This window comes from Elaeis guineensis, chromosome 4 (genome assembly GCF_000442705.2).
Source record: "Elaeis guineensis isolate ETL-2024a chromosome 4, EG11, whole genome shotgun sequence".
Lineage (NCBI taxonomy): Eukaryota > Viridiplantae > Streptophyta > Magnoliopsida > Arecales > Arecaceae > Elaeis > Elaeis guineensis.
The window spans coordinates 122,629,848-122,774,026 of NC_025996.2; the positions used below are offsets into that span (position 1 = coordinate 122,629,848).

The 144,179-nt window shown below is 36.5% G+C and overlaps 2 protein-coding genes and 1 pseudogene across 4 annotated transcripts; 2 read left to right on the plus strand and 1 right to left on the minus strand.

Moving 5' to 3' along the window:
• The first annotated feature begins 20,753 nt into the window (after nt 1-20,753).
• On the plus strand, nt 20,754-22,472 carry LOC105042713 (IRK-interacting protein). Its single transcript, XM_010920007.4, is given in 3 exon segments — nt 20,754-20,895; nt 20,986-22,264; nt 22,267-22,472. Coding segments are annotated over 3 exon segments (1,374 nt in total). The 5' UTR covers nt 20,754-20,835; the 3' UTR covers nt 22,302-22,472.
• A 15,335-nt stretch (nt 22,473-37,807) lies between these two features.
• Nucleotides 37,808-100,218, minus strand: LOC105042714 (SNARE-interacting protein KEULE). 3 transcript variants are annotated; one of them, XM_010920011.3, is made up of 22 exons: nt 99,878-100,183; nt 89,668-89,726; nt 76,830-76,911; nt 76,229-76,307; nt 74,101-74,151; nt 73,894-73,990; nt 73,693-73,725; nt 73,356-73,484; nt 71,855-72,049; nt 71,671-71,754; nt 71,474-71,581; nt 71,283-71,359; nt 67,457-67,553; nt 53,933-54,058; nt 53,746-53,841; nt 47,766-47,882; nt 47,578-47,655; nt 39,264-39,460; nt 38,941-39,031; nt 38,769-38,858; nt 38,235-38,313; nt 37,808-38,090 (listed from the first exon to the last, which is right to left on the minus strand). In XM_010920011.3, the coding sequence occupies exons 1-21, from the start codon at nt 99,945-99,947 to the stop codon at nt 38,260-38,262; spliced, it is 2,010 nt and encodes a 669-aa protein (XP_010918313.2). In that variant the 5' UTR covers nt 99,948-100,183; the 3' UTR covers nt 37,808-38,090; nt 38,235-38,259. The 3 variants fall into 3 exon arrangements, with proteins under 3 accessions (XP_010918313.2, XP_010918311.2, XP_010918310.2); XM_010920009.3 differs by having other exon boundaries at nt 37,884-38,078; XM_010920008.4 differs by having other exon boundaries at nt 37,884-38,313; nt 99,878-100,218.
• LOC114914069 (probable mediator of RNA polymerase II transcription subunit 26b) lies at nt 63,757-65,161 on the plus strand (annotated as a pseudogene).
• Nucleotides 100,219-144,179: the final 43,961 nt, after the last annotated feature.

Consider the following 144,179-nt stretch of genomic DNA (forward strand, 5'->3'; position numbering starts at 1 on the left):
AATTTATAATTTATCAGATAAATTTAGTAAAGGTAAAACACTACTTACCTCAAAAGAAAATCCAAACTAGGGATCCTAGGAATCTTGAAAATCCTTTTCTGAACCTAGTATGTCAAATATCATATTTTTAATCAAATTTTTATCAAATTAAAAAATAAAAACTTTTAAAATCTAATGTCTCACATGGATCAACTAGATGACAGCGTCCAGGATTTTTGATTGATCCATAGAAACTCTTCTTGTATTTATTATTATTATTATTATTATTATTATTTTTAAAATCCATCAATCCTAAAAAAATTTAAGAGAGAGCAGAGAGAGAAAGTCGCTCTCTCTCCTTTTTTTTCTCTCTCTTCTTTTTTTTTCTTTTTTTTTTCCTCTTCTCTTCTTCTCCGTTTAAATCGAAACAGGAGACGTGGTCCTCCCTCCCTTCCCATCCAAATCCCCCATGGGATCTCGCTGGAACGACGAGTGGGAAGGTCCAACCCGGGGCGGCGCAACCGCGACACTCGATCTGGGTGCTCGTCGGTGACGGACGATGCCGGAAAAACCCAAAAACAAAAAATCTGAAACAGGGGTTCTTGGTACCAAAATTTTTTTCTAAAACAACACCGTAATAATCGGCAAAAATTCTAGTTTATAATCAAATGGAGATTGAGGAGAGAATACCTTGCTCTTTATGGAGATTTTTAGGCCACGAAATCACAGGCAAAAAGATCTTCAATCCGAGAGCAAATAAACAACGAAAAATCGAGAGAAAATGGAGATGAAAGGGAGATTTTTCGGTGATTGATGGATGAAGAGGCGAGGGGTTGGGTTTTATAGAGGAAGATTCGGGTTTTACTCGGATTCCTCTCTCCTTTCCACGGTAGGAAGAAGACTCTCAACGGGAGTCTTCTTCCTCCCGATATCCTCTGTTTTTTTTTTTCAATTGAGCTTGGGCTTGGATCATAATAATTATTAATTAATATTAATTTTAATCATTGGATTTCGCTAAAAAGAATCGTGCTTTTGTGAATCTAACCTCCTCCAAGCGGATCTAATTAGCTTGACAATCACCTGAAAAGGTACAATCATCTAAACTTTATATACATGTTTTTGATTTGGAAAAATCATGAACAAATATCCATATTTCGAATCTCAGATAATCACTATCATGACTATTGATGGATTGGTCAGCCGTTAAGAGATTTGATGGTGGGTTGGGCCTAATCAGGCTTTGAGTCAAGCTTTAGCCCTGACTCGGACAAGCTGCATTTTTGTTTGGCCTTTACAACCCTAGCTCGAACCCTCCGCATTTTTGGTCGCCTCGGTCTGGCCTGAGCCTCTTTCCATCCCTATCAGCCGTGCACATTCTCCTTCTCAGCATTCTATGAAGAGATAATCATAGGCCAGACATCTGGCTCAACTCATATTTATTTTTAGTCGAATTTTAGACTGGATATATTTAAAATTTAGCATATTCTGTGCCCAAACCCGGCCCATGACGAGCTCTACTCCTCCCTATGTGCATGAGTCCCCAATAAGAAAGCTCCAAAAGTCCTACAGGCCATCCGGCTCAAAAGAATATTTGATGGCGACTCTACTCTTGCAAAAAGCTTGTGAACTGCCTGTGAAGTTACTATCCAAAAGCTTCAGTGAGAAGCAAAGGGATGGAAGGAGAGATTGGGAGCTGCAAGCGGGCAGTAGACTTCCTGAAGACCTGCAGAGGCGGAAGGCAGGGGCACGTGAGAAGCAGCGAGCACACGAGGCTGCATGCGTCGGCACCACAAGATGAACCAGCGACCGCTCTTCCCCATGTCCGGATCCTTTCTATTAATGCTGCTCACATGGCCTCCTTGCAGGGTCTTCTGTTTCGGGCCCGGGAATTAAATTCCCCAAGTGGAGTAGATAAGATGTTATTAATGCGCTTCCGTTTTTCTCCATTCGGTCCATCTGTTTGCAGAAATCATCTCCATCATCATTTTGGTTTTCAGCTGGACATACATTGATATTGCCACTAATTTCAGCTTGTTTTTTAAATTGTTATAACACTGTAGGGATCTTTGAACTCTTTCTCTCTCTCTACGTTACAGGATTTTTAATGATGATTGTTTTTTTTCTGCGCCTATTTTATTGTTATGATGGCTACTGCATTGTTAAGAAAATTATAATGATGTGATATTTTCATGATTTATCGGATTATTGTTTTTCAAATGTTCAGTATGGATTAAAAATCAGTAAATATATAGTTGCTTAATCTTGTTTTTAAAAAAATCTTATCATGAAGACCTATAAATAAGGCCACTATACAATTTATATCTACATAAAATAACAGTAGCTGTTCCGTCCGTTGGAAAGAGCAATGCAATGGTCTGTTACAAAAACCTTCAGATCCACAGCAATCTAGATCTGTGTGTCTGAGGTTGGATAGAGACAGATATAAGGAGGTAAGGTCATGCAATTTTTTGAGTTTCATTTTCACTAGCTCTCTCCTTAACAATAGAAGGGAGAGATGGGCACGCAAGCGAAAGTTACTCGCTAGCAAAGAGTGGACTATAAGCTGGCAGTTAAACTATGGTAGATGTGCAGGTATATCATCAGTATTGGAATTGGCCGAAAATAGGACCACTAAACGATGATGATTAGAGTGGTATGGATCCAGATATCTGAACCTTCAAAAATTTTTACTACCATCATAATTCCCATTCATAAGAAGATGGATAAGATAGCGTTGGGATGTAGCCGAGGTTACCATCAAATGTACGATCTATTGCTACTTCTAAGTATAAATTAGAGTCCCGCTGGTAAGCTAAGAATGAGGAATTTAAAGATAAAGTAAGATAATATGAAGATAAAGATATGCTGACCTGATTGATAGGTTGAAAGGATCATCTTTTTAACATTATGATTTAATATTTATAAATGGCCCTCATTAATTGCTGGAATATATGTTACTATTTAACTGTTGATACTTATCCTTGCTGCTGGTTTGTGTCACATGAGCCACTAGTGTAATGCATGATAGTTATCTTCACTCCAAGACTTCAATATTTTGAGTTGTTATATCGCTCCTCCCATGTTTTGATTACTAGTGAGATAGGTATAGTTATCCCCCTCCTATAAGTAATGGCAGGATAGACATAACTACTCGTTGATTCATGTTATATGGCTCATTATGTATGACAATCACCTTTCTTCTTTTATTGGGCCAATAGCTCTTGCTCTTCTTAGTCCACACCAATTCATTCAGTCTACACCCTTGTTGTTTCAACCTGCTCCTCTTTTGGTATGTCGGTCTTCAAATCACGATCGTGAGTCTAGATGTGATAAAACTAATCCAATTTTGATCTAGTAAAAAGTTGTCAAACCAAACTCACTGCTTGACTATATATAGATACACGCACATACATCAATAGACATATATACATACATACATAAACATAGACATACACACCAGGGCGGCTCAACATCTTTGGAGGCCTAAAGCTAAAAATGAAGGCGGAACCAGAGAGGGGTCTTCTTCCGGACTCCGACTTTCGAGAAACGAAGGCGGACCGACGGGCCGCCGGCCCGACGCACAACCGGGGTGGAGGGGGAGTGTCGAAAAACAAAAAAAAATGAAGAAACTTACCGGTGGAGGTCGGGGGGTGGACCGCCGCCAGGGAGGGGCCTTCTTCGGTTCTTCCGGGCTCTGGCTTTCGAGAAACGAAGGCAGACCGGCGGCCCGCTGGCCGCCGGCCCGGCGCACCAAGCGGGGCGGAGGGGGAGTGCCGAAAAATAAAAAAAAAGAAGAAACTTACCGGTGGTGGTCCTGGATGGCTGACGGCTGTGCCCGTCGGCGACGGAATGATCGTCGAGGTAGTCGACGATGTCATCGAGCCACTGGACGGCGAGGCCGCAGTTGTCGCCGTCGGAGAAGAAGCGGAGAGCCTCCTCGAGGCACTTGAGGACGGAGAGGTAGCCGGGGAGCCGGGGAGGTCGGCGTCGGGGTCGGAGAGGAGGGGCCGCAGCAGCCGCTCGAGGCCGTGGACGGCGTCATTGCGTCAAACACCTTGAGAACGGCGGCAGCGGGGCTGACGGCGCGGTCGATATGTCCGCCGACGGCAGCGAGGGCGTCGCGGTGGGCGCAGATCGGGCGGACGGAGGCCTCGAGGGAGGGGAGGCGCTGGTGGATCTCGTCGAGGCGGGGGCCGACGCGGGCCAGCGCTACCGAGTGCCGACAGGCGGCCGGAGGCGGAGCCGCGGTCCCGCGGAGACATGGAGGCAGAGCCGCAGAGCGCCGGAGGCCTGGAGGGTGGCTCAGGCGGGACCAGGATGCCGGAGGCGGAGGCGAGGGGCCTCCTGGGGCGGGGGCCTAAGGCAAGGGCTTCGGTGGCCTTGCCCTTCAGCCGCCCCTGATACACACAAAAAATTGTACATAGCTACATACATAAATACATCCATACGTACATGTGCTTATTTTTATGGACACCATTTGACCCAAATCTAATCCACACATATTAACATACTGTATATATAATACCGATTTCATGCTATATCTCTTGCATTCTTATAAAACTTATAATTTGCATTTTAGTTTATACTGTTGATGAATAATTTTGAGGGTATAATATGAATAGAATTTTATAAATAATAGTATATGGATTTGCAAAGAAAATTTACTTTATAATAAATTCTGCCAGAAAAGATCAGATTATGTTTTTTATAATCTGGTCCAAATATAGCCGTTCTTAAACTAAATTACCCTTCTGTATATTTAACAATATATTTCCTTGATATGGTTACCAAAACATATACTATGCCAAAAATTAAGATATGCTTGATGAACTCTAGGAGGTTGTTAGGGAAAGAAACATGACATCATTGGCAAAGTTAAGGTGGGGCTAATAAGTAGGGATGACATCTTAGATGGTAGCAAAGAAGAGTGAGTAGGTTTGAAGATAACATATAGCTAGCAAGGAGGTTGCTAAGAAGGGGTTGGTGTTCACGAAGATACTAAAAGTATATGAGTGAGGGAGGAGGAAACAAATAGTACTAGGGATTACAGGCAGGTTTTCTTAGGTATCTAATTTAGAGGGAGGCAAATAATGCAAGGGATGACAGTCAGATAGATTTTTTTAGGTATCTAATCTATCTCAAATCCTAATAGGATACATTTGGCCAAACCCTATAAGATTTGGGATTTGAAATTAAATCCATTAGGGTTTGAAATAGATTTAGGATTTGATCCTTAAGGACCCGATACTCAAAATTGATTACCTATAATATATATTTTTTTATAAAATTTTACAAGAATATATATACATACAATAGAGGGGTGAGGGGATTACAAACTTAATATTGGTATCATGAATTATGATTGTTTGTTCAAGTTTGAATTGGAAATTTGATGTATTGTTGACTTTTACTTGATATTAGTTATATTTAGGTCATTATACAAAAATCCTTCCATATATTCCCCTTTTTTGCTGTACTTCCGAGTCGAGTACCCAACCTAACTTAAATAACTTGATCTGAAATTGGATAGGTTCATATACCTAATATATCTACTACTTGTTTAATAGGATGGGTTTGAGATTTGTGCATAAATTTTTAATCAGATTTAGGATAGGTTTAGATATAGATAGGGCAAATTTTACTGATGGCCTACCTATTGCCATTCCTAGGTAGTGCTTTTGTTGTTTGGGATAAAGCCAACCTCTACGAAGGTAAAAAGGAGGAAATGGTGGATAGGGTGTAGGGTAAGGATGGGGAGGAGCAAAGGAACATCAATGAAACTAGTTAAAAAGGTGGATTTGATGTCTGCACTAACAAAGAGGATGATAATATCTATAGGGGACATATGTAGGATAGCTGAAGTAGTGGAAGAAAAATAAATGGAGATAGTGAGTTTTACAGAACATGCCATCTACACTAACGCATATATTTGGACTAATATGTAAATACTATCTATATTGATATATGCCTTTTAACGAACAAAATATGGCATAATGAGGCACACATGCCTTTTTAGGAATTTATCTTGAAGAGAATGATACAAATGCTCATGTCCCTATAATCTGACTAGAAAAAAGAAAGAATTTTCTCAACTTGCTAAACTCACATATTTCGAAAAGAAATTTATAAAGAAATAGAAAATTTGGTGAAAGTAGGGGAAGTTTCTTTTACTTTCATTGATCATTATCAAACTGAGATATATAGCTTTTATTTATAATATTGGGATCTGTCTTTGCATAATTCAGATTTTTCTATTAATTTGAACAAGACTAGCTTTCACAAAATAGAATAACTAGTGGAAAGAAAAACAAAAAAGCTAAAATCATATAGAAGATAGATCTTGACTTCTGCATCAATTCTGTCTTCAATCTATCCATCTAAGTCTTCCTGGATTGGGATATGTATCCGATCAAAATATTTGCTAATTTTTTTTGATTTGATTGGTATATTTTGAGATCCAAATAACAAAATTTGGACTAGATTAGTTGGTGTGTCACCCTTTAAGGAGTAGTGTCGTATCATAGAGCTTGAAAATTTACTTGATTAAAAAAAGAATCATCTTAATCAGACATTTACGACCAAATGTTGTCTTTCAAAAGTTTGGCATATGATTCAACTTCTTGATTTGATGGATCTCACTCCTAGATCCTATTGAATACTACTTATAATAGCCAATGTGATCCATATAGACCTTGGTGATCCTCCTAGATCACCTTGTTCTTAAGATACATGCATTACCCTATTTGATACACTCATAATATTTACTAATATATAATTTATTTATTGTAGACTTGGTATGATTCTCCATTTTGATATGCATAATATGCTGCTTGCTATTCATTTATATTTTTTATTGCACTAAGCCTTGTCCAGATGCACACTTACTCTTAACACATGCATACTTTTTTTTTATTACAGAATTAAGTTTGCTATCTTGTCCTCTAGTACAAACTTAACCATTATAGGATATATATGTAGTTACTAATTTATGTTCCCAATATGCAGCTATTGTGCATGGATAATTACCTTTTACCATTAATGTTATAATGCCTCCTTAGATTCTTAGATAGCATCAAATGAGGAAAGTAATACTCGCAACTCCTCCAAAGTCTAAATGTATTTTCTTTTAGGGGTGGTAATTTTTTTTGATCTTTCAGGTATCCAATCCGACCTGACTTAATCCAATTAAAATTTGGGGTGGATATGAGTTTTAGAATAAAAATGTAAAATAGATTTGGGGCGAGTATAAATAATAGTATATTCCAATCCGAATTCGATCCGATAAATCTTAATATAAATACTCAACACAAAGTCCTATTCATCGTCTAAGCCACCTATTCAGCTGCTCCAAACCATCTACCTGAAACCCTGGCCATCATCTTCTCTATTCGGTTGGCAAAGGCAGAGACGACGAGTGGTGAGCATGGAGACATAGGCGGCAACAGCAGTAATGTGAGAGCCATAGTCGAGGGCCAAGAGGACAAGAAGGTGGTGAGGGTTGTGGGCTCTGACAAAGTGACAAGAAGCTAAGGCCCAGAGGACTGCCAACTAGATGGTGGAGGAGAAAAGGTGGCTCTTCGGCCATCATCAACTCCCATTTCTTCCCTCTTCGAACAACAAAACCCTAGCCATCGTCTAAGGCTCTAAGCGAGGAGGAAGAGAAGATGTGGCTCTGAAATCAAAGGAAAGACAAAAAATATTAAAAGGTAAGACTTTCTCCCACCTGATTGAGCTAATATTTATTTTTTTTGCTTGTCACTTCCTTTTCTTTTTTTCTTGTTTGGAGATCCGTGGGGAAGGAGAGCCGAGAGAACCCTAGCCTTAGGAAATCGGAGCAATTTTTTTGATCAAAGGGGAAGATCCAAGGGTTTCTTAGATTTTGGTGGATAGAAATTTTTTGTTAGATGGGAGGTGTTTCAAGTATACCCAACCTGACCCAATCTAAGCTTCATCTCCATTTTACCCAACCCGACCCTTAGATGAGTATGGGATAGGTATGGAGTTAGATTTTTTCCTGATGGGGCGGGTACCAGGATTGGTTGACCCAATCCATACTCGACCTATTGTCAATCCTAGTTCTTTTATTAAGATGATGGATAATGTACCCATAAGGTGTCCCTAAAAATCCTCATCTGCATCAGTATCTTGAAGAAATCAGAAGAAAGCAAGATGTTGAGAAAGAGATCGTGATTAAGAGAAAATTGGCCAAAGCTTCATAGTTGACCATTATAAGATAGGGTACAGACAAATCATTTCCCAAGAAGAAGTAACCTTCTTCTTCCAAAAATTTGCCAGAAGCCTCAGTGAAGCCAAAAACCATTTTAACCATACATGTTTTCTAAAACTTACTATAACCTTTTCCCCTACCTAAGCTATAGTGACATGCATTCCATCACAAGCATCGTTACTCTTTTTGTCAGTCATGACATCCATTCTCCTCACAATCCTCACCTACTACATTTCATCCACCTCTTGCTCCCCTTCTCTTCGCTAGGGAGGTGGATAAGATAGAAAGTGATGTATTACCTACAAATAAGGCCATGGGTGCTTGTATCGGTCTCTTGGTATGTGAATGGTGGGTGTAACAAAAAAATACACCAATAGAATGACATGTGTATCACTATATATAATGTGTATATCATTTACTAAAAGGTGGGTATTAATATAGGCAATATATATGCAATAATCTATATATGTGTATTAATGTGCATGACATGTTCTCCAAAACTCACCACCACCTTTGTATCTTCTTTCCTTACCTTGGCCAATGCCACATGCCCTCTTATAGATATCATTGTGTTCTATATCAGGCCCAACACCTATTCATGTTCGTCACCATCCTACCAATACCCCCTTCATTACTACAAAAAGGGCCTATGGCAATACTTACTACGGCAACAGTTTGAAAATCGCAGCTATAGACTCTACGACAGTGGTTATACATAACCGCTGCTATAGTTATGATCTATAGCAGCGGTTATTTGTAACCGCTGCCATAGAATACATATAGCAGTGGTTATTGAATAACCATTGCCATAGATTTGAGATATGACAGTGATTATGTATAACCCCAATCATAGGTTTTATCTATGGCAGTGGTTATGTAAAACAGCTGCCATAGGTTAACCTATTGTAGCGGTTACTCGTAACCACTGCTATAGGTCAAAACTATGACAGCGATTATTTATAACTGTTGTCATATCTCAAATCTATGACAGCAGTTATATATAACTGCTACAATATAGCAGACCTATAGCAGCAGTTTTGTTTAACCACTGCTATATCAGTAGAATATAAATTTTTTTCATATATTTCTCTAAATATGATATAACTTTGAAATTTAAAATTCATCTTCACTGTTCATTATCTAAATAATTATTTTTAGAGTATTATGATAAAAGACCACCTCGATCTGATAGCCCTAGCTATGTTGATTAATAAAATTCGATTTCGACGATCATGAATGACCTATAATGATCTGATAAATAGAGATCACCGATGAATCCAAAAATTTATAATAATGATCTTGATGATATTTATAGCACACTATCAAAATTTTACTTCAATCGGACATCATTATGATGATTAATTTAGCACACGATAATTTCAATCATTAAATAAAAAATGAATGATCAAATGATTAAACTATGTCCGATTAAGATGATTTTAAAGATAAATGATCTTTGCTATCATTTTAATCATTTAAAAGGTGATGATCATAAAATTTAAACTGCATATATATGAACCATCGAAGAATGAATACTAAAATTACAAGAGAAGAAGAGCTAGCTCGTATTTATTTCAATCGCGGAATGGATACTGAAGTTGCAAGAGAAGATGAGCTCATATATGAAGGATAGGATTTATTTGATTCTTAACTAATAATTAAAGTGGCATATTTTAGATTTTGATTGATATTTTATGCAACTTCAGTATCCATTCCTCGATCGAAACAAATACTTCCTCCTCTCACAACTTTAGTATCCGTTCTTCGATGGTTCATATATATGTAGTTTAAATTTTATGATCACTACCATTCAAATAATTAAAGTGATAGCAAAGATCATTTATGTAAAAAATCATCTTAATCGGACGTAGTTTGATATTTTGACCACTCATTTTTTATTTAACGGTTGAAATCATCGTGTGCTAAATTGACCATGATAATAATGTCTGATTGAAGTAAAATTTTGATAGTATACTACAAATATTATCAAAATTATTGTTGAAAATTTTTGGATCCATCAGTGATATCTATCTAATAGATCCTTAACGATCATTTGTGACCGTCGAAATCAAATTTTATAGATCGATATAGCTAGAGCTATCGGATCGAGATGATCTTTTGTCACGACACTCTAACAATAATTATTTAGATAATGAATGATGAAGATGAATTTAAATTTTAAATTTATATTATATTCAGAAAAAAATATGAAAAAAATTTATATTTAGGCTCTATAGCAGTGATTGAGAGATAACCACTGCTATATATCTATAGCAGTGGTTCTACAGACCGTTGCTATAGATCTATAGCAGCGATTGCATCAACCATAGCTAAATATCTGTTGCAGCGGTTGATAACCCTGCCATGACCTATATCCATAGATTTGAAAATTTTTCACTCCCATACCCTCTCTTCTTCATTTTGCACTTAACTCTCTCTCTCTCCTATCCGAATCTTACCTGCACCCCACCGTCGGCCCGTGCGCCACCGCCTCCTCCCTCTAGCACCGCTGTCGGCTCCGACGCCCTCTGCCCCACCTCCCTCTTCTCCGCTGTCAGTCCTCTCCATCGTCGCCACCACTGCTGCCGCTATCACCACCGTCACTGCAAGGTAACCTTTTTTTTTGTGGCTCCATGGGGAAGGGAAGAGCAAAGGGGTGGGGGGCGCGAGCGGAACAGGCCAAGGGGTAGGACGGAGGATGGAGGGGGGTGGGGGGGCATAGGGGTGCATGGGGTGGCGCAGAGGATGGGGGTGGGGTGGGGGTTGCAGGGGGTGGGGGCACAAGCAGAGGGGCGGCATGGGGTGGGGTGGCATGGGGGGTGGGGCGGAGGATGGGGGCCGTAGGGGGTGAGGGGCGCAAGAGGAGGGGGGCCGCGAGGTGGGGTGGCATAGGGGGTGGGGCAGAGGATGGGGGCCGCACGGGAAAAGGGCCGTAGGGGGTAGGGGCTGCAGGGGTGGGGGGCACTAGCAAAGGGGCGGCGCGGTGCAGGGTTAGGTGGTGCAGGGGCTGGAGTAGAGGATGAGGGCCGCAGGGGGTTGGGAGCATGAGCAGAGGGGTGGCGTGGGGGTTGGGGCAGAGGATGGGGGCCACAGGGTGTGGGGGCGCAAGCGGAGGGGCGGTGTGGCGTGGGATGGGGTGGCGGGGGGGTGGGGCAGAGGATGGAGAGGGGCAGTGGTGACGAGCTGGGGGGCAGTGGTGACGGGTCGAGGGGCAGTGGTTGGGGGGATGGGGTGTTGTAATAAAATAAATTTTATTATATTATTATCAAATAATAATTATAATAAAAATAATAGTAATTAGGATCTGAATCGAGATCCGATCTGGGATCCAGTTCGGATCGACTCGATCCGATCGGATCCGGGCCGAGATCTTGGTCAGGATCCTGGTCAGATCCGAATCAAGGTTCGAGTTGGATCTAGGTACATCTTTCTATTTTTTTAGAGAAATTTATGGTAGTGATTTAATACATGTATTAATGTAATCTTAGACTCCCATTCAAAGTCGGTTACAAGATCCCCAAAACAGACTCTGTGAACAGCTCTTGAATGCTCTATTTGGGTAGCTCAAAAATATATCAATTTTTTATTATTGTCATAGTATTCTTTATCTATTATGAAAAATTATGTCACAGTTATCTCATTTGTTCTTCGGATACATATTAAATGTGGTTAAAATATGATCCATCTATATTGTATACTTAGAGAACTATAGAAAGATACTATCGGATTTTTCTCAGATATGGAACAAAGAATAAAGCTGTGGCAACAATCGATGGTGATGTCCATATTGTAGATGCCAGTAGACGATGAGTTCAACATCCTGATATAAATATTAGTGTTTATTTATTTATGCTCTACTAATATTATTGTTCAACAATATGCTATATTTGTTAATCTTCATTAACGTTGCAGGCCACGATGGCATCGAAATGTCATATAGCTTTCACCCCCGTCCCTCGGTGGGCTATGTGAGCTTTGCCTCCGCATCCACCTTCACAACTGCATCAGCTTCAAAGGCACATACTCCTCCTGTCACATCGGCCTTGGCTTCGGCTTCACAGGCACATCTTCCTCCCACTAGCATATCTGAGCCTCCACCGGCAGCCAAATCTCCGGCACATACTCCACCCATCGATCTAGCTCTATCGTCATTCACATCATACGATCCCAATGAGAGTAGATTTTCATTGTGTCAATTATTTATTTATTTTTTATATAGTTATTGCACACTCTTATATATTCATAGTGTATTTTTATTGCAGGTGCATCACCTAGTAGGATATTTTATGGTCCCACATGCATGCCATAGTGTGGAACCACCAGCATCAGGTCATGATGGAGTACGATCAAGGGGGAGGCCAGTAAGGGAGGCCACGCGAGAGATGCATTTCTTTTTTGGAGTGCTTGTGAGGTGGTTCGACATCATTCCCATAGTGCCCGTAGACTAGCGATTGATAGACCTCGGTGTCAAGGATTGGATGTGAGAGGAGATTTGGATTAGTGTATCTTAATTATATATATGCATGTGATATGTTTACATTATGTTTGATTAAAATAATTTTATAACTGACTTCTGATAATTTTGTGCAGAGGAGGTACGATTTCTCAGATCATAAGAAGGATGGAGATGTCTGACTACAGAAGATTGGGAGTTGTACTGGAAGCACAAGATCAAGCTTTATAGAGGATGGCTAGAGCATCATAGGAATGCTGAGAAGGAGCTTATTCCTTGAATCCAGAACTGTCCCCCGAGTCAATGGGAGGGGATGGTCAGACATTGGAGGAGCCAGAACTTTCAAGTTTAATTTGTAACTTGTGAATTTTTTATTACACTGATAATTATATTTGATTTTAATTTATATAATTTAAATATTTTTTAGACTGCATCTCATCAGAATCGGAAGAACCAAACTGCTCAGGAGTACACGCACACTCTCGGCCATGAATCTATGGCCCGTCATGTGCATAGAGAGATAATGAATTCTAACCCTTTAGTTTTCAAGTTATTGAGTTATTATTTTTTTTATATATTTCTAACAAGTTGATTGATTGTTATAGCTGACGAGAAAGGGGGTGATGCCCGTCTGTAGCGTCATCTTTCGATCGAGTCGTATGGACAAGAAAGACAGGCCGATGAACACTGCGATGAGGAGGATTTTTGTAAGTAATGATTGGAGTATGATTAGTATTATAGTATTTTTATGATATTTTATTTGAATTTACAATTATAGGAGTAGTTAGACATGCCTGCGAGCGAGGATCTGGATATCTCTGGCCCTTATGACTATCTGTCTCAGATCTTGAGACCTGAGCACTCTAGGAGGATTCATTGCAGACCCAGACATACGTTGATGAGCTACTGGTCTGAGGCAAGCATCTCCTCACACGCTTCTGGGGTCGTCAATTGGAAGCAGCTTGACGAGATCTTGGCGCAAATAGCTCAGGCTCAGGAGCGTGCATCTCAGGCTGAGAAGCGCTACAGAACATCATATCCGCTATAGTGAGTCAACTCTTCACTTATTTTGGAGCTGATTTATCGAGCATTTAAGATATGTGGCTAGCATTTCAGCTCTAGCCCCTCCAGCTCTAGCTCCAGTCCCTCCAGCTCCTGCTCCTACTCCTTCTGGTCCTACTTCAGCCCCTTCTGATGACGATGAGATATTTGGAGAGGAAAATTTTGATTTAAAAATTTTTGATATATTTTATTTTTATTTAAAAAATATTATAATATAATTTAATCAGTAATATAATTTGAGTATTTAAGATATATTCCTGCATTATTATTAAGTTTTATGTGAAATTTTTAATTTTTATAAATTTTAGTTTGAGTTATTATATATTGAATTGTATCTATCAGATAAAAAAAAGATTGATAAATTTAAACGGTTAGAAAGTTATTATTACAAGGAAAAAGGCTACAGCAGTAGTTGTGAACCACTGTCATGGGCTAAAAAATTACTGCCATAGCCTACGACAGTGGTTGCACAATTGCTACTGTATCCATACCAATTGCTGCATTGTTCCGTACCAACCGCTGTCATAGATCCATGATAGCAGTTTCATAACTGCTACTATACAATTTAACGCAACGGTTATACAACTGCTTCTATACACTCTATAGCAACAGTTAAATGAAATCGCTGCTATATAATTTAACGCAACGGTTATACAGCTGCTTCTATACACTCTATAGCAGTAGTTAAATAACCGTTGCTATAGAAATAGTATAGCAGCGGTTGTATAACTACTGCTATACATTCTACAGCAACGTTAAATTGCTGCTATATTACAAGCTATTGTAGCAATTGAATAACTGTTGCTATACCCAGTAAATGGAAGCAGTTATATCAATCATTATAATAACTGCTGTTATAGACCTACGACGACGGCGACAGTGACAATGATTCCAGATTATGACAGCAATTTTTTTGGCTACGGCTATTGTAGCCTTTTTTTGTAGTAGTGCTTCTCTCTCCCATGCCCTCCATCTCTCCTCCCTTTGCAATGTCAGCCTTCTCCAAAGCTATGAGAATACCATTTGCCTTCCACTCCCTCACTCTTATCACTTTGGTATCTTCAAAAAGCCACTACCCCCTTTTGCAATCTTCTCACGTCTTATCTTCAATCCCATCTCCCTCTTCTTAGTTACCATTTAAGAAGTTATCCTCACCTATGATCCCTACCTCAACTTCACTACTACTCCTTTACTCGGTGACCTCCCATGCCTCACAAGTTGACCTTAATTTTTGACATTGTATATGTTTTGGCCACCACATTAAGAAAATATGTTGTTAGATATATGAAGGGTAATTTGGTCTAAGAGAGCTTAATGTGAATCAGATACTAAAAGAGTAAACGATCTAATCTTTTGTTGCAGAATTGATTATGAAAAAGATCTTTTTGTAAAATACTAAAATTGTATTTCTTAAGAGTTGGATGTTGTCCCATTCCAATCTAGACTTGGACTTGAGCTCTATGCAACTCAACCAATCCATTTTCTACTTGAATTAGATCTAACCCAACTCTTGGATGGGTAAGTTATGGCTTAAATATAGAACTTGACTACCAACAAATTGGATCTAGATTAGGCAATACAACTAGACACAATAACACCCTAATAATGCAATGCAGCAACTATTTAATGTCTACTTAAAAGCAAGAGATATAAAATAATAAAAAATAAGGATGTCTTTGTCATGTGATATAAATTTATTTTAGCATTAATTTTAAATGTTACTATTCATTTTTTTCTCACCCATTTTATTGCTCATCTATCTAATCGAAAAAATAAATTCGAGATAGTTTAGACCCTTTGATTGTCACTTTAAGGTAGCAAAACTGGACCTCACCTAACCATATCTTATCTAGGCTAGGTATAACTTAGGCATCAATTGGGTCATTATTGACTAGACTTTAAATAGGTCAAGTATGGGTCAAAGTTTTGCGTCACTTAGTTCATGAGGTTAGACTTTTGAACTGAAGGTCAGGTTGGAATTGACTGCATCCTAAGTTAAGATATTGAGTATATCTTAAGTTTGCAAGTTCTAGAAATGTGACTCTACATTAGTTGTAGACGTTCAACGTAGGACACCCGTTCAAGTCCACATCAATTAAGGACACCAATTATATAATGGCCTAAATTGATTATTGTAAGAATATTTGTTCAAGTCTAAATAGAGTTACTATATCATATATATATCCCTTGTAACCCTAAGGAAAGAAGACAATCGAGTGTCCTAGAGATTGGGTCTATTGGGGGCTAGAGTTTGTGTAGTAATCTTGTACTCTATAATATCCAGCTTTTTAGAGTAAAGTTTTTGCATTATCTTTGCCTGTGGACATAGGTCACTAGACAAAACCACAAAAATATTATGTACTCTTATTATTCTGTTGTTCTTTTCTCTTTCTTCTGTTTATTTTATTATTCTCCTTATCCGTCACAGTAAGTGGTATCAGAGTCTTAATCTTTTTTATTGAAGTTTTGCATGATGATTACAAAATCAAAATTGATAAGTTCAATTGTAAGTGATTTTGACATCCAATAGATTAAGATACTAATCTTTTTGGTGCAACAAGAATTGCATAAAGCATTGTAAGGCAAGAAAAAGTTATCAAATAGAATGTTTGATGGAGACAAAGAGGAGTTATTGGTGAAGACACATGGTACAATTTAGTTATGTTTGGTAGATGAGGTTCTCAAAGAAGTCATTAAAGAGAAGACAATGATAAGACTATGGTTAAAATTGGAGCATAGATACATGACCAACTCACTCACAAATTGACTATACTTGAAGCATTGGCTCTGCCATTTATGCATGAAGAAGGTAGCCCATAAAAAGTCATATAGATTAATTAAATAAAGCTATTTTAGATTTAAAAATATTAGTATTCCAATTGATAATGAAGATCAAGTCTTTATTCTATTATGCTCATTGCTACCCTCTTATGAGAACTTCATTGATATCATGTCATATGATAAAGAATCTATTTTAGTTAGTGACGTAAAAGATACCTTACAATTTAAAAAGTTCAAAAGAAAAGTGTTTAAAAGTTATGAGGGGAATCAAAAAGAAGGCTTAATTACCAAAGTACGAGCAAAAAAATAGGTTTGAGTAGCAAGGATAAGTGTAAATTAAAATCGAAATATATAAACATCCATTGTTTTCATTATCACAAGGAAAGGCATATTAAAAGACTTTATCTAGAGAGAAAAAAGGGTGAAAAAGAGAGCCTACTTTGAACCTAATACTAATATGGCACAAGAAAATTCTAATGAAGTTGATAGTGAGGTTCTGTCGGTTAGTACCAATAACTTTAGAAGAGCGTGGATTCTTGATTCTAGTTGTTCCTTTCACATGAGTCCTCACAAGACTAGTTTTGTATCTACCAGACTAGGGAAGAAAAGATTTTATTGGGAGACTATAAATCCATTGTGACTATCGGTGTTGGAATAATTTGAATTATGATATATGATAGTATTGTGAGGATCTTTGAAGCTTGGCATATTTTAGAATTAAAAAAAAAATCTGATTTCTTTAGATACTTTGGATTTTCAAGGGTATAAGCATACTGGTGAAGATATTTTACTAGATGATTTTAAGGGAGTCCTTGTAGAAATAAAGAAAAAGTTTGTTAATGACTTGTATCACTTATTAGGTAAATTAAACAATAATAGGTACTACAGTGATTTCTTCATCATCAGGATTGTCAAATATAAATGCTACTCAATTGTGGCATATGTGTTTATGGTATATGAATGAGAGAGAGATAATGATTATATCCAAGAGAGGCCTGATTGATATATGGTATGAAGACAGAAAATTTTGACTTTTATGAATGTTATCTATTCGACAAGTGGTATAGGACAACAATCAGTACTGGTATTCATAGTGCTAAGGATACATTGGATTACATCTATTCAGATCTCTATGGTCCTCTCGATTCTATCGATGAGTGGACATCGTTGCTTTTTAATATTATTGATGATTATTCTATAAAGGTCTAGGCATATTTTCTAAAATAAATAGATAAAAAGTTTGTCAAATTCAAAGAGTAGAAAGTCTTGGCTAAGAAGCAAACTAAAAAGAAGGTTAAAATATCAAAAATTGATAATGACTTAGAATACTATGTGGGTGATTTGATGAGTTCAATAAGAATGAAGGTATAGTGAGACACCACACTATATGAGGAACACTATAGAAGAATAAAGATACCGAATAAATAAATAGGACACTTATGACGAGAGCTTGTTATATACTCTCAAATGTTGGACTCGATAAAACTTTTCGATTTGAAGCATTTAATATAGCATGGTACTTCATAGATCAATCTTCATCAATTGTAATTAAGTATAAGATTGCACATATGATATAGTCCGATCACTTTATTAATTATTTTTATTTGAGAATATTTTATTATCCTGTATATGTTCAAATGAATGACGGTAAACTTAAACTAAAGGCAAAAAGATGTATATTCTTCGATTATACAGATGGGGTGAAGAGAAATAAATTATAGTATACAAATGATTCTAGATCACCTAAAATTATTATTAGTAGAGATATTACTTTTGATGAGTCTACTATATTACATCAGAAGAAAGAATCTGTTAAAAATATATGTATAAAGTATGGTGTTAATAAACAAGTAAAGGTTGATGTTGAAAGTTTAGAGAGAGTGTCATAGAATTATCTAGCTCAGCTCCATGAGATAGAGATGCAGGATTCTATATAAGATGATATGTCACGACAATAACAGTACAATATTGCTACTAGGAGTGAGAGGAGACAATTAGACTACTTTCACAATATACAAACATCGCTGCTTATGCTTTTGAAGTAGCTAAAAGTGTTGGGGGATGAGAATCCTTCTTCATATTAGGATACAGTTAATAGTACAGAATTTATAGAATGGATTGCAACCATGAATGAAGAGATTGAGCCACTTCTAATTGACAAGTTCAACCATTATATAGATTTGATTGGTACTTGTAGAGGTTGGTGCCCTTAGGAGAAGGTGCAAAAGAGATGGTAGGAAAAGTTTTAATATATTTGACTTGATAAACATCAAGTCAAGTTAGAGATTTATTGAGTTTACAAGTTTTAGAAAGTTGAATCTACATTAATTCTAAAGGATCGACTTAGAATATCGTATCAAGTCTACATCAATTTAGGGCACCAAATATATATTGGCCTAATCTAATTACTACACAAATACCAACTCGAGTCTAAATTAATCTACTCTTATATATCCCTCATAACCTTAAGGGAAGAGGGCAATTTAGTATCTCGGAGATTGATTATATTGGGGGCTAAAGTCATGAGATAATCTTTACTCTATAATCTCCAGCTTTTACTAGTAAAACTTTTGCATAATCTTTGTTTATAGGCATAGATTAATTAACCGAACCACAGAAATATTGTGCTGTTGTTCTTCTCTTGTTCTTTTCTCAAGCAAAAAATTATCCTGGAGATTGGCTATATTGGGAGCTAGAGCTTGTGAGGTAATCTTTATTCTATAATCTCCAATTTTTTCTAGTAAAGCTTTTGCATTGTCTCGGTTTGTAGCTATAGATTAATTAACCAAATCATAGAAATATTGTGTATTATTGTTCTTCTCTTGTCCTTTTCTCAATCTTTGTTTCGTTGTTCTCCTTGCCTATTGCAACATAAGAATTTTGAAAATGATTTGTTTCTTATTACTAATTCTTTGATTCAATATGAAATTAAGTCATTGTAAATAGTAAAGGTCAGATTTCATGGACCAACTTGGGTCAATCATTGGCCAGATTATGCAAATAAGTTATAACAATTGATCATGTTTGAAGGATTGACATGTAGAGAGGCATCTGTTGAAGATTCAAATTTTGACAGGGAATCGAGTAAAATATGAATCAAAATCTTGTATTACCGCATCATGAGTCAACTTGAATTTGATCCATTGCTACCCCTTATATCCACTATACTATTGGTTTGGCATGTAACATGATTTATGCCTGTGCCTTCTCCTTGCATCCTAAGATGTATCATGTGGTTGATGTTGTAACATAGGGTAGCAATGGATGAGTTTTTTAGTTAGTCAGGCCGGTTTAGATTTAGATATTTGAGAAAACTTGTTAATCCAAACATGACCCATTTATATAATAGATTAGAAATCCAAATTAAATATATCTTATTCATTAAATGGGTAATCCTACCTACTCATGTGATTTGTTTAATGAATAGATCACATCCGATAACATAAGTTGAGTGAGTCGAATATTTCTCAAATAAGTTAAATAAATTTTAGATGAATTGAATTGTAATATATTGGTACAATCCAATGAATAAATTGATCAAAATAAATTAAATAAATTAAAATAGTTAACGTATAGATTACGGTGGGCAAGACAGGTTGAATGAGTCGAACATTGCTCAAATAAATTAAACAAATTTAGATGGATTGAATTGTAATACATTGACCCAATTCTATGAATAAATAGGTCAAAATAGTTTGACTAAATCGATATTTTAAATCAGAATCAATTTATTTAATAAATGAATTAAATCAGGGCAATCCATTTATAATCTGAGTTTGTCATGCCAAAATGGAATCTTCTTATCTCAAATCAGTTATGGGCTGGATCATTACCAAAATAATAATTAAAAAAATATTTCACTTATGGGTTGGATCACAAATTACGCAACAATTTTGGAAGTCGCACCAGAAAATATCTACTGCCGTCAAACTCAAACCCGTGCGTACCTGACGGTTAATCTAATGCATTTATCAAAGCCCACCAAACCCAGCGACCCCCATCACCATGCCCCCTTACTCCTCTGCCCCCTATGACAATATCTACATCCAACAGTGCTCTTTGAGATCTGTGCAGACGGATGAACAAGAAAGTTCGGAGTGCTTTGAGAGCTGTGCGGTGGATGATCCAACGATAGATTCCTGCCCTACCAGACATTAGTAGCTGTGCCCCTACTTCTACCAGCATGTGGGCCAGATTTTATAAAACAAACAAAAAAAAACAACAACGATTATTTAAGCTGCAGCATTTAATTCCATGCTGCCCTCAAGAGAAGGGAAACGAAAAGAAAAAGCCCAGGGGAAGGAGGGAGGGGAGGCTTCAACTCCACCTCCCCATGGCTTCTCCCTCCTCTTCTCGCCCTCCTCCTCCTCCTCGCTCTCCCCTCTTCACCCCTGTAAGTATGGTTCCCACTCTAAACTTCCTCCATACATGATTAATTCTCTTGAAAGTTTTATTCTTTTTTCTTTCTTCAAACTGTTTGTAGATTTTGGAACACGAGAAAGAGCAAGAAGAAGAGGTGCTGGCAGCTAGAAACAAAGACACAACAGCAGCTTCTCAGTCTTACAAGCACCAACCTACTCCTCTCCACCCTAGCTCCTCCTCCTCCTCCAAATCGACGGCTTCGAAGAAGCCTTCTTCCAGATCCAACGGCGCGGAGGTCGCCGTAGACGACCGCTCCGTATCCTGCACCAACTGCCGGCCCTCCACACGGGAGAAGATCTCCGTCGTCCCCCTCGACATCAACGGTCTCAAGCAACACATCTCCTCCCTCAGCCCCTCCCCCGCCCGCCTCCTTCGCTCCCTCTTCCTCTCCCACGCTCGCCGCAGCCCCCACTCCTCCTCCTCCGCCGGCCCCTCCTCTTCCTCCGCCGCTGCCGCCACCGACGAGTGGCGCCTCGCCACCGCGGAGCTCTCCCGGAAGCTCGTCCACGCCACCCAGAAGCGCGACGAAGCCCTACTCGAGTCCTCCCGTCTCAGGCACTCCCTCGCCGAGCTGGAGCACAAGCTCGGCCGGCTCGAGTCCCACTGCCACGACCTCCAGGCCGCCCTCGACCGCCGCTCCTTGCCAAACCCGGTCCAGACCGCCTCCCTTTTTCCTGTCGAGACCTTCCTCCGGGCGGTCTCCGACGCCCGCTCTGCGGTCCGCCACCTGAGCCGCTCCCTCTCCGCCCAGCTCCGGCCGGACCGGATCGCGGCCCTAATCCAGCCTCACGACGCCAGAGTCGCCGGCCAGTGGCGGAAAGCACCGGGCGGCCCGCTCTTCTTCATGGAGGCCCTCCTGAACCGGGTCTTCTACGCGGGGTTCGAGGAGGGAGAGCCGGACGAGGCGCTCGATCCGGCGGCCCGGTGCGAGGCGAACCGGAAGGCCTACGAGGCGGTCCGGGGGCTGGGATGGGACGAGGTTCTGAGCAAAGGAACCCGGTTCTACAGCGAAGGGTTGAGCCGGTTCTGTGACCGGAAAATGAGCGAAGTGGTGGGGATGCTGGGGTGGGCCAAGGCCTGGCCGGAGTCATTGCTGAAGGCGTTCTTCGGGGCGGCGAAGGGGGCGTGGGTGGTGCGGCTCCTGTCCCGGTCCGTGCACCCGGCGGTGCCGGTACTCAGGGTGGACCGGGGGTCCCGGTTCGACCCGCGGTTCATGGAGGACGTGGCGGCCGACCGCGTGACCCGGCTCGAAGCGGTGAGCGTGAGGATGATGGTGGCGCCCGGGTTCCACGTGTATACCAGCGACTTTGGGGTGGTCAAGTGTAAGGTGCTCTGTTCGTACACAACGGTTGTAATGGTAACAGTAATAATGTGTGATGGCCGGGGTACTCGTAATCATGTCCAACGGAGATGGAGTGGAGAGAGGTTTTCTTATCAGAAAAAAAAAAAAAAATGTAGAGAGAGGTTTGATTATTTTTGTTTATAAGGTTTCTGGATGTGAAAGGAAATAGGATATAGGTTGTGTTTATGATAATCTCCTATGCCTTTTCCTGTGCGTGTGCATGGTGACACGTGTATGCGTGCAACGTTTACACTGCAAGGTACTCTTGAAATTAGCTAGCAGAGGGATGAGGTGGGAAAATAATATCATGCCAACAGACGATTTACTTATTTGTAAGGTTATGAATTTGAAGGGGCAACAATGGAGTCAATTTTGAATATCCAACGATGGTTAAATTGCTTATAGATTATTTGTCTTGCAAAAGGTTATACAGAGATACATTTTAGCACAAATCTTAGTATTGCTTTCATTAGAGTGCTTTGTTTATTGCTATGCAACATAATAATATCTCATACGTGGATGGACTTATCTTAATTGAGTTTTAAATCTTACCTACGTTGATATATACTAAAAGCGGGGAGATGTATGGATGGATTGATTGAACATGCCATGAAAAGCGGAAACAAGCAACTAACTTTTATTATCAATTTTTCATTGGTTGATCTCTCTCTCTCTCTTTCAAGTGTTTGACCTCGGAGGAGGTCTATGTTCAAATCTTCGGTATTGAATTAAAAAATAGAGGCTATTTCGCTCTTTTCATCATCCTAATATGAATGATATATTTATTAAGAAGAAATATAGATAATAGCTTTCTTAGATAGAAGAAGTATCTATCCACATTATTTTATAATAATACTAAATTTATGAATTCATCTGTTCTAACATGTCATGAGCACTATAATTTGTTGAACCCTAAATTCTTTGGTAGCTAGGTCACGGGTCATTTTGTTTGACCGTTAGACAGATTTGCATAAGTTGTGAATGAGTTTTTGATGACTTTTACTTTCAATCTGATTTGCTGTGCTTTTACGTCTAGCTTCATCTCAGTCAGCATCTTGTTCTCAAAGGGTGTGTCTTGAAGTGAACTACTCATGCTATGTTGCCCCAATTCAAGGGCATTTAATAAAGAGCTACGGTCCAGTAATTGACTAGCCACTGATTAGAGGCAATTGGATCGAGTAACTCTATCAAACAAAACATGTGGGCTGAGCTATTCCCATCTAAAGTGGCAATCCGATTCGGTTGGTTGGGTTTAACTACATTACGGAGATATTGTGCCAAGCAATTTTTTGTTCTGTTGAGTCTGGTCATAAAGCAAGAACACCTGGACTGCAATATAAAAGAAAAATAAACCAATGTGTTGATTCTAGTTTTATTTTTTTATTAAAAAAATATTTTTATTTTTCAAATGAAGTGTTATTTGTTCGTAGATCTACAAATTTAACCCCTATGCATGAAATTCCACTTTCCCTTGGTCAAATTTGCATATATTGGGGAAGGGATTTAGAAAATCCTAACCCTATTCCCTTGGCACATTTCAATGGTTGGTGTCCATATATCATGATGTGCAACTCATCAATTATGACAATGGAGTACAAGGGCTTGAAGAGAAGGAAGTAGGAAGGAAGAATGGTAAAGCCACTTCGAATGTCATTGAGGGATTATGCAAATGAGGAGATGACAACTTAGGGTTTGGGAGCTTCATTTTTTGATGGTGGAAAGGGAGAACAGAATGTGAGCCAACGGCTTCCTTAGAGATGTATACCAAGCGAGTTGGGCTGAGCTCTAAATGGTCTTGGGAAGCTCAGGTTACTAAACACATGGTCCAAGTCAACCCGGCTCATACTTACACCAGCATGTATAGGACGAAACTAAGCCCAACAAATTCAAAAAAATGCCAATCCCATTCTTCACCTCCATAGTCATATTTATAATTCCAAATCAGTATTAACGATTTAGATACAATCCTTAATTAGGAGTAGGAGTCCTTAAATTACCAGTATCTTTACCTATATGACAGATAGTTTTAGCCTCTTTACTTTTACTATATTTGGGTAATATATATGCCAAATATATATTTTTAGACTGGTCTGGTTGGAATAATGGGCTTATAAATCACTAGCCCAGGTTGATTTTTCTCTACTTTTTTTTTATTTTTTGTTTTTTAGACAACAAAGAGTGAAGAAACTTTACTACAAGCTCATGAAAACAACTCCCTGAGCATCCACTTTAAATTAGACTAGAAGTTTGGGAGCAAGGTCAACCCATCCAACAAAACCATTGGCTCGACCTTCATAAAACCCAAGCTGGGTCAAGCATGCCATGGGTGGGTATAGCTCATGCAAATCCTAGGCTTCCTCTGATACCATGCCGAGAGCAAGGTACTTAGCCTTTATTACTAGATTTTGACATATGCAAAGCATGAAAGGCCATGGTTATTTTTTTTTGCTTATTCTCAAAGATACCATTCTTCTGGGAGAACAACAAAAATAAAAAGGCATTTGTTCTCCAAATATAATTTTTAAAAGAGAGCCAGAGAGAGAAAAGGACAATTGAGATCTGAGTGTTTCTAAACAAGTTTGATGATTCCGAAGCTTTTCGAAGCAACTTTATTTATAAACACGGCTACAGCGTTGGGACCCTAAGAATATTAGGATAAATTAAATGGTCGTGAGATTTTTACAAGGAGATTATCTTTTGTTGCTGCTTAAATCGGGATCGAAAGATGGATATCTGAAAATCTCGAACGGAGGTGCTAACATTGGAGTGATCTGCAAAAAAGTCTCAAATCGGAGATTGTGGCTCTGGCTGCTCAAGTCAGAAAAGTAGAGAACAAAAGAACAGCAACGGATTCTCTGAGAGGGATTTGATTTAATTTACCTGGATTCTCGGAGCTCTGATTATTTATATAGAAGAATGTCAAACAGCTGGATTATTAGCTGTAAGATTGTATGATCTCGAGATTGTCGGACCGTGAGACATGCCAAACTGAATAGATAATTCAGCTCTTAAATGCTCCTGCGAGATCAGGAGAGATGGTTACGCCAAATCCTATCTTATTCGAGATGGACAACTGTCGTGCACGTCGAAGAGATAAGTCGACTGAACAGCTCATATACAGATCAGACTTTGGGATGCCTCAGCTTAGCATGGAACTCCTCAACTCATACGGTGGTCAGCGATCGTATTAATGACCTGAGAGTTTGACATGTGTTATGATATAGAGACTTTAAGGTGTAAATAATGACTCTCACTAGTTTTTTGGATCTCTCCACTCTCTTGAAAGAAAATGAAAATCCTAACATGACAAAGGATTCCTAGTGGGTGCTGCGGTCCCACCGATGACATGCACCTCACCTAACAGTTATTGGTAATACACACATCGATGCGTAGGCAACTTTTTGTCCAGATGCTTCACTAAGCATGTTGCGGTCACTTGGTCTCTAAGTCATGTGGGCTCACCTAACAGTTATTGCCCCCACTTCTTAGTTAAGTCGACCCACCGTTACAAGCAGGTGCAAAACCATCATTGGATCCCTTACCTAACAATTATTGGGTCTAACCCCATCCCTATCCTGGAGCAACTCCTTGCTAATAGAGTGGTTGCGTGTTTCCGATGCAATTGAACCACTATGACCAGTCGAGAACAATCAACGTCGGTAACATATCCGCACATCTACAATGGTGGAAGACCTACGAACTTAATATTTATAGGGAGGTTTGGATTTAGGTCTCATCTAATCAGTCATCATATGACTGATCTAACTGGCATAGCTAAACCAAACCACTAAGCAACCTAATTCAAGACCCAATCTTTCAAATTGGTCAGGAAGTGGAGAACGGTGGGGGTCCCCCCGTTGCCTTTCTTAGACACCAATGAATTGGCTAGGTTGGCTAACGAAACTAATTAAATAACCACGTCTCATTAACTTGTCTTAAACAACAATAAGTCGATTGATCAGAATTGGTTAGCTCAAGCGAATCGGACTCAAACTAACGAGCCAAATTAGATCCTTAGATTAATCGATTTATATATGGGACTCAATCGATTTGATCAACAACAATTGTATGATCATTAACTTAATTGATCTAACTTAATTCAATATTTGACTCAGTTTGACCAATTACTTAATCGAATTAGACCCATATGACTCAAATCAAAAATTTTAGATGTAATCCTATTACATGACCTAATTTTTGATTTTTTTATGACCAAAATTCTCATGCACAACATAAATTTCAGATTCTAAAATCATATTTTAGATCTAAATTTTTTACATAAAAATAAGTTTTAAAATATAAAAATAATTTTTAGATTTTAGCATACAAATATATATCATATATATGCATATAAAATCATATCTAAATAAAATTTTAGATCTTAGCATGATGTCATATATCTCATAGACTAATCATGGATCAGATTAAAGATAAATTTATGATTTAAAAATATAATCATATATCACATATATGCATCAAAATTCAGATCATAGAAAAATTTCAGATTTTATGTATGCATCTATGTATCACATGAACATAGACTAGAACTCTTTCTAAATCAAAATTCAGATCTATGCATGCAATTACATATCATCTATATGTTGTAATATTAAATCTAAAATCAAATTTTAAATTTGAAAATCCATCCATACATCTCATGTATCAAGGAAAAAATTAATTTTGAAATCTTTTCAAAAACATGTATGTCAAAATTCAGCATATGAAAATCCGTAGCTCTGATATCACTGTTGGAATTTTGGATTTGGTGCATGCATATGTGCTTCAAAATTTTTATTTTCTAAATACCGTAGCAGAGAATAAGATTAAAATACTTTTAATCTAAATTTTACATATATAAAAATATAAAACCACATAGATCTATTTCATATGCTGAAATTGATATATGCTGAAATTCAGATTGTGATCAAATCACATACCTGTTTCACAATCTCTTTCTTCAAAACTGGATCTAAAATAGACGAAACTCTATGTTAGCTGCACGAGTGTCCGGTCTCTACGAGTATCCACTTAGAATTAGCCTAGAACAGTCCTCTATAATCTGAATTTTGATTCTCCAAAATTCAGCCTACTGAATCTGAACGAAGCCTGGATCGCGATCAACACTTGATCTTTCTCCTTGATCTTCTTCTCTCCTCTTCTCTAGAGTTTTTTCTTGCTATATGCTACTATCAGATGTTAGAAACCAATAAAAAAGAGGCATCCAAACTCTTTTGGACATAAAACTCTTTGGGATGCGCATCCCAAAGAAGGGGTGTATAGAACACCCAAGAGAAGAGAAAGGGAGAGAAAGAGAGGGCATGGGAAGAGTCTTTGGGTGTGAGGGGCTGCTGGTTTTGATTCTCTAGGGACCTTAGGAGAGGTCTCTTTAAATAGGCATAAGGATTGAATCATATTCAATCTCATAATACAAGTCCTACTTGCATTAGGATTTCTATTAACTTAAGTTATCCAACTTACATTAGGAAACCTATTAGGCGCCAACTATTGGAGCCCTCGCACCTATAATTAGACACCCTCTTTTGCACCTAAGAGACACCCCATATGAAAATCAAAGGTCCTCTAATTAATGGACACGTCCAAATTAATCAAATCAAAGTGGCATCTCATAATAACTATCAAGAAGATTCATAAGAAAATTGCACCCTTAATTTATGTGATTCATAACCTTAGACACTCAACAATTGAAGTCTCATGAATCTTATTCATGTAGATAATTAGTAAGTAATTAAGTTAGAATTAACTTATCAAATAAGTAATCCTAACGGAAAGAGAAATTGCGTCCAACCATGTGCTAGCAAGATTACCATAGACCCAATAGGTTTCTCTAAACCCAATTGACACTTCATAAGCTCAATTTCTTATTTCAGACCTAATTCTTTTGTTGTGTGACCTCATAGGTTTAATTCTATCTGGTAGTAAGACATACAATTATTTCTATCATCATATCATTGAAACTCTTTTCAATGGATCGGAATAATTTCACTCTAACTCAACAAGAATTGTCGATCTGAAACAAATCTAGTGAGCTCTCACAATCCATCAGTGACACCTAGCAGTATGTAGTGGCAATCCAGTAAAACTGAAATGAACCTCTAGGTGTAGTTAACGTATAATTTAGTCCATCTATCGTGAGTCCCGACTAGATAGCAAATCATGGATAAATCATCAAATCTCAACATCAGTCATATGATAGATTGATTAGCTCAAGTCCAGTTGTAACTTCTATGAAAACTCTTTTGCATCAATCATATTGCTGTGGCCACAGATTTTTGGACTTAGCCTCTCAAATTCTATAGAACTACTCCTTTCTATCAAGGTTGATAGATCCTATCTTAATGCACACTCCACTCCTATAATGGACCAACTGTCGTCAACATCCACTGCAAGGACTCATTGAGACACATGTTTATATGTCAATCAAACTTCAGTAGTCTCACTGTAAGTAACAGTACCATCTCAAGTCAAAGGACCAGTCACACAACTATAGCATCGAGATAATCACTAACGATTGAATAAAAATTCAAGTGATCTCTCGTATAGTCACGCTCAGCGCTAGTTATTCTCTAACAACCATCCACAGTTGTCGTACTGTGTCTCTACACAGTAGATTAGAGACCCATCTATCTTGAAGAAAGTGATTTGTGCGCCAATCTATCCAAATCTATCATTGCCCTCATGATGATCCTATGACCGAGAGCCTTTAGAAATTAAATACATATCTCTAATTCTCAACACTTTAAGAATATGTATCGAAACTAATTCTATGGACGATTCAATGACACATTACACTTGAATGAAAAAGAACTTGTCTCTTTTATTGTTCATATCAATATATTAAGTATAAAATTGTACCCTAGATATATTACAATGTGTTAACCATATTAGCTTCCAGGACATACATCAACAATAGATGACGACTCCTGCTGGGCATTTTCTTGCATTCGCTGCTCATGTAGGACCCTCAGATCCGATGCCTCGTGCTCCATCCACAGGAGAGATCCTCCAATCTGCGGTGGAATACTTGAGGAACCTCCTATCATCAGTCAAAAAGTTGTTTCTCAATGAATAAAGGGGGGAGAAACAGTCTACCGATGCCTTGAGATCTCTACACATGTAGGTCAATGTCCGACGAGCCTCATTAATTCCAACCTTGATGCTCCGACGATGGAGAAAGAAGAGATCGATTTGCTGAAGTATCAATTGAAATATCTGGAGAGGGATAATACTGTTCTGGCCAAGAAACTCACCTTACTAAGGAGGCTCTTCAGGAGGCCCAGAAGTTGATTTTCCATCGGGATGAAGAATTACGGCAGGCTGAAAGACGGATTGAGGCCCTCGAACAACAGAAGACTAGGGCCAACAAGAAGGTTGAAGGCCTCGAGGGGAGGATTAAAATCTTTGAAAAATAGAGGTCTGAGGCTGAGAGAAACTATCACCAGAGCCGTGATGACCTGGAGCATTTGAGGAGAACACTTGAAGCAAGAAGAGGTTCTCCAAGTTTTGAAACTCATTCTCAAAGGAACTCAATGGTGGTCCGCCCAAGAGGGCCAGAATCTTCGAAGGGACGAGCCGAGGAGAGAGAGCTCTTCGAGAGGACGGACGTTCCGCTTCGAGGGGAGTTTAGACCTCCCCCGAGCCGCTCTCGGGAGTCTAGAAGATCGAATCAGAGGTGGAGTACTTGAAGAAGAGGTTAAAAGAGAGAGATAAATCACAAGCTTCGCTGGGGTAAATTTATAGATCAAAAAATTTTACTCAAACATGCTGAAAGCAGGAGAAATCGGCTAGAGAATGAAGGGGCTAAGATCATAGCCCAAGCTTGCAAAGCGGCATTCTTCGCGGGCTTTGAGAAGTGTAAGTCCATTGTCCAGGTGCATCTTCCTCCTGACTTCGTCAAGCATCTTTAAATTGATTTTCTAGATAAAGATTTATAGGCGGTGTCGTCGGATAGCTGATCGAGGTTTATAACGACGTCCTATTTTCTAGACGAGGTGGATAAGATTGACACAGTTGTTCCGATCGAAGATATTGTCGGTGTTGAAAAATACCATCTCACGGATGACCACCTCGGCAATCCCCCTAAGGAGTGATTCATATCCTTTTCTTTTTTTTTTTGTGACCTAAGGCCCCTGGTCTTGTACTAGAGTCTCCATAGGAACATATATATTCCTCTTCTTTCGATAAATAAAAATCATATTTTTTTAATCTTTAATATGTGCTCGATCCTTGACTGTAACTGCAAAATTCGATTAGAGTAAATAGCTCAAGCGAATACTTAGCCTAGTCTACGTTTCAAACAGGGCATGAGCCGAGCTAAAGTCAGGGCAAAAATTTGAGCTGGCCCCGCTATTATACAGATTTCGAAAAGATCAGAATTCGAATTGCATCTGTGAGGGAGGAATTGGAGCATATCTGCACGTATTCCTTCGAAAGTAGTGCAAAGTATGATTCACCTGCCATTGGCATTAACTACCATATCGACGGTAGCAATCATGTCTATTTGCAGTCTCCACGTGTCGTGCATACACTAGTCTTCTGGCAATGCACGTCTCCTATAATTAATGCATCGATGGATGGTGACTTTTGGATGTCCCATTAAGGTCTGAGGTTATTTAAAATCTCTAGACAAAACTAAATGCGGACCTCAATAAGCTCTGATTTTCTTTTTTCACTGTGAGTTCTTCTCTTCTTCATCTTTTCGTGACTTTTCTGCACGAGAGAGAGATGGCCACCATGGAGACCGATTTTGCACCGTTGGGCTTCAAATCAGAGTTGATGGAGCGGGACATAATCCTGCTGCACGAGCAATATCAAATATCTCTCACATTCCAACTCGAAGTTCTGGGATCGGATGATCGAGTTTGCCATCCATCTTCGGGATGCATGGGCTTCTATGAGGAGTATTTTCAAGCTAAACTAAGGCTTCCTCTCTACCCCTTTTTTGTTGCGCTCCTCCATTATTTTGAGATATCGCCATGTATAGTTGTGCCGAATGCGTGGCGGCATATCTGTGGTGTATAGTTGTGCCGAATGCGTAGCGGCATATCTGCGGCATCACCGCATTATGCATGTTTGCTGGGATATCGTCGTGTATAGTTGTGCCGAATGCGTCGCAACATAATCTGCGGCATCACCGCGTTATGCGTGTTGGCTGGGATTGCATCGAGTGTTACATTCTTTCATTTTTTCTTTAACCTCAAGCGGCACACAGACTCATGCAGGTGGTGGTACGTGACTCTGTGGAAGAAGAAGGATGACTTCTGCCTGATATTTCTGAGTATGCCCTCCATTGTGCATGGTTGGAAGTCGAGGTTGCTTTTCATCTCACAAACATCCGGTGAAGATTGAAATTTTTTTTTGGGGCGAACCTCAAGAGGCTATGCTAAAGAAACCTTCGATGAACGAGAGCCTGGAGCAGGAGATAGCAGCTCTATGGAGCCTCAGGATTTTGGAGTTGAAAGAGCTACTATCGGCTCAGGTGCTGTTTAACACCGATATCAACCAAGTCGCTCCTCAAGATACACGAGTCAGCTATTTTGGCCTTAAATCTTCTAGTTCTGTAGGAGTCTAGTAAGTTAGCCCTCATGAGTGACGTTGTGTGCCTACCGGATCTTGTGCCTACGGCATCTAGCACTTCTCGTTTTCACATGAGAGGTAGTGTGTGCCAGCGGCCAGCTTGTGCCTATGGCATCCTGTGCTTCTCAGTGACTTTCTGAGGGTCTGATTAGTTAGCCCTTCAGAGGTTCCCTCAAGGATCTTCCTCCATTTCTCATGTGACTCGGACTCTGCAAGGGTCTGATAAGTTAGCCCCACTTCGGAGTCACCAAGGTCTTCTCGAGGGTCTAATAAATAGCCCTCCAGAGATTCTCTAAGGGTCTTCCTCCGCTTCTCGCATGACTCGAACTCTGTAAGAGTTTGGTAAGTTAGCTCCACCTCGGAGTCGTCGAGATCTTCTTGAGGGTCTGATAAATTTGCCCTCCGAAAGTTCTCTAAGGGTCTCTCTCCGCTTTTCGCATGACTCAGACTCTGCAGGGGTCTAGTAAGTGAGCTCCACCTCAAAGTCGTCGAAGTCTTCTCAAGGATCTGGTAAGTTAGCCCTCCGGAGGTTCCTAAGGATCTCCCTCCACTTCTCACGTGACTCGGGCTCTGCAAGAGTCTGGTAAGTTAGCCCCACCTCAGAGTCATCGAGGTCTTCTCGAAGGTCTAGTAAGTTAGCCCTCCGAAGGTTTCTAAGGGTCTTCCTCCACTTTTCGCATGACTTGGACTTTGCTGGGATTTGGTAAGTTAGCCCCACCTCGAAGTCGTCGAGGTCTTCTCGAGGGTCTGGTAAGTTAGCCCTCCAAAATTTTTCTAAGAGTCTCCCTCCGCTTCTCGTGCAACTTGAGCTTTGCTGGGGTCTAATAAGTTAGTCCTGCCTCGAAGTCATCGAGGTCTTCTCGAGAGTCTAGTAAGTTAGCCCTCCGAAGATTTTCTAAGGATCTTCCTTCACTTCTCGCACAACTCAAGCTCTACATAAGTCTAGTAAGTTAGCCCCGCCTCAGAGTCATCAAGGTTTTCTCGAGGATTTGTAAGTTAGTCCTCCAGAGATTCTCTAAGGATCTCCTTCCGCTTCTTGTGCGACTTGGACTTTGTTGGGGTCTGATAAGTTAGCCCCACCTCAGAGTCATCAAGATCTTCTTGAAGGTCTGATAAGTTAGCTCTCTGGAGGTTCCCTAAGGGTCTCCCTCCGCTTCTCGCGTGACTTGGGCTTTGCTAGGGTCTAGTAAGTTATCTCTGCCTCGAAGTTGTCGAGGTCTTCTCGAGAGTCTGGTAAGTTAGCCCTCCGGAGGTTCTTTAAGGGTCTCCCTCCGCTTCTCACACGACTTGGGCTTTGCTAGAGTCTGGTAAGTTAGCTCCGCTTCGAAGTCATCGAGGTCTTCTCGAAGGTCTGATAACTTAGCCCTCATATTAGTTGACCATAGTGATAATTCAGAGTCTTGAGTAGAAGGAGGAAGCGACTCTTAGAGAACTTGGGTGCCAATTACAAATTGGTAACCCTGCAAATTTTATTTCCATGAAAAATAGTTACATCATTGGTGATATATGTGAAGATTCGCTGAGTTCTATGGCCTTGATATTGGAGTTCTGTCAAGCTGCTTTAGCCTACAAGCATCTAGGCATGCCACTTCATCTACTCGATTGGGCAATAGCCTTCCATCTAGTGCCTGCTCGGTAGGCTGTAAGACTTTGGCTTGCCGCATCATCAGGTCACCAGATCAAAGTTGATCATCAGATGACAAGATCCGCATTTTTCTATAAAAGATTAATTAGTCGGCATTTGGTTACCTCATCTAGATGTGAGCTAATTTTCACCATTCAGCCCGGATTTCGGATGATCCCCCAATAATCATATAGATTTCTCCTCAGATGAGTCGCTCTTCTTCCGCCATTTGCCCTCCGCCCTACTGTCATTCCTGCCGCATTGGTGCTTGCTACGACTGAGGTTGAGGGAGATGCTGTTGAAGCAGAGAGGGCGGCTGCTGAACTCTCGAAGCTCGATGCTGAGAGATCACTCTTCAGACAAAATGATTCAGCCGCCCCTGCCTAACAAGCCTCTCGTTCTCATCGTGGAGCTGGTTGCAGTCTTCAGTAACGTGACCATGGTCATGATGGTAAAAACAGTATCTATTCGGATCCCAACGGCATTCCGATCTCATTCTTATCAGCAGAGGCTTAGGTAACTCAAGCCCCATTTGTAACAACACCTTCCTCCGAGGAACATTCAGGGGCAAGTAGCTATCGTACAGCCGAGGAGGTGATGGTTGCCAAATCCTTCTAGGAGGACAGTGGGATCGATGATTTTGACCCCCATTATTCTGCCTCGAGGGTGGAGACTGGGAGTGCTGGCATCTTTCTCCTCTCATCTTGGATGGTGCTCCTTGCTGGGTTTCACTACGGTCGATCCGGTAGGAGTATCATCGGCAAAGGCTTCTTCCATGCGAGTGTACTTCTCCACACGGACAAGCATATCCGGGAGATCCCGAGGATAAGTCTTAACTAATGACTTTTCAAGTCATTCTTCAAGAGACCGCTCATCATTGCAGCCATCGTGATTGACTGATCCAGATTTTGGACCTTCAGGATTGCCACGTTGAATCTATTCATAAAAGAGTGGATTGACTCATCCTCTTTTTGCTTAATGGTATGGAGGTAGTTAGAGCACTTTTGCTATCACTGGCTACTGATGAAATGATCGATAAAAGACCGACACAAATCTTCAAAAGATTGGATAGATGCCGGCCTCAAATTTGAGTACCATTATCGAGTGGTCTCTTTAAGAGTTGGAGGGAACACTCGATAGAGGATTGCATCTGACGCTCTTTAAAGGAGTATGGCTGCCTTGAAGGTCTCCACATGATCGACAGGGTCAGAGGTTCTATCATAGACCTCTAACTGAGGTAGTTTGAAGTGTAGAGGAAGTGGTTCTTGCACAATCCTTGGGACGAAGGATGGCTGGCTGTTATACCCTTCATAGGGCAGCATCGAGGAGCCATTATTGTTGAGGGTCTTTTCAATTTTCTGACCCAACTACTGGCGGAGCTCCTAAAACCATCTTTCAAAGTCAATTTCGTGGATAGTACCAACCTCAGAGCGTAGAGGAGATCGACGTCTGGGGTCAAGTCATGGCCCGACTGTGGGCTTGGAGATCGCCGCATAGCCGGTTGCTGGGCCTTAAGGCAACTTTGATGGGTTAATCTCCTTTTCGAACTTCGAGGAGGTACCTGCGGCTCTGGTTGAGGTGGTAGCTGTGGAGCCACAGATAAAATAAGATTCTGCAGGGGCGCCGCTATGGAAGGCACAAGCAGCACCACCAAGGGAACTACATAATGCACCGCTGTAGGGGGTGCAAAGACAGCCTGAGGAGGCTGTGATGCCGCCTGAAAGGGCGTGAGAAAAGTTTGGACCGCTTGAACTGCAGTCGTCAAATGTTGAACTTGTTGGCAGAGCTGATCGAATTGATCGACTGTGACTGGCACTGGCAGGGCTGGTTGAACCAGTGGTGGGACGACTGGTTGAACGGAAACCTGGCTGAACTTGATTGTCAACCTGGCTGGCCGTCTATCATGAGGTGGCGGCATTGGAAAGCCAAGAAGATGTCCGTCTTGGAGCCATGAATGCGAATGTATGCCCTTCCTCTATCTGTTGCTGCTTAAATCGATCGGGGTCAGAAGATGGACACCTGAAAATCTCGAGCGGAGATGCTGGCGCTGGAGTGATCTGCCAAATAAGTTTCAAATCGGAGGTTGTGGCTCCGACCGCTCAAGTCAGAAAAGTAGAGAATAAAAGAACAGCAACGGCTTCTTTGAGAGAAATTTGATTTAACTTACCTGGATCCTCGGAGCTCTGATTGTTTATATAGAAGAATGCCGAACAATTGAGTTATTAGCTGTGAGATTGCACGATCCTGAGATTGCTAGACCATTAGACATGCCAAACTAGGCAAGATAATTCTGCTTTTAAATGCTCCCACGAGATCAGGGGAGATGATTATGCCAAATCTTATCTTATTCGGGATAGACAGCTGTTGCGCACGTCGAAGAAATAAATCAGCTGAACAGCTCATATACAGATCAGACCTTGGGGACGTCTCAGCTCAGTATGAAGATAGACTTCTCAACTCATATGACAGTCAGCGGTCGTATTAATGACCTGAGAGCTTGACATGTTTTATGATATAACGCTGATGCGAGGTGCTCACGATAATCACTGTAACACCTTTAAAAGTGATTTTACTTAGAATGTGTTACGTTAAGGAGAGGGAGAGGAGGGTCTCTCTAATGCAAACATGAGCCTCAATCTACCAAAAAAAGAAAAGAAAAAAGAATCCCATGTAAGGGCAACTAAGGAGGGTCTCTCTAATGCAAACATGAGCCTCACTCTACCGAAAAAAGAAAAGAAAAAAAGAATCCCATGTAAGGGCTTCACTATAGTAGCTATATATCTTTCAAAGAGAGGTGAGAGGGAGAGGAGGTAGTGCCATGGTGGAGGAAGGAGAGCTCTCTCTTTCACACAAGAATGGACTCCATTCTACCAAGATTTTTTTTTTAAAACAAAAAAAAAAAAAAAGGAAAAACAGAAAAAATTCGAATGGAGACTTCACGCCTTGAGTCCATCAGACCGACTTGATGGGTTGATAGATAGAATAGGAGTTGGCAAGGGGTGTCTTGTGATTTGGCTCTTTCATTTTTCTATTTCCTTTTTCCTTTTGCCTCTCTCTCTTTCACACCTATTCCAACCCATCATGAAAGATTTCTTATAGAAAAGAAATCTTCACCAAAATGGTCGCATGTAAGGGCATGATACTTGAAAGATTGAATTGCTTGATCAAGCAAGCGGAATGATTTCTTATAGAAAACAAATCTTCACCAAAATGGTCGCAAAGTGGCAGGTGAAGCAAGTTGACCTATTCAACCCGCTTGAGTCTTAAAACTGACCTTAAGATCAAATCATATTTTAAGGCAATTCAGGGTTTCCGTTTCGTTATTTTGAAGCACTGTGGTTTGTAGACATCCTATAACAGACATGAAACCATTTAGGAACTTTAGATTATCATTGTGAAGTACCGTAGAATAGTACTCACCCTATGATGGACATGGCGCACCAATTTGGGAAATTGACTCCTAGAATTTGGTAGATCCTTGCGCCTATCGTAGGCTGGGGTTAGGACCGAAACAGATCTACTACGAACAAGACATCGCTTATCCGTGCCTGTATCCATCACGTTTGGCGAATTTGGAGACACATTAATCGGATGCAAAAATTCATATGGGGTGTAGATATACATATGGACATAAAAAAGATAGTCGAGTTTTGTCACACAAAATCAAAAACATCAATAAACACAAGGTATAGTCAGACTAAAATGGTACTCAAATCTGGCCCACTGGAAGTATTACATGCCAAAACCAAGCAGTGGGTGGCATCTGGGGTTGTTGTAAACAGGGCAGCAATACAATAAGTTTATTTCTTTCAGGCATAAACGGAAGGTACTGGCATGGCTATCAATTGCGAACCAAGCTGAGCTCAACTCGGCTCCAGGCAACTTAGTACTACCCACTTTTATATTAAGTAGAAATCTACTCATACTTGAATTGTGCTAGATTCCGTTCAATCCTGATTTAATGATTTGATTATACGCCAATCGAACCAAATGTCAGCTGTTGGATTAGATCCAATGGTTGTCCCCATGCTAACAAATGCATATTACACAAACAATTTTGAACCGTACCAAGCGAGGTTGTGTTAAGGCTTGGCTTGAAATCAATCTCGAGCCTATTAACAAGGTTTGAGCTTGACTGTGACATCCAAATAAAGTTTATTCGTTTTATTTCAATATGAGAAGGGGCTGAGCTCAGGTCAAACTCACAGATGCACCAGCAACCATCTGATCAAGCTGCAGCACACATTTTAACTAAGTCATATCTATAATGCAGCATTTAACATTTACACCCATTACCCATGGGCACAATCAACCAACCGAAGCTTCTTAACAAATTAATATGTAATAGAAATTACCTTCGCGTGCACAGCCTCAGAAGTTCAAAACAAATTTATGACACTAAGAAAAAAAAATGTTATTCACTAAATATATATTGGTACCCAACTCTAAACATTTAAATGTCTGTAGTCCAAAAAATAACGGTTGCATTTTACACACTTGCATAACAAAGTGAATGCTACAAATCCTATATACAGTTTAAATCTGAAACCATCAGCAGCATCTTCACATGGAAAAAGCTGTCAGGGTACAATTGCTGCATGGGAGCCTAAATCAGCTTAAAACATTAATTTTGCAGTTTGCCATAGTTTGATTAAAAATAAAAAAAAAAAAACTATGATAACTTGACAAGAAACTGATATATTTTAAAGAAAAAAGACATGAGAACCATAATCACAATACGCAAGCCAACCTGAAAATGTTGACTGTGAAACAAATTAAATCTGAAGGTCATCCAGCGAAAGTTCTTGAGCTGACATCATCTTCAATTTCTGCAAAATAAAAATCAATAGATAATTTTTTTAGTTTGACTTCAGTTCACATGCTCGTTCACATAGAAATGCCTTGTCCGCCAAACCCAACCCCCCACCCAAACCCAAAAAAACAAAAAAAAAGCAATTAGTTTCCATCATAAAATCAGCATTCTACTTTCACTGGCAATGATGGGAACAAGTTAAAATCTATACTAGGATATCCCTACATTCAACTTGTAAGATATTTTGTTTTTTTTCGTACTACTTGTAAGACATTTATGAAGCCCATGCAACATAACAGTTTAAAGTAGATGAGCTGGTTATGCTTCAGACATGAAATTCAATATAGATCAGTGAAGTTGTTTCCAGATCATATCAAGGAATTCAAAACTAACATCTGAAATATGAAATATCTAATGAGGAGAAACTAGATTTAGTTGGGTAATTTATGATTGTCAGTTTCATAGACTCACTGTGATGAACTGAGGAGGATCATCTAGACTGGATGAACCGAGGATGATTTCTCTCTTCAGCTTTGATGTAAGCTTGTGAACCGCACGTAGCTGATAAGAGGCACTTGAATGATTCTAACTACAATTCAACAAAGTTAAAATTATGTTTAATTAATCATAGGCACTGAGGTACCTCAGATCGAGTGGCTCCACCAACGATGAAGATAAAAATACGCTGGCCCATCCTTTTGAAATCGCTGGATGCATGCCTCAATACAGAATCACTGTGAAAGCTCAATGATCAGCAAAAGAAAAGGAGACTATGCTGGAAAGTGGAAAGTTTAAGATGGACCGAGTAGTTCAGAAGCACAACTAAATAGCAAGACTGCACACTGATGATATTTCTGATTATGTAGAAACTGTCAAGCCGGAAATATTTGATAACATGATATTAAATTCTTGCTGGATCCCTTGGAAGTGAAAACATTTAGAGAACTGGAATGGTTGTCAACATACCTTGAATAACCATCATCAGAATTTCTAGGCCTAGCCCATGTGGCAGGCCGCCTGGATCTCATGGAATAAGCAGGCTGAGAATGGGTCGTCCGAACTGGTAAGCTCTGTGAGGTTCCATGGAAAGTAGGGCTTGGATCATTCATACATGGATACTCATCTTTTGGTAATTCACCTTTACTAAGTTTCTCAATCAACTCCTGAAACAGAACAGGGACTGTGCATATTAGGCAACATTTTATAAGAAAAAAAGAAAAAAGGGAAAGGCATGCCACATCTGACTAAGAAGACAGAGCTAGCTAAGAAAACTATATAAATAAATATACATTGCAATGCTTTCTTCCAAGATGTAACAGTATGCACCATCCGCATAACGTCAATCAGAGCTATGCTATAAAAAAAGAAAAGCCCCTCAATCCAGCATCTGAAAGCCATTAGAGGTGAGGAACACCAGAGGTTATTTTTTTTTGGAGGGGTCTATTCAAGGGTTTTCCTGTAGAAGTACACAACATGTTTATTTTTATGAAGTATTGTATGAACATGTAAGAAAGAGAAAAACTAAAATCAGACAACATTCCTCTCTTTTGTTCTCACTGCTTTCCCTTTTCTCTCTTCCCTATTATCTCTACAGACATTAGAAAATGTAATTATTTCTCAGAATCGAAGGGAACAAACAAAATTAAGACTATGCGAAAAATATTAGGGGAAAAAAGGAAATGTACAATGAAAGATCATCTTACACCTCCTTATGCATCATCTTGCTCCTAATATTTCATTCTTCTGTGCATGATAGCCCATATCAGTCACTTATTTCTCTTCTTCAGCTTGCTTAATACTTGAACGAATATCTCAATTACCTTTTCTAGTATTGTCAAATTGTATATTAAAATCTCAAATGCCATGTACTAAATCTGTATCAGATATTAAAACGAGTACAACACCAAGCTGAGTGCTATACGCATCAGAGCGATGATCCAGAAGATAAACAGAAAAACCTTTTCCACTCCAGGTATGATAGTTACTATTTTAGCTTAATCATATATCACATTTGAATTCAGTAAATACATAAAACACTAGGAATCCTCTATTATATGCATTGGAAGCCTGGATCATATGTAAAATGAGATCTGGTAGAAGCAATGATGAATGTTCTTTCTGCTATAATTCACAGAGGCATATATTGCAGGAGAGTGAAGCAGACCACAGATTGAACGCATTTGACACCATAAGATGGATAATTAATCCTACATCTAAAAGAGATGCATCAGAAAATATCATTGAAAACACAACTTTCCCATATTATTAATTCTAATTAACAAACCAATCAAAAAGTAACCTAGCTAAAGAAAAACCTTCCCAAAAAAAAAATAATGGTTGAACAAGTAAAAAGTGCAACTATATCTACATTACATATTATTGTGCAATGTAGCTTACTGGTTGATATCCATGATAGGAAATGATACTAATTGAATAAGGTAAATACTCATGGGAACATTGTTCCCAGATACAGAAGTCTATGATAGGAAACCATACTGACTGAATAAGGTAATTACTCAAAGGAACATTCTTCCCAGATATCTGATGTGTTAACAAGGCCATGATTTGCTACGTATTATATAACGCAGCAATGCATACACAACTATTCTGCAAATCAATGCATAGATGGATGCAAAAGGCTCATGCTAGCAGCTATCACTTAAAGATATACAAACATTAGCAAGTCCAATTTCCATACATTTCCCATCTCTTAAAAAATCCTTCCCTGTATCTTTCCTATGATTTCTTCCACATCAACCGGATAGCTTCATTGTCCTTGATCAACAACAATTTTCCCACAAGTACAATTTACTTCTATGGTCCATGCAACGGTCCCTCAAAACATAAGATTATTATATAAAATCGCTAGCTTCAAAGTACAAATCAACCTATCAAATACAGAATTCCAGACAAGGCAACCATGGACAACAAGAACTCCCATGAAGGCTAAGCGGGTTGTACCATACTGGTAACATGATTCCAATGTATTAAAAAGCAGATAGCCAGCATATAGTGGCCGGGTTTTCATAGCAAATAGTTGATGGTGGGCACTATAACAAATGCTAATTGGGCTACTAGAACATATCAACATTTTTCTTCCTAAGTATCAAAAATTAATAGTTTATACCAATTCATGCAAATAATAATTAAAAAAGTCCAGGATAAAGTCATAAAACATCATCCACCAAACATGATAGCATCACTCATAAGATAAAAATGTCCATGATCACATGGCATTAATTATAGAAGAAAGACGTCTACAATCATAAAATATAATTCACCAAACAAAACATCAACGTCAATAGATAATAGACTTCTACCAGTGTATAGAGAAAAACTCAAGTTTCCTAGGATTTAAAAATGTTTATATGGAACAAGGCAATGATTAACACAAAGAACTCCATAAAGAGCTAGATTGAATATAGAAAGAGCACTATAAGACCGATTTATAAGAGTAAAGGTGATAGTGAAAATTGTTCTAACTATCGTGGTATCAAAATTATGAGCCATAAAAATTTTAGGAGAGGCTAATTGAGCACTAATTAAGGTGTGACGCAAATATATCAAAGAACCAATTTGAATTTATACCAGAAAGTTTGACCATGGAAGCTATGTGTCTCTTTCGGAGGTTAATGAAGAAATACTAAAAAAAGAGAGAATTTTCCCATGACTTCTGTTGGTTTAGAGAAAGCATATGGTAAAGTCTCTAGAGAAGTCATATGGTGGGTGCTAAGAAAAAAAAAGTTTTGTTTAGTTATATTAATATAATCAAGGACATGTATAATTGAGCTGTTACTAGTGTAAGAACCAAGGTTCACGGTCTTAGTACAGACCCTATACTAGTACCATCCTATTACAATATCGGTATGTGGTTCAATATAGTATAAGAGTGTCGGTATAGTATGATAAATCATACTAGTACAGTACGATATGGGATGGTATGACAAACCATGATAAGAATTACTAGTGGTAACACTAGGGAGTTTCCAATCACAATAAATTTGCACCAAGGATATGCTTTAAGTCTTTATCTTATTGTGTTAGTTATGGATGAGCTTACTAGGCATATTTAGAACAATATTATTTGGTGCATGCTATTTATAAATGATATAGTCTTTAGTAGATCAAGCTAAAGTTAAAGTTAGTTGTAAGTTAGAGTTATGGAGGGCATTAAAATCTAGGGATTTTAGGTTAAGTAGGACCAAGAAGGAATAAACGGATTGCAATTTTAGTAAAATTAGAAATAGAGATGATGGACTGAAAATTGAAAATCATGATGTTTCTAAGGGTGATCATTCAGATATTTAGGATCTATTATTCATAAAGGAAGATCGAAAAGGATGTTATCATAGGCAAGGTTCGTCGAACCAATACTGAAAAGGGTACCGGCTGGCAACCGATTCACCATGATACAAGTTCGTACCATGCTGTTCTAGGAAGTAAAAACACAGAGAGGCAAAGAGGGAGTAGGAGAGGGAGAAGCCATGAGCAAATAAGAGAGAGGGAGGGAGAGAGGGGAGAAAGAGGCCAAGAGAGAAAGAGGGGTTGAAAGCCACATTGGTCATTGTCGAGGGGGGAAGTGAGGAAGGGGGAGAGGGTGTGGGGAAAGGGAGTTGAAGGGACTTATCAAGGGATGAACATCATGAGCGGCCGAGAATCAATGTTCACAAGGAGACAAGGGGCGGTGGTGCGTTCCCAAGCATCCCAAGTGTGTGTGTGGGGGGGGGGGTGCCGAGGGGCCGCTTTCTAAAGAGTTCCGAGTAGAGATGTATATGAGCAAGGTTTAATAATGGAATCAGCCCTACCCTGACTTAAGCTGCTGAACCGTGCAGGTTCCCAAGTAGTCTGGTTTGGTACACCCCGAACCAACTGATTTGGCATAGTTCGGCAAACCATGTCCATATGATTAAAGCAGTATGGATAAGATGGAAAAGTGCCACTGGGATATTGTGTGCTTATACCATACTTGCTAAGTTGAAAGAAAATTATAGGACAACGATACGACTAGCTATGCCTTATGGTACAAATGTTAGACAATTAGAAGACAACATGTGCACAAGATAAGTATGGTTGCAATGGATACATGGTAATATAAGATAAAATAAGAAATAAAGTCATTCATAAAATGATAGAGAAAGCACTAATTGAGCACAAATTGAGAGAAGAATGACTTAAATGGTTTGGACATATATAATGTAAATCAATGGATGCAACAATATGAAAGAGTGATTCGATCCATATAAAGAGAGGTAGAGTAAGATGAAGAATCACATGGGGTGTAGTAAAGAAGGATTTGATATCGCTACATCTTTCAAAAAGTATGGTCCGAAACCAAGTGAAATGGAAGAAAAGCATTCATATGGTCAACCCCAACTAGTATGGGATTAAGGCTTCATTTTGTTAAGTTGAGAATGTTAGTTATTTTTTGGTTATAAAATAGCTATTTTGATCATTACAATAGTTAATGTTTTAACATTATACAACTTCAAATCTCATACGACGAGAAAAACAACGGCAGCTATAACTATTGTTAATTTGTTATAGATAGTACGCATTATGCTAAACAAAGTTGTTATTCAAATCTTGTAAAGGGATTCTTGGAATAACATCACCTATAGGGACAGAGCAACCAATTCTTTTATTATATTTAAACCAAGGACCGCTGAATCGGAATTGGAATCGGTGGCCATGCCGGCCGACCGACGGTACGCTTTCATACCGTTTCGTGTCGAGCCGAACAGATAGGGCAGAGAATGGGAGAGGAGAAGAAAGAGAGGAAAAGAGAGGGGGAGAGAGGAAAGGGAGAGGATAGGATCTCCAGCAACCACCGGAGGCTGCGCCGAAGGGCCTGAGGGCGGCCAAGGCCGGAGGAGGGCCTCCACCCTCATCCTATGTGAAACAGAGGTTCACCCCTACTTCGGCTTTTTTTTTTTGTTTTACCGAACAAAGTCGGCAAACCCATTGCCGACTTTGCCTATTTTATTTTTTAAAAAATAATTTTGGTCGAAGTCAGCAAAATTTGCCTACTTCAATCGAAATTATTTTTAAAAAAATAGATGGGCAAAGTCGGCAAGTTGGTTGTTGACTTTGCATAGTAAAATCAAAAAAAAAAAGAGCCGAAGTACGGGGTATTTTGCCGACTTCAATCGAAATTATTTAAAATAAAATAAAATAGACGAAGTCGGCAACCGATTTGCTGACTTCGTGCGATAAAACCAGAAAAAAGAAAAGCCGAAGTAGGGGTGAACCTTGTTTCGCATGGGACGAGGGCGGAGGCCTTCCTTCGGCCTCAGCCACCCTCAAGCCCCTTTGCGCAGCCTCAAACGACCTTGGACGATCATCGAAGGCCCTCTCCTCTCCCTCTCCTTCTCTCCCCCCTCCACTCTCTTCTCCCTCCTTCCAAGATGGCCACCATGACGTTTTCCATGCCGGAACCGGACCGGTTTCCCGCCGATATGGTTCATCATGGCCTGAACCGTTCAAGTTGGGACAGTTCGGAAAATGCTAATTTAAATCTTCTTGAACCATGACTCGACTAGTAGAATAATAGTTATTGTTCTAGTGTACCGCACAATGTTCATCATCCACCTTAAACTTCTACTGCTTGCAAGGTTGGTCTGCCAAGTTGGTACCACTTTACACATCAGCTTTTCCAAGTTAGCCAGCCAACATTGATTTGCTCGATCATGTGAATCCTTGATGTGGACCTCTCATACAGTACTATCTTTTATTTGTAACTTATTCACTGAGAAATGATGGCAGATGTGCTCACAAGGAGTAGCATATTTCATTTGAAACATGCCAAACCAAGTACATGGTCCTCATGTGAAGTACGATATGATGGGACAGGTGTTCAAGGATGAGAAGTATCAGTTTGTTTATTCAAGTTAGATGCATATCTGTCTTCTCGTGATGGAATGGCTCCCTCGTTGGAGATATGGAGCAGCGGGCCTCACTCATTTGCATGGCCCACTCATAAGCTATTAATCTCACTTACAGCCCTTCCAATCTATAAATAGTCCTTCCTACCATGCTTCATCTTTCGTAGCATTCTAGTGTTTACTTTTAAACTCTCTTTTTTCCTATTACAACCCGAAAGCAGCTACATAAAATAATAAAAGAATAGAGAATAAACCAAACCAGACACAACATACCAAGATTTGACATGGTTCACCAAAATCCCAGCTGTCCACCAAGGGAGCCAGAAATTCACTATATAACAAACAAAGTACAAGACTTCCCACTAGTTCACCAAGAGAAGATAGCACAAGCGAAACTCAAAAAAGAGCATATACAATAGACATAATACATCGAGAAAATTTACCACAAAGAAATATGTAAAACAGGTTGTCAAGGATTCGAAACTAAGATGAGTATCAAGAAAAATAGTTATTCTCTTTCTTCTCCTCTTCCTCTCTTCTTCTTTCCTCCTCTTCCACCCTCTTTTCTCTCTTCCTTTCTTCACTCACATCCAACCAAAGCCTTCTGTGGAAATCCTTTGCAACTATTTATTAGCCACGTGACCCAACTTTTATAAGAAAAGAAAGCTGCAGCACCAGCCTTTCCTAATGCTGGTTAAAGTATAAGAGAGCACCACTCACTTAAAGATGATGTAGGGGCCATGTGGGTCCAAGATGGACTCGTTTCCATTTCCTATTGTGGAAAAAGAAGTCAAATCCCAACATTCTCCACTTTGGCTTTTATCACTAGACCCTTGGGATAATCACTAGAAGCCCTTAATCTATGATCTATCAAAAAAATAATCCCCTTAAAGTAGTAAACCCAAGCCCCTCTCGAATCTTCTCATCCTGCCACCTACAACTTTGCCCTTCTTGAAACTCTTCGAGATACCCGCACCCATCACCATGGCAAAAGTGAACCCTGGATTGAAACTACATCATCCCGAGAATCAGGTTTGTAAAAAATATACCAACAAACTCCAACCACAATTGTGTCTGATGAAAGTGTATTACTGCACTTCTTGCCTTTCATCAGCACCTTGATGCCACATGTCACCTTCAAAACTCCAACTCACATTGAACACCCAAAGCCTCTATAGTCTAATGCACCGAGCGAAATTAGATTCCTGTCCATCTTTTGAGCATACCAAACCCCACTCAATGTACACACTGCTCCATCAAACATCTGGAGCTTCACTGTCCGTACACCACAGATCTCACATATTGAACCATTGGCCTATTGAACAATACCTTCCTTTTCCTTAAAGGAATCAAAACCAATCCCTTCTGGAACAAACATGGTAAGAACTACCAAATTCCAAAACCCAAGGATCATCAAAAGTGCCCATACCTTCAAGAGAGTCCCAGATCACTATCATCAGTATACTTAGATGCCACAGTCCCATCTGAAGAAACACCATCATTCTCCTGCTTCTGTGCACACTACAGACACACTCATCTAATGTAGCCATAACCTTAGAGTGATAACATTGCACTATGCCCTTTTCTCTAGACTTGGATCTTTAACCATGCACCAGCAGAGCCCTTCTCTAATGACCTCCCTCTCGCTGCCAACACTCGGCTACTTGTCCTTCAATCATCCTCATTAAGCAATACCAAACTACTGAATCCAACAAATGCATACCCCTTGGGCCATACATTTGCTACAAGGAGTATGAACCCATAAAAACTTGAATAGGTGATTATAATTTAGATAAAATTCACTATGATTTTGACACTATGTGAGGAAGAATCACAGTTACAGTCCATTCATGTCCTTCATTATTTTGACATGTGAAAAAAACAAGTCTTTGACTAGAATGGTAGAAATATGTTCTTTTAGCCCAAAAGACAACCAATATTTTCAGCACAACTACTTTTGAATATTCTCAGAGACTATTTTAATGAAAGAACCATTTCATAACAAAGAAGATCGATGCTTACTAACTTGGGGCACAATTTGGACAAAAAGTTAATGCCTGAACTCTAAATGGTTAGCTAGAACTTGGAAGCAAAAGAATAAATATGACCTTATATCATTATAATGTATGGATACTTGATGACAACTATGCAGATCAAAAACCATAAGTGCAATTACTTGTTGTTGATACAAGAAAGAGCAAATCAAAAAGAAAACATGCCATAGAGGTAACAGAACAAAGAAAAACAATGAAAACTCCAGCTCAACCCATGCACATAATTTTGCACAAAGATATATGGAACATAATTATGAGTTTCAATCAAGATTAATATAATCCAAATCTATTATGAGTTTCAATCAAGATTAATATAATCCAAATCTAGACAACTTTGATACATACCTCTATCATAGGGTAAAATCGAGATAGTTGCCATGTCCCTGCCTCATCATTCCTTTCTTTCCTGAATGGATGCTTCTTCTGATAACCAACCAAGTGCATAGAGCAAGCACCAGATCAGTTACTAAATTACAAGCAAATATGATATTCTAACAATCTTGGAGAACTCATCGAAAGCACAGGGCATTTACCCTATGAACATCAAACTTGAGAGAGAAAGCCACTCCCGATGTTTTTTTAGTATCTGATCCTGCCAAGTATCGCATGTTATTCACAGCATTCATGTCATCGCCAGACAATCTTGCGAGCTGTAAAACAAGAACCTTGCTTCAGGTGCCCCTCTTATTTATACATGCATGTGGGCAATAGCAACAGAAACCCAATGAAATCAATTTTTTAAGATGCAAAACTAATGCTCGTCTCACTAACCTATTTTCTGAACATGTAAGCAAAGCAATATAGTCAAATTTGGAAATCAGCCTCATTATATAATTTTTTTTACTGTGGAATATAAATGTTACCAATATTGCATCATCCATTTTGACTGAAATGTCAGTTGTGTTGTGAATTACATAGCAATACAAAAACACGATTTGCTATAGTTTACCTTTTCTGTAGTTTATTAATAAAAAGAAAGGAAGCATGTTCAGACTCCAACAGAACAGACAACTTCAAGGTCATCAACAAAACCCAGGGTTGTTTATAAGTCCTGTGTGGGACTTAACAGTCCACCAAAGCGAATTTCCAAGGACTACAAATGATAACTAATATTATCAATTAACAAGCCTATTTTGTTAGCACAAACGCTAAAGGATTATCAATAAAAGTATTGAGTGCCTAAACAGAGATCTGAGAGCAACTTAACAAGTTCTACATAAAGTTAAGAAATTATAAGGCTATCACATAGAAGTTTTTCTTTCCTTTAGAAAAGAAGATTGAATTTATTGTTGTTTGTGCGGACATGCATGCCATGCACATGTAATAGTTAATGAACAAGGTGGTGAAATAACTGCTGACACAAACAAGCTACCAACAAGAAGAATGGAAAGAGGTTATTAAGAGTAATGTTGTCCAGACCCTCTATTTACTCTAAATACCAGTACCAAACACTTACAATGGATACTGGTATGACACTTGCATTCGGATCTGACCCAGGTTTGTGTAGCATCAACCAGGAGAAGATTTGGAAATATTTGGTGTATCACATTTCCTGTCTCTCACTTAAGAGATATACAGAAAAATTATACATAGAAACTAGAAGTTTAAAAGAGTTTTGTTTGCTTGAGCATCAATAGCCTCAAAATCTGATGGGCCATTCCTTGCAACAATGCAGTGACAGGAAAGTTATAGCAATAAAGGGATGCTTATAGCAAACAAAAGGAAATACATGGTGATAATATGCTGTTACTTTATTTTCCATATGGTCAGAGACTCAGAATATCAAATTAAAGTATGTATATGTAGTTATGCATTACATGAAAAGAATAAAATGACAGAGTTACCACTATATGATGAAGGAAATTACACAATAAGATTCTTTCACTCCTATGTACTCTGAGTTTTCCATATAAGAAATTGGAAACTTAAAATGAAGATGATTTGGGTTGGAGAGGAACCAAACATTAAAGTTGTTACTGGATTACAGAACCAAACAGAAACAGAGCAAGTAGATGCAAAGCATCTTACATCTAGGTGTTTATGGTGCATGAAAGATGGCCAACACATGCATGGCCTATATCTTTGAATAAACATAGTCAAGTATGCAAACTACAAACTACAAAGTGTCAATAGTAGTTTTCCATTTGAAATGCCATCTTATATTTTGTAACACTGTTCCAAGCAGATGTGGTGCATGCGTCCATCTCCATGTGTGTGAATCAACATTTCTGAAAGTTTCTTGGCACTCATAATACGTTCGTGAAATGATCCACAAGTTGTTTCATAGAGATAACACAAGATGATCATTAAGTAAGGATATACAAATTGCAGTCAACTGGACAAATCCTTCTCACAAATGGTAGTTCATCTTTATGTAAATTACATGACCAAGGACTGAATTTTAAACTACCTTCAATACACTCGATTATCAATGTATAGCAGTTTGCTCAGTGTGAGAGGTGCACAATTTTGGGTGTATCTGCATTTTTATTTCCATTTTGGTCAAAGAAAGCTGGTACACTCTTTACATTTATACTATTTACATCTAACCTCTCACTCAACGACAAATTATAAAGATTCGGGCTTTTGTCTAAACCATTCATCTGGCCAATCAAGGCTGAAAATCCATTTTCTCCAGCCATAACTTCTTCAGATGCTAGTAATTCCCTTGGCATATATAATTTCAATAGTTGCTATGTATTTTTTTCATGTAACTCCCATTAATTTACTGCTGCAATGTTCTATCATATGCCTTCTTCAAGTTATTAAAGAACATATGTGAATTCTCTCTTTTTTTTTTCCTATTTTCCAAATCTTTAATCAATTGCAAAAACAAAGTAGTAGCCTCCTTTGTTGATTAACTTGGCATAAGCACAAACTGGTTTGTTCCATCATGCTCCCATATGTTAAGGTGTGGCTTGTATAATAAATTCACATGTGCTGCAATTTTGTATAGCCAATTTATAATAAAAATTGGTAGCACAGTACCTTTTTCCAGTCATTTTGACAGTTTTCTATTTTAAAAAACATGCTGAACAAGTCAGCCAACCAAATTAATCCAATTTCACCAATGATGTCCAAAATCGCAATTGATACGTTATCCTCCCTAAAGCAATGCCCATTTGCAACTCTTTGGGGTTAACATTACTTCAGGGCATAGTCTGCCGAACCTCTAGTTCACCCCGTACCGAATTGAAACGGTGCAGAACCAGCATAGTTCAACGCTGTTTGTTGGAAAATGGCATCAACTACTCCGACTGGGCAGTTCGGAGTAGATCCGGTGCAAACCACTCAGTTCGAAGCAGTTGAACCAGGTTGGCAGCACCACCCCCTCTTTCGATAATAGTCTCTATTATTCTATGCTCTACTGAACCAGACTGAACTGCCTGGTTCACCCTATGCCAAACCGATAGCCGACCAGTATGGGTCCCGATACTGGTTCAACTAATCTTGCTTCAGGGTCTAATAAACTTGGTTAGCTAGGAATAATCTTAGGAAATGGATAGCCCAATACTCTTTGTTGGACATTATAGAAGATACGTATAACTTTGCACATCAATGGCACGATTCAGAAAAGGTCCTTAATCAATCTCTCGAACAAACTCAATGCTACACAAATCAATTCGACGATAGGTGACGTGATTCAAATGACACTTGCTTTGCTCTACAAATGGGTATTCTAGTGATAATGGGGCAACCACATTATGCCCAACCTACACTTTCGTCACCTCCAAGGCATGGCACTATCAAATTACAGTGCGATGGATTCTTCTCAAATAGCATACAACTAGAAGGAATTGAAGGGACATGTAGTCTAAACAGTAAAACAAGAGACTCTTTGCTTCAGATGAAGCCACCATGGTGCAAAACAAGGTCCGAAATATCGAAACCAGCACTGTGCTAGTAGGCTGGCAGTACAGCACAATATGCCCCCTTGCCATGCTGTTCCATCGTGAACCAATAGGGAATTTGGCAAGGGAGGGGGAAAGGAAAGAGAGAGGAAAAGGTTCAGATTGTATCTTTTGCATGAAAGAATGATTGATCTTTTTTCATGACATCAACCGTTGGATCAATCCTTACATCAATTTCAAGCACTCCAATCTCTTTCTTCTGTCTTCTTACACATATCTCGAAGCAGACCAAGGTTTTAAATACCGGTACCGAACCCTATGCCGATTGTTGGTCGACACGATACCGTACTGTATGGTATCATACCGTACCATACCGACTATACCGTACCGACAATAAAAAAATCAAAGAATTCTCACCCTCCAACACAAAAAAAAAAAGAAAATCAGTCTGAATTGGACTGAACCGTACCGAATCGGACAGTTCGGGCCAAAACCATACCAAACCGACTGGTTCGAGCTATATTCGAAAATCCGGCCGAAGCCATCCCGGTTCCCCATCGGTCCAGTTCGGCACGCCCCGAACCACCCGATTCGGGACCGTTCTGAAAACCATGAAGCAGACATTGGGCAATCCAATAGTTAACATTGTCAAAGAAGAGGAATCATTCTTTTGCATGAAAGATACAACCAGAACACAGAGAAAAAGAGAGATAAATAGGGGGAGGAAGGGAGAGAGGGAGAGGGAGGGAGAGATAAGGAGAGCATATAGAGAGAGAGGGAGGGAGGAGAGGGAGAAGGAAAAAGAAGAAAGGAGGAGGGGAGAGAGAGGAAAAGAGAGGGGGAGGGGGAGGGGGAGAGGGAGGGAGAGGGTGGCGATGAGCGATGGCCATCGGAACATGGCTAAGGGAAGGAGAGAGTTTCGACTATTGACTTCACTTTAAAAAATCAAAAAAGAATTATATAAAACACGGACTGAAGCTCTTATTTCCTTTCAAAATAGGGACAAAGGAGAAAAATAAAAAAATAAAAAAGGGACCAAAGCCCCTGTTTCCTTCTGAAGCCAAGGTGGAGAGAGGGCTTAAAAAAACCATCACCCCTCCCTCGGCCTTGTCCCAGCAACTACCACTCACCGCCACCCTCTCCCTCCTTTCCTCCCTCTCTCTCTTTTCCTCTCTTCCCTTCTCCCTCTCCCCTTCCCTTGCCGGTTTCTCCATTTCATCGTCGGAACCATCCCTTCCATTGCCAATATGACTCGATACGCCCCAAACTAGGTGGTTCAAGACGATTCTGCCTTCCTTGGTGCAAAATGCTTTATAAGACCAAATTACTTTGGGGCGGACTTTAACAACCTATCCAACAAAACATACTGCATTTGGACATCTAATTGGACACATCGAACCATACCAAACTGCTGAATCAAAAATGTCCAACCACCAGGCATGTGGGAAATGCCATATCCCACATAAATCATCTTCTACAACTAGTACTGAATTCTAACTATCAATCATATAAGGAGATTTCAGAATGACCCCATCAACTGGCTACAAATATAAGGCCGTATTAGGAGATAACATTTAGCACATGTTTTGTCAACTTCCACAGGCTCTCGAAACCCTTACATGGGATCATTTTGTTGTAAAATATATACACCTATCATGTCACGCCCAAAGGCCTCTACTACCTATGGAAAAAATCATTTTATTTGTTAAACACCTCATCCAATATATTTTGGGGAAAGACCACTAAATCTTTTCCATCTTCTACCAAGAACTATTATCAAATGAAATAATTAACACAACACTTCATTTTTTTTAGCCAGAAGTATCATGAAGATCATCGTAAGCTGGAATGGATACTTTGCCTTACCATCACTTCAACCTCCTTACTTATTTTTCAAGCATTTTTGAGAGTTCTCAACATCATTGGCTCTCTCCCATTTCCAAAGCAAGTTCTTTCTCCTCAGTCACCATTTACACAATAATGCTCCACCTTGTTTCTTTATGTTTACATTGCTTACCTTCAAACTCTTCAAGAACTTCACTTGCAACTCTAAATATAATTTGCCAACAAGTCCCACATCTTGATTTGGATTTGGTTTAGGTTTCAGGTTGCAATGTACTATCTTTCGCTATACATTTATATGATGCTAGATATTCCCCTTCTAATTATAATCAAGTCTGGGGTATGGTTTCATTTTTCTCACCTTGTCCATTGTAACATGAAATTATCACAAGGCAATCTCTAGTATTCTCTGAATAAAGGAAAGAAAAAAAAAGCCTGCAGCACATTTATTTAGCTTTCAAAGTAACCAAAATCTGCTGTCAAAATATTATTGCAAGACTTCGATCTTTGAGCCCATGATCGCAGCGGGCGGGCCGGGGAGGGGGGGTGTGTGAGGCGCGCCGCGGCGGGCGGTGGTGTTTGGAATATAAGGACAAGAATCAAATTGGTCAAAATACATGCATATAGTGTTTATAATAGTAGATATCCTAATGATCAGTTCCACCATAAATTAAGGTCGAAGTACATTCCTATTTCCTCCTGGCCTTCTAGTTTCCCATTTACAAATTATAAAGGAAGATGCTTGGCTGCTATGACCATCACATGTAATCAGACTTCTAATCTACAATGCAGTCATGAATAATAACAATCTGCTATTTACCTGCATCAACTTTGAACCTTTGTCGCTTTCAAATTTCTCTGGATAGATGGCTGCATAAATCATCAACAAACGCAATTTATTTTCAGGAGTGACATCCTGCAGAATAAGTTAAGTTGCATGTCAAATTATTGTGGAGGAAAAATGATAGCAAAATAACTTCATCTTGAACTCAATCCAATCAGGAAACCTGCTTTGTCCGTAGAAAATTAATTAGTTCTTTCGTCCCAGCATCACCAAAGGCAAGATCTTGCTCCAACTGTCCAATTTCTCTAAGTCCTAGTTCTTTAATCACATTGTTAATCTTTCCTGCAATCTGTATATATTGCATAGGTCAGATAGAAGCAATGCTTTGCAATAATTCTTTCTCACTCTTATATGATTCACTGAAATTTGTCAGTTCAGTAACATCCTTCTAAGCTCATTAACATGATGCAATTCAAAAATGAAGATGGAAAGTTCAGAATTAATTTTCTTCTGTTAAAAAAGAAAATGAATGGTAGAACACATTGCGACTCCTTCTGAAGCCAAAAAGCAATTCCTACCAGTTAAAGGAGAAAAAACTAAATTTATTAACACACAGAAATCATTTTCATGCCATCAAAGCCTCTATCAGAATCTCTATATAACCAGCATACATGATCATTAATACATAACAAATCACAAATAGATCTTATTCTCATCTAAATAAGCATGCAAACAATAATTAGAAAAAAAAAAAAACAGCATGTACGGATCTTTCAGTTTGAATCAATTGCTGTTTTAATTTTCATGTATAAGAATGCTTAATTACTGAACATATTTAAGCAATTTTCCAGAACCTCTAAGGACAGTTAAAGTCCAAGCTTATCAAATATGTATGTCCACGATTTTTGATATATTTTCTAGATTCTGACATTAGCAAATCGGAATAAAAGGTTGTTGACAGAGAACTTGATGGAACTAATAGACAAAATGATTAAGAGGAGAATTAACATAGCTTGCCTTCAAGAGACTAAATGGATAAGAGAAAAAGCAAACTTAGTTGGTAATGACAGGCTATAAACTTTGGTATATAGGGAAAGATGGGAATAAAATTTAACTAGGAATATTGCAGATAAATTTTTAGTAGATGAGGTTGTAGATATCAAAAGAATAGGAGATAGAATAATCTTGATAAAATTATTGTTAGGAAAGGAGTATATAAAGACCATTAGTGCTCGTGCTCCTCAAATAGGATTGGGTGATACTACAAAGCAATGCTTTTGAGAGGATATGGATGGACAAATTTAAGGGATTTCTGGTGGAAAATGGATATTTATCAAAGAAGATTTGAATGGGCACGTGGGAAAATATAGTGTATGTTTTGAAAGGTTTCAAGAAAATTACTTTCTAGGGGACAGAAGCAAGGAAGGACATGCCATTTTGGAGTTTACAATGGCACAAGACCTAGTATAAGCCAACACTTGCTTTAACAAGGACTTTCACTTGATAACTTTTAAAAGTAGCATAACACTAGTCAAATGGATTTCTTTCTTACTATAACAACTGATCGAGTTTAGTGTAAAGATTGTACAGTTATACCGGGTAAGAGTTTAACCAACCAACACAGACTGGTAGTTTTGGTTCTATGTATTAGGAAATAGAAATTGACAAAACAAAACATGAAACTGAAAACCAGGTGATGGAATTTGCAAGGGGAGAAACAAATGGCTTTTAAGGAGAGAATGTTGAAGGAAAGAAAATAAGATCTAGATGGAAAAATCAATACCATGTGGGAAGAGATGGCTAATAGGATGAAGAAAGTGTCTATAAAGATATTAGGAGAATCAAAGAAAAAAGGGTTATCCATTAAGGAAATTTGTTGATGGAATGAAAAAGTTCAGTTGGCTGTCAAGGCTAAAAATAAGTGTTATTGGACACTTACCTAAAATATAGGAATAAAGAAGTGTATGAAAGTGATAAGATGGCTAAGAGGGAAGTTAAAGAGACCATATGAAAGGTTAGATCCCAAGCATACGGAGAGTTATATTACAAGTAAAAAACTAAAGATAGGGGGAATATACTATAAGATTGCTAGACTATAAGAAAGGACAACTAGAGACTTGATTCAGATTGAATGCATCAAAGATAAATAAGAAAGTCTTGATTAAGGAGGATGAGATAAAAGAAAGATGGAAGAGTTATTTCGCTAAGCTATTCAAAAAGACACTTGATCAACAAACATATATAGTACCGATTTATAAGAATAAAGGTAATATTCAAAATTGTTCTAACTATCATAGTATTAAACACATGAGCTATACTATAAAACTTTAGAAGAGGATGATTAAGCATAGATTGAGGTGTGGCACAAAAATAGCAGAGAACCAATTTAGTTCTATACTACAAAAGCTATTTCTCTCCTTCATCAGTTAATGGAGAAATACAATGAAAAGAGACGATTTTCATATGGTTTTTATTGATTTAGAGAGCAAATAATAGAGTCCAAAGTCTTATGGTGGTGTTAGAAAAGAAAGAAGTTTCCACTAGTTATATTAATGTGATCAAAAGCATATAATGGTGTGCTTGCTAGTATGAGAATTACTATTGATATTTGGTAAAACTAGTGAGTTTCCAATTACAATAAGTTTACAGCAAGGATCTACTTTAAGTCCTCATCTTTTTGGACTGGTTATACATAAGATTACTATGTATATTTAGGACGATATTCCTTGGTGCATACTAATTGCAGATGATAAAATCCTAATGGATGAAACTAAAATTATAATTAATCTTAAGCTAGAAATATGAAGAAGTGCATTAGAATAAGGTTTCAGGTTACATAGGACCAAGACAAGATACAATGAATGTAGTTTTAGTAAATTAAGAAATAGAGATGAAGGTGGAGTGAGAACAAAGGATCATGAAGTTCCTAAGTGATCATTTTCAGTTCTTAAGATCAATTATTCATAAGAGATTTAAGACAATGTTATCCATAATATTAAAGTAGGGTGGTTAAAATCAAGAAATGTAATGGGAATATTGATCATAGGGTACTTGCCAAGTTGAAGTAAAAATTTTATAAGACAGCCATACAACCAACTACACTTATGGTACAGAATGTTTGGTAAGTAGAAAATATCACATGCACAAGATGTTTGTGGTTGAACTAAAAATGTTGAGATAGAAGTATAGTAATACAAGAAAAGATGGAGTAAGGAAAGAAGTCATTCATAAAAAGGTAGAGGTGACACCAGTTGAGGACCAATTGAGAGAAAAATAACATAGATGGTTTCAACATGCTCAATTTAGGCCAAGGGATGCATAAGTATGAAGAAGTGATTTGATGCATGTAGAAAGAAAGAAAGGCAGCATAGACCAAACATCACATGGGATGTAGTAAAGAAGGACATAACGTCGCTCCATCTCTTCTGAAAGTTAGCCCCAAACAAAGTGAAATAGAGGAAGAGGACTTATGTAGCTAACCCCAACTAGTTTGGGATGAAGGCTTGGTTTAGTTGAATTGTTAGATTCTAACATTTGTTATCATATCAAGCTGTAGACACAAGTACTTTCATTAAAGGAGCAACTATTGGAGGGGCATCCTGAGTGCTGCAAAATGGAGAGGCCTACCAGCTACCAGAAAGAATAGTGGGCCGTCAACTGCCACATGTTGGACATCCATTAGAAGTCTATCTAATATCTACCTACCAGGGTTTTAAGTCACATGGGATGGGACTATCCCAATTTTCTCATGGAATGGGATACGCTGCTATCCCACCCCATCCTGACACTTAAGATGGAGGATGTCTCAAGATGTCCTGATCAAGATGCTGGGACGCTAGCAGGACGGTCCTGTCCCGATACATAAGATAGTACCCTATCTCGATGTCCTACGGAACGTCCCGTTGGAACCTGAATCCTTGTCTACTACTACAATCATAAAAAATTGGATGGGCTGGGCCAAATCCATAGTTGGCATACAGCCTTGCATTAGATCATTTCTAGAACTACATGATACAAGCTATGACATGAGCCTAGGTTCCTAGCAAGAATGCACATCCAAAAGAAATAGAGCCTAACACTTCCATTCTGAAACACATACCAAATCTAAGAGGGTAATGACAATACCCTCTTCCCCTGATTTTAACAAGATGAAGTAGATTTTCATAATGGATAATATGAAACAAAGCTTCTAGAAGTCAATTCAGCTATGAAGATATTAGGGCCACCTAGGACTAATGTGTCCCTATCTAATATACTTTTTATCTTCTCACTGTGTTTGGAGGAGTAATTCAGCCAGAAAAGAGAGTGCTCTGTCTCATGCCCTAAGTCATCACAAGTGCCAGCCATACATGCCTACCCATAGAAAAGAAAGAAGATGAGGGACACCAGAAAACTTGGGTTTTCCTTTCCCATTGTAGTGCCCAAATAAGTGCCCTATCGGAGTGCCATGACTGGTATAACCATCAAGAAATGTTAGGTCCTCTGCTGAAATAGTGGTTACCAGAAAACCCTATGTGCATTAAGTTTTGTAACAAATTATAATTCCACTCACGATACTATTAGCATTCTATGGCCAACAAGAGCTCGATTAAGCAACCACCAAAAGTTTGATGACTTTGTGGATTAAGATATTATTGTTAGCCGTGCCAATTCATGCTGCCCAGTATGTACAGTCTCTAGGCTGGATTGGCATAGGGAATGGGGATGATGCTAGGTACCTTGGGAACTCTTGGATACTATCCTAATATCAAATCATGGCAATTCAGCATGGCTGGTACCACTCTATAGCAAGCCAATGAGGCAACAGCCAATGAGGCAATGGAACCTTTATTTTTCCTTTGGCTAATTTGAACCTCTTCCAACCAAGTTTTGGGCATGTGGATCTTATACGATAGAGTTAAAAAATTCAAGCATCCATTATCAAATTTTTCAAGGATCAATGACAAAGAAATCACCCTAGCAAGTCATATCCTTTGCCGACCTTTTTTTTCGGAATCCAAATATAATGAATATGTTTTTTTTAAAAAAAAAATTATTGCTAAGCAACTTAAGCTTAAATCTATAATCAAGATAAGTTTTCTTACAAAGATGCTTCCAATAAAAACACATAACAATCCCCTCATATTAAAGACAAAATGATGTGTTAAGATGACTAATTATATATGTTATAAAGTAGAGCCTGACCTAAATACCAAAAAAAAAAAAGACCAAGCCAACTTATATTTATAATTATTTAAATAAAAATTATACTAGCATGTTTACACTATAAATATGCACTTGCTACCTTAAAATGCTAATTCTTTAGACTATTCTGGCTCATTTAAGGTTTGACACACATGTTCACTAAAAGCTAGTGTAAATTCAAACTCAGCTCTATCAAATTACTTTTATAGAAGTAGGCTTTTAAATGTTATTAGCTAGTGACTAATCAACAAAAGTCCTCAAGAAATTTCAATTTTGGAATTAATCTGCATTTCTAAAATATTTCCTATAGAATTTGAAAAAAAAAATTAAAAAAATTATGAGCCATGTCAGACAATGAAACGTTATCTTCTAAATTAAATAATTTTAGTTTCACGCTAACACCTTAATGTATTACTTGTACTTATTATTTATTCAACTAATATAATACTTAAATATATAAATTATATGTTTATAACCAAGGAAAAAAAATATGGCATTTCTCCATGTCCCATGTAAGCAAGAATTGAAGTGCATTCACTTAACTTGAATTTCAGGAATAAAAATATAACTAAAAAATACAAAACATATTTAAAATTAGTAAGCAGATAAAAAATAGATATTCATGAAGCAGATCTTCAAATTGCTGAGCTGGTGGCTTTATATTCTTAATTGCTGATGTTAAGTCAGCCTCCTTGTGAATGACCATCTAGGTGCAACTAAGTATTTGTTCAAGCAAGCTTTTAACAATAAGTAGATTTGGATCTTCCTTCTTTATCTTTAACAGGGTTTCCTTGATGAGTAAGAGCACAATCTTCTGCCATGTTTAGGTGTTTTAGTGAGACACCAACTAGTCATATTGACCTTGTAGTATATGGCAAGCAACTAAAGATGTTCCGCGACATGACACACTATTATCAAAAGTATTACCCTAGATAAGTCTACAAGCCAATATTGGACCTCATTGCATTTCTTGAACTAGAGAATTTGTGTATGAGGAGAAACACTTCTCCACCTTCAACGTCTGTCGATGACTTCCTGGGAGGCAATGTTTGTGACAAGCATGAAATATGCAGGTCATGCAGTCAATTCTCCTCTCCAACCTTCATTGCAAATGTCATGCTCCGCAAACTGACTATAGCTTTTGCCTTGATCTCCTTCAAGCTCCATAATAGGTTCATTTTTTGGCTCATCATAAATGGTTTTACTAACTCTCATTGATCAGTGACCTTGTCATGTTCATCGAGATTGTTGTTCCACTTATCGTCTACACCATGATGTAGACTTTGAAAGGGAGGCATAAGCAAGGCATGGAGCTAGAGTCTCCATTAGTGTAGCAAGAAGGTAGCATGCCTGTCTCATGGTGAGGCTCACAAGGACTCAACTGCTCAAAACCACCTCATGCTGCCCAGACAGATAATGATCTTCAGTAATGCTAGATGATGAGGCAATTTTGGCACCCTTGGAGGAAAAAGATTTGGCATACATGGACATACTAGCATGTGCATCAGTAGGTCTTCCCTTAGCTGTACACACTGATTATAGTTTCTTTATGTGTAATGTCCTGTGGTAGGCATTATTTGCACACAAGATGATGTGCTCATTAATGCTCTTATATAAGGAAACCAAAACGTTTTGAGATGGTGGCTACATGGGTTCATTAACTTTTGTATGGCGGCACAAAACAAAGATTTAAACCTCTTTTATAGTCAGTGACAGTCCTCTTGCCCTAAGAATACTTAACCAAGAATAAGTGGCAACACATGTCTTTCTTCATCTTTGGCCAACCAATAACATCTTTCCAATGCTCATTTAATAACATTGGATGTTCTCCCAGCAGAAAGATGCATAGCCTCATAGTTTCCATGTCACATTCCCTTACTTCTTGTTGTCCAGGGCATCCATGGCTATCACGAACCTATCGATATAGTGATCCAACCATGAAATCCTACATCATGTCCAATGAAACTCAGAAAGCTCATGTTTGGTGCCTATCACAATTTTGCACCGCTCCTTCAAATGGGGAAAGATGAGTTAGCCCTAGATTTAGAGCATAGAGGTCAAAGGGGTTCGTGACTTGCTTGGAAGTTGCATCAAGTGGCATGTCATCTTCCCAATACAATCCTCTAAGGCAATAACCATGGTCGACCACACATGGATTGATCTCCAACACTAGGGTATTCTATGTGCCCTAGCAAACCATGGCTTCAACATCCATGGACAACACTGCAAATGAATCAGAACCACTTCAATATTAAAATAGCAGTATAGCACACACGGTAGTCTCTCTATAAGAGGATGAATATCTACCAGTTGGACTAGCAAGATTGGAGGAAGAAAACAACATGAATGAAACTAACCACTCATAAAGCAAATAAATTTAAACTAAGTTGTCCATGTAAAAACCTTCAAACCTAATCATGAATGTTGTCCATACTCATTCATAGCTAAATAGGAACGAGATTTACAATAATGGAAAGAAAAAAAAAAGTCTCATGATCTCATCATAATCTGGTCCTGTGACTGATAGGAACCTAATGGCATCTTTGCTTGGTTATCATGCCAGAACTTCTCCATTATATGTTTAATTTCTGAGTGTCTAAACTAGACAGCAAACAAAAACTTAGGTCCAGATTAGTCATCTCACCTTTTTGCTTCTTCCGATCTGCCTTCAACAAACTCCAGGCAGGAATGAACGACCAATTTGATGGCTACAAAATGCTAGCCCTAACTCATATCAATAACAAATGACCACTTGTAGCAAGCAGCCATTATATATGTTTCCACATGAATGACACCATGCTAGCCCCAATTTTGTCATTTCAAGAGTTGTGATATTAATGGTTATTAAAATTAATCACAAGATTCTAATGCATATCTATTCCCTATTCTACTGGTAATATGCAACTTTTCAGTATATCACAAGATTCTATTGCATATCTATCCCTATTCTACTGGTAATATGCAACTTTTCAGTATATAGTAGGGATGGCAACAGGTCGGGTCAGCCAATATCAGAACCTGCTCTGCAATTAAAAACCCCATACCCATAACCGCTCCGTACCCACTGCGGGTCAGGTCGAGTCGGGTCAAGCAGAGATGCAGGTGTCAAGTTGGATAGATAAGAGGGGTTGGATCAAGTCAGATCGGGTCGGGTACATATAAACATTAGAAAATAATTATAATTTTGAAAGGGAGATATAAATTATAAATTATATCAAGTCGGATTAAGGGTGGGGCATACCATTATCCGTATCCAATCCGAACCCACTTCGAATATTTTTTCTAGAACCCATACCTATCACGGATTCTAACCAGGTCGGATAAAACCTGTCCCATGCGGGTTGGGTCGAGTAAGATATCTGGCGGGTCAATTAAAATTACCATCCCTAATATATATTCAATACCAACTAAATCCATTTAACAACAAATTGTGATGCTTGCGAACCTCTTAATTATGCAATGCATGGATAAGCATGCCATGAATAGGTCCTCCTTACCATTTGTTCATTTATTGTATCTTTTGTTCATTACAATATCTCCTATGTTATCTCACAATATCCTCAAGAATCATATAGCTTTTAACAGTCTACACATTGACATTGAATTTCACTTATTATTGTTTTTTGAAAAGTTAGTTTGTTACAATACCCGATGGTCTTGTAGCTTAGATACATGTCAAAGGCTGACCAAAGAAACAAAAAGATTTGACATCAGCCTGATTTAAACTAATTTAGAAGGCTGATACAAGTTGATCTTGAAGATATGATCAAATATGGCTGAAATCATCAAATCTAGACAGATTTGGAAGGATGGCTAATATAATCAAATCTTGGCAGATTATAAAATCTTGAAAATATCATAGGATATGGCCGATATCATCAAATCTAGATAGATTTGAAAGGATGGCAAATATAATCAAATCCTGGCAGATTACAAGAGTTATTCTTTCCCCTTATTTAAAATTTCTTACCCTTTTAGCAAGAAACAAATTTAGATGCATTCGTGAATAGGTTCAAAGAACCTTGCTAATATAAATAAAAGTGCCTGGTCCTTAGAAAATGAATCTGAAGTTGTAATTTCTCATTTTTCTACATTAGTCCCAGCAATAGCATAATTTTCCCTTCTACCTCTTGTTCTTGAAGGTATTTCTCTCCTTCGAAGTAGAAAAGCCGTCGTTAGGAGCAGAACATCCTAACAAATTGGTTCCATTGTCGGGATACTAACTCTGGCGATCTTCACCGATGAACACATCAACCGAATCCTTTATAATGACCGAAGATTCAACGGACGTAACTTGTCATGATGATCAACCCTTGGAGTAGCTATCGCTCGAAGAGATGTTCCGATTTTTTATGACGAGCCAAACCAACCCGACGAAAGCAATACAAAGCCTGACGGAGTCCGTGCAAGAGACTTTTTGCAAAGAAAAGTTTCCAGCCAGAGAAGGGGAGTGTTCATAAACATACTCCGATGCTCCCATACAAGTCGATGGTGCCGAATTTCTTTAGTCCTCTCACCCTAATCCAAAATGGGACAAGGTCCAACGAGTTGAGAATACCATACCCCCTCCGATGTTTACTGAAGGAGGGGAGGTGAACTCCTCACAAGTGCTCGGCCTCCATACAGGGAGAGGAACCGCTATGGTGGTATCCCAAATAACCAACCATCCTAACTTAACCGTTGAGATCATTGGACATATCCATTCACATCATCATGCTAGTGGACAACAAGCAGCTCGCCAGTCTACAACCGACTGCCTTCAAGAAGACCTAAATCATACCCTTGGGGTCAAACGATACCCGGATCAACACCAATCAGCACTGCATCAATCTTGCAACTATAATTCTGTACTGCCCAGTGCCCATGATGTTTGGCACTTATACCGTCCCTCATACTACACCTTTGGGCCCAACTGCTTTTTCCTTTGGAGGTGGCCAGTTGGGCATAGATCTTGAACAAAAAGGGGTTGATTTTGTCCAAAATTTACTTCCAACGCATACCACCAACATTCCGGACCACCACAGACCTAATAGGATTCTACCTAAAGAGTTGCCACACCACAAACCTCCTGATAGGATTGACGAGAAACTCTGCACCTGCCTCCTACCGCAGGGTTTTAGATGTGATCAGGTCGAGTCTCGGTAACGATAGAGGATGGAGAGGGAGATGGCGACATCAAGAGAGATGTCGAGTGCAAGGTGGACAGCAGCAATGAACCATCCGAGGATTTGAACTGGCTCGTCAGCAATTACAGCTATGACGAGGTCGAGACATTATCTAAAGAAATCGAAGAGGAAAGCCAAATGTTTGAAGAGCTTTTGAGGATTAAGGAGATTCTCGCCATCAAGCATGATCAATCGGATAGTGTCTTATTTGACTCACTGAGGAGGCTGCAGCTGATGGAGCTTTCTGTAGAGACGTTGAAGGCAATGAAATTGGAAGGGCGTTAAGGATATACAGAAACACAATTCAAAGCAAATTCACCATCTTGTGCGCACCCTCATTGATGGTTGGAAAGTTTTGGTTGATAATGGGTCAGTGCGATAGCTGCCATTCAGATAATTCACCAGTCTCTATCAATTCTTCTGTCACAGTTGAGGAAGGACTTCCTTCGCCTCCCTTGGATCAGGAAGCTTTATTGGCTACACAGATTACTTGCATCTAGCTATCTGAGTTCTTCAATGGAATGGATGACGACGGAAATTTGAGAAATAATGGAGAGATTGACAGAAACAGAAAAAACAGAAAGAGACATCCAGTGAATCAAGAACCAGTACGGAAGCAACAACCTCCACACCAGCCTGTTGTTACTAAAGATAGGGGATAGGTGAGGAAACAAGAACCAGCGATGAGGCAAACAAAGCCACAGGAAGTCTCTGCTCTCCAAGCTAAGCCTCAAGACGTTCTGAGGGAAGAAAGCAAGCCTGTCAGTGCTGACTTTGGGTCTAGGAGACCACAAGGCTATCTTCTAAGCAGAAAGCTGGTGCTAAGATGAAAGCTAAACAACAAAACTTTATGCTACACAGTGGAAGCCTCCAATAATTCCACAAGATAACTCAAAATATTCTAAAAAGGCATTGGTTTGGGCCAAGTTGGAGGCAGCAAAAAGGAAACTCACAAGGATTACCAACAAGTTGAAAAAGCAAAGAAACAGAGAACAATACAAATGATAGAGCTGCATGATATACCAAAGCAGAGCCATCGCCATAGATAACTTAATATGAAACCTCAAAACAACTTCAGAAGCTAGGCGAATGGGCATTATTAGTTGGCATTTTTTATTCCCTTACATTGCACCTTGAGGACAAGATGAAACTAAAGAAGGGGGGAATGTTACGGTACCCGACGGTCTTGTAGCTTAGGTACATATCAAGGGCTAACCAAGGAAACAAAAGGATTTGACATCAGCCTGATTTAAACCAATTTAGAAGGCTGATACAAGTTGATCTTGAAGATATGATCAAATATGGCTGAAATCATCAAATCTAGACAGATTTGGAAGGATGGCTAATATGATCAAATCTTGACAGATTATAAAATCTTGAAGATATGATAGGATATAGCCAATATCATTAAATCTAGATAGATTTGGAAGGATGGCGAATGCAATCAAATTCTGACAGATTACAAGGGTTATTCTTTCCCCTTATTTAAAATCTCTTACCCTTTTAGCAAGGAATGAATGTAGATGCATTCGTGGATAGGTTCAAAGGACCTTACTAATATAAATAGGGGTGATTGATCCTTAGAAGATGAATCTAATGTCGTAATTTCTCATTTTTCTGCATTAATCCCAGCAATAGCATAATTTTTCCTTCTATCTCTTATTCTTGGAGGTACTTCTCTCCCTCGAAGCGGAGAAGCCGTCGTTAGGAGTGGAACATCCTAACATAGTTCATCTTGTTGCGTTCTTCAAATAATGCGAACAACATTAGGACCTTCTAATCACCCACCAACATATCTTTAGGGAGGTATCAGATGCCATATTGGTGTATATAATTGTAAAACATGGTCCCATATTTAAAAAATGTCTGTTTCCCACTAAAAAACAATGAAAGCAACCTAGATAAAAGGAAAAATGTGTATCTTAGCTCACTGATTATGTGCCTTTCAGGAGTTCCATATTGTTGTAGGTGCACATTTACCATTTGCAAAGTTAATACATACATTGGTGAGAAAACCGATGTAAGGATTGGCTGGGTAGAGGTTGTATAAGATTACAACAAGTGGTATTAGTGGCATAGTTAATCGTGGCACACTAAAGTTAGTAGCAAACCTGATTTACAAGAAAATGATACAGCTGAATTACAGATGTATCCAGAGAATGACTTGATGTGCTAAATAGATAAAATTCTACTCCCTATGAGGGCTAAAGGATCAAATTGTTCGTGTTCATTCAAAAGATTCTGAAGATTAGACAAGAAGGATAATATATGCTTACAAAAACATATAAAAAAAATGTTAACAAGATAAAGAGTTACCAATTTTATGAGGGCTAAAGAACCACCTGATGCAATAATGGACGGATCCAAAGGATGAAGGGATCTGAATCTGATCACTCGATGGAGAACATAGAGGGGTATTTTAGGCCCTCATCCTACATCATGGAGTTCTCGTAAGGCCGATTGCTGCCCTTGAAGCATGAACCATCCAGACCTCATCGTATGTTAAATCTGTAGCTATCTCGGAGTTGTGGTCATTAGATTACTTGGCCCTTACGTATTAAAGCTCAAATTACCTGGTTATCAAGTTTCTTGACCTACAAGTTGCTTGGGCCCTATGATAAGTTATTTGGTTCAAGGTTTTAAATAGAAGTGGTGTTGTGAATTTCATTTTTGAGTTGAATTCAACTGCTACAATGTATGGGAAAGGTCAAAGACAGTCTCCGACTCTTGAGTTGTATTGTGATGTGAACTTCATTATTGCGAAAGAAAGTGGTTTCTCCCTCGTCCCCCTCTCCTCTCTCCCCCTTGTGTCTTTTTCCTACTCCTATTTCTCTGTTCATGATCCATCTTAATTCTTTATAGCATCCGCCGTTTGTGCTGAACTGCTGATGCCTGCTAATATTCCCTTTGCACTCTTCTAAACATCTTAGTTTCTCACTACAATTTGACATTTGCTTATGCATCAACTACACCCTCTTGGAATCCTTTTTACGACCTTCAGTATTAGATTGTTAACATCCTTAGGACCCTGTCAGACCAAGGTTCAAATCTCAGCTTTCCTGTACTCTATTGAGTCTATTGACCTGTATTGGATGCCATATTAACCTGTATTGACACAGGGGTATCAACTAGTTCAGATAGACATGGATATGCATTGGGACTACATCAACATCACAAGGACTAAAATACGCGAGCTGACCTTCAGAATAAACAGTCAAGAGCTAAAAGAAAATAGCCAATGATAAATAGGGCACAACTCTCTAAGCAAAATAAGAAAAGATAGCTTGGTATGGTAATTGAAGCATAGCAACCATGCTCCAAGAAAAATTTACTGGAAAAGAAAAATTTTACATGCTCCAAGAGATACAAAGCTAAGTAAATCTAGAAACAGTACTAACCTCCACATGGAGAGAAAGCTTGTCCATTTGTTCACCATAATTTGGCAAAGCTTGAACAACCTTTTGCAAATCTCTAGTTGACAGCTCACCACGATCTCTAAATAACAAAATGAAGAAGACAAGGAGCGTGCAATACAAAAAGTTAATGGGTATACAAAAGCTCGACTTCATCTTTCACTAATTACCAAACAAATACTTTAATTTACATCCAGACAAATTTTATTTGAACAAACTAACACTAAATATTCAAATCATATACTGTATTATCCCAAGAAAACATCATGTAGATTGTAATGCTTTAGAATTGGTCATCTATAAAAAGAATAAGGGATTTTTTTTTTCTGACCAAGCATGCCTAAACAGGAAAAAAAACAGTACAGACTAGTCCACTCAAATTTTCAAATACAAATTGTTGTACCACTAGAATGATGGTTTGGCTTATCTTATTTGAGTAATTCCACATTCTACTTGTTGGGCAGATCTACAAATTGCTTCTTCCACAAAATTATACAAGAATACCATTAGAAAATTTAAAAAAAAATGCATGAAAACAGAAACAAGGATTATGAAGTGAAAAAAATAAAATAATATAACAAGTTAACTAATAAAAATCACAACACCATAAATTCCACCAAATGTGTAATTTGATAACCAAATTAAGACTCCTTATAATAATTCAACAGCGTCAGACTGTCAGTAGCTGTAGAATATATATGTACACTGAATAATAGCAAAGCATGTGGCTGGTGCATAGATTTCTTGCTGGACAAATTTACCATAATTTATGCAGCAAAATGTTGTACAGAATATGATGCATGCTTCAGAGGAATTTTCTTGTATTAAAGGCCAAGGAAAACTAAAATTCCGATGTGCAGACACTAGTGTTGCAACTTAAAACTCTTTTAAAATTTCCTGGACCCTTCATCATGCACTACGGAAATATTCTGAAGAATTCTCCAAAATGCTTCAACAAAAAGGTTTTATATCTCAGATTTGCTTTCAGTTTTTGTCTCCTGAGTAGAGTTCTTGATAGTTTTGCTCCAAATTTTGCAGTTTCAATTAAAAAAAAAAAGTCAAAAAAAATCAAGAACTAAGAAAATAAGAAATGAAATAAGGCAGGTTATTTACCATCATTTTATTGTCTAAAGAGCGATCGATGTTTAATATTCTTAAATGTAAGGTATGAAAATGAACAACTATGTCCCTAAATTATGGAGTGGATTAGATTTTGCTAGAAATCTGTCTATTAAGTCCTTATATTAGCAGATTGGCCAGTTATGTTAAATTTTCCACTCTAACCCCTCAAGCAGATTCACAGTTTTCGTATCATTCTGCCCGTTCAACCCCCTAATTGAGATCAATGATTTCCATGTCACTCCTATCTGAAATCTGTAGTGGATGTGTCATTATGATTTATTATCAGAAGCTGACAACAAAGTATGTTTCACTTAATGATTGCTAATAGTAAAACTATTAGTAGCCTAGAAGCAACATATGGAGAATCACAACAGACTCTGTACGACTATCAAATTCAAAAATCAAAACCTTAAGTCAAACACTGTAACAAATTTCAAATTTCAGGTGAATGATCCCTGACACTCAAACAGCACAAAGTCACAGTAATGAACATGCATGCACAATCATAAGTAAGATTTTGTCCAGATCTTGTGATCTAATGTTTGTATGGTTTTCTTTGTAACCATCCTGTAAGAACACATGAGAAACCAACAATCTAGTTGTCACCAAATGCCAATATGCTGCCAAGACTAGGGAACCTCAGATAACACCACTTCTACCATTAAGTGACTACGATCAACCAAGATTAGTACAGGAACAAGCATAAACTTGCACCTTGGATTTTCATGAAGACATGAAGCCTTATGCAACAAGCATAATTGTATGGGGGCAGGGGGTGGTTTATGAAGGTTTTGCATGTCATAGGGTTTGGTTGGATACTAAAATTCCTAAAATGGGTTTGTAGAGAGTTCCACATGCATTATGCAATCTGCAACTATATACAATTTGAAGAGGAGAGATGAAGACAATTGGAATGATAGATAGGAGGAAAGAGGAATAAATGTAGAGGAAAGAAAAGGATAAAAGAAGAACACTAGAGAAGATGGGATATATGTTTCAGATCCGAATGAAACAGTATCTTAACTGAAATAAAGGAGAAAAGTGAAGAATTAAAGAATGAGAAATGGGAAGAGCAAGGTTCACAATCTCGGAATCAGACCCTGTAACAGTACAATGTTGGCAAAGTGTCAATACACCTGGTATGAGAGTCAATTCAGCATACCGAGATTCCGTATGCCTCCACACTGAATCTTGGTTTGGTACCAGAACAATACGATATGCCAAGTACGAGGAAGCATGCACTAGTACTGCAAACCATGAGGGAGGATCTTGTTGTTTGGATGACCTTTTTAATCAAAACTCATCGTGTAAACCACCTATAATTCGTGTGCCTCTCGTCAATACTAATAAAACAACTCAACATAAATTACCAAAATGCCACTAGTAAGTCATTGACCTCAGAAAACATAATTCTGAGCAACAATGGCTTAAATAGCTCCGACTTTTTCAACATTCTAAATACTGCTTAAAATATCCTCACATAACTTCCAAAAAAAAAAAAAATCATATAGAGTCATCACATGCCCAACCATGATTGTGTCAACATCAACGTGTGCCATTGCTGGGTCTAAAGCATAGCATAAAAGCTCAAGGCCTGTGATGAATGAGGTTAGCAATGTCACATGCATGACTTCTCCTACACTTGTGTTCCAGTGTTGCTCTTGCTCGTCTTTGCAGGCACAAAATAATTGCACTTAGCCACTTACAGAGAAAGGCACTATGTGGAACCTTCTAAATTGGACTTGACAGTTAAGATATTAATCCTTAATAAGATTAAAATAATTGAAGTAATAAGTCATGTCAAGGAAAATGGAAATGGCATATTCTTGACTAGATGGCTTCAAATGGCAGCACACAATCAGCTAGGCCATCATTCATGACTTTTGGGAATCAAATGAACAAAGGAAAACTAATTGTACATCAAATTTATCAATCCTACGTACTCAGCCAAACTATGCCCTTGTGGAGGAAGTTTAACGAATGTACTGCATTCTGGACCAGAAAATTATATTTATTTCAAATGGAGAGAAATGACAGGTAACAGCATTTGGGATTAAATCCAGGGCTGGAAAGCTACCATTGGATGGCAGTTTATTTGATTCGACATGCACTTGCTACCAGGAATATTACTACGAAGATGCCAACAACCCAGGACAGCCAAAAAAAGAAGGTGACAGATTAACTTCCAGGTGCTATCTGTTGAAGAACATTTTAAGCACCTAATGACCTCTCACAGCCAGGCTATAATTGGTACAATTCTCAGATTTCACAAACACATAGACAAATCCTCAACAGAACCCATTATCCATAAGCATTTATCTGCCCATTTGTAGTGGCTAAACCCATGTAAGTTATCGTAACAATTCTGAGAGAATTTTGTTATAATTAATTGAAAAAATTATGCAACTAATGATAAACAACAAAATTAAAAACAAAAAAGAAAAAGCAACCAGCATTATCATAACTAGAAATTTGAAGACAAAATCTTCATTATTAACCATCACTGAGGAATCATCACAGTTCATATGGTCAGGCAACATTTTTACCTGATAGCAAAGCCCATAAAATTCTCCAAATAAAGAGTATAAATATCAGTATTTATTTATTATCTACATTATAATGATGGCTGTAAGCAAACCACAAATATATGCCCTGATTAAGCTACAGGTATTATCTATTCAACAATCACCTTGAGCTCTGGTGAATCTGCGCTGCCTTATTCTTCATTATGAAATTAGTCATCTTCTCATGTAACCTTTCACTAGCCTGCAATGACAATTGATTGACAAGTAGAATTCATGGCAAGTGATCAACAGAGGAGCACTCATAACTTAGATCTATCAAAGCAAAAATAAATTATAAATAAATTGTCAAACTTACATCTGCTATATGCGCATGCCGAAGTTCAAGCCAGATTGGATCATGATCTTCCAAAAGAACCTCTTTCTTTTCAGTTTTTTGTTTTCCATCTTTGGTTTCAACTTTCACCTAAATATCTTGAAGCAAGAACCTAAACCATATGCTACAAGAGGACACCAGATTGAAACTACTTAAAAATTATGAATGAATAGGCTCACCTCATGTATGTATTTGTTGCCCTCCATATTTAGCAAATCATGGCACATGGCATCATAGGTCCACTCATGGATAATAGGAGCAATCTATGAGGCACAGGAAAAGGCAGACCAAAATAAAGCCATAACCCACTGGCCTCTCAAAGAACCCAATAGCTCAAAGATTATAGAAGACCGTAAATTATACCTGGTCTATTGTTCGATCAACAATGAGTAACTCACATGTCTCCCCCTGGGGAAAATCAGGAATTGTAGATTTGTATTTCGCAAGACAGTTCCAAACTGCAGCAGCAAGCTTTGTTGGGACTAAATCACGAAGTGTTGTCACAGTAGAAACATCTAATGATGATTTGGCAGCACGGTAGCGCACATAAGGAAATTCCTAAGAACAGGTAAAGGATATCACAAACAATAGCAAAAAAACACTCTTGTGGAAAGTGGAACTCCTGAGTTCTATTATAGAGGAAAAAATGGACCTTAGACACCAATACCTAGAGAGTCTCCAAACTCAAAGACAGTGGTAGAAAACACAATCAACAAAAGAAAACAGAACCATTCAAAAGGGCTCTGTTATCAGGTTATACATTTTTAGTATGCCAATATTGCCACTATACAGCAATTATTAAGATAAAATGTCTATGTTCAGTTAAATACCACCACAATAAGTAATTATTTCCAATTTCAAAAGATGCAAAATTCTAACTTTACAAAAGTATATGGAAAACACATAAAACTAACACCACATAGCTGGGATAAGAGTTGCTGCTGTCTTATCTCATTATCTCTAATAAACAAATCACTTAGTAACTGACTATAAGGGAGATTATAAAGAGAAAATTCTTGCCAACTATTAACAAACAAGGAAAAAGACATGCACACAAATGGAAAAAAAGCGAAAGTTATATGAAATTATAGACAAAATGATGAAAGTGACAAACAAGACATATATTCTGCATCATCATAAGACTCAGCCTATATATACTTTCCAGTTTCCAAGGTTGGCAAATCCAATATCAAGAACCATACCACTACATTAACAGTTAGGTGCAGTGCAATATGTACCCCATTCCAAGAGAGGCTTTCTACACTTTTTCTTACTCCCCAGCCATGGCGTCGCCCAAAACTAGGCAATATGGGTTGGGTACCAGGTGGTACAGGACAGTTCTGCTGGGTTTGGACCAGTATGGCCTAGTTTAGCTCATATACTGAACTGAACCTTGATTCTATACCCATGCCCTACTATTACAATATGGTATGAGCAGCATGGGTCAATACAGAAGACCTTAGTCTAATGGGTCCGAAAAAGGGTAGTACCAGAATGGGTGAGTCCAAGAACTCATTGCTCGGACACCTGCATGTTTCTGCACCTAATTGTTTTGAGAGAGAGAGAGAGAGAGAAAGAAGAGAGACAAGAGACAGAGAGAGACTTCAGAAAGTCTCATGGATGTTCAAAGCTATCATATCTCCGACATCTGGTCTAGTGAAATTAAAATTATCTTTTAATTCATTGCTATCAATTATAATTTCCTGAAATTCTACCGTGGAAGTTTTAAAGAAAATACTGATATATCTGTAAGCACAACATATTGTTTTCCAAGAGAAAGGAACATCTCTCAAAACATTAAAATATATTACTATGAAGTGTTATGGAGACATTTGTATAGAAAAAGGCGGTCTTATGTACATACCCTCAATGAAGCAAATGTTGTAGCAATACGAGTGGCCATTGTATTCAAACAGGCATTATACTTGTGAGAACCTTCCACATTTTCCCCAAATAATTCCTCCAAAGCCCTCTCATGGTCCGTCACAAAGCCCTAGCAGGCATAAGTCATGATAGTGTAAAATTAGATGCACATGTTCTTAAAATAGTCACCATGTAAATGTGGAACCGAAAGGACAAATTGAGTGCATCCATGCATGATGAGCCATTTCAGATAAATCACATTACAATATAGATATACAAGAAACCATGATAGAATGCAAAGTGACAGCTGACAATAAAGAAAAGATAATGATTGTTACCTGACTATCAATAGCGAAGTATTCCAAATTCATCTGCAAACATTAAGGAATGAAGAAGACCATGAAATAAATATAACTTTCAAATGAAAAAAGCTACATAGGTCCATCAACACAATAAAGTTATTTAAACATGACAAATCTACTCATTAATGTAAAATGAATTTGACAATGCAAGAGAAATGACAAAAGTAAATAAACTACCTCACTCAATGCAGCTATGCGTGGTAAGACACTGCTGTCCTTCTTAATCTGAGCCACTAGTTCCTTTTGTATAGATGAGCTGAAAAATACATAGGCCCTGGAACAAAATATATTAAATTATGGATACACAAATTTGACAAATCCAAGCTGAAGGCTGCCAAATATAACTACCCACTAGCCCAAACAACATCTGAATTGTAGACATACTTTCTGTACAAAGGAGATCTTCCTGACATGTCAGAGAGGAATAGGGCAACACTGCACAGGAGCAACAAAGTATGGTGAGAAATGTTACAAACATAACTATATCATTAGAAGAAAAAACATGCATTTGCATATGTTTGGAAGACCATATACAACATCACCATCAGCTTTTATAGCAGCATGGATCATGTGTGAAAAGGGAAATTAGGATGCAGATGGTACAGGATTCCTGTAGATCATTTTTTTTTTTTTTAATCTACCTAAGTATACACTAAAGGAAGGAGGTCAGCTCCCAATCGATGATGATATACAAACAAAATATGCATGTTTCATTAAATTATCCTGGATTAACATACATCTCTAAAAAATTTTCTGTCATAATTCAATACAAATTTGCATTTGGGATTAACGAAAACTCAGGCACAACTGGATCATTTAAAAGGTTTTGGGTATTGACAAGAAAAGTTTTCTTTTCCATTTTTCTTCTTGTTTTCCTGTGGAAGGATCAAAGCCTTTTCATCTTTGTGACAACTGAAATATTGAAATCAGCAAGTCAGATAACTTCAAAAGCCAGCATTGTTGTTAAAATCTTACAATTCAAGAACAATATCAGACAATCCAGATCAAAATGCTCCTAAACAATCCCAATCTCATCCTTGGATCATGATCAACTAGGAAGATCATACAATATCTTGGATCATAAGGTCCAACTTGACCCTGTTTTACATAGTAAATCATGTGAAAGTCCATTTTCTATAATTTATTTGACATTTTAAATTTCATACTTTTAACTAATATGCATCAAGCATATAAAGTTAGTAACCCTTTATTGGAATTCAGGAGGTTACAATCCAAAGGCAAACAAAACCAGCATGATTCATGTAAATTTCTAAATTAATTCATATATGCCAAATAGATTACTGCCTAAATAGAAATTGATGATGGTATTGGTTTTTGTAATTACAATCACCAATGTCAACTCCATTCCATTATAAAAAACCAATCAAAAAGGTGAAATGTAGCATATTCTAAGGTCATAATACAACCACACATATACATCAAAAAGTTAAACGAACAGTAATACTGGTTTTGTAATTCTGTTCTGTACCACATATAAATTTGAAATCAATGGGCCCATTAATATCAATGGTAGGATAAAAGTGCAACAACCCAATATCTGCCTCTACACCTAGATAAAGGTCTGAAATCAGCAGAACTGAATTAATGTAGTTAAGTTCAATCATTTATTGAGTCTGATGGTATTTTACCAGTCCCTTTAAAGCATCAAAGACTAAATATCTGATGAAAATTACATGCTACTTTTTGTGAGAGATTTCATCTAAAGATAAAAGCTGTACTCTTTAAGGTTTTAAATCCCGTGGGACAAGACTGTCCCGAATTTTTTATGGAATGGGACGTACTTCCATCCTGCCCCATCCCGACACTTGGGGCAGAGAATGCCCCAAGATGTCCCGATCAGGACGCTAAAGAGACAGTCCTGTCCTGACATATGGGATGGTATCCCATCCCAATGTCTCGCAGGAACCTGAATCCTTGGTACTCTTATCACCAAGATTATTTAAATGAAGCAAGAGATAGTGAGGTGAGAGAGAGAGAGAGACACAGTGCCTTATATTTTTAAGGTTATCCACCTTAACCCTCTAAAGCAATGCAAGGTCTGACTTACAATTGACCATTTGACCTAACCTTCAAACAACCTGCTTTGCCCAACACACAAATGAAGCTGCATATGCAGCCTCCAAGGCTTCTGCAGCCTGCCTAGGCACCATCAATGTGACCCATCTGCAAACAGGGGCTGCTTGGCTCATATGCAATCACACATGTATACATATCATTTTCATGGAAACTAAAATTTGCTGCAAAGTTTATAATCTATTTCCAAAATTAAAAGTTCTAGATGCAATGACTACTTAAGATGCAAATTTTAGTTAAATTGAGTAAGTCTGGAGGTAAATGCAAGGGCACAGGTCATGCATTAGAGAAACTCATTAGAGAAAGCAAATGAAAGCAGATCTTCTAGTAAGCTCAAATTAACCTTATGTAGAAAAGCAAGGGCAGGATTACTAAAGAAAACAAATCAAATCCACCATCCAAAAAATAAAAATTTTACTTCTCTTTTGTCGGCTGGATAAAATATATGGCATCCATTGTGGGCAAGGGTTGCCTTCTTTTGTATAGGTCTTCCACCACTGCAAGGAAATTTTTTTTTAGCCATGTAAGCACCATATGGTCAGACTAAATTTCATAATTCACGAAAAAACAAAACTAAAGTAAGAAACTTCATTTTATAAACAAATAGAAGGAATCTAGGGGTCACTATGAGAGGTTTGAGAAAAACAGCTCAGTTGATGGTGAAGGTAAGGCACTCAGGGTTACCGGACCATAAGGTAAAGGTGAAGGTTAGGCACTCAGGGTTACTGGAGCATGAGGTAGTTATGTGTCAAAATTACTTCAATGAGACATAATGCATTAGAAATAAAGATGTAAAAGTTGAAGGTGAGAAAAAAAGAACATAAGCATTCTTATTAGTTTTGACCTATCTACAAGATAACCAGAAAGCATGGGGAAAAAAATTGATTTTAGCTGAAACATAAATAATGCGGAGACAAATATATTCAAACAAATTGGGGTCAACAGCCTTGATCTAGAACATCAACAAGAAATATAAGCAAAAAGGTACAATTTTCAAGAACTAGGTATCGTCAGCTTACATGAAACCCCTTCCTCTGTGATGTCCACCATCTTGCAAGAATTTGACATTATCCTGACAGTAACTTTGTCCATGATGAGCACCTAAAAAAATAATCAACAGAATTTTTTAAAATGCATGTTGTCACAAAGATTCACAAGGACAAAAAGCATCAAGGAACATTATAAGTTTGTTTGAAAAACTGTTCCCAAAGGCAGCCACTTCAACCACTTAGGCGGTCCCACAACTTCCTTGCTTGGTAACTAACTTCTTCAGCAGGTCATATATGCAACCCACTTGCCTAGCAGGTGTCCAAGAAGCTTTTAGTTCCCTTAGCAATCCAATCAAATAATAGGAGAGCTGGTTTGGAGTATTAGATATGTCAGCTGGCCAGGTTATAACCCTTCTCTTTCTTGTTGTGCCTTAATACCTTATGTTAGTAACATCTTATGTTTCCCCATGCTCTGTTACCCGATTATTTCCTATTATTAATTACTTGTGTATTTGTATTTTTATAAATTGTATTTCATTTTCGTCATCTAGTAAAGTTCATCAACATGAAGTTTTTAGTAAGTACTCTTGGAGGATCAAACAAATATTATTGTATATCGAGGAAAAAATAAACATATCATGAGTAAATTTTGGATGTTCATGATACCTTTTTCCAAAGAAAAATTTAAAGGCATGCACTAAAGGCACTGCCTTCTAACTTAGCATTATGAGGTAACTTAGCAGCAATAGTTTACAGATTCATGGAATACTTGAGCATTCGATGATGTTATTTATATGAACACATCACAGGCAAAAAATTATGCATAAATAACAATTCTATGGAAGGTGAGGATCTCATTACTTCAAAATCAGTGAAAGCAATTCAGTGTTATTGGTAAAGGGAACAACATAAATGCAGTATAGTAATGTGCAGTGGACACAATGACTTTGTGTCATTGGACTTTGGCATTATTTGGAATGGTCAATAGCCAAAGACAGGAGCTACTTTCTCAAAATTAATTCTGGAAGAAATTTCTAAGGTGTAATACCTAGGCCCTTAGGCCTAATAGAGGTAAGTAACCTAATGCTTCAAAGAGTATTTTCTAGTTATCTTTGAAATTTAATTTTTTTATTAAATTTGATTTAATGATCTCTGTTTTTTGTTTGTTAAAAAGGGACAAGCATTTTGTTAATACTATCCTAGTTGTTTTAGACAGTATGTATTTAGATATTCTTGTAGAAAGTTATTTTTGAACATATAACTTGCTTTGAGAAATAGAAAATTTGACTAAGTAGTTTGAGAAATTATATATATATATATATATATATATATATATATATATATATATATATATATATATATATATATTCACAACGTGGCTATGATCTGACCCTGCCAATGGGATTATACGTTGGACCTGTCAACTTGTTATCTAAGAAACCAGTTTCAACACCGAATACTGGTGATTAGAATAGTGGTATATGTTATTTGATATTTGGTGCATCCAATATCTGCTATCTGACCTATGCCACTGGATTATGCGTCCATAGAACGATGTTAGGTTTAGTATCAGTTTTTGAAAAGCATACCCTTGAAAAATAAAAGAAATATTATTCCCTGAATTTTGATATGCCCAGTCATGATGTGTTATAAATTATGTTTAATTTACTATGCACTAGCAAGCTTAGACCCCACTTTGATGTGTTATGTGACTTATTGAGTTGGGGTAACTCATTATTCTTTCTTTTTCTATTTTCAAAACCTAAATCATGAATTGCTCAGGACTTGGGATAGATTGCTTGGAGCAATTAGTACATCTAGTTGTCTTGGTCACCTTTGTCAGTTGGTTTTCTTATTAGTTTAGCTTATATCTGAAGATTTTTATCCGGATTGAATATTGATAATATTTTGGAATTTAATGACTCCTGTTACTCAGGAGTATTTGTTTATGAGAATAATTTGATCAGATCTTTGTTAAACTAATTTCCGAGGATTGAAAAAATTCTGTTATTGCTCTAAAATTATTGACTTGACCAGTAGCCTTGCATGCTTGTATCATCTACCTGGCAAGCATGTACTGGCTATCATGCTCTGAGTTCGAAGCATGACATAAGCTGTAAGACCATTGGAACCTTCCGTTATGTATTATAGGGAATTGAATCTAAAAGCTGTTGAGATATTAAAAGTAGGTCAACAGATGATCGACCATGGATCCAAAGGAGGCAAATTGATGCTCATTAAGAAACAGAAATTTAACTTTGTACATTGGATGGATGTTAGAAGATCAAGGAAACTCATAGTATATATAAGCGTCCTGTGAGACTACCAAAACCTGTACACTGTATACAGATACAACATCCACATGCGTTCTTAATATGCAACAAATTACATATTCTCTTTCAAGCTTTGTCATATATTTTGATTTTGTTGTGTTGGTCATCAGTAAACATGGTTAAATCATGCTAGCTTGTTTAAAAGATTAATTGAAACTATGCAATGCACATGTTGAGTTGTCATAGATATGAAGGATGAGCTATAAACCAGGGTATCTATTAATTAGTTAAGGATGATACTTTGATTATGTCATACATATAAATTAGCATCAAGCAATTAAAATTAGTTTATGTTCAAAAAATATTCTACCACAGAGTGCCGGTTATAATCATTTTACAGTCCCATGTATCTCTCTGCTAGTGCAAAGAAGCTTTGATATGACATGCATACAGCATCGGCCCTAACAAGTACAAGCTCACATATGATACTTCAACCCTGTTATCTTGCAACTATTTGATCAAGTTCATAATAACATGATCCATATGGTAAAGGTTCCTACTGTTATCAACTCCTTCATCCATAAAGGTGCCACATGTTGAAGAGACGGATCAAATTCATTATCTGCAACTAGCATCTTTGCCACTGATCAAATCAAAGTCTTAAATATGAAATTTTCCGGTTTTTATTGCTGAAAATCAACATGAAAGAATATCCAATGCATTGCAGAATCATACCCTTAAATCCCAGATGATCTTAATGTTAGATGTATGTCCTAGAAGCCAATATAGCTGACACATTATAATAAATCTAGGACACAATTTTGTACTTAAAACATTGACTTGATCAATAAAAAAGCAAATTTTATTTTCATTCAAGAGTGATATGTCCTTGAATCGTCCATGGGATTAATACTTCGATACACGATACATATTCTCAAAGAGTTGAGAATTAAAGGCATGTATATAATTTCTAAATGCTTCCGGTCATAGTATCATTATTAGGACGGTGATCGATCCGGATAGACAGACGCACAAATCATTTTCTTCGGAATAGATGAGTCTCTGATCTACGGTGTAGAAACACTGAGCGATGAGTGTAAATAGTTGTTAGAGAACAACTAGTACTGAGCGTGACCATACGAGAGATCATTTGGATTTCTATTCGATCGTCAGTGATCATCCCGATGCTGTAGTTGTGTGAATTGTCCTTTGACCTGCGATGGCACGGTTGCTCGCAGTGTGACTGCTGGAGTTTGACTGACACATAAACATGATCTCGATGAGTCCTTGTAGTGGATGTTAGCGACAGTTGGTCCACTATAGGAGTAGGATGCGCGTCTAGATGAAATCTATCGACCTTGATAGAAAAGTGTAGTCATATGAGATTTGAGAAGCTAAGTCTGAGAGTTTGTGGCCACAGCAGTGATTAATGGCAAAGAATTTTCATGAAAATCACAATTAGACTTAAGCTAATCGAATCTATCATATGACTAATAATGAGGTTTGACGATTTATCCATAACCTGCCATCTAGTCGGGACTCACGATAGAATGACTGAATCACATATGAACTACACCTTGAGATTCTATTTCGGTTTTACTGGATTGCCACTGCATACTGTTAGGTGTCACTGGTGGATTGTGAGAGCTCACTAAGGTTGCTCAGGATCGACAATCCTTGATGAGTTAGAATGAAATCATTCCGATCTATTGAAAAGAATTTCAATGATACTATGAAAGAGATCATAGTATATCTCGCTACCAGATAGAATTGAATATATGGGGTCACACAACAAAGAGATTAAACCTGAAATAAGCAATTGGACTTATGAAATCTCAATTGGATTTAGAGAAACTCTATTGGATTCAAGGTAACCTTGCTAGCACATGGTTGAACTCAATTTCTTCTTTGCACTTGAATTATTTATATGATAAGATTAATTCAAATTAATTACCTACTAATAACCTAAATGAATTAAATTCATTATGCTCCAATTATTGGGTGCCTAGGGTTTTGGATCATATGCATTAAAGGTTCAAACTTTTAATCAAATTCCTTGATTGTTTGCATGGAGCACCACTTGATTTGATCAAGTTGGGCGTGCCCACTTGATTGAGGGCATGGAGGACCAGCTAAGGGGCGTCCCAAATCTCCATGTGGTGTGTGAGGGAGTGGGCTAAAAGGTGCCAAGTATTGGCGCCTCATGGATCATCTAAAGGAGATCAAAAGTCTAAAGCTACAAGGATTCTTAATGCAAGTAGGACTTGTATTAAGGGGCTATTTAGTTTTGAATAGGATTCAAACCTTTTGCCTATTTAAAGGGCCCTTCTTTAAGACTTTTATGAATAGAATTTCAGAAGTCCCCATGCCTCCTAAGAGCTCCCCACGCCTCCCTCTCTTCTCCCTCTTGGTTCCAATGCCCAAAAGGGGTTGGGCGTCCATCATCTCCACAACCAAAGAAGCTTAGGCGGCACTTCTTTGTGGCTGATTTTCAGAGCTTAGCTGCTGCATAACCAAGAGAAGAAGAGCAAAAAAAAAAAAGAAAAGAAAAAGATCAAGAAAAGAATCTAAGAGTTGATCGCGATCCAGAATTCGTTCAAATTCGTAGGATGATCGTTTTTGAAGAAGAAAGATCAACATCATAGAGGGCTGTTCCAAACTGATCCTGAATGGATACCCGTAGAGGCCAGACACTTGCGCGGCTAAGGAAGAACCTACCTTCTTCCAGATCCAGATTCGAAGAAAGAAATTATGAAACAGATATGTGATTCGATCACATATTTAATTTCAGCATAAAATTCAGCATGTGTTCAATTTCAGCATATGAAGTAGATCCATGTGTTCTTTGTTTTATGCATGCATGATTTAGATTAAAAAGAGTTTTAATCTTCTATTTCGCTGCATTGTTTAGAAAAAAAATTTTGAAACACATTGGCATGCCCCTACATGAAATTCCAACACTTAATCAACCAATAGCAAAAGAAAGGACAAACGGCACTAGAGAGCAAAAAAAAAATTAACAATGTTTTTTTTAACTTGGCCAATGACTAGCTACGCACTATTTAATCTCCCACTCTAAACACTCATTTAAATCTAATGGACAAAATCAAAGAAAATAGTCTGGAAACCATGCCACCATAAGAAAAGAACGATTGGTTATGCAGTTATGCTCACCCTTATTCTCTTCTCTTCGGGTCTTTAGCTCTGTTTTTCTTTTCTTTTTTTCCCCTTCCCTTCTCCTTTTATCTTGTTCCCCTTTTTCTTTATTCTGCTACACCTAAGAGAGACATTGCAAGCCTTACCTAAGTTGGATGATATCAGATGTCAAACTTCCCATTAACAGAAAACAATTAAATCTCATACTCCTCTAGGGCTTCTTGACATTTGACCCCTTCCGAAAAATTAAGCAGTGGTTTCAAGCTCACTTGGCCCCAAAACAGAGATAACAGACCAAACTAAAGTAAGGGCAAAAATTAACTTAGTTTCTAATCATAACCATTGGACCAAACTACTTAGAGAAACAAAGAGAAGCTCTCTAAAATAGACAATAACAACATACAGATATCCAGCTTTGAGCAAACACCAGTAAAACTCAAATATTAAAAAGAAAAGAATACAAAAATCTAAAGATCTAAAATCAAATGTAATTATAATCCCCTAATTAACCCGAGGCAAGATCAGTAGGTCCTTCTAGAATGCCCTTTAACAAAATCTAGGTATCATGTAATGAAATCTAGACCACCAAGATTGCCTTCAGAATTGCTACCTCAAAGCAAGTATAGACAAGAACAAAGCAATATAATTTGGGGGGAAGAAGGTGGGGGAAAGAGATCATCTTCATCATCATTAAGGAACTTAGAACCTGCTAGAGAACTCTTGACAGTCGAAAGGGGCACTCAACATTATGGCAGTATAGGGAGATCAAAGGAAAAAGACCTGCACTAAGATGTGATTCTGTAATGAATGCGTTTGAGTCTTGTCACTAGACATGGGCACCAGGCCGGGCCATGTCTTGTCACTAGACATGGGCATCAGACTGGGCTGCCCATGACACAGCTCGACCCGGCACGAACACGGCCCACTTGCAAGCACGGCCCACTTGCTACAGTAACGGACCGTACCAGGCACGACACATATAACGGGGCTGAGCTGGAGGTTTTACAGCCTGCCGCCCAGGTCTGGCATGGCCCATAAGGGTCTAGGCTGGCACGACCCACGGCCCAACCCGCATGCCAACAAGCCCCCCTTAAGATGGGCCGTGCCTGGCACACAGACACGGCCTATAATCATTTTTTTTAATTTAAAAAAAAAATAATTTTTTTATAAATTTAAAAAAGTTAGGGAATAAATATAAAAAAGATGAGGAGATGTTTTTTTTGGCTCGTAACGGGTCCAAACGGACCGTGCCCGGCATGGCCCATCACGGATCCTTTTAAAAAATAAAAAATAAAAAAATGCCCATCAGGCCTGCGAGCCCATGCCAAGCCAAGATTTTGTTCAAACGGGCCATGCCTAGCACGGCCCATTAAGCCCTCAGCCCGATGGGCCTGGTTCGTGCCGTGCTAGGCACAGCCCATTGCCCATGTCTACTTGTCGCTAGACTCATGAAGGACCCTTACCCACCAATTAATTACTAGACTTAAAAAACCCCAAGGGCCCCAACAAACTGCTTAATAAAGATATCACCTACAAGCAAGTTTTAACAGCACAACAAAAGAGTTAAAAGCATAAGACTAAAATCACTTGAGCACATCACAAATATATGCACATTCCATTCCAATTATAAACATGAAACCGAAAAGATGGTCAGATAACAAGTAAACCAAACTATGTCAACAAAAAGAGAGTCCAGTTGCTCTTAGTCCATTAGCCAAAACAACTGCCATTGAGATGTCAAGCCTTCCAACTTGGGCTGTCAAACAAACAGGTCTCAAGAGCAGCTCATTATCAGCCAAGAATTCAGCTCGAGACAGGCTAGCTCAGTTAATAAATGAACTGAATATGAGCCAAACAATAGAGCTCAACATATAAACAATCTGAACACATCTTAGGTACAGCTTGTTCATGTTCATCTAAGAATAGCTCAAGATAATTGTTAAAGGACGTTGCTACGTCTACCCAATAATCTCCCGGAAAAGCATAAACCCAATCTTTTAGCAACATACATAGCAAGTAGGTAGTTTACAAGGAACCAAAATGTCAATTTTGTCCCTGATGGTTCGAAAAAAAAAATTGGTGAATCTTAATCCCAAACCAAAAAAAAATGGAGAATGTTAGCACCATACATTCATTGTCATCTTCAATAAAAAAATTCAACTCAATTGAGCCTTAATCCCAAACTAGTTGGGATCAGCTACATGAATCTTTTTCCTCCATTCACTCCATTTAGAGCCAAATTTCTGAAAGATGAGACATCAAATCCTTCCTTAGTGCTTCATCCCATGCGATTTTTGGTCTACCTCCACTTCTCTTTCCTTCTACATGTATCAAATTACTCCTTTGCACTGGTGCATCCATTGGCCTATGTTTCATATCTCCAAAACATCTAAGTTATCCCTCTCTTAATTTGTTCTAAAATGATGCTAACTCTACTTTTTTACAATTGATTTCATTTTTTTATTCTATCTTTTCTTGTATTACCACACATCCATCTCAACATTCTCATTTCAGACACACTCATCTTGTGCACATTTTTTTTTAATTGCTCAACATTCCATACCATAAAGCATACCTGGTCATATGAATGTCCTAATAAAATTTTCCCTTCAACTTCACATATATCCTATAATAACATAATTTCCAAGTTGCACTTCTCTATTTTATCCATCCTACTTCAATCCTATGCATTACATCCTCTTCAGTCTCCTCTTCCTTATAGAAAATCGATTCTAAATACTGAAAATAATCACTCCTAGAAATTTCATAATCCTCCCTCCTCCTCCATCTCTATTTCTAATTTTACTAAAACTACATTCCATGTATTCCGTCTTAGTCCTACTTAACCTTAAACACTTAGATTCTGATACACTCTTCCATTATTCTAACTTACAATCAACCCCAACCTTGGTCTCAACTACTAAGATTGCATTGTCCAAAAATAGCATGCACGAAGGCGTAATAAGCTCATTCAAAAATAGCACAAAAATGTAAAACTTCTTATAGTGGATCCATAGTATAAACTTATTGTTATTAGAAACTCCTTAGTACTACCACTAGTTCTCATACTAATAATTGCTCCATTATACAAATCTTTAATCATATTAATATATCTAAAGAAAACTCCTTTCCTTTCCAACCTACCATAAGACTTCTCTAAGCCCTATCATATGCTTTCTCTAAATCAATAAAGCCATATGAATATCTTGTTTTTTCTCGACATTTCTCCATTAACCTCTGAAGGAGAAAAATAGCTTCTATAATCGACCTTCCTAGCATACAATCCAATTGATTTTTTGATATTTTTGCATCACGCCTCAATCTATGCTGAATCACCATCTCCCAAATTTTGAATATCACCTTTTTATCCTCATAAATCAATACTAAAGTGCTCTTCCTCTATTCATCAGACATCTTCTTGATCTTCAAATTCTTGTAAAATAAATCGGTTAAGCAAGTTACTCCTATGTTGCCTAAACACTTCCAAACCTTATTAGTTATTAGGGGATTCCATCAAGCCCGACCACTTTTCCTATTTTCATCATTTCAATAGACTCTTTTATCTCAGATACTCTAATTATATGTGTCTATTTAACATTTCTATTCTGCACAGAACTAGTACTGCATCCTCAATCATTTATATGAACTTTCATTAAATAGTTTATCCAAATAACTTTTCCATCTTTCTTTCATCTCATCCTCCTCAACAAGATTTTTTTTTTATTTTCATCTTTGATGCATTTAGCCTGAGTCGAGTCCCTATTTTTTTCTTTATTTCTTGCAATCTCATAGATTGAACTTATGATATAACTCTTCATACATTTTGGATATAGCCTCTCATATCACCTTCTTAACTTCATAGCCATCTTACAGCTTTCATATGCTTCTTTATTCTTATATTTAGGTATTCAATAGCACTCTCTTTTAGTCTTAAACATAATTGAACTTTCTCATTCCACCACCAAGTTCCATTCCTTTTTTCCTTTTGATTCTTCTAATACTTCTACAACAATTTTCCCTGTATTATTAACCATCTCTTCCTACATGGTCTTGATTTTCTCATCCTATTTTCCTTCCTTCAACATTCTATCCTTATAAGGCACTTATTTCTCTCCTAGCAAATTTCCAGCACCTAGTCCTTGAGTTTCTAAGTGGCGTAATTAAACTCTAACTTGTTAATTTTTTACACAAAACTTTGATCAATCTTTCATGTAAGTAAAAAAAAAAAAAATCTATTTGGCTAGTATTATGCCCACTTTTAAAAGTAATCAAATGGGAATCCTTTATAAAGCAGGTGTTAGCCACTATTAGGTCATACGCCATCTCGAACTCCAAAATAGCATCTGCTTCCTTGTTTATCTCTAAAACCATAACCTTCAAAACCTACATTATATTTGCATGCGTGCCCATTCAAACATCCTCCATTAATATCTTGCTGAATCTCTTGAATTAGTCCATCTATATCCTCCCAAAAGCATTGCTTTGTAGCATAATCTAATCCTACTTGACAAGCATAATCACTAACGATATTAATAGACTCCTCTTGTAATACTGATTTTATCAAGATTATTCTATCCCTTACTTTCTTCATGTTTACAACCTTATCTTTTAAATTCTTAGCTACTATAATTCCTATTCCATTTTTTATCTCTATCTTTCCAAGCATACCAAAGTTTATAACATATCTTACCAACTTTCTTTATTTTTTCTCCTACCTACTTAGTCTTTTGCAAGTAAGCTATGTTAACTCACCTTCTAGCCATTGTATCTATTAGTTCCATCAATTTAACCATCAATAACCTTATATTCCAAGTTACCAAATGCTTTCCTAGATTAACTTCTTTACCACACCCATCTATTAAAGTATGAGAAATCTTACCTACTTCTCATTATATGCAGGCATCCATACGGTGCATTGCTACTAGCGAACGCCCCAATTAAGGCTTTCTCACTTTTCACTACACCCGGCATCCAATGCAGTGCATCACTAATAGGAAACATCCCACAAGTTTTTTATATGCATTCATGCCATTAAGATGTGACTCTAGTTTTATGCTGGCCATCAATCTACTGCAACCCTCCTTTATCCGACCTTGGGAGTGACTACGTACAAAACAAAGGTGGAGTTCTTCAACAAGAATATTACTAAATATTAATTTGAAAGGATATTTACAAAATCAGCCTCGATATTCCCCATGCTCATAATAATTGCATGAATCGACTGGCATAGATGTGCATCTGATTAAAGCCTTGCCCTCTGCTCTAGATTCTTAAATGTTTTTGAGCTTTGCTATTGCTACCAAGCTAACCCAATCATTCAGTGCATAAATTTTTTCTGACACTTGTTGCTACCATAAAACCTAGACATAATAGAGACAATTTAATAAACCAAAAATAGTAGCTACAAACTGTCGTTTGCGTTATCTATTAGGAACATCACTTCCCCACTCCTGCTTCTTCCTTTGTGCATATCTATAGCACAACAACTAGGCACAATGTTGTATTTCAAAATTCGAATTATGATAGAATTTTCTTCACATTGTAGACAGTGGCTCACAGTAGAAACTGAACTTTTCAAACTCATAACTCAGCAAAAGATGCAATCACAGGTAAAAAATTAAAAAAAAATAAAAAAAAAAGAACATGTTGATGCAAGTTGAGAATGAAATGAGTACCATACGCCTATACCGAAGTCCCAAATATTACACAACAAATACCATCCTCCATTCAATAAAAATATCTTGAGAAATCCATGCATAGAAAATTTAAAAAAATATATATTTTCAAGGAACAAAATCAATTCAATTGTCAGAGCAACCTTATACAAGTGACTTATAGCTAGGATTGCTTATATGACACTAGGAAGATAACCTGCCCCCTCTCAAAAGAAAAAAAAAAAAAGAAGAAGACAGTTTTTCCCTACATTATATGTATCAATTGTAGATCTGAACCTAAAGCTCAAGGAATTCCGTACTAGCCCGAACCAGCCGGCACACCCCGTATCGAGCTGGACCAGCAGGAAACTGGGACAGTTTCGCCGGGGAAACTGGTATACCGTATGAGGGAGAGGGAGAGGGAAAGAGAGGAAGAGAGAGAGAGGAGAGGGAGAGAAAACCCTAGCCACCGAAGGCCGGCAGTGGCCTGCTGCGACCACCGAAGGGCTTTCACAGCCCGATTATCGCCTGATAGGGCTTTTACAAGAGCGAGAGAGAGAGAGAGAGAGCTCAAAGGGGGGAGCTACATATCGGAGGATGCACAGCTGGTGGAGGGGCCGTCAGTGTTTATCGGGTGGCCGCCGTGGCCATCGGGCTGCGGAAACCGCACAGACGGAGCCCCGACCGCAGAAATAAAGATGAATCGTGAAGCCGGCAATTGGTTTACCAACTTCACTTTGGAATTTTTAAAAAAAAAAAGCCAAAACAGTGAAGCCCGCAAATGGTTTGCCGGCTTCACTTAAGTGAAGCCCGCAAACCAATTGCCGGCTTCAAGTATTTTGGGCTTTTTACAAAAAAAAATAGCCATAAAACAGGGGCATCGCCTCTGTTTCATGCCCACAGCACCGCACGCACGGAGTGTGCCATCCAACGGCCACGACGGCCAGTCGCAGACTGTCCGACAACATCTCCAACAGGTGCTCTCTCTCCTTTTCTTTCTGCCCCCCCTCTATTTTTCTCTCTTTTCCTCCTCCCGATTCGTTTCCTTTGCCTGTGTCAGTTCGCACCAGTCCAGTCCGGTACAAAATCATACCAATCCGTACCGCCGGCTGGCCGGCACAGATTTTGATACCAAGTCTGCAAACCTTGCTAAAGCTCATATAAAATCAAGACAAATAATTCATTAGAATACTTAAATCTCTTCTTATACAGTAAGTAAATAAAGTATGATGCTCCATCACAGCTTTAGTAGTTAAGAAACTTTAACAAAATACCATCAAAAAATAGGAAAGAAATTTTAACATAAGACATTCCAAGTCACCTTAGTCATTTAGGATGATCTAGTGTTCTAGACAATGCCACAACAAAGCATATTAAAGACATTTATTGTCCATAATTGTTCATACTAAGGACTTCCATATCTACTCATACCACGGTACCAAACCAATAAGGTAGTGGTGTTATAACGAGGTTTGGTTTAATATATGAGTCGAACTGATCCATATCAATTCGAACCAAGCAGAACCACCCTATACTAGGATGTGTACCATACCATGCTGACCTGTGTCGCCTTGTTTGAAAGGCACCATCAGGAAAGGTGAGAAAAGAGAGTTCAGGAGCTGTCTCAATACAGGATATGTACTGTACTATACTGACTGTACAACACCGAGCCAGTACCCATACGGTACCTGATACTAAGATTGCAGACTTTGGTTCATATGAACAATAATCAACACAAAAAACAACAGGAAAACAAAATACAATAAGTGCCATGCCGAAGAATACCTTCCATGTTGATTTTGAGTCCTTCACTTTGGTCGATCGAATCATCTCACATAATAAACCTAACATCATCAAAAAAGGAAACATAAATACAAGAAGCAAAAATTGACAGATGATAAGTATACATAGAAAGTAACAACATGATTAATGACCATAAAATGGCTTACAAAGATTAACAAAAGTACTAAAAAGCACAAAATGGAAAGCTTTTCTTTCCTAAACTAGTTTTGAGCCCACGCGTTGCACGCGGATTCTAGATCATATAATGGATCATTTTTTTAAAAACATTTATTGATAAATAGTAAAATAAAATCCATCAAAATTCATGATGTCTATCCATATTCTCAACTATAGGGTTTTTATTGCAAGAGGGTAATAATATCAAGCTTTAAAAACTTCATTTAGGTCACATAAGTGGGCTTTAATTCAGTCCTTTAATAACATCATGCTTGAATTCAATACTTTAAGAATTGTTTGGTAGGAGAGTCTAGAGACTTGGCATATTGCAAATTGATTTTGATCCAAATAGCATTCATAGATGATGAGGTGCTGCTTATGTGGACAATCTAAATGGCTAATCCATTCTCTCAGTTTCAGCTTTCATATATATATATATATATATATATTAGATTGTTCCATTGACATTATTTTGTCAGCTTGGCTTTGGCTCCATCAATTTTCATTTTTATAATTGATTGAACATGATCAAGAAAACTAAGAAAAGCAAGACCTTGAATAAAGTGAATACTAGATATTTTGTGCCTTCACATGCACAAACCAGATCGCCTCAATTAGCATAATTTTCTAAAATAACTAATTTACATAGCAAAGTTCTATAAATCAATGAAATTAATCATTGAAACACTATTCTTCCCACACCTAAAGTGTACGTATGTGTGTGTGTGTATTCAAGTAAACAAATGCTATAAGTAATCATATCATTTAGCTTGCTAAGTCTTCTATAATGTGTCAATATTTGTAAAAACTGATGTACATATTTGATGATCCATGTGTTAGTGCTTCAAAATTGGGCTGCCAATCTATTAGAATTTACAAGTAGACACTAAAAACAAAAGTTAATAAGGAAGTGACAAATTTAAGAAAGGAATCCTACAAAAGACTAGTGAGTATGTTTTGTGTATATGCATGTGCGTGTGTGCAACAGGGGGAGAGCGATAGAGAAAGGGGGGGGTCCAACAGATGCTATCAGGAAGATTTGAGCCCAAATTGTATCAGTTAAACACATGACAAGTCGTGAAAATTGAGAATCCATATAGTAAATATGATCTGTGATTTTAAAATTCCTGAAAAAACAAATGTGTCGAAGGTTTCTTTTTTATTAAGTGGAAGGAGAATGATGATGCCAGTAGATCTAAAGAGCTAAATTACAATGTAGGCACATGATTGGGGTCCATAACAATAATCATGATCTACATAGGGCAACTGTGGCTTGCATATGTCTAAATTCTAAATTGCACATCAAAAATCAGGTCATTTAGTTTAGGAAATAGCTTTATTCATTTTGTTCCACTTGATAAACAAGCAACAAAATTCTTAAAGATGTCATGTAGGAGTAGCCATCTAAACAACATTGTTCTCTCATGGTGCTGTTTTAAAATTTAAAAACCTTTTTTACGAACCTTTCCTGAATAATAGTAAAGCTGGAAAGACACAAATGAGTAGTTTAGACTTTAGAGTGGAGAAGATTTTAATCAGCTCAAATGTTAAAACTTCTGAGCTTAAATCTTTTCAAACACCTAGTTTAGCAAGCAGTAATCATTCTCCCAAGTTCATTCTCCTCTTTATGCCACAAATAGACATCACAATTCTCTCATGGTGCCGTTTTAAAATTTAGAAGTTTTCTTATTGACCTTTCCTGAATAATATTAAAGCTTGAAAAAACAAAATAGTTTCGAGTGGATAAGATTTATTTAGCTCTAATGTTAAATTTCATACATAAATCTTTTCAAACACCTGGTTTAGCAAACAGTGATTAATCTCCCAAGTTCATTCTCCTCTTTGTACCACAAATATGTATAACTTCAGGGGCTAATATTTGCATAAGAAACAAAGAAAAGGTAGACGTGGCCAAGGTGGACATTGTGATGGAAGAGGATGTCAACAAATTGGGAAAATTAAGTCATAACTTATTTCTAATTTTGAGATTTGGTGTGATCTACATGAGAAGCCTACTACAGCATACCATGCAAATATTATAGACAATGGGCAGTGTTTGGAGGACCAAAGCTAACATGTGTTTAGTTCCATGTCAATTTTGTGGAGGTCTCGGATATTTAAACAATGTCAAAGATCGCAATTAATAACTTTCTAGCTAGTCCTTTTGGATGAGGCCTTGAGTTATTACAAATGTATTCGAGCAAAGAGAATAGCCCATGTTTGACTAGAGAACATTATAGCACCGGCCCTTTTGAGGATGACCACAAGTCGATCATCATTTTTTCATTTTTGATTGGACTCTTCCCCGACAAGCATGCCATAGCTTAATATGGGGGAGTGTGCGAGGACTCGTGCAGGGTTTTGTTTGATCTCGTATTGGTTGTGTGCTGGAGAGATTTTGCGGATTTAATTACGACCAAGGACCCAAATTAATAGATTTCTAACTAGCTTTTTTGGATGAGGTCCTGGACCAATACAAGTGGTGTCACTTCTTCAATAGTATGCTCGCACAAAGCAACATTTATTTCACTATCATAAGAAGCTTATTCTAAACTTCAATAGCCCCTGTTCCCTCTTTCACCAGTACTCCTTAAATATCAACTGTTGCTACTTGCTATGTCATAGTTCATGTTCCAGCATCTTGTTTAGAGAAATTCCAGGCTAAAGGACATGAAATCATAATAACCCAAGCATATTATCTTCACAAACCTTTCTTTATCTACATTTGTTACTCTGCTTGATGGTTATATGTCTCAAGTTAGTAGTATGGAAAATCTTAATTCTGCTATTTGTTTATCATCTATCCTGTGATATTAACATTTCATCTTAAGTTTGTCTTTCATTTGCAATTTGTTTTCTAGCCTTTGGCTACCTAATTATGTTCCTTGAGACATCACACTAAGGATTAGCAGCTCAGTTTGTATAAACCCCAAGATAATGTTCATGAGACCACATTTTGTCACACCTTGCAACATAATGAATTGAAGAGAATATCATAAAAATAATGTTGAGGTAGCGGACGACTTGTCCTTGACTAATATAAGCAGTGCTTTGTGGGAGTTAACATGTAGATTATAATCACCTGCTCTGACTCATCTAATGAAGTTCAAACCTTTAATTGCATTTCCTTCTCAGTATACTATCTCCAAATCTTGATTTACTATCTGCTCCTTCAAAACTTGTTGACTACATTAACTGTCATGCATCATATTCACCAAGGAAGTGGCAAATCAGATGCTATTGCATCAAGCATATCTTATACATAGGTTCTGAATGTGTTTTTGCTCCAACTACATGAATTTATATTCATATTCATGTTAGATTCCTGATATACACACCATTTCTTGTGGCAAGAAAACCAACTTGACAGGAAATTCTGTCCACTTGTTATTTTATTCTTCTATTAAATGAAGTGTATAATAGAAAAGTCACCAAAAAACACAGAACCAACCTCATACACATTGTGTGACACATATGGCTAAGTCTTCTGCTTCTTTGGCAAAGGAATGGTCCACATACCTGTACTCCTTGTCCTCTCTCCAATTATGTTTCATTTAAATCCGCTTCTCCAACTTATCAATATTTTGTATTTCATTTCCCACCATTTATAATCTTAAGGATGCATATAAAATTTCTGCTCCAGATGGGTACAAAATAGTTACTAGGAGACTAATAATCACATTCTTAAGGACAATATCTATGTACATCATTCTTAACTAGAAAGCACTTAGGATGCAGATAAAAACCATCCTACATCAGCAAGGTTGATCTATTATAATGTTTAAAGCAAGGGTGGCTACCAAATGCTACACTAACATATGCATTAGCGTGCATCATTCTCAAGAATTGCAATCCAGATGAGTACACATGGTCAGATTCAGACTCTTACTGATCAAGTCAGCAAGTAGAAATTAAAATTCTAGTACACAGAGAACATAATCCCAAAACCATCCACAAAGCAAGACATGTAAGATCAATGTTGTTTGTGAAGAGAATAATGCAACTGGGAAAAAGGAGTCAGGCCAATTTCAAATGCAACAGGCCTCTGTACCAGTCTGTCAGCACCTCAAGTTTTCAAGTCCTATTATTTCCACCCTTATCCTTCATCAGAGTCTACATTGTCATTAAGTTCCTTAGCATGTAAGAGAACTAATGCTCATTTTTAACCTGGTCTATGTGGTAGGTTGCAATAGGTGATTTCCTATAGTTATACCATTATTCCAGTTTGGCAACACAACATCTCTTGCTTGCATTGGCCCCATCAAAGTAACATATCCAGTCATCAAACCAAGATTTGCCATACCAGTCGCCCGCAGTCGGTACCGGTGCATACCGACCGTACCATACTGAATGGGCATATGATACAATACCCATGCTGCATTAGTACCAAACTGGCATGTGGTATCGGGAGAGCATCATCATTCAGAATGCTAAATTGGGTACAATACCAAGGATACTATACCAAGCATACCAACACTGTAACTGGATGGTACTGGTATAGGATCCAGTACCGAGACAATAAACTTTGCATCAATCATTCATCAAAGATGCAATGGGGGAGGGAGAGCGTGAAAAGTGCGGAGTTTAAAAAATGAATTAATAAACTAGACTTGCAAACAACATTGCTTGGACTAAATGTTCCATATGAACTCATGTTCAACTCCTGGAATCCATGTCATTTACATATTCAAACCAGATTTACATTAGCCACTTGGATATCTACTAGATTTTACTGGCTGCAACTTCTAGAAATCGATCGAGAGGTGGACTCTTCCAACCTCTGTTGTTAGAATCGTACGAGTCGCGAGTTGACTCACACGATTCGCGACGATTCACAACATGGCTGGTCGAACCGGAATGGTGAATCGGAAAATGAGAAGAATCGCACCCGCAAGTCCATCGACTGAATCGTGCAACTCGAGGGATCGTCCGATACCATCGAGTCGGAAAAGATAAGTTCCGATGGTGGTTATTCGCCGTTTTTGGAAGCCGAAGAGCCAGGAAATCAAAATAGAAGTCAGATTTTGGCAAAATCTGCTTTCAAAATTGGTTCGCACCAGCAAATCAAAGAGATTTCTCACCTTTGAACTTCTATTCGACTGTTTCTCCATCTTCTCTGGCTGCTTCAAGCCTTCAAAGACTATGGCGAGAAGAGGAAGAGGTCACGTGGGGAAGAGGAAGCCTCGAAGCCTTCGAAGCATCCCTGCAAGTTCGCCGTAGGTCCGATAGGTTCCTCTTTCCCATTGCTTTCTTTATTTCTCTTCCTCGGTCTCTCTGTTTCTCTTCTCAGAAGCTTTTTTTTTTTAATCAATCGAAGCCTTCTTCTTCCCCGATCTCTCTGTTTCTCCCCCGAAATCCCAAAGCTTTTTTTTTTTAATATCAAACCGAAGCCTACTTCCCAATCCCTCTGTTTCTCCCATATTTCTCTTCCCCGAATCCCTCTATTTCTCTTCCCTGATGCTGCCTGCGAACTCTTTTTTTTTCCCGATCAGACCGAAGCTCTCTCTAGCTGTGGTCCCTCCTCTTTTTTTTTTTAAGTTGGACCTTCTCTCGAAGCTTCGAAATCGAGAGGGGAACTGGAGAGGTCTAGTGACTCTAGTCCCATTCTGCTTCTGTTGCCACCAACAGGCAACAACCACGTAAAATGATGTTCTCACCTTCTTTAGATAATTACTTTCCCACTTAAATCCTCACCCAAAAAAATAAATAAATAAAAATAGTAGTAACAGTAAGATTAAATTTTTTTTAGCAATTTTTTTAACAATTTTTATTTTTTTAACAGGGATTAACTTACATATTTTACAGTGAAATTGTGTATTATTATTTTATTGAATAATGGCACCTAGAAAAAAATCTAAAGTTGTGGATCCCACTTGGAATCATTGTAAAAAATTTGATGATGGCAAAAGGGGCGATGGAAATTACATCTTGTATGCAATTATTGTAATAAGAGTTTTTTGAGAGAAGTGAATAGAATGAAAAATCATCTTGCAGGTACATATAACAATGTTTCTCTTTGTACTCAAGTTTCTGAAGAAATTCAGAATTTTTTTAAAAATTTGTTGGGGGAGAAAGAAATAGAGAAAAATTTGGGTGATGATGTTGAGTGCTTTGAAGTAGATGAGCCAAATGCAAAAATAAGGAAGGGAACTATGGATTCATTTATGATGAAAGGAAGGGGAAATGTATGTAAACAATGGATAATGAATGAAATGATAAAAAAAAGAGAACCAGTGGTTAAAGATATTTGTAGATTTCTATATGGACATGCATTGGCATTCAATTTGGTCAAAAGCCCTTTATTGGCTCAAATGATGAAATCTGTTGGGGAGTATGGGAGAGGATTGAAACTCCCTTCTTATCATGAAGCTAGAGTTACTTTCTTGAAGAAAGAGGTAGAAAGTGTTAATGAATGTTTGATAAAATATAAAGATGAGTGGAAAAAAATGAGATGTTCAATCATGTCCGATGGTTGGACTGATGGAAAAAATCGGTCTATTACTAATTTTTTTTGTAAATAGTCCAAGTGAGATAGTGTTCCTCAAATCATTGGATACCTCTGATGTTAGGATTCAAACAAATTGTTTGAATTGCTTGACAGCTTAGTAGAGGAGATTGAAGAGGAAAATATAGTTCAAGTGGTGACAGATAGTGTCTCTGCTTATGTTGGCGCGGGTAGACTCTTAGAAGAAAAGAGAAAGCATCTTTTTTGGTCTTCATGTGCAGCCCATTGTTTAGATTTAATACTTAGTGACATTGGAAACATTCCAATTTTTTTTAATACACTTGGCAAGGCAAGACAAATTACAGTTTATATTTACTGCCATACTTGAGTTCTTAGTTTGTTTAGAAAATATTCTAAGAACAATGAATTGACAAAACCGGCGGTTACTAGATTTGCAACATCCTATCTCACTTTGAGATGCATACTAGACAGGAAGATTGCTTCAAGGGCTATGTTTGCTTCAGAGGAATGGACAAGGAGCACTTATGCATGCAAATTTGAGGCTAAAAAAGTTCAAAAAATTGTATTGAGTGATAACAGATTTTGGAAAGCTACAAAATATTGTTTGATGTGTGTCCTTCCTTTGGTAAAAGTGTTGAGACTTGTTGATAGAGATGCAAAACCGGCTATAGATTATATTTATGAAGCAATGGATAGAGCAAAATAACAAATTAGCAAAAATTTCAACAATGTTAAGAAGAGGTATGATCGGATTTGAGAGATAATTGACATTCGTTGGAATTTGCAACTCCATAGACCACTCCATGCGGCAGCATATTATCTTAATCCCAAATAAGTCACACTTTTTTTAATTTATATTATTCCATTAATAAATTTTATTATTTTAAATTTAAATTTATTTTTTGATTCTGAACCTTTAGGTTTCAATATAATCTTAATTTTAATACCGGTACTGAAGTAAAAATTGGATTATTCAAGATAATTGAGAAGATGTATCCAGATGTTGAGACAAGAGTCATCATAGATTCACAATTTGAAAAATTTAAGAAGGCCAAAGGTTTATTTGGGATGGACATGACGGTATCAACAAGAAATAAAAAACAATCAGATAATTATAATTTTAATTTTATGAATTCATTTTTACTTGTCTAATTTAAATTTAATTTATCTTATTTTATTTGTTTAGCTCTATGGTGGGAGAGTTTTGGAGAACAATGCAAAGAACTTCAAAGACTAGCAATTCGAGTATTAAGTCTTACTTGTAGTGCCATTAGATGTGAAAGAAATTGGAGCACATTTGAACATATTCATTCCAAAAAAAGGAACCGTTTGGAGCAACAAAGATTGAATGCCTTCGTGTTTGTCAAGTACAATATTCAACTTGAGATGAGACAACAAAAAAGACAAGAAAAGGGGGAGACATATGATCCGATATACTTATCAGATATGAAATCAAATGATGAGTGGATAACTGAGCAAGAAAAGCAATGCTTACCAGATGATGTGTCTTGGTTGGATGTAAATGAATGTTTTGATGTTGATGAGAGACCTAATAACAGAACAAGGAAGAGAAGTATGCAAATTATTTTCTAATTCTTTTTTTTAATTTTTAATTTTTTAAACAATTGCATTATTTTCTTATTTGGCTTTGTTGGTTCTTAAAATATTTTTGTAGGACCAAGAAACTTAAATGTTGATAGTAAAGGTAAAGAAAAAAAAAAGGTTGTTGAGGAAGATATTGAAGTGATAGAAGAAGATGAAGGTAATTAAGAAGAAGAGGAAGAAGAAGAGAATCAAGAGATGATTATGCTTAAAGATGATGATGATGACGATGATGACGGCGGCGGTGGCGATGACGACATTAGCTTTGGGGATGATTATGATGACTGAAGATTCTATTTAATTTTTTGAGTGAATAGTGAACTAATAATACTTCATGTTTACTTTTAATTTATGTTTTGGACTTAGTATTTTAAACTTATCTATATTTTTTGGACATCTTTTTGAGTATTCATTGATTAATAGATTGGTATACATTTTGATTGTGCTTTTTGTTATTGAATCTTACGATTCGAGTCACGATTCGAGTCGCGATTCGAGTTAAAGCATGGGCGATTCATAAGTCGAATCCCGATTTGACAACATTGCTTCCAACAACAAGTTTGAATAGACCCACTATAACAACATTAAAACGAGCTTTAATTTTTTTTAAGAGATTGGTCAAGATGTACGTATTGAATGAACTTGCAAAATTGAATTTTCTATGTTTCTTAAACTAATTGGGAGGTTTATTTTTTTAATATTTTCTTTGCATAATATTTAAACATATATATTTTAGTTAAATTATTTTTAAGATACTCCTCTATCTTCTCTTTTCTTCATGCGAAGCCAATCACCTGGGCGCATGTCTGAATCTGATTCCCATTTTCGCCTCCATGCAGCACCATTTTAGAGGATTCAATTTTTAGTACTTTTGTCATGCCGATACTTTTGGACATATCAAGCATCACAATACCATCTGGAGCAAAAGGATAGGCACCTAGCATGCTCCTTAGAGCATCTTCTCACAGAACATATAGAAAGAGCAATGGCACTTCAATTCTTGATTAATATTGATTGCCAAACCATTTCAGCTTACTTTACCAATGTGCCACACATTTTCTCTTTGTTTTTTTTTTCAATGTTATATGGCATGAATGCACGTCTCTTAACAAAAACTAAACAAACTGTTCAAATTAGTTAGTCAAAATAATTGGGCAAAGTTTTATTTTTATGACTTACAGTTCACATTGTCATTGACAGATTAAAAAAAACATTTATGCTAAAGGACATTCCTATAGGAACACCTGGCCTCTATATTCTATACATGCAAGTGGTTGGATATTTTGGAACTATACATAGACATTGGTACCCTTAATCAACGTTAGATGCACACAAACACAAGATTGCCACAAACCAATCTAAGGCCACATACTTGCTGACCATATCATTACTGAATACTTTCATAACCTTTCTCTCCATGCTTTTCAAGGTCTTCTTCTCCACTTCTTAAACATTCAACTAGAATCTTAGCAGCACTGCTTGCTATAGCTTCCCTGAATCTTTGTTACGTAAAGTTACGTAAACCCATAAAACTCCAGCCTTAAATAGCATAATTCTTGTAATCTAAAATTTATCCAACAAGTCAAATCCCATCCCCAAATGACCAACTTTATAAATCAAAGGATAATCAATTAAGACATGGGCATTAGGAAATGGTGAGAAGCAAGATCTTGCTTTTGGTTTCCAAATTAAATTATGTAAAAGGGGAACAACCCTCCAAGCATCATCTGGACTTCTGAAAAGATTAAACAACCGCTACAACGTCTATGCTTCCAAATATGTGCATCCAAGAACTGTTGTATATACACATAGCTGTTTCATAACTAATCGGCGACCTCAATACAGCAGTCTTAACCAAAATAACGTCAATAAACATAATCTAAAGAAAGCATTGACAGGTAATCAAGAAGATCAAAGAAAGGAAGGAAGAAGACTGGTATAATCCTTGCGGCAGAGATCAAGACTTACGGTCGCGGGTTATCTGGCGGAATGTCTTGTGATCCCCGCTTTGGGAGGAGTCCGAGTCCGACATCGACATGATTCGTCTCCTTCTTGTCGAACTCCTCGCAATCTTACGATCGGAGACTGCTAGATTTGGGGTTTCTCCACCGATGCGGCGGTCGGGGGAGGGTGGGGCTGTGGAATCTTGGGCTTCCTTCCCCTGGAGACGAATAAAGAACCGTGGGTGGCGAGGGGGAGGACGGAATATTTCTTGGGGGTTGTGATCCGAGGCGGTGGTTGACCGGCGAGGGACTGGAAACCGCTGCCTCGGCTTGACCCGAAAGAGGGCGGATGTCGCGTGATAAAATTTGAGGAAAAGGTCACCGCCGTCGGCCTCAAATAGTTGCGGTCGCTGGTGAGCAAAGGACTAGAATACCCCTATCTTGCGTGAAATGTGGGGAGAGCGAGTGGGACGGTGCCGGGTGCCAGTCTCCTGGCGTGGCGGATGTTAATGGGCATCTAATCATAGTTCACACCACAATGCAACACAGGGGGCGGTTTTTTCTTTTTTTCTTTTTCAACTTCTTTGAAATACAATATAAAATAAATATAATAAAATAGATAATAATAAAAATATAATATAATATGATATATTATAAGTCTAACTATTCTCTAACATAAATTTTTGATATTAATATTATAATAAATATCATCATACAAAATTTTAGTAATACATATATATCCATACAGATAGTGAAATAATATGTTCTTGTAAAATAATAAGATCATAAACTAATCTATGTATAATAAAAATAGAAAAGTATTGTATTTAAAAAATATGTATATCCAATATATCAGGATCCATAATGGCTATATTTTTATTTTCAACTAAATTCATGATCATAAAAATATAATAGAAATAATAAAATATTAGGATAATTTAATGATATTTGCAGGATATAAGCATGCTACAGTAATCATGAAAAGTATTTTTTATTAATATCAGCATATACTGTGCAAATATAATTATAAATAATATCATTAATTTTTGCATTAGTTTAGTAGTATTAATTAAAGGTTTTTTGTTTAATGTGGTTTAATAAGCTAATAATCTTCTTATTAATAATATTATTTTATTATATTTTTATAAAAATGATGCCAAATAAGGGTCCTACTTATTATCAAAAATAAAGAACTTGATTGGTGGTATTATCAACATGGATACCTCCGTAGCAAATAAAAAGCTCTGCATAAAGAGGCCTCCATTTTAGACTTTTAGTATAAATATATTAGATTTCATTATACTTTAATTATTTTTAGTTTATCAAAATTTGTTATTCTTGCAGGGTTCAAAAACCAATATTTGTTCCTATTTTGACCAAACAATATAGTACACATCGAATTGAGCGTCAAATTTACAAGGGAAATTGATGGGCGCACATGGATATGTCCCTAAAATTCTTGAATGGTCTTTTTTTATCTTCAAATGCTGGTTTTTATTTTCCTATGATGCTTTATGCTCTAAGAAAAAATATACAAATATTGAGTTAACTAACTTAAGTATTGTTTCATATATACATCGAAGTTTGAAATAAGGTGTTGTAAGTTAGAATCATGTGTATTTCCATATAAATAGTATCTCATACACTATCCAAATAACGTGTATAATATTTAGACATTCATATCAGCATTTGTGAATAAATTTATTATACAAATTATAAAATTAAAATATAATATCAAACCATTACCTAGCTTTGAGGTGACTCTAAAGTTTTATAATATCATGTAAAATATTTTGCCAAATGCAATATTGAACATAATATTCACTAAAAGAAAACGAGCATTTTGCAACAAGTTTTAATAATAGCCTTACAAAAAGTGTCAAAAAAAGCATGTTTTTTCTCAAACTTCTCAAATATGTTGAAGCTATAACCTAAAATATCAATTTAGTCATGACATATAGAAAGTGATCGGCGAAAATGATTTTTTTAATTAAAAGAATTTTAATGATACGTAGAAAATTATTAAAAATGCTTCTTCTGAACAATAAATATGTATTATAATTTTAATGGCTATATTATTTACATCATATTTTAGCTAATGATAGCATCCAAAGAGTACATATATACTTAGCTGCACAACAAGGTCGGGATAAAATAATGAAGGGTCTCAAGCCACGCACCCTTAAATTGATAAACTGAGATGGTAATCGAGGGACTAAAGTTTCATTCCCCTTGACTCTATTTAGAAAAAGAGAAATTGAATAAATTTAGAAATGAATCGACAGAGGATCTATAAAACCTCATAGATCGAATAAGAAGAGTATCGATTGAGATAAAGATAATAATCAAAGATAGATCGAATAAGATATAACTATGTCAAACTTAAGGCCAAGCATGTATGGTGATTTATAGAGTTTTTCTTTTCAGCCTTGCAAAAGAATCATGATATGATACAAGACTTGAAATCGAAACATCAAAAGTGGGGAGTAGTTAGCACTTGGTAGTGGAAATATCAGAAAAATGGATGAGCAGATGTGGATAGGTTTTGGCATTAAAGGCAGCAGTTACCAATTAAGTGACTTATAATAGCATATATAAATAATAGGATGTAACTTCAAGCAAGAAACTCTTTGATCAATCAAACACTTTAGTTATCTTAATTTATCTTTATATTTAATTGTTCATTGCATTTATTTTAATCTTTTTGCTTTAGTTACCTAGCTTTACTGTTTATATGGAGTTGTTGGCATAGAATCGTAGCCTGGATATAATCTACCTTCTTTTTTTTAGAAAGCAATATCATGATAATGAAAGTTAAAGGCATCAAGACCCATGCTACCAACCCTTCATCTAATCTTCTTTCCAGTTATTGATACTAGTGATATGTTCACGCACTTATACTAACTTGTCAGAGATGCACATGCCATCTCCCCTGCCCTCAAGTAAGGAATATAGTGCTTAACACATCTTTTCTAATATATACAATACGACAGTTTAGGTAGCTATAACTATGTCACTAAGTAAGAAGATTGTTATTCAGTTGTTATGACTATCAGCAAATCCACTATGCCATATCAAGGAGTCTCAAAGTTCTCAGACTAGACCATTTGGACTAGTTCTTTCGATCCTGCAAGGAGCTGAAGTCTTCAACGACCACATTGACTCTACTCCTAAGGAGCTTGGCTTTGACGGTCATGTTCCATAGAGAAGATGATCTATTCACTAGCTAGTCCTTTATAAAATATAAATGAGAGCCGATGTGGCTTATTAAAAGTAGTCACATGTTAAATGTGTCTATGTTAAGACCACTTATGGAACAATATAAGAAGACCTTGAAATTGATGATAGAGCTGGTTAAAAAGGCTTATTTCTATTATTGAGAGTCGATATCATATATTGTAGCATTTTCTTATGCATATTTTTGTGAATCTAGTCGATCATACCTTTAGAGAGGATAAATTAGCTAGTTGATCTTTACAAAATATCAGGATCCTTGAGAATCCTAACTTTCAGATTTTAGCTTATTAAAAAGAGAAGTTTAAAGATTGTCTTATGGAGTCCTTAGAGTTTGGGGACCAATGAGAGAAAATTATAATACAAATTATTATAAGGCTATGTCAGACCAAATAGGAAGTTGATACATACTAGACCAACATTCAAACTAAGAGTTTTTACCCATCTTGACTTACAAATGGATATTAGTGGAAAAGTTGGTGAGGCCAGGCCGATATGGATTTTTGATATTAAAGTCGTTCATCTCCTAATGATGATAGATGAAAAACAATACTATTATTGTCTTAAAATACTATCCATCTCCATTGTGAGGGTTCGGAGGCAACCATATCAATGGATACTATCCTTCTCTCTTTAATTGATATGCAAACTAAGTTTATATATTAGGAGGCAATATTGCACTAGTATATTTTTGGAAAAAAAATTACTTTGTTTGGAATCCAATCATTTAGATGATTGAGAATGCTCATACTAACTATAGATGAAAGGGATCCTCGTACTTGATGACATCTATAGAAGGATAGGAATAGGAATCCCAAGCTAGGTCCATAAATAGAGTCATAAATAAGGTAGTATTAGTGACAATAAAACGATGCAATGATTGATCCATTAAAAAGTTCAATCATATATTGCTTTGGGCCAAAAAGTCCAAACTTAGCTAAGTCTACATGATGAAAGCATTTACAAGTTTCTAGTTGGTCTTTGATTTGCTCTCACTCACATTGTAACTATTCGACGATCTCATCAGTCTTGTTCATCTTGGAGAGAAATTTTGAAAGTTTGGAGTCAAGCTCATGTTTGGTCTAGAGTCTTAAACTTTGCCTTATTATCTCTCTTCTACTCAACTCAAGTAACCTCCAAAGCCTCGAGTAAATTAGAATATAGGGCATGATATATAGTATAGCTGAATAATCAAAGTATTCTACTATTTTTTTGAAGTAAACTAGAGTCCTATTGGTAAACTATGAGTAAAAAATTTTAAAGATCAAATAAATATAGTTTAAAAATAAATGTAAACTAATTTTATTAAAGGGCCAAAGGTTGCTCTCTTTCAACATTACAATCTAATTTTTATTAGTAGCTTCTACTAACAGCTATGACAAGTTTTGCTACTTAAATATTAATACTTGTTCTTACTGATTTACACCATATGAGCGACTATTGTTATACATGACAATTATCTTTCCTCTATTACTATATTCTGAGTAGTTATACTACTCTCATATTCTAAGTAGTGATATAGATAGTAATAAAATAGATCCATAAAAATGACTTAAAGTACTTCATCTAAGGCATGTTTCAACAGATGATTCTAAAGCTCTTTATCGAATGGCTTTAGACAAAATAGAATAAAAGAAAAAACTTTAAGAGCTTCTGGATAAGAATTTCATCAGACTGAGTATTTCTCTTTAAGATGCTCGTATATCTTTTATCGAAAATAAAGATAAGAGTACGCAGGTGTGCATTGATTATAAATAATTGAATAAAGTTATGAATAAATATAATCTATCAAGGATTTACTTAGCTATAAGATGCTCAAGTATTTTTCAATATCAACTTTTGGCTCGATCACCATCAACTGAAGATCAAGGCTGAACGATGTGGCTATGATAGTCTTTTGAAATAAATATGAGTATAATAAACTTTTGTAATACCTTTTAGATAAATAAATACCACTATAGTAATTATTGACCTAATAAATAAAATATTAAAACCTAATTTGGATTAGTATATGATGATCTTTATTGATAATATTTAGGTGTTCTCAAAGAGACATAAGCATGAGAAATATTTAAAGATAGTATTGTAGACCCAAGAGAGAAGAAATTGTACACAAAATTAAAAAAGTGTGAGTTTTGGCCGGAAAGTAACTTCTTTCCTAAGCATATAATTTCTAAATATGGTATCTGTATGGATCCAAAACAAGGGAAGACAAATGCTAATAGGAGTCAATCAACTAACATATTCATGATTTATAGTTTTCTCGGCCTAATTGGTTACTGCAAGTGGTTTGTCAAAGGATTTCTCCACATGATAGTGCTTTTGGCCCGCTTCACTCATAAGGAGCAAATTTGAATGGATAGTTGATTGTAAGTAGGGTTTTCAAGAGATAAAAAAATATCTAGTGTTGGCCTCAATTCTCACACCACCTTTTAGGATTAAAGATTTGACCATTTATAATGATGCATTCGAGAAAGTATAGGGTGTGTACTAATGCAAAATAGAAAATTGGTGGCTTATACTTTTAACAAATGAGGCATAACAAATGTTTTTAATAAATGTACCAGCTATAAATATGTTCACCACAAAACCTTTCAGAATTTAAATGAAATAATAGAGTTTACAACATATATATAGAGAGTAGATGATTAGTAGAGAAGAGTGTTGCCCAGCTATGCAACCCAAGAGGGGGGGTGAATTGGGTTTTAAAAATTTTAGGCTTAACTAATTACTTGTAAAAAATATATATCAAAAGCTTGATGAATGAAGAGAGATACTTTGGTTTGAGATTAATTACTTAAAACAAGAATGCAAGGATAAAATGGAGAATTAGAGAGAAACAATAAAGCATGCCACAAACACAATGATTTATAGTGGTTCGGTGCCAACCTTGCACCTACGTCCACTCCCCAAGCTCCTACTTGGGAATTCCAATCCACTAAACTTTGTATTCAACCCGAATACAACCGTCGGAAACTCCGACACTAGCTATCCCAAGCTAGTCCACTTGTTTCCCGGGTACAAGCCGACCCACACACTCCGATTTCAGGTTCGGATCAACCTTTCCTTATTTTGGAAACCCTCCAAAACAAAAACAATTGCTCACAAGATAAACTCAGTTTAGAGCACAAATTAAGTACAAGAATAGCTCCTTAAGTGAGCGAATATAACAATAAATACGCTTTACTCAAATGAAGAAGCCCTTCTTGGATTTTCTCAAAGTGGATGAGAGATGAAGTAAATGATTGAGGAGTTGGTGAGCTTGATTGATGGCTTCTTGAAGGCTTTAAATGAGCTCTTGAATGATGTTGAGTAGTTGGCTTGAAAAACCCTCTCTTGAATGCACTTGAATGCCCTCTTGAATGCTCTTGATTTTCTCTTTTCAAATCACTTGAATGCTTCTTGGATATTTGGATCTCTCTTACTTTTGTTTTCCACCTTTTGAAACCTTTATAGCCTTAAGAGACAAGGGAAAACAAACTAGGCAGAAAAAGAGCCGTTAGAGCACAAAAAGCAGCATTAAAAAGCAACCAAATCTGGCCAAAAACTAGCCGTTACAGGCAAATCCCGACATATGAGTCGACTCATGAGTCGACTCATGCCTCAGGGGTCGACTCATGAGTCGACCTCTGTTGCAAAGTCCAGAGATTGGGTTTCTGGATTTTCTTGGCCCAAAACAGCAGAGGTCGACTCATGAGTCGACTCATGCCTTGTGGGTCGACTCATGAGTCGACTCACAGGTCGTGCCAAGCCAGAAAACCAGCGTGCCATGGCTAATCTTTGCGTGCCAATCAGCTCATAGTTTCATGAGTTGACTCATGAGTCGACTCATGAACTTCAAACCTTCATAACTCCAAAAATATAAGTCCAAAAACCATGAAACTTTCACCAATAGATTACATATCATTTGTTCTACACGATGATGCTATCAAATCAGAGTTTTGATGAAATTATGATTTTGCCCCTGTAGAGCATAAGGTCTTTTTCACATAAAAATTATTTGTATCCCTTCCAACTGTTTTGTAGTCATCAAAATCAATCTAGGAGCAACAATCTTCCCCTTTTTGATGATGACAAAATATTTGAACAAAAGCATTTGTATGAATCATGAATTTCAAAAGATTGCATTTTAGGTGCATATGCTTGAAAAGAGTATGATTCTTTTGGCATGTGAAACAAATGGTTATATGCATAAGTAGTTTGCCCATTTGCTTAAAGATTGGAAGATATGCTCATTGGATAATTGTTTTGGTGTTAGAGCAGAAAATTTGATTTTAATATCAGAGCAAACTGTATTTTGAAAAATTTTCTCAATTTTCAAAACTAGTCATGTGTGCCAAAGCATATTGAATAGTTGATTTGGAAAGAGTATTAGAGCATTTAAGTTTAAGATGTATCAGAGCAAGAGAAATGAAAATCCTGCAATGTATCAGTGTAGGGAAAACAATTTTACAAAGTATCAGAGAAAAATTTTGCAAAGTATCAGAGTAATAAAAACAGTTTTTCAATGTATCAGAGTAAAATTGAGTAATGTATCGGAGTAGTAAAAAAATTGTCAAAGTATTAGAGCAATGTATTCAATATATCAGAGTGGGTTTAGAATTTGAAAGCCTATCAAAGCATATTCAATGGTTTACAGCAAATCAGAGTATGAGTAATTTTAAAAGGTACTTATTTGCAGTATATTTAGCATTTGTACTTAAAATTGTAAAGCATATTCAATGGTTTACAGCAAATCAGAGTATGAGTAATTTTAAAAGGTACTTATTTGCAGTATATTTAGCATTTGTACTTAAAATTGTCAATGTATTAATTTCTCATAATTTGTAGTGTTTGCTTTCTTTGTGTTTAATTTCTCCCCCTTTTTGACATCATCAAACAAGGTTAAGTCCTTTTTCTGAAGCATTCTTTAATTTCTCTTCTTGTAGGGTTTGCTCCCCCTTAATGAAGCAACTATTAACAGCAATCATAAAATGATAATACCATAAAGAGAAGTCAATATTTCACAAAAGAGAATATATAACCAAAGTAAGATAATCATCATTCCAAAGGTAAAGCCATAATTGTTGCAGTACATAGATTGTAACATAAAAAGTAACATACAAAGTCAACTAGCTCATGTCAATACATGGCCCCAAAAATACAGATCCTAGAGAGGACTAAACACTAAGACCTAGGATCTAGAAATGATCAATGATCAGAATCATCAGAAATGTGATAAGGATCAGATGGATCTGGATCTGAGATGCGTCCTCGACCCCGTCTGCCTCTGGCACGAGAGGAAGAACTGGCACGAGCAGGCGAACGGGAGGAACTGGGTGGCTGAGAACGCTGAGAAGCTAGGGACTGAACTGAAAGGGTAAGTCTGATGGAGTCAAGTACAGTCAGTGCCCTGGAGACAGCCTGGAGAAGTGCAGTGAACTGAGTAGTAGCTTGCTCACTTGATCCTCTGATCTCCTTCCTCAGTAACTCATAACCGCCCTCAAGAGCTCCTCTGAGTCTGCCGGCCTCTGCAGTGAGATCAGTGACCTCAATCGAAGACTCCTGAGGCTGAGGGTGTGCCAAATCGAAGACCTGCCCCTGTAACTCGAGAACTCTGCCAGTCAATCTCAGAACAGTGTCCTCAAGCTGCTGAATCCTCATGGACTGATCTGCCATCATCTGATATACTGTGGAGATGTGGGGAGTCAAAGTCTGATCAGTAGAAGTAGCCCCTGGTACAAATGAAGTACTGCTCATCTGACTCGACATCAAAGAGACCATACGCTGTGCAATCCGCTCAATCTGATAATCGGACAGAGTGAACTCTGGTGGAGGTGCTCTGCTCTCTGGCTGATGCACAGGTGTGGGTATCCTGGTAAACTCAGAAAGGCCAGCCTCTGGATCCGGAAAGAACTGTATATCTGGTGAAGCTGCCCTGAAGCCATGAACAGGAGATGATGGACCTTCTTCTTCTTCAGCTCTGACTTCTGCTGTATCCTCAGCTCTTTCTTCTGCTCTCTCTTCTGCTCTTTCTTCTGTTCTTTCCTCAGCTCCCCTGATCCAACCACCACCACTTTTTGTGAACCCCATTCGATGTAAGGTGTGTAGGTTGAAGGTATCAACATGAGACAGTTTGGTGGGAGCCTCCCCCTCACAACTAACTCCAAACCTCCTGAAAACTCTAGTCAGGGCCATACCATAAGGCAAATGTGCCTTAGATCTGTTCAGAGTCTCTCTCATGGCCTCTATCATAAGTGCTGGGAGGTTTAGGGGGGTTTCTGTGATAATGTGAAACATAATGCATATGTCCCTACCTGACAGAAGATCGTGCCTACCACTCCTAGGGAAGAAAAGTTTTGTGACCATTTGATGTAAGATTCTCATTTCTATAGGTAAAATCTTGGCCTCTAGTTTATTCAAATTCCCTTGGTAGGTTCCTCCAAATATAACACTTATACCTTCTTCTTTCACGGGGAGTTCCATGTATGCATAACCTTCACTAGGTAAGTGTAAAATCTCCCCTAAAATGACAGGATCCAGACAGATATCAATCCCTTTCACAGTTGAAGTTACAGACCCATTTCCATAAATAAGATTCTGATAAAACTCCCTAACAAGGTCAACAAGGGTGACTTCTTTGAGTGAACAGTAAAAGCTCCATCCCTGAGTTTTGATCTTACTTGCTAAAGAAAATCCCTCACTTTCAAAGAACCGGAAGTCAATGTTTTTTCCGGTTTCTACTTTTCTATCTGAGAGAGGGTTCTTACTGGGAGTTTGAGAAGACTGTGAAGGACCTTGAACTGAATCTGGAACGGGAGCAGAGGTGGACTGTGCCGCTTGTCTTTTCCTTCTGACACTTTCTTCAAGTTCCCGGACAGACTTTCTCCTTTGGGGAAGTTTCATTTTTGGTGCCATACCTTCTTCAATAGCAGACGAGGAGACTTGAGGAGCAAGTGAAGGAGTGGAGGAAGGATTATAAGAGAGTGATTTGAGGTTTTGGAGGAGAGAATGAGTGGATTTGAGAGGGACGGTGGAGTGCTAGGGCACGCTCCAACCGTGAAGAACAAGGGAAGAGGTCACAAAAGAACCTTTCCCGGAGTGGCTATTTGCGGTGGAGAGGAGGCGGGAGGAGTTCCACTAGCTCAAGCCTAGGAAATGGAGCAAATGGGAGAAGGGAGAATGGATTTCCGAAGGAGGAAGACGAGCGTGAGGGTCGGCTCACGAACAGTAATTCAACATATAAACCCTTCAGCCCGTTGGAAGTTGCTGGGAATTACAAGTTTGCCATTGAGTCGACTCATGGGGGTCGACTCATGAAGTTCAGAAAATCAGAAAAAATGTGAATAAATTCCAAAAAAATTTGAATTTTGGGAAGAAGGAGTTTAGCTCTAAGATGAGTTTTTAGAATGAAAAACTTGAGCTTTTGGGACCAAGAAAGGTGTTGGAAATTGAGGTCTTAGGAGATTTTGACCATAAATCATTGGAATTTGAAAAATAATTCAGGCAAATGGATCAAGAATTCCTAGATTTCTCCTAATTTCACAGAATCTATCCTCACTAAGGGCCTTTGTAAAGATATCAGCTAATTGATTTTCGGTGCAAACATATTCAAGAATTATATTTTTGTTTTGAACATGTTCTCTTATGAAGTGATGTCTTATTTCAATATGTTTGGATCTTGAGTGTTGAATAGGATTTTTAGATAGATTTATGGCACTTGTGTTGTCACATCTTATTGGTGTTTCATTAAGTTTAATTCCAAAGTCTTCGAGTTGTTGCTTAATCCACAAGATTTGAGCACAACAACTTCCGGCTGCAATGTATTCAGCCTCAGCCGTAGACAGTGCTACCGAATTTTGTTTCTTGCTAAACCATGAGATTAGGTTAACTCCAAGAAATTGACAAGTTCCACTTGTGCTTTTTCTATCTAATTTACATCCAGCAAAGTCAGCATCAGAATATCCTAATAGATCAATTTGTGAGTCCTTAGAGTACCATAACCCTAAAGTTTGAGTACCATTTAAGTATCTAAGGATTCTTTTAACAGCATTCAAATGAGATTCTTTAGGATTAGATTGATATCTAGCACATAAACAAACACTAAACATGATATCAGGCCTACTTGCAGTTAAATATAATAATGATCCAATCATACCTCTATAGTATTTTAAGTCTACACATTTACCTTCATCGTCCTTGTCAAGCTTACATGAGGGACTCATTGGTGTGCCAATGGGTTTGGAGTTCTCCATTCCAAATCTTTTGAGTAGTTCCTTGGTGTACTTACTTTGGGTGATGGAGATTCCCTCTTTTGATTGTTTGATCTGGAGTCCGAGGAAGAAGGTGAGTTCTCCCATCATGCTCATCTCGAACTCTCCCTGCATAAGCTTAGCAAAGTCTTGACAAAGGGATTCATTAGTAGACCCAAAAATTATGTCATCAACATAAATTTATATAACTAACATATCATTTTGATTTCTTTTGATAAAGAGGGTTGTATCTACATTACCTCTTGAAAAACCATTACTTAGTAAAAATTTGCTTAGTCTATCATACCATGCTCTAGGTGCTTGTTTTAATCCATATAATGCCTTATTTAATTTAAAGACATGATTAGGAAAGGCATGATTTTCAAATCCAGGGGGTTGTTCTACATAAACTTCTTCAGCAATAAATCCATTTAAAAATGCACTTTTAACATCCATTTGAAACAATTTGAATTTCATAAAGCAAGCATATGCAAGTAGAAGTCTAATGGCTTCTAATCTAGCTACTGGTGCAAAGGTTTCATCAAAATCAATCCCTTCTTCTTGATTATATCCTTTAGCAACCAATCTTGCTTTATTTCTAATTACATTACCATGCTCATCTAATTTGTTTCTAAAGACCCATTTTGTGCCAATTATTGAACAGTTTTTAGGTCTTGAAACCAAAGTCCAAACATTATTTCTTTCAAATTGATTAAGTTCCTCTTGCATTGCATTAATCCAATTATGATCTTTTTCAGCTTCTTCAATAGTTTTAGGTTCAAAATGAGATACAAAAGCACAATGATTAAACACATCTCTAAGCGAAGAGCGAGTTTTTACACCATGCATAGGATCACCAATAATTAACTCCTTAGGGTGGTTGTGAACATACCTCCATTCCTTGGGTAGGTCATTTGTACCTTGAGGTTGTTCTTGAATTTCCTCACCTATCTCATCTTGTTTGTCTTCTTGTTCCTTGTCCTCTAGAGTGGTTGAATCTTTCAGAGTGATCTCCTTCATACCTTCTATTAATGGATCTGCATCATCAACACCCTCATTCTTCCTTGAAGGAAGATCGTTAGATTCATCAAAGACAACATGAATGGACTCCTCAACTACTAAAGTTCTTTTATTAAAAACTCTAAAAGCTTTACTAGTAGAGGAGTAACCCAGAAAGATTGCTTCATCTGATTTTGCATCAAATTTACCAAGTCTTTCCTTACCATTATTTAATACAAAACATCGGCAACCAAAAACATGAAGATATGCAATATTTGGTTTTCTTCCTTTCCAAAGTTCATAGGGGGTTTTCTTAAAAAATTGTCTAATTAAAGCACGATTTAGAATGTAACATGCTGTGTTAATAGCTTCCCCCCAAAAATATCTTGGAAGGTTGCTTTCACAAAGCATGGTACGGGCCATTTCTTCTAAGGTTCTGTTTTTCCTTTCAACTACCCCATTTTGTTGGGGTGTTCTAGGAGCAGAGAAGTTATGGCCGATTCCATTCTCATCACAAAATTTTTCAAAGTTTTGATTTTCAAATTCAGTTCCATGGTCACTTCTAATATTTTGAATTGAAAATCCTTTTTCATTAGTGACTTTTCGATGAAATTTAGTGAAAATATGAAAAGTTTCATCTTTGTGTGCCAAAAAGAAAACCCAAGTAAAACGTGAATAATCATCTATTATTACAAAACCATATCGTTTTCCTCCTAGACTTGTGGTTCTAGTTGGTCCAAATAAATCCATATGCAAAAGCTCTAATGGTCTAGAAGTTGAAATAATGTTTTTGGATTTAAATGAAACTCTAGTTTGCTTACCTAATTGACATGCATCACAAATCCTATCTTTTTCAAAATTCAGTTTAGGCAAGCCATGAACTAATTCTTTCTTAATTAATTTTGAAAGAGAATGCATGCTAATGTGAGCAAGTCTACGATGCCAAAGCCAACTAGTCTCATTAACTTTAGCATTTAAGGATACTAGGCATTGCATGTCTAATTTGGCTAAATCATTTAGATCTACCATATAAACATTGCCATGTCTATGTCCTATAAATTTGATGCCATCATTAACAGGACTAGTCACAATACAAACAGATGATTCAAAAACTACTTTATACCCTTTATCACAAAATTGACTAATGCTAAGTAAGTTATGCTTTAAACCTTTAACTAACAAAACATTTTCAATATATTTGGAGGGAGTGATACCAATGTTACCTATCCCGATGATCTTTCCTTTGCCATTATCTCCAAAGGTGACCATCCCTCCATCCTTAGCATCAAGCGTGATGAATTGTGATTCATCACCAGTCATGTGTCTCGAGCATCCACTGTCCAGATACCATTTCCTGTTTTCTCCATGGGATGCTAGACACACATGCAAACAAATATCAAGTTTTTGTTTTAGGTACCCAAGCTTTCTTGGGTCCTTTTTGGTTAGTCAAGATGGTTCCTTTTGGAACCCATATTTTCTTTACAGTTATGTTTGCACAAGTGTAAGATTTATGTCCTATTCTACCACATTTAAAACAAGTAGTATTGGTAGGCTTGTTACTTGAATAATTTACATAAATATTTTTCAGAAATTTTTGTTTCTTTAAGGGGTTATAGCCAAGTCCGGCCTTATCATATACGGCCTTTTGATTTTCAAGAATCATATTTAGTTTGTTTGAACTTAAGGTGAATTTATCTACTATAGGTTTCAGCTTATTTATATCATTCTTTAGGCTTTGGTTCTCTTGAAGCAAAGTAGATTTTTCAACTGAAAGATTTTCTGCTTGTTTTACTAAAGACTGATTTTTCAGTTTTAGTTCTTTGTTTTTCATTCCTAGTTTCTTCAATTCATCAATTAAATCATTGAAGGCTTCATGCAATTCTTCAAAAGTAAAATCACTAGGGGTTTCAGAAATTACCTCATTATCGTGTGCCATAAGGCACAGGTTGGCTTGTTCTGTTGAGGTCTCCTCATCGGAGCTTGAGTCGTCGCTCGCACTCCATGTGGCCATCATTGCCTTCTTTTTGAACTTTTTGGGACCTTTCTTCAATTGTGGACATTCGGATTTGAAATGCCCCGGCTTCTTGCACTCATAGCATATAAGGGGTTGATCTTTTTCTTTCTCTTTGCTTTGTTCCCCTTTTGTGAAAGGTCTCTTTCTCATCCCCTGTTTCCTCTTTCTTAGGAACTTCTTGAATCTTCGGGTGATGAGTGCCATTTCTTCATCCTGTTCTTCATCTTCTGTATCGTCAGTTTCTTCATCAGGAGAGGCTGTGGATTTGAGGGCAATGGTTCTCTTCTTTTTGACTTCATTCTCTTGATGTTGCTTCATGCTAAGCTCGTGAGTCATCAAGGATCCAAGAAGCTCTTCTAGAGGTAGAGTGTTCAAGTCCTTTGCTTCTTGGATAGCAGTCACCTTGGCTTCCCAGGTTCTTGGCAATGACCTGAGAATCTTCCTTACAAGTTCACTGTTAGTATAAGATTTGCCAAGACTCTTCAAACCATTAATTATATCAGTAAACAAACTAGGCAGAAAAAGAGCCGTTAGAGCACAAAAAGCAGCATTAAAAAGCAACCAAATCTGGCCAAAAACTAGCCGTTACAGGCAAATCCCGACATATGAGTCGACTCATGAGTCGACTCATGCCTCAGGGGTCGACTCATGAGTCGACCTCTGTTGCAAAGTCCAGAGATTGGGTTTCTGGATTTTCTTGGCCCAAAACAGCAGAGGTCGACTCATGAGTCGACTCATGCCTTGTGGGTCGACTCATGAGTCGACTCACAGGTCGTGCCAAGCCAGAAAACCAGCGTGCCATGGCTAATCTTTGCGTGCCAATCAGCTCATAGTTTCATGAGTTGACTCATGAGTCGACTCATGAACTTCAAACCTTCATAACTCCAAAAATATAAGTCCAAAAACCATGAAACTTTCACCAATAGATTACATATCATTTGTTCTACACGATGATGCTATCAAATCAGAGTTTTGATGAAATTACGATTTTGCCCCTGTAGAGCATAAGGTCTTTTTCACATAAAAATTATTTGTATCCCTTCCAACTGTTTTGTAGTCATCAAAATCAATCTAGGAGCAACAAAGAGAATAGAATATGGGTGATAACAAAAATTGAAATTACAAAATAGTTTGAAAATACATATGATTTTTTAGAAATTAAGCTTCCTAAAAAATCTAAAGGTACTTAGAGAAGATGCTAGAAAATCTAAAATCTAGCCCAAAAAATTTGACTTAACATGTACTTTCAAATTTTCTTACAAAAACTCCCAAGTCCTTCCAAAAAACCAGCCCTAGCCTACTCATCCAATATTTGCTGGTCAAGCCCGGCTAAATGCTAAGGCTCAAAGCCCCCCATCCAAAAACAAAAAAAAAAAATCTAATAAAGCTTCTTCCAAGCATATGCTCATAACATCCCAATATGAGAAGCCTGTCCCCATTGCATGCATTGAAAATAAATAATTAAAAAAAAAAATTCTTTTCTTCTTCAAATAAGAATGCTTGAGCATAAAGGGTGGAGTTTTTTGTTCTTAAATGATGCTAGAGAGTCTCACCAGATGTTGGAAAGTTCATGAATTGACATACCATAGAACAGACGATGAGTTCCTGCAATCACACCCCAAACTCATCAATAGATAAATTCAAATTCCATCCAAAATTCTACTCAAATTGAAAATTTCTTTTTGATAAACACCTGCCTCATAATAGAAGAACTTGAAGATATAGTCTAGAAGATCTAGAACTTGTAGCAATAGATGCTTTGAGCAGTTCTAAAATAATATAGCAGCTCATATTACTTCATAAAGATATAATCTAGAAGATCGAGAAAGATCAAAGATCAAGATATGATAGTACAATTTCAAAACTCAATTTGTTACCTTAGAATGTAACCTATCTTGTTCGAGAGAATCCAAAACTGTTGAGGATCAAAGAATGAATGAAATCTAGTGGACAAGCCAAATTCAGAGTTTATATAATGGATCTTTGAAATTCAGTAACATATTATGCATCAATAAGAATCTAAAGTTCATGAAAGAGATTCTAAGGAAGATCTATAGCTCTACTTACATAGTGTAACCTTATGGCACCAAAATATACAAAGACTTAAAGAAAAATTTTAGATGAAGTGGTATAAAGAGGAAAAATGCTCGGTATGTTGCATAATATTTAATTTGTCGATAAAAAAGAGCTAATAGCAAAGACTGATAAAGCTACTATAGCCTCTCTCCAGTCCTAGTATGAAGGTAAGATCATATAGCTATGGACTTTATGCTTGGGCTATCCTAGACCTTCAAAAGAAATGATGTTGTTTGGGTGATTATGGACCGATTGATGAAGTCAGTATATCTCTTGCCTATCAAAATCAATTTCTCTCTTAAAAGGCTAGCCAAGCTATACATTAAAAAAATTGTAAGACTCCATGTACTTTAGTATATATTATATCTATCAAGAATAAAAAAATTATCCTGTATTGGGCTATAAGAATCTCATTAAAATTCAATATAGTCATCCATTGTTAGATAGATTGGGAGTCAGAGAGAATAATCTCGATTTTAGAAGATATATTAAGAGTTTGTGTATTAGATTTAAGGGATTCCTAAGATGAGCATTTGTCTTTAATAGAGTTTACTAATAATAAAAGCCACCAAGCTAGCATCCATGGACGTTGATCTCCTATACATTAGAATAGTAAAGGTGACAGAAAATTAGGGGGACTTGAGATCATTAAGTAAATAGTGGAAAAGATCTAACTCATCTAGAAATAGCTCCTTGCGGCTCAAAGCTACCAAAAAAATTATGCTAATAATAGGAAAAGATATGTTAAGTTTCAAATAGGAGATCATATATTTCTTAAGGTATCTCCTACTAGAGGTGTGATCAGTTTTAGGAGTCCAAAATAAATTAGATTTTGGATATATGATGCCTTTTGAGATCTTGAAAAGGATTGAGAGCTAGTTTATCACTTTGCTCCACCACTTGCACTCTACTATAGTTTATATTATATTCTAGTCTCTATATTCAGAAAGTATGGTATCAGTTATAGCCCCAATCTTTCTCTAACTCAAATCCCCATCCTTTCTCTTTTTTTTTTCTTCTTTCCTCCCTTTCTTTTTTTTCTCCACCAATTGATCAACAACCAGTCGAGCTCTCCCATCCTCTTTTCCTTCTTCTCTTCTTCCTTTATTTTCCTTCTTTTTCTTCTTGCTAATGGAGCTAGCACCACATGTTACCCATCTCATCATATTTTTTTCTTCTTTCCATCATTCCACCCCCGTCAACTATTCTGATGAAACCATCATCACCTTCTTATCATTTTTTTTCCTCCTTTTTCTTTCCAACCAACCCAACTGATGCCTTCTTTCCTTATTTATCATACAAATCAACAATCAAGCCATGTTTTCTTTCCTCTTCTTTCTAATTTCTCTTTATAGAATGCCTATTGTGATAACCTAATCGAGTATGTAAATCTCCCCTTCTATGTATAATCTCTTCTTATTTCTCCCCTCATGTATCACTGGACATAGGTTCTTTCCTTGTTTTCTCTCATTGTATGAACATTGCCATTTTCTTGTTTCCCCACCCCATATACATACTACCCTCTTTTCCCTATTCTCCTTCTTGGCATGGTCTCTCAACTCCAAGTGGACATGATATTAATGCAACCACCCTCCTCCCTTATTTTCTTCACATGATTTCACATTTTTTTCTTCATATTTTTTTCTTTTTATCATTGCATGGTCGTGGTGGCCCTTGACTCTACCCTTATTCCACATGCTAATTCTCCCCTTTCTCTCTCTCTCTCTCTCAAGCCCTTGAATCCTTTAGTATGTCTTAATCTTGTCAGATAGCCATTCAAACACCATGACCATCTAGGTCCATCTTCCCTCTCTATCTCTCCATCTTGCTATTGTACACAATCTTATTATGCTAGCTTTGTGTTGTTTCCAGTCTCTCTCTAAAGAAAAATCGACAGTTCTATACATGCAATTTCAAAATTTTTTTATCAAATATATATTAAATTAAAATATTTAATCTACATTACATGCATAAGATCATATTTAAACTAACAATTAAAGATCTATGACATGAGATTATATGTAATTAAAATCTGAATTTAAAAAAAAATCTACATCGATCACATCGATGCTCTAGATCAAATCTAAACGTTAGATCTGATCCGATGAGTTCAGAACTCATTATCTTTGCACAAATCGATGATCTTCACTGTTGACAGATATGATATCGGATTCTTCCTAATATCAAGCAGTCATACAGCATGTCTGATCTCTACAAGATGTCCACTCGAAACTCCAATCTGATCATCCTTCTCCAGGAGTGCTAGGTCGCGAGAAAGGCACTGGATGGCTGATTTCGCTCCTTGCTTGAGATCATCCGAACTCTTTCAGATCTGAAGATGGAATAATAGAAAGAACACAAGATGGTGGAGGAAGAATAATAAAGACTCTCTTTTCTTTTCTTCTCATAGAACCCTAAAGACGAAACCTTAGAGTACCCACCCTTGTTCTCACGTCCCCAAGAGGAATCGGTATCCTCCTTTTGTCGCACAAGAAGGCCCGCCCCCTCTATGATTTTTCATGCCCCCTCTCAGATGTTCCTTACTAAAAAAAAATAAGTTAGTTGTCACACAAAATTTGTTTCCTTCTTAAGGTGGCATCCCACAAAGGATAAGGATAAGACGAGGTAGTTTGATTCAAGTTCAAACAAGGGTTTATCCTTATCACCATTCAAATCAAATTTGAATTTAACTTGATCCAAACTTTACCCTTATCTATGGAGCTTAAAAAGAGGGTGACAAACATCTGATTAGCATGGGAACTTCACGCAAAAATTGATTCTCGTGTGGGGAAGAGTGGTCGGTAATTTAGAAAGAGTCTAACTAGGTTTGGACTCTTAGTTATTATTCAAATTCAAACCATTTGAATTCAAATTTTTGACCAATCTTTTCCATATCCAGAGTGAGCAACAAGAGCTCTCTTTGGCATGTAAAATCTCCATGCAAAAATTAGAACTTGCATGGAGAGGAGGGCATGGAGAAATTGGTCAGTTCTTAGAAAGAGTCCAACCTAGTTTGGACTGTTTAGGGTTTATTTAATTAGGTCTCCATCCTAATCAAATTAGGATAGACCCAATTAGATATCAGGACCTAATCTAATTAGATACTTAATTAATTTAACTAAATTTTAATTAGATTAAAAATTAATCGAGCTCAAGTCTTGATCAAATCAGAAATCAAACATCCTTAGCGATTAGATCATCTCATAATCTAATCGAGTCAAACTAAATTGAATCTAATTCAATTAAACTTGAATCAAATCACATTGCTCAATTAAATTAAGCTAACTAACAATCTAATTACTTATCAATCCTTCTATAATTCACTAACTATTAGCGAATTAATTTATTACAACTTTTGCACAGGGTTAATCATCAATTGAATTGATGTTTATATCCTTAAATGATTCTCAACCATCGATCAACCATATGATTAGTCAGAAATTTTTTTTCAGTGTGATCCTATAAGTTTGAACCTAAGTCAGTAGTACAGAAATAATTTTTTTATATCAATCAAAGTGATCATCTAGCAATGATACCTAATGTCTGAATAGGTCAAATGATTGCTAAGCAATATTCAAGAATCCATTGGCATATAGTTATCGTATAATTCATTCTTTTGACCCTGAATACTCAGGATGACTTAGGATTTAACTGTCAACCTTGAGTGAGTCATCCATATTATATTTCAACTTTTCAAATCTATCATATGGATTATTTCAATCAAGATTTTACTGAATTGAAATGCACTGATGCATTAACTCCTACTTATTCAGAAGGATCAATTCTATCTTAAGTCACACACTGACTTCGTAAATATTTGATTGTGCTAAAAAATTTTTCATCACTAAATTAAAAATTTAGATAGTCCGACATTAGATTACAGTGAGTTGCTTGCAAGTCACCGTAGTAATCTCAGGTCGGAGGGACACTTATACCCATATCCTTCGCGAGCTACTCTTGACAGCAGAGTGCTCCATAATTGATCACGTTCAGTGAGATGTACTCTTACATTTCACTTGCATTCCATTACAGTGTCTCCACAGTCCTTAATTAAGAGGACAATCAATGCACATGACATACAACGACCTATACTTGATATAGCTATTATTCTAATAATAGCATATCGTTTGGTCGTGAAATAGGTTTAAGGATTAAATGATATATTATCCTATATCGATTCAAATAGTCCTAAAGACTTCATCATAACACGAGAGTTCAAAGAAGATGCGTATAAAGTGATGAAAACTCAAATAATATTTATTATTTAATAATTTATATATAATTTACAAATATGAGCTCAACCGTCAATATACTGATGATTAACTTTAAGACATAATTTTCAATAACTTCCACTTGGACTAAAGTCAATCGATACCGTATCGTATATCCATTTTCGATTTATAAACTTCAAACTCTTTGACATCGGGGGCTTTAGTAAATAGATCAGTCAGATTCTTCTTTCCATCGATCTTCTGAAGCGTGACGTCAAATCGATCTATGATCTTTCGGACTAGATGGTAGTGACACAGAATGTACTTGGAGCGTTGATGTTACTTCAGTTCTTTCACTTGAGCAATAGCACCAGCGCTTTTGCAGTACAACAAGACAGGACTATTGAGGAAGGATGCCACTCTGAGCTCATCGATGAACTTTCATAACTACACAACTTTCTTCGTAGCATTAGATGTCATGATATATTTTGTCTCACAAATGGAGTCAGCCATGATGTGCTACTTCGAACTTTTTTAGTAGATTGCTCACCGTTCAGGATAAATACGTATCCCGACATGCTCTTGCTGTCATCATGATCTGACTGAAAATTGAAGTCTATAAATTTTATGAGTTTTAAGTCAAATTCTTCATAAACGAGCAACTGATCCTTAGTATTTCTTAAATACTTAAGAATAATTTTTACGACCTTCCAATGGTTCTCATCTGGATCGGACTGGTATCTGTTCACTATCCCTAGTGAGTATGCCACATCTAACCTCGTATATATCATAATATATATTATAGATTCCACTGCTAAGGTATATGAAATTTTACTCATACACTCTCTCTCTTGAGGTGTTGTTGGATAATCTCTCTTCGAGAGAGAAATTTCATAGTCTATCGGTAGATAGCCTTTTTTGAAATTCTCTATGCTGAACCGCTTCAACATAATATCAATATATGTAGACTGAGATAATCCAAATAATTTTTTCGATCTCTTTCTATAGATCTTCATCCCAAAGATGTAAGATGCTTCTCTCAAGTTCTTCATGGAGAATTGAGATGATAGCTAAATATTTATTCCCTATAATGTAGGAATATCATTCTTAATTAAGAGAATGTCATCCACATATAATCCAAAAAATACAACCATAGAATTATTAACCCACTTATATATGTAGGGTTCTTTTTCATTCTTAATGAAGTCATACGTTTTGATCACCTTATCAAAATATATGTTTCAACTCTGAGATACCTGCTTCAATCTATAAATGGATTACTGAAACTTACATATCTTAGATTCATTTATAGAATGAATCTTTCAGATTGTATCATATACACCTCTTCTTCCAGCTCTCTATTTAGGAAAGCCATTTTTACATCCATTTATCAGATTTCATAGTCTAGATGTGTCGCTATCATAAGTATAATCCGAATGGACTTGAGCATTGCCATAGAAAAAAAATATCTCATCATAGTCAATACCATAATACTGATGATAACCTTTGACAATCAAACAGACTTTATAGATCTTCATCTTCCCTTCTGTGCCCCTCTTTTTTTTGAAGATCCACTTACACTCTATGAATTTTATCTCTTCAGATGGGTCAACTAATATCCATACATCGTTGACCTTTATAGACTCCATTTTAAACTTCATGGCTTCTATCAACTTATCGGAGTCAGACCTCTACATGACATGCATATAAGTGATCGGATCCTCATTGTTCTCATCGAGTTCAACAGGATCATCGTTCCAGACCAAAAAACTGTATCTGTCCAGTTGACGTGGTATTCTATCAGATCTTCTCAAAGATACCTCTATAATGGATTCTAGATTTGATCTAATCAAATCCAACTCTATGGGTTCACGAGATTGTGTTGGTACTTCTACCGATGGAACTTCATCAAGTTCAACCTTAGTGACATTAGTTCCTTTCTCAAGAAATTTTTTTTTCAAAAAGACTGTCCTATTGCTAACAAATACCTTTTGTTCATCAGCAAAGTAGAAGTAATATCCCGTAATCTCTTTCGGATATCCTATAACATTATATTTGTCAGATCTAGGTCCAAGCTTGTCTAATTTTAAACGTTTGACATAAGATGGACATCCCTAAATCCTAAGATGAGAGAGCACTGACTTACATCCTGTCCACATCTCATGTGGTATTTTATTTACAGATTTATTTAGAGCTTTATTCAATAAATAACAAATTGATTTGAGTACATATCTCCAAAAGAAGAACGACAGACTTGCAAAGCTTATCATGGATCGAACCATATCTAACAGGATTCGATTCTTCCTTTTCGATACATCATTGTATTGTGATATTCCAGGAAGAGTCCATTGAGAGAGAATTTCATTCTCTTCTAAATACATTAAAAAATTACTGAAGAAAAAATTACCTCCTCAATCAGATCAAAGAGTTTTAATATTCTTTTCAGTTTGTTTCTCTACCTCATTACAGAATGGTTTGAATATTTCAACCGATTCAGACTTATGTGTCATTAGTTAGACATACCCATACCTCGATAGGTCGTTTGTGAACATAATAAAGTAGTAATATCCATCTCTGATACTTATATTCATAGATCTACATACATCAGTATATATCAGACCTAAAAGTTCACTGGCTCATTCATCTTTTTCAGTAAAAGATGATTTGATCATTTTTTCAAGGAGACAGGACTCATAGGTTGGAAGTGATTCACAATCACTCATTTTGAAGATTTTCTCTTGAGTCATTCTATTTATTCTATTCTTATTAATATGATCTAATCTGAAGTACCAAAGATAGATATCAGGTACATCATCTACTCTAGGACGTTTGCCGGATGTATACACTACACTAACAGATTGTGATAATACGTAAATCACATTATTCATTTGTCCATTTATAATAGTAATACCATTCAAAATGACATTACAAAAATTTTTCTTTATTGATATTTCATAACCGTTCATGGTCAAAAGGCCTACAAAAATAATATTCAATAAAAATAAAGAATAATAGTGACATTCACTCAGAACAACTATATTTGATTTGAATATAAGCTTGATAATCCTTAACGCTAGAATTGAAATTAGTCTTCCATCTCTAACGTTAAGAAATCTCTCACATTCTTCAAATCTCCTACTGACCTGCAGACCCTGCAACAAATTACATATATTAAAAGACTTTCAATATTTAATACCCAGGTAGTAGAATCATAAATAAAAAAATTACAAAGTATTATCATATGATTATCTTGTTCAATAATAGCTTGCTTCTTTCTTTTTTGCCTGCTCGGATCCAAGAAGGCAATGTACTGAGGACAGTTCCTCTTCTAGTACCTCTGCTTCTTACAGTAAAAGCATTCCATCTGACTCTAATCAGACTTGAGTTTCTTGATCTGACTGGATTTGGATGCCTCAGCACTTTGCATCTTTTTTTTATTCTTCTTGTTCTTCTTTCCTTTCTTAAAGGGTCGACGGTCAGAAGAAGACCCTCCCACTACATTCACCGACTCCTTATGGAGCTAGTGATCTTTCTCAAAGTTCTGCAGTAATCCCAATAAATCATGGTAGTTGACTATAGGCTTTATCTTTCTGTAATGAGTAAAAAATGGAAAGTAAGATTTTGACAGAGTTCAAAATCGCATCTTTCTCCAACTGCTCATGCAGGAGAAAGTTGAGTTTACTCCGATGCTCAATCAACTCGATCATGTACAGTACATGATCAGTGACTGATGTCCCTTCTATCATTCGAGTATTGAAGATAGTACAACTTGCCTTGTGCCTCTTAATATCGTTAGAAGTATCAAAGGACTCATTCAATATTTGAAGCATATCTTGTGGTTAAGCATTCTCAAACCTATGACTGAACTCATCATTCATAGCCGCAAACATAATATAACGTACCATGATTTGATCGTTGAGCTATTTCTGATAAGTATCTCGAATCATACCATGAGCATTTGGAGCTGGCTCCTCAGGTGTCAGATTTGTCAACATGTACAAGATTTGCTCGTGCTCTAGAATAATTTTAAGCTTTCGATACCAACTATCGAAATTGGATCCCGTCAGTTTATCACTATCTAATAGTGATCGGAGTGACAATGTGATAGCCATAACTATAAAAAAAAAATCAAAAATCTAATTAGTATATGAATTGATTAAAACTAAAGATATGGACTTTAGTTTAAAGGTTCTTCCACTATTTTATACAAATTAGTAGCCTTTACCTCTAATTTGAAGAATTACATTAAGTCCTTAGGGGGTATAGAATCCACACAGGCTACAAATGGGCCCGAGTGTGGCTTGACCAATCTCTGTGCACCTATTGGTAGGTTCTTAATTAATTATTTCTCTAAATAATTTTTAATAATTGATTTTGCCCTAGGTTACTTTTCAATTAGCTTTGGCCATCTCTGTATGTTCTGGTTAGGTCCAACCATTAATATGACAGAACTCAGTACATCTGACAAATAAATGATCAGGCCCGAGTATGGCTCGACCAACCTGATCATAATCGAAAAGACACATCTGAATAATCATATTATGAATGATAATTTCGACAGTCAGATGAGCATGGGGCATGTGGCACCTCTAATTATCATCTAAATTATTGGACCCATTATTATCCAACTTAATGGGAGGCTATGATCTAGTTATCACATAACTATTTCATTTTTAGGGACATAATAATTTAAAGGATGTAATTAGATATTTTAAGAGAATTAAAAAAACTAACTAGCTAATCATAATCCTCCCATCGACTTCACCAAGTTAGATTAAAGAGGACTAGAATAAGCCGGTCCAATCGATAAGTCATAAGTCCTCTCACTGATTTCATCAAGTCATGAAGAGGACTACAAACAAGTCAAACAAGGGGCACCTAAATTAGTCATACTGATTTTTTAATTAGCATGGGTCAATCTCTGATCATTAAGCGATCTGATTAAAATATGATTCATCATGTTGGCTAGATAAGTAAGATCGATCGAAGGGATATACCATTAACTCGTCATAAACTCAATCTATGTGAATAGCTTCCAATTAATGACCACCGATCAAGACTGCCAAATTTATCTTAGACACCAACTGGTTAATCAGTTTCAATTCGATCAACTTATAGACTTAGTTTCAACTACTGTGTTAAAGATCAAAGTCCATTTGAGTCTAATTAAAGACATGGACCTGACCAACTACGACTATTGTATTGATTTTGGAAAAATCTTGATTCAATCTAATTTCTCTTCTTAGTCCAATTATTCTTTGATTCTAACCTTAGGTCAAACCTAATTAAGAGGACCTGATCAAGCTAACCCATAAACCCATGATTTATGAAAATGGTCTTAGATCTTTGATTCTCAAATCTAGATCACTTAATTCTCAATTAAATTTGAGACTCAATAGGTTGAGACTCGATGTTTGAAAATAGTTTCAAATTTTATAAAATATTTTATAAGTAATCTTATGCATAATTATTTAGATCTGAAACTTGAGTCGGCTCACCTCTGAACTGAGCCGACTCATCATAATGGGTTGATTAAGTTTCAAAACTTAGTCAACTCATTGATAATGAATAATAAACTATATTTTTAGCTTGTACAATTGAATCAGCTCAGCAGGGTTCTGAGTTGATCCAAACCAAATTGAGTCGACTCAATAGGTGAACTGTAACAATTACAATATTTTTAGATCAAAATAATTTTATAAAAATAGTAATAAAATAAATCATAAATTATTTTAGATCTAATCTAAACTTATTTATGATTCTAAATTTTATTTTCAATGATTAGATGCTATAACTTTTTTCATAATATATCACATACACAATCTTAGAGTTTCAAAAATTAGAGTTTTGCAGAAAAATTAATTTTCATCCAATCTAGCTGATTAAAAATTAGATCTGAGTAAAAAATATTATTTAGATCTAATCTAAATAATAAAAATTAGATTTAATTAAATATCAACACAAACTAAGACAACCTTTTCACTGTAAAAGATAAACATTATAGCAGGATAATCTTATTTTAATTTGTGCGATCAGATCTACAAGAAAATTAAGATTTAAAATATCAAATATCAAATTTAATTAAATTAAATTATAAATCTAAATACATATAAAATCATATCATATCCAATCAAAGCTCTAATACCATTTGAAGAAAAATTGACAATTTTATGAATACAATTTTAAAACTTTTTCATCAAAAATATATTAGATTAAACTATTTAATTTATATTACACGTATAAGATCATATCTAAACTACCAATTAAGAATCTATGATATGAGATTATATGCAATTAAAATCTAAATTTAAAAAAAAATTTACATCGATCACATCGATGCCCTAGATCAAATCTAACCGTTAGATATGATTTGATGAGTTTAGAACTCATTATCTTTGTATGGGTTGATGATCTCCATTACTAATAGACATGGTATTGGATTCTTCTTGATATCGAGCAGTCACAAAGTACGTCCGGTCTCTACAGGATGTCCACTCGAAATTTTGATTTGATCATCCTTCCCAAGGAGTGCTAGCTTGCGAGAAAGGCACTGGATGACTGATTTCACTCCTTCCTTCGGATCATCCAGACTCTTCTGGATTTGAAGATGGAATAATAGGAGGAACACAAGATAGTGGAGGAAGAATAAAAAAGACTCTCTTTTCTTTTCTTCTCATAGAACGCTAGAGGTGAAATCCTTGAGTACCCACCCTAGTTCTCACGTCCCCAAGAGGAATCAGTATCCTCCTTTTGTCGCACAAGAAGGCCCGCCCCCTCTCTGATTTTTAATGCCCCCTCTCAAATATTTCTCACCAAAAAATAAGTTAGTTATCACACAAAATTTGTTCCCTTCTTAAGGTGGCGTCCCACAAAGGATAAGGATAAGATGAGGTAGTATGATTCAAGTTCAAACAAGGGTTTATCCTTATCACCATTTAAATCAAATTTGAATTTAACTTGATCCAAACTTTATCCTTATACATGCAAAAACTAGCATGGGAATGCTTCATGCAAAAATTGATTCTTGCATAGGGAAGAGTAGTCGGCAATTTGGGAAGAGTCCAACTAGGTTTGGACTCTTAGTTCTCATTCAAATTCAAACCATTTGAATTCAAATTTTAACCAATCATTTTCATATCCAGAGTGGATGACAAGAGCTCTCTTTGGTGTGTAAAATCTCCATACAAAAATCAAAACTCGTGTGGAGAGGAGGGCATGGAGAAATTGTTCGGTTCTTAGGATGAGTCCAACCAAGTTTGGACTCTTTAGGATTTATATAATTAGATCTCTATTCTAATCAAATTAGATTAGACCCAATTAGATATCAGGATCTAATCTAATTAGGTACTTAACTAACTCAATTAAATTTTAATCAAATTAAAAATTAATCAAACTCAAGTCTTAATTAAATCAGAAATCAAATACCCTTAGCGATTAGGTCATCTCATAATCTAATCGGATCCAATCAAATTGAATCCAATTCAATTAAACTTGAACCAAATCATATTACTCAATCAAATTGAGCTAACTAATAATTTAATTATTTATCAATCTTCTTATAATTTACTAACTATTAATGAATTAATTTATTATAACTTTTGCATAAGGTAATCATCAATCGAATTAATATTTATATCCTTAAATAATTCTCAATCGTTGATCAGTCATATTATCAGTCAGAATTTTTTTTAAGTGTGACCCAATAGATTCGAATCTAAGTCGATAACATAGAAATAATTTTTTTATACCAATCAAAATGATATTCTAGCAATGGTATCTGACGTCCGGATAGGTCGAATAATTGCTAAGCAACATTCAAGAATCCATTGGCATATGGTTACCGTATAATTTATTTCTTTGATCCTGAATGCTCAAGATAGCCTAAGATTTAACTATCAATCTTGAATGAGTTATCTATATTATATTTTAACTTTTTAAATCCATCACATGAATTATCTTGATCGAGATTTTATTAAATTAAAATACATTAATGTATTAACTCCTAGTTATTCGGAGGGATCAATTCAATTTTGACTCACATACCGACTTCGTAAGTACTTGATTATGCTCAAAAATCTTTCATCACTGAATTAAAAATTCAGATAATCTGACACCAAAGCACAATGAGTTGTTTGTAAGTCACTATGATGATCTTAAGTCGGAGGGATACTTATACCCATATCCTTCGCAAGCTACTCTTGACGATAGAGTGCTCCACAGTTGGTCACTTCAGTGAGATGTACTCCTACATTTCACTTGCATACCATGTCAGTATCTCCACACTCCTTGATTAAAAGAACAACCAACGCATATGACATATAACGACCTACACTTGATATAACTATCGTCCTAATAATAGTATATCATTTGGTCGTGAACTAGGTTTAAGGACTAAATAATATATCTTCTTATATCGATTCAAATAATCCTAAGGACTTCATCACAATATAGGAGTTCAAAGAAGATATACACAAAGTGATAAAAAAGTTAAATAATATTTATTATTTAATAATTCATATATAATTTATAAATATGAGCTCAACCATCGATAGACTGACGATTGGATTTGGAACATAATTCCTAACAACTCTTCATTGGCCTTTGCTTTCTTCTATCTTGTTAGACCTTTTCCACCTTGCCAGAACTATTGCCAAACACCCCCACCTAATTGATATCCTACTACTGGTTTTCCTCTCTTTCCTTTCCTTGCTCTCTTCTGTCCTATCCCTCTCTCTTGATTTGTATGTGGGATTTAATCATCATATGCTTTCTCTCTAAAATTAGGAGTCCTGAGACTAGCATCTCCAAGAGGTTTCTATCTTAGGGGTAAAATATTCTACCCAAGATAATCATCAAGCTCTGGCACAAAATCTAATATCCCTTACACTTATAGATTGAGTTTGAGAGATATAAAAGATTCTCATATGATAAGCTAGGCTCGAGGGGCATGTGCATGAATCTATACTCTATCATCCTAGGTTGTGGGGCCTTCCTAAAAAAATTTAGATTTTTAGCAATGAAAATTTTGATCATAAATTTTTCTACTTTTGTTATTAAAAATTTTTAATGATAAAAAATATTTTATCACTGGATAGTCACCAAAGGTACCATGGCTAAAAGTTTTAGTGACCAAAATATAAAGTCATCAAAAAAACCTACTATATTTAATGATGAAATATCAATAGTCATTAAAGGTAAACATTAGTGATTCAATCTACGATTATAGTCTAGGGTTTTGAAGGGAAGCTTAGTGATTCGATGTATTCATTTTAGATTATATACAATCTTGTTGGAAAGAATTTCTAGATCTTATGGATATAAATCGATAAGTGCCTCTACCACTCTAGTGATTTATTTTGAATTATATGTAAAGATTATTTCTAACACATGTATCTTGATTATGCAATCAAAGTTTATATTATAAATAGCAACGATAAAAGTTCTATTTCATGATTTTGAAAATAAAAATTATGCTTTAATTTATCTTGTTGAAAAAAATATTTTGAAATATAGATAAGGCATGAGCATGTTGTTATCAAAATAAAATATTGATTTGATTTTGCATGATAAAAACATACAAAATAAATTGTTAAATTTTGTTGAAAGATCATGGATATTCGGAAGCTTTACAATCAAGGAATGACTAAGAAACTAGTTTTAGAATGAATTAATTATTGTCTATTTTGACTATGATTCAGGCTTAACCAACGAGATTAATCACTAGCAATATATATTTTAAAAAAAATTTTTTAGTCCTAGCCAATGAAGTAGATCATTGGCAAATATCTATTCAAAGCTAGTTCCAAATGAGCCTTGTCGATTGAGCTGATCGCTAGAAATCATATATTTAGAAGGTACTTTTTTAGATCTTATTATAAGGCTAATACAACTATACTTATAAAGTCTGAGAGAGAGAGAGAAATTGTAAATATATTTTTAGAAAATTTCAAAAAGGGGTTTTCTTCATATGATGCATTTAATGTAATGAATCATTAAGTTGATAAATATCTACATGCCGTTTGTGAAACTCCTTGAATTTACAAATTTACTTTCTTTATAATTGATAGTGATATCTATATTCATCTCAGTATTGATTCGTATATCATATACTTGATCCAATTATAGAAGCATAGGGGTAACTCATGAGGATGTTAGTGCTGAGAATTGTATTTTAAAGTCTATCATTTAACGATTGTACTAATTATAAATATATATGAATTGATAAATAATAAAAGTTATTTGGTATTTTTCATCACAAAGATACATCTTCTAACGAACTCCTATATTGTGATGAAGTCTTTAGGACTACTTTGATCGATAAAAAAAAATTTATTGCATAGTCCTTAAATTGGTTCACGACCAAATGATACATTATTACTAGGACGATAGCGATATCAAGTGTAGGTCGTTGTATACCATATGCATTAGTTGTCTTCGTAACCAAATGATATGGAGATATTGGTATGACATGCAGGTGAGATGTAGGAGTACATCATCATCGAATGTGACCAACTGCGAAGCACTCTGCTGTCAAGGATAGCTCGCGAAGTGTATGAGTATAAATATCTCTCTGATCTGACATCACCACAGTGATTTACAAGCAACTCACTGTACTTTGATGCCAAACTAACTAAAATTTTAATTCAGTGATAGAAAATTTTTAGGTACAGTAAGTATTTGTCAAGTCAGTGTATGAGTCAAGATGGGATTGACCCCTCCGAATTAGTAGGAGATATGCATCAATGTATTTCAATTTTGCAAAATCTAGATCTAGATAATCCATGTGATGGATTTGAAAAAGATTAAAATACAATATAGATAACTTATTTAGGATTGATAGTTAAATTTTAGGTTATCCTCGAGCATTAAGGTCAAAGAGATGAATTATACGGTAATCATACGCCAATAGATTCTTGAATATTGCTTCACCATCATTCGATCTATTCGAATGTCAGATCATCATTGCTAGATGGTTACATCGATTGATTCAGAAAAGTATTCTTGTGCTACCGACTTAGGTTCAAATCTATGGAGTCACACTCAAAAAAAATTTTTAATTGATCATGTGGCTGATCAATGATTGAGAATCGTTCAAAGACTTAATTGTCAATTCGATTGACGATTAACCTTATGCAAAAATTATATTAAATTAATTCATCAAGTATTAATAAATTAATTAAAGATTAATTAGTAATTAGATTACTGATTAGCTCAATTTGATTAAGCAAAGAAGATTAAATAAAATCTAATTAAATTAGATTCAATTAGGTTTGACTCGATTAGATTATGAGATGACCTAATTGCTAAGAGAAAATTATCTCTGATTTGATCAGAACTTTAATTCAATCAATTTTTAATTTGATTAAAATTTGATTAAAAATTTATAAATCAAATTAGATTAGATTTTATATATTTTATTTGGGTTAAACCAGATGTGATTTGGTTTGGATTCAAATATGGAAACTAAGAGTTCTTATTGGAATAGGACTCTTCTCCTTGCACCAACCCAGATTGCACGCTATATATCTCCACACACAAAATTATTTTGTATGAAAATTTTTCACACCAAAGAGTCCTTTCTATTATCTATCACACGTCTAAATCTGATTTGGTTTTGATAAAAGAAAAGTTCTAAAATTGAATTTCAAAATATTCCTTATCAGGAGAATCTGTTCTCATCTAGATCAACCTCTCTACGTCAATAAATTTTTTTCTCCTTATATGTATGATATTTTGAGAAAATTTTTTGTAAGAGATCAGTTAGAGAATTGATTTATCATAAAAAAATATGAGAAGGAGTGTCTTATATTTTTTTGGCATATTTTGGGACATAAAATTATGGAGGGAGGCAGAATTCTGTAAGAGTCTAGGATCATTAGGACTCTTCACCCCACATCCTTACACGTCCATAAAAGGGGCTTTTATGGTTTTTTTTTATGTGTGTAAGGTACCAGAAGAGATCTCTTCATGTGATAGAAGTTTGGACATAGTTCATGACATAAAAAATAGAGAGGAGGGTCCTCTCTCTTGGGGTATGTGAAAAAATCTGAATTTTAGGTTTTTGGTTCTACGAGTTTGGAAAGAGAGAATAAATTAGAAAAAAATTATTTTCTTCTTCATCTTTCTTCTACCTCTTCATCTTCTCTAAAAGTCTATGTTCAATTTCTAAAAAAATTTTAGAGATTTGAAGAAAGGATCTAGATCAGCCAAGAAGTAGGTTTTCATACGAGCTAGCACTCCCGAGAAGATCGATCAGATCGGAGCTTTGAGTGGATTCTTCATAGGGGCTGGATACGTGTGTAGCTACGAGCAATCAGTAAGGATCCTCTCTACTATATCTCTCAGTAGTGATGATCGTCAACCTGCGTTCAGGTATCAAGTTCTGAACTTAGATTAGAAGTAGATATGACCTACTGCTCATATGCATGCATGCTAATTTTATCTTCAGATTATTTTAGATTTTATATGCAACATAACATATCATAAATCCTAGAGTAGATTGATTTGATAATTAGATCATATGTATGTTAAATTAATTTGATTAATCTAGTTGTCTTTCACCGTAATTTTTTCGAAAAAATTTCAAAATACATGCATGAAATCGCCTAGGCATCCCAACAGTGGTATCAGAGCCTAGGTTTGTTATGACATGATTTATGTGCATATTAAATCTAAATTTTAATTTTATTTAGATCTGATATATGATATTTTTATCTAAATTTAATTAATGATTGATCACACAAACTGACATAAGGTTGTCCTGCTGTAGGGTTTATCCGTTACAGTGAAAAGGTTGTCCTAGTTTGTGCTGATCATTGATAAAATCTGATTTTATGTCATGCATATAATATTTGTGATCTGATTTAGATATGATTTAAGATTGTAATCAGATTTAATATAATTTATATTAGATCTAAATTCAAGCATATATGATATGTGATTAGATTAGATGATCCGATTAGCAAGTACTTGGATTGGGTTGATCACTAGACCGTCCAATCATAGGAGTAAAAAGGGTTTAAAGGTCCTCTCTTCTCATTCGATGGACTGCTCTTATGATGTATAGGGGTGCCATATGATTGATCCCATAAAAAGAAAGTGAAAGAAAAAACTTACTTTTCTGAAAAATCCTAGATCTTGAAATCCTAGGTTTGTTGTATGTGATAAAAAGTTGTATAAAAAATAAGACATCTAATCTATATGATTAAAATTATTTTAATCATGATAAAATAAAATCTCAAATCATAAAAGTTTTAGATATGATTTAAAAGTATTATGATTAATTTTATTTTAGAATTATGCAAGATTTTTTAAATCGAAAACTTCTTGAATCATACTTACAAAATTATTGAGCCGACCTAGTTTTAAACTGAGTTGACCCAGTCTCTTTGTGTAGTCGGCTTAATATTTATTGAGTCAATCTAGTTTTAGAATAAAAATTTTTTACATAAAATTTATTTTAAATTATTTACAAAATAAAATGTTAAAATTATTTCAAACCATAACCTAAATCCATATTGATGCTGAACTTAATTGAGAATTAATGGTAGAATTGATTAGACCTAGAATTATGAATTAAAGATCTAATATCATATGCATAAAATATTAGGACATGGGTTAGTTCAAATTAGATCCTCTTAATTGGGTTAGACCTAAGGCTAGAATCAAAGAGTTAATAGACTAACTAGAGAAATTGATTAAATCTAAACTAAATATTGAATTAGATTAAATCAAAAATTTTTTAGAATCAATACAATAGTTATAGATGATTAATTTCATATCTTTGATTAGAATAAATAGATCTTGATTGTGGCTCAGTGGTTGAATCTGAATCATTAGGTTGGTCAAATCAAAACTAATTAATCAATTGGTGTTTAAGGTAAGTTTGGCATTTTGATCGTGATTTTTAATTGGGAGCGGCTTACCTGACCATTTTGATAGTTTCTAAGATAAGCTTAGCAGACCCTCCCATCGATCTCACTTATTTGGTTAATTTGATGAATTATATCTTGATTAGACTGCTAAGTGATTTGAGTTAACCTATGCCATTAAGGTTGATTAGTGTGACTGATCTAGGTGCCATTTCAACTAGTATGACCCTGATCTAATTCAATGACTTAGTGAAGTTAGTGAAAGGATTGTGGTTTACTGGTTGATCTCTTCTTATCTCTTCTCTAAGTTGATTAAATCTTCTAAATTATTAGGTCCACAAAATGAGCTAGTTATAGAGATAACTAGATCATAGCCTCTCATTAAAGTGAATGACAATGGATCCATTATTTCTGATTGATATTGCAGGCCCCATCCATCTGGTGTTCTCTCTGAATGATTAAATTATTATTCATCATATGATGATTCTATTATACTATCTGATGATAATTGGATTGATTGAGCCATCTTCAGATCTAATCATTCATTAGTTAGAAATACTGAGTAGGTTCATATTAGTAGTTTGACCTAATCGAAACTTTCAGTGGAGGCCTATCACCTACTAAAATAAAATCTGGAATAAAATTAATTATTAAAAATTATTTGGAGAAATAATTAGTTGAGAACCTATCTATAGATGCATATGGGTTGATCGAGCCATCCTTGGACTTGTATGCAGTCTGTGTGGATTCTAGTATCCACTAAAAAATTAAGATAATTCTTCAAATTGGAGGTAGAGGCTACCAATTTGTATGAAATAGTGAAAGAACTTTTAGACTAAAATCCAAGTCTTTATGCTTAATCAATTCATAAACATAAAAATCTTATATTTTTCTTTCAGTTATAACTAGATGTACGTTGCTCCATTCACTGTTTGATAGTGACTGATTTATAGGATCTAACTTCGATAATTGATATCAGAAGTTACAAATAGTTCTATAACATGAATGGATCGTACATATGATTATGGATCCAGCATCTGAAGTTTTCGCATACAATACATATGATGCAATCAAAGGCACTTATCAGAAGTGGTCAAATGATCATATCACCATATAGTGTTATTGAGAGCAATAAAGAACATGAATTTAATTATAAATTCGATGATGCTCAGTAAAAAAAAAATTCTTCAAATATTGAAGGAGTTCTTTTGCACCTCTGAAGATGTGTCTTTAGTGTGACAATAATTCTTTGAGAAAGAAAAAAGAAAAAAAGATGCAAAAAAGTTATGCTTGGGCTAATGAGTCCAAACTGACAAAAGAGTCTAAGATTAACCCAGTCTGATAGAGTCCCTTGACCCGAACAGGCTAAGGAAGAGAAATCAGCAAAAGATTGCTGGACAAGGTACTTATATGATAATATCATGTGATTTCTCTATTTGTGACACTACTACCTAAATATTGAATATCAGAAGTCTATGTAAATTATTGTAATGACTTCAGGATAGTAGAAAGTTTGAAAATAGTAAGAGATTCTTGAATATTGGAGATAGAAGTTATGTTCCAATCCTGACTTTAGAAATTTTCGAGCCTATTTTCAATTCTAATAATATCGTTTAAGTGATTGTCACTATTGTCTAATATTTTTGTGATATCATTATAAATGATGTCAAAATCATATGGACAACTAAGAAATGATATTTATGAATACTCACAGACTGTTAGTGTAATGTACAAAACAAACAAATCCTAGAGTAGATAATGTCATGAAAGCTTACTTTTGATAATTTAAGCTCGATCATATAAATAAGAATAGGATCAATATGAGATAATTCTTGAGGTCAATGATTATGAATCATTATCAACCTGTCAATCCTATCTCTTTAGTAAGATGACCAAGTCACTTTTTGTTAAAAAAGATGAATGAGCCAATGATATTCTGAATCTGATACATACTGATGTATTGGATCTACGAATATATTTATCATAAATTTAGATTATTTAAAATATTCAAATAAATTCATAATAAGATAGAAAAATAAATTTGGAAGAGCATTGAAATTCTTCGATCAGATCGAAGAGGAGAATGTATTTCAAATAAGTTCTGACATATCTAGAAGAGAATAAGATTATCTTATGTTAGAATTGACTTTGTTAGGCATAGTTGACCCATGATGGGGTTTACAAATCTGCCAATCTCTATTTAAAGTTATGCTCTTAAGACTACTTGTTATATTCTGAACTGAATTTTGAATTAATCAGTTGCAAAGACTCCATATGAGATATGGACTAAGTATAAGTCGATACTTTCTTACCTTGGGGTTTGAGAGTATTTAGTTTATATCAAATATTTGCAGACCGATTAGCTTGGATCCTGGTCCTATATGTATTATTTTGTAGGGTATCCTAAAGAATCTAGGGGATATAATTTCTAGCATACTAAAGAACAAAAGTTGTTTGGCATTCTTTTTAGAAAAAGAGTACCTTGATGAAGGTACTGATTTCTTTAATATAGAACTTATGAAGTTCGACAGATAGAAGAACCAACACAATCTGATAAACCCATAGAACTGGATTTGATTAGATCAAACTTGGAATCCATTGTAGAGGCACCATTAAGGAGATCTGGTAGAGTACCACATCCGTCGGATAGATACTTTGGTATCTTGGTCTCGGATATAAACATGTTGAACACGATGAGAACAACAAGGATCTGATCACCTACATGGATGTCATGCAGAGGTCTGACTCCCATTAATGGCTTGAAGCCATAGAGTCCGAAATGAAGTCCATAAAATTAATGGTGTATGAACATTCGTTGATTCACCCGAAGGGTAAAGCCCATAGAGTGTAAGTGGATCCTCAATCAGATCAGAGTAGTGCAGATGAGAAGGTGGAGACCTAAAAAGTTCATCTGGTTGCCTAAGGATATTGTCAATATTATGGTATTAACCATAAGAAGATATTTTCCCTGGTGGCAATGCTAAATATTTTGGAGTTGAAACGTGCATTTTGATAAGTGATCAAAATGCATGGCTTCGTTGAGAATGAAGAAGAATCCTGTAAATATAAATGGGTTAATAATTTTATGAGTGTATTTCTTGTCCTGTTCAGAAGAACCCATTAGCTTACCAGGCATTCTGCATCGCTACAATCTTATTCAGAAAAATCTGTTAAGGTGACGTCAATCTTTAGAAGATTGACAGAAAGGAGAACGTGACCAACTCATTTACTAAAGCCTCAGTATCTAGGACTTTTGAGATGATAAATAGAAGATGGGTATGTGATACTATACTGATTGGCTTTAGTCCAAGTAGGAGTTGTTGGAAATTGTATCATAAAATCAATCATTTGATGATTATGCTAATTATAAATGTATATGAATTAATAAATAATAAAAGTTATTTGATATTTTTTATCGTAAAGATACTTCTTTTAACGAACTCTTACATTGTGATGAAGTCCTTAGGACTACTTTGATCGATAAAGGAGGATTTATCGCATAGTCCTTAAATTGGTTCGCGATCAAACAATATACTATTACTAGAACGATAGCGATATCAAGTATAGGTCATTGTGTGCCATATGCGTTGGTTGTCCTCATAAACAAATGATATGAAGATACTGGTATGGCATACAGATGAGATGTAGGAGTACATCGTCATTGAACGTGACCAACTGCGGAGCATTCTATTGTCAAGGGTAGTTTGTGAAGGGTATGGGTATAAGTGTCCCTCCGATCTGAGATTACCACGATGACTTACAAGCAACTCACTATACTTTGGTATCAGACTAACTGAGTTTCTAATTCAGTGACGGAAGATTTCTGAGTATAGTCAAGTACTTGTCAAGTCAGTACGTGAGTCAAGATGGGATTGACCCCTCCAAATTAGTAGAAGATATGCATCAGTGTATTTCAATTTAGCAAATCTGAGTCCGGATAATCCATGTGATGGATTTGAAAAAGATTGAAATACAATGTAGATAACTTATCTAAGATTAACAGTTAAATCTTTGATCGTCTTCGAGCATTAGGGTCAAAGAGATAAATTATACGGTAACCATATGCCAATAGGTTCTTGAATGTTGCTTCATCTTCATTCGACCTATCCGGATGTCGGGTCATCATTGCAAGATGATTACATAGATTAGTTCGGAAAGATATTCCTGTGCTACCGATTTAGATTCGAACCTATGAGGTCACACTCAAAAAAAATTTCTGACTGATCATGTGGCTGATCAATGATTGAGAATCGTTCAACGGCTTAATCATTAATTCGATTGATAATTAACCTTATACAAAAGTTATACTAAATTAATTTATCAAGTGTTAGTAAATTAATAGAGGATTAATTAGCAATTGGATTGCTGATTAGCTCAATTTGATTGAAAAAAAAAAAATAAATAAAATTTAATTTGAATTGGATTCAATTAGGTTTGATCCGATTAGGTTATAAGGTGACCTAATTGCTAAGGAAGAATTATCTCTGATTTGATCAGGACTTTGGTTCAGTCAATTCTTAATTTGAAGATTTGATTAAGAATTTATGAACCTAATTAGATTGGGTTTCATATATTTTATTTGGACTAAACTAGATGTGATTTGGTTTGGATTCAAATAAGAAAATTAAGAGTCCTTATTGGAATAGGACTCTTCTCCCTGCGCCAACCCAGATTGCATGTGGTAGAAGTTTGGGCATGGTTCATGATGTGAAAAATAGAGAGGAGGGTCCTCTCTCTTGGAGTATGCGTAAAAATCTGAATTTTAGATTTTTGGTTCTAAAGATTTGAAAAGAGAGAATAAATTAGAAAAAAATTATTTTCTTCTTCATCTTTTTTCTACCTCTTCACCTCCTCCAGAAGTCCATCTTCAATCTCTAAAAAGATTTCAGAGATTTGAAGAAAAGATCCAGATTAATCAAGAAGAAGATTTTCGCGTGAGCTGGCACTCCCGAGAAGATCGATCAGATCGGAGCTTCGAGTGAATTTTTCGTAGAGGTCGGATGCATGTACGACTGTGAGCAACTAGCTAAGATCGTCTCTACTATGTCTCTCAATAGTGATGATTGTCGACCCGTGCTCAAGTATCAAGTTCTGAATTTAGATTAGAAATAGATGTGATCTACTACTTATATGCATGCATGTTGATTTTATCTTCAGATTATTTCAGATTTTATATGCGATATAACATATCATAGATCCTAGAGTAGATTGATTTGATGATTAGATCATATGTATATTAGATTAATTTGATTAATCTAGTTATTTTCAGCTGTAATTTTTTTGAAAAAATTTCAAAATACATGTATGAAATTGTCTACGTATCCCAACAGTTAGGTCACTTTCTTCTCTTGTCAATTTTTTCAGAAGCTGAGGAGTAGCTCGGACAGAGCTAGTGTTCAAAATGATTTTTAATTTTGCTCCAAATTTTATATGTGAAATGTGTATGACCTTTTTATTTTGAAAATTTTAAAAACTTTTTGCTAGAATTTTATTGATGCTCATTATTGCTTAAAAAGGTTGGGGCTAAAAATAATTTTTTTTCTTCAAACAAGCCATGCATGTAAGGAATTCTATACCGACCTGAATCGATCGATACATCTTGTACCAAGCCGGACCGGTGGAGAACCAAGATAGTTTCAGTGTATAAAATGATTCTTGGAGAAAAGGGGAAGAAGAGAAGAACAGAAAAAGAGAGGGGAGAGGGAGAGGGAGAGGGAGAGAAAAAGAGGGTCATCCAACATCTTGCCAAGGTTGATACGCATTGATGGAGGGAAGGAGAGAGAGTGGGAGGTCCTTATCGAGCCTTCAGAGGCCGTCGGAGGCCTTTGGACAGACAATACCTCAGCCGTGATATCTCTGACGATTGAGGAGCCCACATCGAGGGGCTTGAGGGTGGTCGAGCCAAAGAAGGGCCTCCATCCCCTTCTTCATTTTTGAAATAGGGATTCACCTCTATTTCAGATTTTTTTAAAATTTTAATGCATGAAGTCGGCAATTTAGTAGTCAACTTCGTGATTTTTTTTTTAAATTTTGGTATCTAATTTTATTTTTAAAAAAAGAGTGAAGTTGCCACACTATTGCCGACTTCATCTGTTAAAAATAAAAAAAAAAAATAAAAATAGGTGCAAACCCCTATTTTGAATTCGTCATCCTCCATAGCCCTCGACTGCCCTCCACTCCCTCTACGCTACTCATCGACTATTGGAGAGCTCGCGTTGGCATCACTGCTCTTCCGGAGGCTGTTAGAAAATGCCATCATATAACATCCGGTATATATGTAGAGATTTCAAAAAAATACACAGCGAAAGAAAATTTTCAAAAATTTTTTCAACATTATTTTAGGACAACCATGCAATATAATGTATCAACATTATGTCAGAACAACCTTATGTCAGAACGATATTAAAATAAATTATTAATTAAATTTAATCTAATCAAGTATGTACAGAGATCATATCTCAACATAAAGTCAGGCATCATCATATGTATAAGATTAAGATCTATGCAGAAATAAAAATCAAATTTTTATCTTTATGCAAATAGATCTCCATCATGATTCGATGATCTGTAAATATCTTTAAGATCCATTGAAGCCACACAAATATCTGATTTCTACAGATATCCATATGAGATTGATCTGATTAGGAGATCTCGATCTCATCAGAGTACTCGCTCTCTTACAGAGATCGCTCCTTAAATTATTGAATCTTTTATCTCTTTTTATTCTCTTCTTAAGAAAATCGAAGAGATCAATAGGAAGATCAAGAAATTAGATTTAATTTGATTTTTTTCTTTCTCATCTTAAAAGAAAGAAGAAGATCTAAAGAAAAGAACAAGAGATCAAATCTCTTTTCTTTTCTTTCCATCCAGCCCTTGGAATGATTCTGAAGGAAAAGAAGATAAAGAACTCATGTCCAACTCCTGAACCATGAGAGAGAGCATGTCCAACTTCTGGATGTGTGGAAAAGAGAGAGAGAGAAAGAGTCTCACGTCCATCTCATGGATGTAGGAAGAGAGAAAGGGGGAGAAAAGTGAGGCATCCATCACATGGAGCGCCCCCTCCTCTTTTTCTCTCTTTTGTGCACCATTCATCTCACGCACACCCCTTTCATATTTCACACTATTTTCACGTTCTCTAGATGAGGCATCCTTTTTTTCTCCATTTAAAGCATATCTCCTAGGGTTTGGTGCTGTTTGTTAAGAGTCTAACTAGAACTAGGACTCTTAAGTGCCGCCTCATATCTTTATGTGCCAACTTATTTCTAGCCATAATTTCCATGGTAAAACCATTATGGCATGGTCCCTTGAGGCATGGATAAGGGAAGAGAGTCCCAATCTAATGGGATTCTAAAATTCTAATCCAATTCTAATATGATTTGAATCAAATTCGAATCTAAATTGAGTCAAATCCAATTAGGAATTAAGTCCAAATCTTATTTGGACTAAGAAACCAAATTAAATCAGATTCAATCAGATAAAATCTAATTTAATTTGATCCAAATTTGATCAAATCAAATAATTAGCAATAATTATAATTAAATCCTCGTGCAACTTATTAACTCTTAGCAAGTTCTTCACGTAACTTTTATATGATAGTCCAATCATCAATCACAATGATCATTAGATCCTTTTGCAATTCAAATCATAATTCAACATTCGATCAGTCAAGACCTCTTTTATGTGTGATCCCGTAGGTTCTATTCTGTCAGATAATGAGATATATTTTAATTTTCATCAAAATATCATAGAAACTCATTTCAATATATTGAAATAATTCTAACTCACCAACTGAGAATTATTGATTATTAAAATAATTTTGTTGGTCCCACAATCCATCAGTGACGTCTAGTAACATATAATGATAATCCAGCAGAATAGAAGGAATAAACCTCTAAATATAGTTATCGTGTAATTCAATTCTTCTATCGTGAGTTCTGATAAGATGGAGATTATGAAAAACTCATCAAACTCCGTCGTCTATCATATGTAAGATTTATTCAACTTGAGTTCTTATGTGAAACATATAGAAATATTTTTCTATCGTTCACTCTATCCTGATCAAGGTCTTCTGAACTCAGTCTCTCAAATCATATAGAATTTTTTTTTCTACTAAGATGGATAGATCCCATCTAGATGCACACCTTATTTCTATACTAAATTTACTGTAGCCAACATACATCTCAAAGCTCCAAATGGCTAGAAAATTGAGTTATAGTGTAGTCAAATTACAGCAACCTCATTATGAACAGTGAGGCACCGTAGGTTAAAAAATTATTCATACTACTACAATATCGAGAAAGTCATTAATAAGTGAGTAGACATCCAAGTTACTTCTCATGTTGATCACGCTCGGTATCTTTGTTCTCTAATAAATACCTACACTTTCGCTCCAGTGTTTGCACATTATAGACTTGAGACTCACATATTCAATGAGAAGTGATCCATACACCAATCTTACTGGATTAATCACCATCTCCATGATGATCTATCGATCAGAAGTAATTTAAAAATTAACCATCAATGACACATACCTCAAATTTTCAACTCTTGAGAATATGTGCCATCATCTTATTAACTTTCTAGACGATTCATGGACACATATACTACATGAATGATAACTAACTGTCCTAAATAATTAGATCAAGTATGAAATTATGTCTTAAAAATAATTAATATATCAGTCCGATTGACTTCTAGAACATATATCTAACAATCTTTCACTTTCACTAAAGCCAATCTGCCATAGATCTAAGCCTCTATCTTCTCAAGATGTGCTTTAATCCACTACTAGTATGATGGTTTAGTCTGTAGGTTCGTCATATTTTTATGGGGTCTACTCTGATTCTCAAAGTCCTACTTCTAGAAATAGTCGCGAATAATTATCTATCTTATATGTTAGGAATTCTAGTGAGATCTAAGCTCCTTAGCTAAAAAATGGCGCATATATTGTCGCAGTACAGTATTGTGCCATCTGATGACATTACACCTACTTTTGCAACAAATCCTTTTAACAAGAAGGCTTCCCTAGTTACCTCATAAGCAACGACATAAATTACTTCTATAAATCTAAAATGATCAGTTGTTTGAAACTCTTTCAATTTACCGAATCTACATTACATAAAGATACACCTTTCTTAATGTAGACTCTCTACCATCAATATCAGACATAAAATTTGATTCAATGTATCCTTCTACCCTCAACTTTGATTTTCCTCAAAGATCATAAACATATCATAAGCACTTCTTAAGCACTTAGAAATATTTTTGCAGCTATCTAGGACTCTCAGTCTAGATTTAACTAATATTTGCTCATGATACTCACAGCAAAGATATATTAGGTCATGTACATAGTATAGCATATATGAGGCTTCCACTAGCTGAAGCATAAGGGATCTAGCTCATGTACTGTATCTCCACAAATGTGTCCCACATATCTTCTCGGAGAGATTAATCCCATACCCAAATGGTAGAATTTTTTTTTAAAATTTTTCATGCTGAACTCCTTCAGCACCTCCTTTATGTACACATTCTATAAAATTAGCATCCTATTAGATCTATCTTATATACCTATATCTATTTCATAGACTTATATAGGATGTTTCCCAAAGGTCTCTTATGGAGAATTTCTTTAGACAACTATATTCTAACCAAAATTAGCATAAAAAAAATTTTTAATTAGGAGGATGAAATC

Excerpts from the sequence above, each read along its gene's own strand:
- LOC105042714 (XM_010920011.3), bottom strand. The coding sequence starts at position 99,947 with ATGTCGATGTCGGACTCGGACTCCTCCCAAAGCGGGGATCACAAGACA. Across the intron at positions 47,883-53,745 it reads AAGGTTCAAAGTTGATGCAG|CTCGCAAGATTGTCTGGCGA; the intron begins GTAAATAGCAGA and ends CTTGTTTTACAG. Across the intron at positions 38,859-38,940 it reads GTGGAGCCACTCGATCTGAG|CTACGTGCGGTTCACAAGCT; the intron begins GTACCTCAGTGC and ends GCCTCTTATCAG.